General features: G+C 42.4%; 1 protein-coding gene across 1 annotated transcript; it reads right to left on the bottom strand.

Moving 5' to 3' along the window:
- Positions 1-47,382: 47,382 nt before the first annotated feature.
- MTPN (myotrophin) lies at positions 47,383-97,524 on the bottom strand. The gene is made up of 4 exons (XM_037165813.2): positions 97,162-97,524; positions 63,072-63,185; positions 61,948-62,031; positions 47,383-50,576 (listed from the first exon to the last, which is right to left on the bottom strand). Exons 1-4 carry the CDS (start codon positions 97,231-97,233, stop codon positions 50,490-50,492), a joined length of 357 nt encoding a protein of 118 aa, XP_037021708.1. The 5' UTR covers positions 97,234-97,524; the 3' UTR covers positions 47,383-50,489.
- Positions 97,525-144,179: the final 46,655 nt, after the last annotated feature.

The following is a 144,179-nucleotide window of genomic DNA, read 5'->3' as shown; positions in this document are numbered from 1 at the left end:
TTATTCTCCGTTTCTGAGAGCTGGTTAAGTGTTGCTCTGCACACCACTAGCTCTAGCCCCAGAATTCTGTGACTGGATATTGCTCTGATGCTATTCTATCAGAAGAAAGGATGGTACTTTCATTAGCGCATCCTCCATGCGGTGGGAAGAAGAAATGCTGAAGACAGGGTTTGCCTCCTTCTCTTAAGGAGCAGAGCTGGGCGCAGGGAGCGTCTGCTGCAACCGCGGTGGGTCACGTGTCACGAATGACGAAGACTTGGGTCAGGGCCAGCACTGAGGAGCTGGCCCTTTGGACTCAGGCACTTTCTGCTAAACCTTTTTTTCTGGTCAAAGGCCAGAAGTTTTGGGCGTTCTCCTAACGCAGGGGTTGGCAACCCTTCCGAATTAGGAAGCCAAGACCTCATTTATTCGCTCTAAACTAGCAGGTGCCAGGAATACATTCTAACTTTTAAAAGTTCTCTCTGTTAATCCGGGTTCTGGCCCAAGCCGCTGTATAGAAGAGCCCTTTTATGAAGACAAAGACACTGAAACATAAAACCAAAAATATGCAATTTCTTTCAACTTTGACACGAACTGACTTATTTGTTGTTTTGTCCCTCATCTGTGGGAGATGGTCATCTTACCCTCCGTGACTCGAGCACCAGGCCAGGTGTCTTGCATCAATGCTCCATGTCAATGCCTCAGGGCCTCTGGGCCGCTGCCATGGCAACCTGAGGGCCAGGGCAGCAGGCTGGTGCTGGCGTGTTCCCGAGCGTGAATCATGGATTTGGGGGGAGTGATAGGTCTTTTACTGGGTGCATCATCCAGATTCCATCAAGACAAACGAGAGATCCAACCCCTGCTTAGGTAAATGATAGAGATTCATTGGTGGAGATTAGGTAGGTCAAGGCACCTTTAGGAGGGACCCAGGTTTGGAAAGAGGCCAGGCATCCGCTAGGACCACAACCCAGTCACGCTCCGAACAACAGCCCAGCGAAGCCCCCGCCACTGCCTTGCCCTCACTGAACTCTGTGCAACTCTGCCTCTTTCTCCTGTGAGATGTGCTGAGACCTGACTCAAAGTCGGCATGTGGGAGCCCAGGCCTCTAGCCTTTGCTGAGCCTCAAGGGAGCCTGGATAGGAGAGGAGACCACCTGGCTTGTTCCAAGATCTCTACCGGGAAGAAGGTTCTGCTTCCTACAGAAAAGTACAGAGGGCTGGTGTCACACACAGAGGAAGGGGATTCGGGGCTGGGGACCCCCCAAATAAAAATCTAATGCCCATGACGCTCGGCCACGTGCTCTGTAGGTCTGTATGATCTCACACGTCAGCTGGGATGCACCCAGGTGCACGAGAACTTTCTGGTCACCATGGCCCATTACTCACCATGCCTGCTCTTCCCTAAGCAGGACCCTCAGACCCCCTTCTCTTCCTCCGCAGGCTCGGGGTGAGTCTGGAAGAGATGCTGGTTCCATCTCCTTCCTGTTGCCATCTTCCTTCCCTGTCCTCAGGCCGGCACCCGCGCTCCTCCTGGGGGATCCGGGTCACAATTCTTCCCCTGCCCCATCACTCAGATCTCCCCTGCTCAGCCCAGAGTGGGGGTGCGGTCCCAGGAAGCAAAACGGTGTAAGAAACCTGGGGCTGGGTGCTCACACCAGGGGTCTCCATGCTACAGCCCAAGTCTTCTCTAAACTATGGCCCACATCGTCCCGTGTGTCACAAGGGGACATTTTCTTGTCTTGGGATTTTATTTTGAAAAATGCCCAGTCCTTACTTTTGGGTAGATAACTATGAAAATAACACGTCATGTTTGTTTGCTGCTGTAGAGTTTCTAAATATTTCCCTAACGATGAACGAATCTTACTGTCTTAGTCACCCTCTGAAATAGCCATCACTACTCCATCATGGAGCTAAGACACTGAGGCCCAAAGGGCCCAAGGTCACGCCACTGCCAAGGCCAGACTTGGCCCCTGTTCTTACACCTGCCTTGGTGCTCCATGGACCGGGCCTATGTTGTCAGGCCTCTCATGACGATGGCATGTACAGCAATGAAGAAGTCAGTCACCCAAGAGCCAGCTCCTGGTTGGACAGCTGTGTCTTCTGTGGCATTCACAGTCCCCTGCCCGCCCTCTGTCCTGACTCGGGTCGGACCCTGGGAGCCAGGCTCCCCTGAAGGTGGCGAGAAGTTCTCAGCAAGAACAGAGCCGTGGATTTATTTCCAGATCCGAGCTGGGTCTGTAGCTCCCACTCCCTCTCCTTCCCTGCTGGTCATGGAATGTCTCAGGAGCCAGGCCAACGCAGCTGGTGAAGTGGTCACGGTCCCCTACAAGGAGGCCAATGGGTGGCGTTCGCAACAGCCCAGCCCTGCGGTTTGGAAGACAAATGACTTCTGTTGCAGACGAATGGGAGTGTCAGGTTATTCCAGGCTGATGAGATTACAGCTCAGAAGATCACGAGGAATCAGTTCTTCCAGAAGAGGAAAAAAACAGTTGGCACCTGAGCTCCTGCTCAAGGTAACACGGGGTCACAGGCGGAAAGGTGCCAGGTGACGGCGGGATTAGGGCAAGAGCACCTGGCATGTGCCCCAAGACCAAAATATAGTAAGTGACGAGTCCAGGGAACATCAGGAAGGTTTTCAAATGGGAACATCACTTCAAGGATCCAGACGCCCCAACTCCTGGTCCCTTCTTTCTGTCTAGACACAGCGAAGGAGGGACAATAGTCCGAATGGAAGTGTGGAGGGGACAGGACCGTCAGGGGAAAGATAGAAAGAGAGAACTAGGGGGACACTGGTCAGGACAGGGAGGCAGTTTTTCTTGGTCACAAAATGTACTGGGGAGCCTTGAATCTGAGAAATCAAGATAAATGACATTTCAAGGCAACATTTACAAAGGCTAAAATTGATGCACAAGTAATTTGTGATGAACAGGATGCTATGGTAAAGGAAGACTGGATCAGGGACCGTGCCGTCAGGAGTCGTACTGAAGCCTCAGGCCAGGGGAAAATCAGTAATGGCGATGCTGTCTTTCTTGAAATTTTGGCATTTTGCTCAGCATGATTTTTCTTTGTGGTTTTTTTTTTTCAAAAAAAATTTTGTGGGAAAGCCTATATAACACAGAAGTTAGCATTTTAACCACTTTTTCAAGTGCATATAGTTCAGGGGCATGAAGCGCATTCACACTATTATACACAACCATCATCGCCATCCACCTACAGAATCCTTTTCGTTAAACACTAACTCCGATCTCCCCGCCCTCTAGTCTCTGGCAGCCACCACTGTACTCTCTGTCTTTTGACAACTATAGGTACCTTGAATCAGTAGATTATAGCGTGTCTGTCTTTTGTGACAGCTTATCTCACTTAACACAATGTCCTCAAGGTTCATCCCTATTGTAGCACGTGTCAGATTTTCTTTCCTTTTCAAGGCTGAATAATAGTCCATTTCTGTACATACCACAGTTCACTTACCCTTCATTTGTCTATGGGCGTGTGTGTTGTTTCTGCTCCTTGGCTATTGTGAATTACGCTGCGATGAATATGAGGCCAGGTACCAATAATTGCTCTAGTCTGCTTTAGTTTGCTTGGGGTATACCCAGAGGTGGAATTGTTAGGTTGCATGTTTAATTTTTTGAGGTACCGACTTTGGCATTAATCCTAATTTTTTAAATGTTGCATTAGAATATTACTTATCTTGATTACTAACATTTTCAGGATTTCTTTCAACCCAGCCCCAGACCCCAGGCTGAGTCACGGAGGAACCCTGGGCTGGCCTGTTGTTTAGCGCTTTGTCCTTATTCGGGAATGTGATGCCTTGGCTTGTTTTTCTAGTTGTGAGACCAAGTAACAGCAACCTGCTGCCTTGTGATCCTGGCACAGATCTGTGACGGGGCCGCCAGGCTTAGGGTGTGGTCTGTGACAAAGAGATGCTGTTCTGGTGGATGGGATGCAAATCATCGCGAGCAGGAATCTCACCCACTGGCGCTCTCGATCCTAAACTGCTTTTGCCGCCCTTCATTCTACAGGGTTTTCTTAACGTTTTGAAGTGAGAGTCTCTTCCGTAAAACCAACAAGGTTCTGATCATTTTGCCCACTATTTATTTATTTATTTTTGTTGTGCTTTGTTTTTATGATGGGTGAAAAGAAGCGCAGCTCACCCCAGCCCTGGGGTAAAACATGGCCTTCGTTCTGACGACAGACAGCACCCTTGGGCTGCCCAGCGTGGTCGGCAGTCACAGAAACAAGCGCCACTGAGAAACACAGCAGTTCTCTCCTCATTGTTCTTGAGAGGAAGTGGAAGTCCTCGCTGGTGTCTGTGGTGGTCACCGGGCACCTCCTGAGCGTGGAGAGAGGCCTTTGAAGGATGACACATACCGGAGACCCCCAGACAGGTGCTGACCGTGCCCATCTTGGGACCATTCCCCCAAAGGGCAATTCGCTCCTTGGCTCTCAAGGTCAAATATGGGATTCCAAGGTTGTATTTTCTGTCGCTGATTTGGAAGGTCTCATCGTCTTCACGAAGGAGCTCTGGGCCCCCTGAAGGCTGGTGAATGGCTGCGTTTGCTCTGACGCTCATTCTAGGACACGTTCACCCCTCATCTCCCACCCAGGGGCTTTCTGTTCTCTCGCTTGGTTGGAAACTGGCTGGGGAGTCGATCTGGGAGCAGAGAATGGCATTTTACCGTTGACTGGAGGGTAGTGGATGGGCCACTTCATAACTCTGTACCTCAGTTTCTCCAGTGGCTCAACAGTAACATCTGTCTTCTCACTGCCTCTTGTCTGTTGGGAAAAGTTCCTTTGATCTGAGAGGAGCAGATGTTGATTGAATATAAGAGTGTATGGCGGGCTCTGGCTGGTGTAGCTCAGTGGATTGAGCGCAGGCCTGTGAACCAGAGCATCATGGTTCAATCCCCAGTCAGGGCACGTGCCTAGGTTGCAGGCCAGTTCCCAGCAGGGGATGCACATGAGGCAACCACACATTGATATTTCTCTCCCTTTCTCCTTCTCTTCCTCTCTAAAGATAAATAAATAAAATCTTTTTTAAAAAGACAGTGTATGGCGGGGATGGCTATGTGCATTATTTCTACAGATAATTATGGAAGGCCCACTGTGTACCTGACACCATTCTAGGCACAAATAGTACAGGATTCCTAACACGTGGTTAGGGTACCACTGGGGACAGACAAGCAAAAGGCTCTGATGAGACTATATGTTTAGTACAGTGCCTGGTATTAAGGCAAAGGGCAGTCCCCATTTCTATCTTCCTCTTCCTCCCCATCCCTCCCTTCTCCTTCTCTCCCTTCCTTCCCCCTTAGTCACCACCTTGCACTGTGCCAGGCTTTGGGGATACAAAGATGAAGAAGTTACATTCCCTTCCCTAATTTGCTAATAATCTAGAGGGAGGGAGACATGGTAACTTGATTTTTCTGTATATGCGTTACAAGCCGTCACACCTATCTGCCCCCGAGCGCCTCCTCCCGATGACCCCTTTATGGGTTCGGCAACAAGGCTCACAGCAGTCATTGGGTTCCTGCAGACATGCAAATTGTAAAAGGAAAGCCAGGATTCAAGCCTGAGCTATCCTGTCTCATGGAGATGTTGGTCAGTGCTTGTCAAGTGAATTTTCATTCATGGGATGCACGAGAAATGCCCAGAACAGGCAGAGCAGAGAGCGAGGGGAGATGTTACAAGAATATCGGCATTTATTTTCTCCTGCAGTGCGTATGTATGAAGAAAGAGAGAGGAAACAGCCACCATCTTCTGCGAGTCAGTAGCAGAGAAAGTCAAAGACCCCCGGAAGTCCGTGGCCCCCTCCAAAGTCATATGTCGGAACACAGGCCCCAGCACGGCTATATGGGGAGATGGGGCCTCTTGGGGGTTGGTTAGATGAGGGTCCAAGAGTGGGGACCCCATAGGAAGAGACACCAGATCTCTCTCTCATTTCTCTCTCTGTGTGTCTGTCTGTCTGTGTGCATAGAGGAAAGGCCATGTGAGGACACGGTGAGATGGTGGCTGCCGACAAGTTAGGAAAGGAGCCCTCACTGGAAACACCTTGGCAGCCTGAGCAGACGAACACACCTTCCTTCAGAGTGAGAGGCGTTCGCGGGCCCTGCCTGCCTCGGGCTCAGTGGTCTGTGTCCTCCGTCTTCAGTCTCTTGTGTCCACCCTTGGCCTTGCAGTTGCTGCACAGAGAGATTTATCTTAGTTTTATGTCCAGCTATGAGTTTCAGTGTTTGTTTGGTTTTTTACATATTTTATCTACTGTGAGGTGACCTAGTGAGTACATCAGGGTTCTAGTAAGGCAGAGTCACAAGGAGACAGATGCATTATTTAATTTTGCCCCCTTTTTCCCTTGTGGGCACAGTGTTTGCGATCAACTGGTTACTGTCCGTAGTTACTAATTATGCTGAGGTTTGCTGTGAACCAGTATTTTCCAGATCGTCCTGGGGGAGAGCAGGCAACCTTCCCTTCCCCTTTCTCCAACCCCCGTGTCCACGATCACGGCTTCTCTCCAACCACAGCTGTCCGTGGTTGCCTCCCCGCATGGCCACCAACCCCGAGCTCAGTCTCCAAGCACAAATGGCCAAGGTGCGTCCTTTTATGTCCCTAAGTGAGATGCCAGTGGGAAACCAAGCCACAGTGATGTCTTGTTTGGGAATGTGTCTCTGTGTGTGTGTTTACTTAACACTACTGCTTTTGAAGCGTGAGTTAAAGTTGTTAATTCTGCCCACATCAGGGAGACTCACCAGGACATGATGCGTGCCTGTCACTCCTTCCCTCTGCCCTGCAACCCCACTGGTGGCTTCTTAGTTTGTAGATGCAACTGGAACTTACAGGCTCTGTAGAGAGTGACTCTGCCTCGGAGCCCTAAGGTGTGACTGCCGTCTTTTCTTGGCACTGACCTCTTCACCTCTCAGTGTGACGGGATCACACAGTTACATCCGTGGTTTACAGCGCGTGGCCTTAACATTTGACCCCCGAGGACCAAATGGACCGAGAGCCTCCAGTTCTCTGCAGGTCCAGGAAGGTGGAAACTGGAGGGACTTTGGCATCGCTCAAACCTCATCCATCCACCCATTACCATGTGGCCTTGCTCAAGGACTGTGAGCTTCATGTCCATGGGTTCGTCTGTAAAGTGGGCCCATAATGCAAACGCCCAAGGTTAGTGTGAGTGTGAAAGAGACGGGAGGCCCCCACCCTGTGCCTGGAAGTGCTCAGTGGGTATGAGTTTCCCTCCCTTCCCCCCCCGATCCTTCGAGAGCAGGCTGCCAGACCTGGGCAGTCATGCCCACCCCCTGCTCCTGTCTTCCAGTCTTCCAGGCGTCAATCCAGCGGCTTGACGCTGTGGCCTGGTACAGCAGCTGCTATTTTGGCTGCTTAGGCGGTTTGTCTGGCTTGTCCCCACCCCCCACCCCCACCACAGCTGATTCCTTGGCTAAGGGGCCAGACAGCTGTTTATGACTACACTGGTTGGGGAAAGAGTGCAAAGCATTTTTAAAAAGGTTTAAAGGGATGGCAGGCCCATCCGTCCCCCTGGCTCTCTCCTAGAGCCCCACACCAGAGCCAACGGCAGCCTCAAACCATTGTCTGTCCTCTGCCTGTGGGCTCTCTAGCTGGTGACACAGCAGAGCAAAGAAAAGGCTTAAAGGGAAAGTGGGGACCAGAACCTGCCAAAGAAGGGTGTACAACTCGAAACTGCTGAACGTAGCCATGGGGACAGTCCCTTGTCTGTGTGAGAAGGCCGGCTGAGTGGCTGAAATTCTGTTCTCAGTCAATTCACTGGAGGGAAAGGGGGAAAGTGTAGGTTTGCTGTTTTTGGCCATTCTACACCCTGGAAAATTGATAGAGAAGCTGGACTCTGTCCTTGACGCAAAGCCACCCCCTCTTTTTGTGTCCTGTCCCCCTCCCCTTTATTCTGTTTTCTGTGGTAGCCCAACAGGCCTGACTTCCTGAGTTCTCACAAACCACCTCTTCTTCCCTCAAAATGACTATTCTGGAGGCTTCCCACGATGCATGAGATCTGAGAGCTCGGCTCACAACAAGGTTTCTCTTTATCGCAAAAATTTGTAAACTCCTCCAAAGGCATTTGCATTTCAGAAGAATTGCTTTCTTCTTTTTAAAAAAATCCTCAACCGGGGATATGTTTATTGATTCGAAAGACGGAGAAAACATTGATGTGAGAGAGAAACATGGATCAGTTGCCTCCCATACACGCCCCAACTGGAGACTGAACCTGCATGTTAGGTGTGTGCCCTGACTGGGAATAGAACCCGCGATCTTTTGTTGTACAGGACGACACTCCCACCAACCGAGCCATCTGGCCAGGGCAAGAATTGCTTCTTCGTGAAATGGTAGATTTAATTGGGCTCTTCTCCACTAATTGTAAAAGAAATCACTGGGATGACGTGATGGCTTTAAGAAGCTGCATTTAACCCTGGCTGGTGTAGCTCGGTGGATTGCGCACGGGCCTGCGAACCAAAGGATCAGATCTCCATTCAATTCCTAGTCAGGGCACATGCCTGGGTTGCAGGCTAGTTCCCAGCAGGGGGCAGTTCCAAGCAGGGGATGCATGAGAAGCAACCATACATTGATATTTCTCTCCCTCTCTCCTTCCCTTCCCTTCTACAGATAGATAAGTAAAATTAAAAAGGAAAAACCTTTCTAAAAAAAAAAAAAAGAAGCTGCATTTATATGACCACAGTGTGAAATGTGGAAGAGACACCCATCGCAGCCCGACTGCACGGGCATCTCCCTGCCCTGGGAGTTCCTGCGTGCAGTCTCGGACTCCTTGCTTTAAGAGACACCCAGAGTTAATGGGATCCGTGTGGGCCAGTGAAGGGTCAAGGCTGGCAGATTCAGCAGGCCTGAAGAAACTGCCTGGCGTTCTCAGGACAGCGTCTTTAAGGAAAGGGGTAGGCAGACCTGTCCGTGTCCCGTTTCCGAGAAGTACACGTCCCAGGGTGAAACGGACAGGGAGAAGGTTTGGTTGTTGCCCCGCGTGAAGATGGCTGTTTTTTGAATCAGAACTGCCCAAAGATACGGAGGGCCGTCAGAGGGCAGCTGTCAGGCCTGCCCGGGGGGCTTCCAGTCCAGGGGGCTGGCCTGACCTACTCTCCTTCCTGCCTCCTCCAGCCCAAGTCATCAAAGCTTCCATGAGTGACACCCTCAGATCAGCCAGTGTGGATGGAGTAAGTGCTGGGTGTGGAGGAAGCTTCCTTCCCAGGGCTTCGTCAGAGCCCCGGGCAAGTGCGGGCTGAGCCCTGGACCCGGCTGCTGTGTGTCCTAGATGAGAGGGAAGAAGGGGCCGATGGGGGCCAGGCCTTCAGTTCTCATAACCACCCTGCCGTAGGAAATGACAGTTCATCAGATTCCTGCGGTGGAAGCTTTCCGCAGGCTCCCGACCGCTGATGAGGATGAATCATTTTTTATTTAATCTCTGTGGACTGAGGCCCCAGCACAATAAGGAGGCATCGTACCAAATCTAGATATGCCATTTAGCTGATGGAATAAATTTCAATTCCTGGAGAATCAAATTATATTTACTTTGACCCCAGACAATCCCTCTCTCCCAAAGAAAACTAATCTGAAAGATTAACGTGAGGTACTCACGGTTCTTTGGATCTTAGACAGGCCTGACTCAATTTTTGGTATGGTAGGGTTGGAGAATTAAATTTTCTATGAGCTAGCAAGAAAGGAGAGAAAGCAGTACTTCATATGCTGGTGGGAGGCTCTCCCAGTCCAGAAACTGAAGGGCCGGTGCTGTTTTATGGCCAATTTCTCAGAAGCTCTTTATATCCACTTGTGTTCTTTTTCTATTTCTCTTAATAGAATTCCTCCTTTGAAGGGCCTAAGTTGGCATTTAATAAACCATTATTTCCCAGAATGCTGCACAAAGCTTTCTGAAGTGCTTATGACTCAAACAAACCAAGCAATACAACCGTCACTGACATATAATCAAATGTATGGATGTTAAATCACAGTTTAAAATTCCCACTCGACTCTTCTGCTATCCCTGAGTCCTAGAAACAATCTTGGCAATATTGAAAATGAAATATCTTTTATGACTAACAAAAATCTTTCCCAGTGAAACTTTTTATAGTGATTTACTGATGGAAATTGAGAACTCAACAGTGATAGAAAAGGACAAAACAAGGGATGCATGAAACTGCTATTCATTGTAATAAAAATTCTGGGCAATCCAGGAAGAGTAAAGAACTTCCTCAACTTAAGATAAACCTATACATCCACCAAAAACTTAGAGGTGACATCATACTTAATGGTGAAAGATGGAATACTTTCTTCTGAAGACAGGGAACCGGGCAAGGATGTCTGTTCTCACCACTTTTATTCTGAGATCACGGAGTCAGCATAGTTGGGTTTTGGTGAGAACTCCTTTTTATGGCTAGTAGATGGCTGCCTTCTCACTATTTGTTACATGACTTCTTTGTGCATGCAAAGGGGGGGTGGGAGACGGGGGAAGAGAGAGAGAGAGAGAGCGAGAGCTAGAGAGTACTCTACAGTCTCTTCTCATAAGGGCACTAACCCATCAGACCAGGGCCCCATCCTGATGACCTCATGTAACCTAATCACTTCCCAAAGGCCCCATCTTTAAATGCCATCAGTTTGGGGATTAGGATTCCAACATATGGACTTTGGGGGGACATAAACATCCAGTTTATAGCACTTATATTCAGTAGTGCTTTTAATTTAATATATACTTAGTACTCAAAATGGATTCAACAAAACTTTAAAAGCCTATGTATAAGACATCTTATTCCATCTAAAGATGGTTGGTGCACAGATGGATTTTGAATAAATCCTTGGACCTAGGTCAAGGTTAGACTGTGGGAGGTACTACTCTGTCTACCAGTTATTGTGTGTTTACTTTGCCTGGGTGCACTGAGTATTAGGCACTGGGGATCCAAAGGTGACTGGGACCTGGCTTACAGGGTTTCTATCCAGGGCAGGGAGTCCCTGGAAGGCAGGAATCATGTCTGGTTCATCTCCGGACCTTGACAGAGTCTGGGGCCGTGCCTCGCACAGACTTGCTGCTCTGTAGACATTTATTGAATGAGTAAATCTAACATGTGGCAGCTCATACAGTTTGAGCAAGATCAACCTCTTGTGACTTCCTCTCTTATGAGTCAAATAATGCAGAAACATTGGAAATAAGGCTGAAATCCAGGCTGAGGCAAACGTAAATGGGAAGAGTTTGTCTCTAACTTCCATCGTCCTTTAAAAAGTCCTATTCTGCAGAATTTTAATTTCATTATTTAAGTCAATAAGGTAAGAATCAGCAAGTTGTTTTGTTTTGTAAAGATCCAGATAGTAAATATTTTAGGTTTTCCAGGCAATTGGCTCTCTTTTGAAACTACTCAACTCTGCTGTTGTGCTGAAGCAGCCACTGATACTAAGTATACAAATGGGCATGGCTGTGTCCTGATAAAACTTTATTTGTAAGAACAAGCATTGGGTTGCATTTGGCCTGCAAGCCGCAGCTTGCTGATTCCTGTTCCAGAGTTGGAATCCATTAGCCAGCGTTCAATGAAGGTATGGAAACTATACTTTAACCCTTAAGTAATGGGACTGATTGCTGAAAGCCATCTGGTTTCTGAAGACACTTCTTGAGACACATGCAAAATCATACCCAAAAGTACATGGTCCAGAGGGTGGAGGGCCATGCTGGGGTTGAACACAGTGACGCTCAGGGCATATCTATGGTACCAGCTCTCACAGCTCGTGGAGTGTTGTTTGAGAGGTGTGTGCAGGGTGAGCCCTATGTCAGTGGAGTGCTGTGGATGCAGCTGCATTGCATTTGGTGGCAGAGCAAATGGGAGGTGACACCAAAGTGGGAGGAGGTATAGACCGTGTCTCGGCAGCCCCTGAGGCCCCCGTGTTTAGAGATAGGTTAGAAGCACTCGTGGGACTCAGCATATAATTGCTCTCATTGCTAAGATTTATTAAAGTAATGTAATAAAGGTGCACATCGAATCAGAAGGAGGAAAGACATAGGTGGAGTCTGGAGGAGTTCATATGTAAGCTTCCTCATGCTCTCTCCCTCCCATGAAGGGTCAGAAAATCCTCACTCTTCTCCCAGCTGTGAGATGCAGTGGCACCTGTGATATTTCTGCCTACGGAATTCCAACACAGACTCAGTGTCCCAGTGTCCCCTGCTCCTGAGGGCTGGTCATGAAGGCACCTGCTGCCTAGCATGTACCAAAATGCCAGGATTCTTGGTTCTTATTTACTACAGTTCCTGCTGGTTTGAAAAACTCCCAGATCTCTGGGCCTGCAGCCCACTCACCACAGCACATTTGCACAGGCTGCCGGGACATGACTTCTCGGCTCCCATTTTTTCTGTTGTTGCTGCTTGTGTGAAAAAAAAAATTCTAAACTGCCTGTCTACTGCTTGTTTTATTAAGAAAGTCAAGGTTATTATACTTACTTAAGTTTGTATACTTACATCGATCCACCTCTTCCTCCTTCTCTCTTGACTCAGAGAATAAAGGATCCCTCTTTTTGCTGAAGGTCAATGCCACCACCTGTGTCTGTGACCCCTTCCCCTGGCTTTCCGCTCCCATCTCTAGTTCTTGCTCCCTAACTTGCCTTTCAAAACCTGAGCACATAAACACATTGTATTTAACTCTTTCCCATCATAAAAAAATCCTCAAGCCAAATTTTCCTGGTCCCTCTTTAGCTGCTGTTCTTTCTCCTTCCATTCTCATTCAAACTCTTGAAAGAATCATTTTTTTTAAACAATCTCCTCACCTACAATTCAATCTTCATTACAATGCAATTCGACTTCCACTTCCAGAGTTCTATTGAATGTTAGGAGTCCATGAGCACCTAATTGCCAAATCCAATAGGCACTTTCTCTTCATTATCTTCTTTGACCTCCCTGCTAAATCTAATACCATCGATCACTCCTGCTTCTTGGAAGCTTTGCATTCCCTTGGCTTCCCAGACACATAGGAGAGTGTCATGGTTCTCATGATCATCTCTATTCGGCTGGTTCACTGGGGGCTCTACTTTCTTCACCCACCATCTAGTTGATGGTGTACCCCAAGGTTTTGTCTGTTGTGAATTCATCTTGTTATATATACGAATTCTGTCTGGAAAAAAAGTCCAGTCATTGTTTATATAACAAGAACAGTTTACCCAACATCAATGTAACTTGGCAGCCAAGGAGAGTGGACTGGAATGCACATGCATGAACAATGATGACTTCATGGTACTAGTCAGTGGGGGTGATAGACGCCTTTGAGTGAGCATGTGTGCTGTGTGGCCAACACATTCAAAATGACTGAGCAAGAAGAGCAAAGAATCTGCATCAGATTTTGTGTTAAGCTTGAACGTTCCTCCGTGGAAACTCTTTGAATAACTCAGAAGGCTTTTGGGGATGATGCAATGAGTGCAGCACAGATAAAATTGTGGACCCACTTCAAAGATGGTCAAGAATCTGCTGAAAGTGATCCACATTCTGGAAGGCCTGCAACAAGCAGAACACCTGAGAATGTTGAACATGTACAGGCCGCAATCAGCAAAGATCGGCGTTCAAGGTGACTCAGCCCCCGAGAGCCCCCAGATTTGGCATTCTGGGACTTCTGGCTTTTCCAAAAAGTAAAATCCCCTTTGAAAGAGAAGAGATTTCAGAGCATTGCTGAGATTAAGGAAAATTTGATGGTACAGCTGATGGCAATTCAAACAAAGGATTTTGCAGAGTGTTTTGAACAATGGAAGAGATGCTGGGAGAACTGTGTGAGGTCCCAAGATGCCTATTTTGAAGGGAACTGAGGTGTCATTGTCCTATGTATACTTTTTTTTTGTATCTTGTGTCTTCTTCAATAAATGTCTCTGTTTTTCATAGTATAGGGCTGGATACTTATGGACAGACCTTACATTCCCTCTGAGCACTCTGACCACTGTCTGGATTCTGATAATTCCCCAATTTATACCTTCAGCTCAAGCATCTCTCTGAAGCCCCAGACCTGCATGTTCATCTCCATCTGGATGTTCCAGGAGAACCTCAGATGCATCATGTTCGTAACTGGAATCATCATTTTCCTACTTCTGGGATTCCCTGTCTCCTGTAGGGGCACTGCCCCTCACTAGGTGCACAGGACAGAAGTCATCAAGTCTTTCTCATTTTTCCCCCTTCATTCACATGTTCCATCTCTCTTCAATCGGCAACTCTTATTGATTCTATTCCTAAATATTCCTCAACCTATTATCTCTTCTCCTCTATTACCAATACCTCATTTAGGCTTTCTCTGTTCTTGCCTGGATAACTTCAAAAGCTTCCTAATAGGTCTCTTTGGCACTCATCTTACTTTCAACAAACCCATGCACTGAACAGATATTTACAGAACACCATTCTGGGGGTTGGGGCACAGAAGAGACATGGCTTCTGCTGTCCTGAGCTTGCACTACGGTAATGTGTGAGAGTGTGTGTGATGTGTACGTGATTAAGTAATGAAACCTACATTAAATAGATAATTCCAGCCCTGGCTGGTGTGGCCCAGTGGATTGAGCATTGGTCTGTAAACCAAAAGGTCACTGGTTCAATTCCCTGTCAGGGCACATGCCTGGGCTGCAGGCCAGGTTCCCAGATAGGGACGTGCCAAAGGCAACCAATTGATGTATCTCTCATACACTGATGTTTTTTCCCTCCCTTCCTTCTCTCTAAAAAGAAAATCTGAAAAAAGTTCAATAAGATAATTTCAGGTACCATAAGTGCTCCAAAGACAAGATACTAAGACAGAAGCTGACTGAGGGGGTGGATTGAACTTGGACACTCAGAGTGGGCCTGTCGGAGCAGGTGCCACCTGAGCCAGGACCTGATGATGAAAAAGAGCCCGCCTCTGGCAGATCTGAGGGAAGAATAGTCTGGGCAGGGTGAACAGCAGGTAGAAGAGCTCTGAGGCAGGTCCACGTTCGGTGTGGCTGTACAGAGCCTGTCAGATGAAGGGAAGAATAGCCTGGATGGGGCCGGATTGTGTTGGGCCTTATAGGTTATGGAATGGGATTGGGAATTGAAAAGATAATGAGGAACCTTTGCAGGGTTCTCTTCAGGAGAGGGACATGATCTGATTTACCTTCCAAGCAGCTGACTCTAGCTGCTGCATGGAAAACAGGTTGCTGGGGTGTAGTTGGAAGTGGTTAGGAGGTGCATGAATGATTCCAGGTAGGAAATGATTCCAGGTAGGAAATGATGGCTGGCCCAAGGGGGTAGCAGTGAAGATGGAAAGTGGGTGGAATTGTGATATAATTTGATGCAGAATCAATAGGACTTGAAAGAAAAGAATCTAGGATGTCTCCTTTAGCCTCTATCACTGGCCCCAGAGTGATTTTCTAAACACAACTCCAGCCATATTTCTTCCGTGATTCACCAGTAACCCCTGGTGGTTCCTCACCGCTTGTCAAACAAGTTCTGAACACTGCAGCCAGACGTACAAGGCCACTCCTGGTCTGTTCCTGCTTTTCTCTCCAGAAGACTTCCTTGGCACCCCTCCCTCCCTAGCCATTCCTTGTTTCTTCTCTGGACATTTGGTGTCTCTGTCATAGTATTAACATTGTGTTGAAATTCTCTGTGTGTTTGTGTTGATAAGCTCCTCAGGGACAAAGACTTTGTCTTACTGATCACTTTATTTCCATGGTCCAGCTCCTTGCTGCTTGAAGTGTGGTCCTCGGACCAGCAGCATAGGCATCACCTGGGAGCTTGTTTGAGTCTGGAGGTCCCCTGGGATCTCCAGGGGACCCACCTTATGGTGTGAGAAGCTGGCTTGCTTTCTGGGTGCATTAGGCACTCACTGAATGTTGAGCTGAACAGAACCAACAATCTAGTCTAGACTCCTTCAGAGTACAACACCGATTTCCTTTCCCTGAAATAGACCCAAGTCATGAAATTAGCTTCTCCGAGGTGGGTTAAACCCTGCTAGATGCTGTGGATGCTTTGAAAGTGTCTGTCACCATGTGTCTGGTGACATTAGTTTAAAGGAACATAGGTCCAGTGGTTAAATTTACTTCAAGGATAAAAACTAGAGCATCACTCATTTCAGATGGGATGGACTCAAATGTACTTTTCTTATAGAATATTCTGTAACGTTTTATAAAGTCACCCTGTATCCTAACACCCAACTTTTTCCTTTGAATAGTCAATACTCTATTTAATTAAGTGTTGAGAACAAGTTTCTAAGTACCAGAGGCAGGTACTCTGTTCATATTTGAAGTATTAGTAAGCAATGCACAAGTGCTAATTAGCTCATTAACACTTCACTGTTATTCTTTGAAATGCTCTCATTGATTTCTCAGCCTAAGTACATCCATAAGGCCCAAAGTTCCTAGTTTTGCTTCGTCATTCTTATAAACTTGGATAAGTTGCTGTACCCTCTCTGTCACAAATCACAAAATGAGACTGACAGTCATTCCCCACCCAGCTCTTTGGGCCCCCAGGGGATGAAGATTTACGGCTCTGGCCAGTGGGAATTCTGGTGTGCTTCCCAGGTCCCCACCCTCGGTCACTCAGGGTTCTTCAAGTACCAGCAGTAAACACCAGACCACTGAGGACAACTGCTAGGTCGCCTTGGAGTAGAAGAAGGGGCAGGATCTCACCCCCTCAAGCAATTCAGTGTTGTTGAACTCAGAGGTGTCTCTCTGATATCTTAACTAGCCCCACAGTGCACTGAATGTGTGTGTCCTCTAAAATTCATACATCGAAATCCTAACCCCTAAGGTGATTGTATTAGGAGGTGGAACCTTTGGGAGGTGATTAGGTCATGAGTGTGGAACCCTCATGAATGTGATTAGTGTCCTTATACAATGACCTCAGAGAGCTCTCTTGCACAATGTGAGGACACTTGGGAGGTCAGCTGTCTACAACCTGAAAGAGGGTCCTCATTGGAACCTGATCATGCTGGCACCTTGATCATGAATTTCCACCCTCCAGAACTGTAGGAAATAAATGTCTGTTGTTTATGTGCCACCCCACCTCTGATGCTTTGTCAGAGTGGCCTGACCGTCTTTGGCTGTTATAGGTTTTGTAGAGTCTGTGTGGGGTGTGGCAAAGAGCAATGACCCAGAGACGAGATAGCTGGGTCTTGTCCTCCTTGTCTGTAACTGGCAGTGTGACATTCTTGTCACCTCTCTTGGCCACAGTATTTTCACTAGATGTCCTCTAGCACCCCTTCTAATCCCAACATTTTAGGACTCTCTATTTCCATCTTTCCTGGTCTTTTCTAGGGATAATTTAAAAACCAAAATGCTCCAGCTCTGACCCTTTCCGAATGTCTACACAATTCCAGGGATTTAATAATGAGCAGTGGCTTACTGATGTGTAGTATTTGCTGATTCCTGTGATGTAAATAATCTCATCATTGCTGATTTCCTGCTATCAAGATTGGCATTTAACCAGCAGCTCTCACAAGCTGCTACCGCTTCAGCACATGATTGGGAACAAGCCTCCTGTCCATCCTGAGAGAAGCATGGCTCGCACGATGAGAGCAGAGATGCTCGCTCATTATCTTGGCTCTGTGCCTGGCTATTGGGAAAGGTCATTGTCGACATCAGAAAATTATAGAAGGTTGGCATTGAAATGTGCAGTCAAACACTGAGACTAGGGATGATTCCTATTTGTCAGGATGTCTGATAACTCTCTCTGGGCCTTCTGCCAGAAAGGCGTCATTCCTGTATGCTTGTAGAAGGGCATACAATGATACTCAGAAATTAGATTGCCAATAACAAGTGCTTCAAGTAGAGAGAGAGTCCTTTCCCGTGTGCCAGATGGAAGACAGTTTGCAAGTGGGGTGGGGTTCAAGATTATGTTCAGTAGAGTCTCTCTTATTTAGTTTAATGCTCATTAACTAAAGTCAACTTTCTATTCTGGGCTGGCACCTCTGTCCTACAGGTATGCCTTCATCTCTTGTTGCAGTTCCTGGGAGCTGGTACTCTGATTTTCTCTGCTTCTGTTAAAAAATTTAATTCCCAGGTTATGCTCAGAGAGGGACTCATGTTTCAGTCTTCTTTAATTGAAAGCATTATGGAAGGTCATAGGTCCAATTCTGCAGTAGCCAGTGAGTTATAATGGGAACAGTCTTATCCCCTGGCCATGGGCTGTGTGCTAACTGCAAGATTCTGAAGTAAAAATGGTGTTCTCTATATATTTTCTCATAAGGGGGACACCAGAGTCAGCTAGGGCCCATTCCTCAATGAAGTTGAAATATCAATAGACCCAGGGGTTTAGCAGACCTGCAATATCAAGATAGAGTTCAAGATAGATGCCAAGCACTGAAGCCTGGGCAGGAAGTCTGGTATAATGTAAAGCCCTGCAGTTCTTTGTTCCCTTCCCAGGACAGCACGGAGCAGCCACTAAGGTTTGTCACCTGGAAACCATGCAGGTGAATTATGGGTCTGTATGTAGGTTGACTGGGAGGCAGGAGACAAGGACACTTACCCAAAGGTAAGCAGTTCTTGACATAACCTCAACCATCCATTTTCTTTGTGAATGTTCTTGGGCTCATGGAGAATCTGGTAAGACTAGAGGAGCCCCTCAATGAGCCCCATCTTCTTAATGGACAGACACACATACCCCTCAAATAAAAGCACCCATTCCATCTTTTTTTGGAGTATGAATGAGGACTTCAGGAATAATCTGTGCAGGGAGGATTTGCCTGAAAGATGGAGATTAAAATTGGCTAATGTGTGAGGATGTACTTTAACAAGAAGGGGAGTCTACAAAATGGTGCCTATGCTAGGATTATGGTCATTGCAAATATTTATACTAGTGGATAAAATCTGGAAGCAGATAGAGACAAAATTTAAAGTAGGCTGGTAGGATTATGAGTGAGCGTTTTACAAACATTCCTGATTTATTAATGTTGTTTGACTATCTTTAAAACTTTTGTAGAAAGGATTTTCAATCTTCACAGACAACAAAATGAGCTGAGGTTTCCCTGGGGAAATGGGAAATCAGATCTAAGGAAGAGTGTCCCTGTGGGATAACGCGATCCTGGGAAGTGCTTATAGCAGAGCTGAGAAACCACCTTGAAGAATGGGATCCCCCTCTTCACCACGTGGAGAGTGTTGACCTCTGGGAGCAGGGGAGGGGCAGGTAAACCAGATGGCCACTGGTGAATTCTGCCATCTGGAGGTAGTGGTTCTGATACATGACATTAACTGAGACACAGATGTGACTTGGTGACTTGATGGCAGAGCTGTGAACAGGCAAGTTTATGAAGTACAGAAAGACCAACCTTGAGGACTACTTCAGATGTCAAGGTGCATGTGCCCCATCCTGGGACTGCTCTAGACCTACCAGCAGCCGCAGTGGTTAGAAACCAGATTGATCAGCCTCAGAGGTAGCTGGCCATGAGAACTCTGCAGAGACTCTTGCAGTCATAAACATCTTACATAACCCAAAGGAACCCCTCCTGAGTGCAGAAAAAGACATTTTTTTAAAACTTTTTTATTGATTATGCCATTACATTTGTTCTATTCCCCCCCTCCATTCCCCTCCACCTTGCATACCCCTTCCCCACCATTTCCCCCTTTAGTTCATGAATACGTGTCTCAAATTCTTTAGATTCTGTATTTCCCCTACTATTCTTACCCTCCCCCTATTTTCTATCTACTGTCTATGCTACTTATTTTCTGTACCTTCTCCCCCCTTCTCCTCCTCCCACTCCCCTGTTGCTAACCCTCCATGTGATCTTCATTTCTATGGTTCCCCTCCTGATCTAGCTGTCCTCTTAGTTTGCTTTTGTTTTAGGTGTGGTTGTTGATAACTGTGAGTTTGCTGTCCTTTCACTGTTCATCTTTTTTATCTTCTTTTTCTTAGGTAAGTCCCTTTAACATTTCATATAATAAGGGCTTGGTGATGATGAACTCCTTGAATTTGGTCTTATCTGAGAAGCACTTTATCTGTCCTTCCATTCTAAATGAAAACTTTGCTGGATAGAGCAATCTTGGTTGTAGGTCTTTGGTTTTCATGACTTGGAATACCTCTTTCCAGCCCCTTCTTGCCTGTAAGGTCTCTTTTGAGAAATCAGCTGACAGTCTGATGGGAACTCCTTTGTAGGTGATTGTCCCCTTAGCTCTTGCTGCTTCTAGGATTCTCTCCTTCATTTTAATCTTGGCTAATGTAATGATGATGTGCCTTGGTGTGTTTCTTCTTGGGTCCAACTTCTTTGGGACTCTCTGAGCTTCCTGGATTTCCTGGAAGTCTATTTACTCTGCCAGAATGGGGAAGTTCTCTTTTATTGTTCAAATAAGGTTTCCACTCGTGACTCTTCCCCTTTTGGTACCCCTATAATTCGAATGTTGGAACGTTTAAAGATGTCCTGGAGGTTCCTAAGCTTCTCCTCATTTTTTTGAATTCTTGTTTCTTCATTCTTTTCTGTTTGATCATTTTTTTCTTCCTTCTGGTCCACTCCATTGATTTGAGTCCCAATCTCCTTTCCATTACTATTGGTTTCCTTTGTATTACCATTTATTTCAATTAGTTTAGCTTCCATATGTTTCTCTAATTTGTGACTAAAATCAACCAGTTCTGTAAGGATCCTGATAACCAGTGTTTTGAACTGTGCATCTGAAAGATTGGCTATTTCCTCATTGCTTAGATCGATCGGTTCTGGGGCTCTGAGTTGTTCTTGAGCCATTTTTGGTCTATTCGCGCAGTTAAGTAAGCGGTGGGAAGCCTTAATTGTTTACCAGGATGGGGCGACCCAGGTTGCTGGTTTGTGACGCTGTGTGTGGGGGCGTGGTCAGAGAGGGAGCAATGGCGGTCCTCTCCGCTAGCCCAATCCCTCCAGTCACACCACTCGCCCAGGGCCTGTTTATCTGATCGGAATTGTGCAAGCCTGCTGCCCTGTGCAGGCTCCCCTCCTCACTGGTTTATCCTCACGCAGATGCGCGACCGACCGCAGACAGCCCGCCGCGCCTCTTCCCTGTGTGCTCCGTAGCTAGCCTGCAATCTGCGCCTTCGGCTGCTAACGCACCACCTGTTCGCGCACCACCCGTTGGGGATTTTTTCTTGCCAACCTGCTCTGCTGCTGGCTTCGCTCCTCTTACCAGTTTAGCTGAGCATTTAGTTGTCTTTGGACTCTGTATTGTCGATTTTCTGTGTGGCTTGGTTGTGTTTATTGTTGTTAAAAATAGTTGTTCTTAGATTTGGTTGTGCACAGAGGCAAGGTGGTTCCACCTACACCTCCATCTTGGCGGAAGTCAGAGAAAGACATTTGAAGCAGCTTTCTAGAGTGAGAAAGAGTTTCCTTCCTTCCTACCTTCCTCCCTCCCTTCTTTCCAACTTACTTCCTTCCTCCTCACCCAAGGACATTTTAAAAATTACTTTTAAAGAGAGAGGAAGGGAGAGAGAGAAAGAAGGAGACACAGAGAAACACCCATTGGCTACCTTCTCTTATATGCTCTGACTGGAGATTGAACACGAAACCTGGATAGTTTCCCTGACTGGGAATCGAATCCATGACCATTTGGTCTACAGGATGATGCTGCAACCAACTGAGCCACCTGGCCAGGGTGGAAAAAGTTTTCTTGCCACTATGGAGGGGGGACCACCTCTTTACACCCTACTGAGGCCATTCTGCTCCAAGTTGAATGTTCTCCAGTGCATACTATTTTTATTTGTTTGTTTGTTTTTACAGATAGGAAAGTTATTTCGGCAACGTGGATAATACTGTGGTCATATCTGGTTAGAAAGATGTTACTTTCCTGAGATAGAAAGTTCTCCTTGAGTTAAAGGGCTCTTCTTTTTCCTTAAGGCACACTTGCACAATGAAGAGTTCATACTGAGCTTAGAATGCAGACAGGCTCTGTTTGAACCTGGGCCTCAGTCACAAGCTCTCATTTTTCTCATTTGCAAAGAGAGGCTCTCACTTCATGAGGTTATGGAGGTGAAGTACCCCAACAAAGTACCTGGCGTGTTACAGGCCCTCATGAAACATTAGTTCCCTTTAAAATGTTAAGAGTCTCCCTGGCTGGTGTGGCTTGGTGGATTGAGTGTCAGCCTGTGAACCAAAGGGTAGATGGTTCAATTCCCAGTCTAGGGCGCTTGTCTGGGTTATGGGCTGGGTCCCTGGTAGAGAGTGCATAAAAGAAAGCCACACATTGATGTTTCTCTTTCTCTCTTTCTCCTCCCTTCCCCTCTTTGCTGATGTAAATTTTAAAAAATTAATTAAAGAAATAAAATGTTAAGAGTCAACAGAGATAAAATACACGTTCTGTGCCCCTCCACTGTTTCCTGTACCCAGGCATGACTCATTCTCACTGTTGACTGACACACAAAAGGTGTCAACAGCTCTTGCTGGCTCTGAAAGTCATACTTGTTTTGGTGACTGGCACCTCTTGCCATAACATGTGGGTTTAGCCACAGATATTAGCAAAGATTATTTCAAAATAACTGTGGGGGCCTCCTCCCCCAGAGCCACCATGAAATCCTACAAATGCCTCTGCTCTGGTCCCCGGTCTCTGCCAGGGCTCAGCGTTGGCTCTGAGTGCTTGGCGCAGGTTTGGGCCAGACGGCTGCTGTAGATGGCAGGGCCAGAGCTCACCGCCCTTGCTGGCTGATGGGTAAGGCAGCAGTGCTGCTTCGCCCAGCCCCAGGGCCCGGAGTGAGGAGGCTGGTGAGCGGGAGGGAGTGGGAGGCTGTTCCCAGAGCTGAAGCTTGGCTGGATCTTCTTACTGGGTTGGGAAGGAAGGAAGGTTCCATTAGAACAGAATACCCAAGGACAGCCCGATGGGTTGACGATCCCAGACTGATGTAAGACCTCAAACAGGCAGTTCCATCCTTCTGGGGCAGTGGTTAAGAGCACAGGCGTTGACAGCAAACGGAGTCCAATTTAGTACTTGACCTGGTCATTTCCTAGATACGTGACCTTGGGCAAGCTACTTAACCTCCTTCTCTCAGCCCGGCTCCGTGTGTGTGTGTGTGTGTGTGTGTGTGTGTGTGTGTAAAAGGCAATAATAATAATGATAATAAACCACTTCAGTAAGTGAATGGGGGAATAAAGTGACATAATATCCAAGTGTGCAGCCCAGTGTACAGAACACTGTAGCAAGTTCTCGGTCAAGGTTATCCGTTCCCATCAGAAGCAGAGACCAAGCTCTTTAGTTCTCTGTCAATACTTGTTTGATCCATATACCGACTCATTCTTCTCACCAAATTGTGGCCACCTTCTCCTCTGTCTTCCAAAAAGTGGGTGCTCAGCAAACCTTGTAAAATGCACAGTCAGTGTCCTCCTCTCCACCCCCTGGGTGGCCCAGCCGTCCATGGACACACATCTGTCTGCAAGGCAAACATGAGCTCACTCACAGGGTGCAGGTGGCGGTGAAAATTCATTCATTCAGTGAAGAGTGACAGAGTGCCTACTGCATCCAGGCTCCCTTCCAGTTCTAGGGACACAGTGGCGAGGAGAACAGACACAGATCTCTGTCTTTCTGCAATGCCCACATTCTAATGTGAAAAGAGATAGCCGGCAAATGAAGTAAGAAAGATCTAGAGTACTTCACAGTGACAAAGGCTGGGGCGAATACATAAAGCAGGGGAGGGGAACATGAAGTGTCCCGGGGGACATTTGGTGTTGCAGGTGGGGGATGTATTGTGTTGCTAGGCCGCCATTACAAAGCACCGCAGATCGAGGGCTTACATGACAGACACTTATTTTCTCACCGTTCTGGAGGCTGCAAGGCTGCGATTGCGTTGGCAGGTGGTTTTTCCTGAGGCCTCTCTCCTTGCTCAGAGATGGGCAGCTTTTCCCTGTGTCTTCATGTGGTCTTTCCTCTGTGTGTGTCTATGTCCTAATCTTCTTATAAGGGCTCCAGTCTTGTTGGGTTCGGGCCTACACAAAATGACCCCATTTAACCTTATTACCTCTTTAACGGCCCTGTTTCCAAATACAGTCACACTCTGAGCTACTAGGGGTTAGGGCTCCAACACAGAAATTTCTCGAGGGGACACAATTCAGCCCATAACATGTGGCAAGAGAAAGTCATATTGACATGTCAGTTTTGAATAAAGGCTTGAAGGAGGTGAGGAAACCAGCATGTGACTGTCTGGGAGAAGTGTTCCAGGTAGAGGGAACAGCAGGTGCAAAGGCCCTGAGGTGAGAACGTGCCTGGCTTATTTCATGAACAGGAAGGAAGCCAGCGTGGCCGGAGCCAAGTGCAAGGGTCAACAAGGGTAGGAAATAAGTCAGAGGAATCAGGGCAGACAGCGTGGGGCTTGCAGGCCCTTGGGAGGAGTTTGTCCTCTCCGAGGGAGATGGAAGGCAGAGGAGCAACATGGTCTAACTTACAGCGCCTCTCTGCTGTGTCGACAGACATGGAGTGGGGTCGGGGCAGAAGCAGAGGCTGCTGCAGTAACCAGGAGTGGGAGATGCTCAGACGTGCTCCGGCTCTGGATGGGTTTTGGAGGAGGAACTGACAAAATTCGCTGCTGGGTCGGGCAGGGGAGGGAGTGTGAGGGAAAAAGTCAAAGCTAACAGCAAGGTTTGGGGCCCGAGCAAGCAGGACTGATCATCTAGTGAGCTGGGAAGCCTGGAGGAGAGTTCTTTGGGGGGAAATGAGGAGCCCACTTTGGGCTGTGTGAGGGTCGCTGAGATGCCTATAACATTCCAAATGGAGATGCGGAGCAAAGATGTGGTATGCAAACCTGGCTGTTGGGTGAGAGGTCCTGGGATGGAGACAGAAGTTTGGGAGCCATCAGCACGCACATTTTATTTGAGCCATGAGAATGGATGATGTGACAAGGGAGAGAGGGTAAATGCAAAAAAAAAAAAAATCTAAGGGCAAGATCCAGGGTTCTCCAATAATTATAGAAACCAAGCCAGATGGAGGGGGGTTCCAGGAGTCACACTCCTCTGGGGCCTCCACATTCTAACCTTAGCCAAGGCTGTTATTGTTCCTATCCAGACAGAGAGGAATTTCTTTGGTTTCTTGTTGGCTTAGTGGAACGGCAGCTCCCAGACCCTCTCCTTGGTTTCTTGGCTACCGGACCTGCTTGCACCTGTCCCATGGCCGGAGTGGGTCGTGGAAGGCAGACAGTGTCGTTCACACAGTCTCGGAGTCTGAGACCTGGCTTCCTTAGCTGGAGAGTGTGCTGAACACTCCGAGCACACGTATTTGTGAAGCTGCCTGTCTTAGCTGGAAACGAGCAAGTCTTCATGTCTCTGGGGACCAGCCTCAGTGGTTGTGCAACACAGAGGAAAGCCACAGGCGTTGGAGAGGCCCGGAGAGGACTGTGAAGCTACCGTTTAGTTTAGCCCAGCCCTGCAGGGACAGAGCCTGCAGAAGCCACTTTGAAGTGGCAAGTTGACGTGATTAAATAAACCCGGAGATGCAGGAAGAGGGTTGGGTGAAGCAAGCCCGGTGTTGGCCCACAAGAGGAAACCTGCCTCTTGGCAGGAAGGGCCTTTGGTTTCAGGGCTTTGAAGAACAGACAGACAGGTTTTTTAAAAATCAAACCAAGGTTTAGCATTCTTGTCTGATTTTATCTGTTGAGTCTAGTGGTGCCTAAAATTACTTAATGCTTCCCTACACATGGGCACAGGCCACCTTGTCACTCCTAAGACTTAAAAAATTTTTATTTATTTATTTTTTTTAGAGAGAGGGGAAGGGAGAGAGAAAGAGAGAGAGAGAAACATTGATGTATGTAAGAGAGAGAAACATCAGTCAGCTGCCTCTCCAGGGCCCCAACCTGGGACCTGCCCCACAACCCAGGCCTGGGCCCTGGCCAGGAATTGAACCAGTGACCTTTCAGTTTGCAAGATGACACCCAATCTACTGAGCCACTGAGCCACAGCGGTCAGGGCAATCGTTCCTAAAAGTTGTTTGTGAGCGGGAGGTGGCCTCGTGTTCTTTCTGTGCAGAATTTCCAAGAGGAGCTGGCGGGGTGGTCAGCGGCACGGGGAGTAGTTGGTATGCCGAGGCCACGTTATATAATGTTGAGTCATAGAGATAATTAGTTCTTTCAAATCTCGTTCAATCTTCTTGATTACATCAAAAAACACACCAGGGTGCTGGCCTTTACAGCCTCTCTTATGGCTTCTCATGCAGAGAGAAACTCCAGGCTCAGAGTCTTGGGAAGCCAGCAGGAGCCAGTCAGAGCTGGAAGTCATTGCTTTTGTTATATTTATTTTATTTTCACGTTTCCTTTTTATTCATCAGAAGTGATAGCCGGTTTCTCATAATGAATTCCCTAAATAAGTTTACAAAGTGACTCAATTTAGGAAACCCATTAGTGAAAAATAGTACAAGCCATTTGTGGTTATGGGAAAAAAATCGCGAGAGCTGTATGTGAATGACTGAGTTTTGGCAGAAATATCGCCGCTGTGCAATCTCGCATCTGGGGACATGGAGTGTTAAGTGCCTTTACTAGCCGGAGACCTAGGTTAGAAGTCATTGCTCCCAAGAATTTTGGAGATATTACGTTCTACTTTCCAGAGTGGCTGAGGAGAAGTCAGAAGTCACCGTGACATCCCTGGCCAGGTGGCTCAGTTGGTGGGAGCATTGTTCTGTGTGTCAAAAAAGCTGCAGGTTCGATTCCTGGTCAGGGCACATACCCAGGTTGTGGGTTTGATCCCCAATCTGGGCACAGGCTGGAGGCAACTGATTAGTGTTTCTCTCTCACATCAATGTTGGTCTCTCTCCCTTCCTCTCCCTTTAAAATCGCTAAACATATCCTCAGGTGAGGATTAAAGGGGAAAAAATCACCCTGACTGTAGACCCTTTTAAAGTGATCTGTGTACTTCTCTCTGGATGCTTGCAGGGCCTTCTGTGTGCCCTTAGTCTTCTGTGGTTCCATGATGGCGACAGGCCAGGGTCCATCCTTTGGGCTGAGCACATGGCGGGCCCTTGCTCACCTGCGTCAGCTCCAGGAAATTGTCTCTACTTTTTTCTTTTTTTTTCAAAAGGATATATATTTGACACTCAGCATCGTGTACGTTTCAGGTGTACAACGTTATTGATCGGATGCGCTTATATTGCCATTCAATTGCCATTGTAATGTTAAACGCCTCTGCAGGGTCGCATAATTATCATTACTTCTGTTGTTGAGAACAATTCAGATCTAGTCTCTTAGCGAGTTGAATGGCTATAACACAGTGTTGTTGCCTGTCACCGTGGTACTGTGGACGCAGGTCTCTAGGACTTATTTGTAATATGTACTGGTTGACAATAGCTGCCCTTGAACGTCACGTCTCCCATTACTCCACCCCTCAGATCCTGGAAACCACCATTTTACTCTGCTTTTACAATTTCAGGATTTTTAAAATTTCCCCCACGTAGGAGATATCATACAGCATTCGTATCTGTCTACGTCTCTCAGCATTAATGTTCTCAAGGCTCACCCATGCCGTTGCAAATGGCAAAATTTCCTTCATTTCATGGCTGAAGAACATTCCATTTTTTATATATATGGAAGATGTGATATTTTCATCTTCTTTTTCCATTTTCTGTGGATGGACAGGTTGTTTGCATATCTTGGTTATCGTGAATAATGCCGCGATAAACATGGGGGCGTAGGTACATCTCCTTGGTAACTGTTTTCATTTTCTTTGGACATAGACCCAGAACTGCAACTGCTGGGCAGTGCAGTAGATCTTCCCAAAATTCTTTTGAGGAACCACCATGCTGTTCTCCATGGTGGCCAGGCCAGTTGTAATCTCATCAATAGTGCGTAAGGGTCGGGGACCTTTTCTTGAATATAATAATTGTAATTTATTTTCTATTACAGTATTATTATTTTAGTTCCTTTATTATTTTCTGTTTTCTCTCTTTACTATTGAGCTTATATTTATTCAGATGCTAAACCTCTTCAGGTTGTCTGTTTTTCTTCTTCTTTTTTCTCCTATTTTTCATCTGCCTTCCTGATTTCTGGGTTGATTTCCTTACCCTTTCGCGTGTTTACTTACTGGGCTTTTTATTTCTGCTCTCATACATTTATTTTTGAAGAACTGCTTTTTTGTTCTTTGAAAGTTTCACTTTTAGAGGATGCTTTTCTTATTTTATAGATGCCACATCTTTTATCTTTCTTAGGATATTCATTATCTTTTGTTTCCTTCTCTCCGAATAGTCTGTTTCCTCCGGGTTGATTTTTGTTCTGTTGTGTTCTGACTTTCACTACAAAGGTCTGCTGATCCTTGACCATGAGGAACTATAACGTGGTTGGAATACCCCACAGTGAAAAGAGGGACTCAGATACTGGCGTGACGATGGCCACAGCAGCAGCCAACAGACAGAAACAACCCAAGGGTCTGTCAGCACGTGAACGGATAAACAAAATGTGGTATTTGGAGGCAATGGCATGTTATTTAGTCATTAAAGAAATCAAATTTTGATACCTGCTATGACTTGGATGAATCTTGAAAATAGTATACTAAGTGAAGTAAGCCAGGCCCAAAAGGAAAAATATGGCATGATTCTACTTCTGCCAGACATTTAGAAGAGGCCGACTCACACAGACAGAAGGGAGACTGGAGGTTACCAGGAACTGGGGTGGCGGGGAAGGGTGAGGGAGGGGTATGAATTATTGCTTCATCAGGACAGGGTTTCACTTTGTGGCGAAGACAAGTAGAAATAGTGGTGGTGATTGTACAACCTTGTGCATGGACTTCACGCCACTGACCTATAAACTTAGAAATGGTTAAAATGGCATATTTTACCACAAGAGGGGAGAATAGGGGGAGGCGATGGGAAACTCTGAGCCCACTGGTAGGGTGTACTAACTGTGAGGGTCCCTGTAAGGAGTTCTGGGGGAGCCTGGATTTCAGAACCTTTAGACGGAGGTTCCCCAGTGAAGCCTCTTCCAAGGTCTAGTCTGAAGCAGATGTCCTGATGGCCAGTTCTGGGAGTGAGGGAAGAAGTGTGGGACGAGAGCGTATCAACAATCAGTGTGAATTTACACAGAGTTGACTGCTGTCAGTATGCTCACAGCTTTCAGCTGTGCCTGCCCGGTGTCCCCTGGACACCCGGCTTACTGTCTCCAGACAATGGCCGTCCAGGCTGCCCGGAGGGGAGGCGGGGGAGGGGTGGGTGCCTGCCTGTGCCGAGGGGAAGGAACCCTGGGGTCCAAGTGCCTCCAGCACCCATTTCCAGCCAGTCCTTCTACGTTCAGACCTTTCTCTGCCCTCACTTGCAGGGCCTCCTGATTTCTATAATGTTCAGATCCTTTGCAAGTCCTGAAGTAAAAAGGTAGGCTGCCTCTCAGTCTTCCCCACTGCAGCTTAGGAATTTAATTTTGTGGATTTATATACATATTTTTTAAAGATCAGTTTGCCGTTTTAATGAGACTTACTTTCTGTAACCCATACTTATTTATGAATATATTTGTTTAAAACAAGTTTCAACTATCTTTTTTTAATAGTTGATTTCTGATCTAATGGCATTATGGCCAAGGTTGTGGTCTCTCTACAGAGTCCATGAAATTTTAGGGAACTTTTTCTTTTGTAATTGGCCCCATGTTCAGTGTTTGTAGATGTTCTCTTGTGTAATGGACCCTTTGAAGGAGGTAAATGGGATTGTTACCCCCGTATTACAGGCAGGTAGTGAGGAGCTCAGAGTATTTTAAAGACCTTCTGGAAGACTCACCATGAGGCAGGACCAGAGTGGAGGGGGGTGAAAGGACGAGAACATGCTGGTCAAGGGCACGGACTCCTGTCCGGGCACCTGGGCTGCATCTCAGCTCGGCCATTTACCAGGCATCGGCCCACTGGGCGCTCTAACAGCTCCTGCTTCATGGGACTGTCAGGAGGTTTATGAATATGCATATTAAGTAAACCCCCCAGTGAGATCTAGCTACTGCTGTTATTTCTAATTTTACTTTTAACCCAAGGTTTGTGGTACATTGTACGTAGAGGACTCATCCTGTGGAAGAGTGTACCTTCAGAAATGTTTGCAGCTGCTTCTCAGTCCGGCAGTTGGTATTATACTCTGGCTGCCGTGCAGGACAGAAATCAGGGATAATCAGAAACACCACAGTCTGTGCAGAGGAGCTTTCTGGGTGTGATCCATAGGGGTCAATCCAGTAAGATCCTTTTTTTCCTTTAAATTTTCACATGAGGCTACATGTATTTATTTTAGAGAGAGAGAGGAAGTGGTAGAGAGAGAGAGGGGAAGAAACATCGATGTGAGAGAGAAACATTGGTCCGTTGCCTACCGTGTGTGTGCTGACCAGGGGTTGAACCTACAACCTAGGCATGTGCCCTGACAGGGAGTGGACTCCGCAACCTTTTGGTGCATGGGAAGACTCTCCAACCAACTGAGCCACCCGGCCAGAGCAGATCAGCACGCTCTTTCGTGAACATCTACTGTGTGTCACTGCTCCACCCCTACCTGAGAGCTGTTTTCTATTTCCTATAGCTCATTGATGCCTTAAACAAAGTAAACATGGAAAGAACCTTTATAAAATGAACAGTAATAAAAGTGCTTAGAACCACAAGACTGAAAGATGGCCGGGGGGCGGGTGTTGATCACCATTTCACGGTAGACCTTCTGAAAGGGAGAAGGTCTCTGGTCTGCCCAGTCTGTCAGGTGCTAATCCCTCCAATAATCAGCTTCGGAATCATCTGGCAGGGAGGGTGTTCACTGGGCTGTTTGCGTGGGGGCAGAGTCCTCTTATTCCCTTTTGTGGACACAGCTGACAGCCTTAAAAGTAAAGCCACCTGACCTGCTTTTGATTGGACACGTGGACGTAGGCCAGCCCCCAACTCCCTGATTGGAGATGACTGTGTCCCACATCGGTCTCCATGAAACCAGCTTTCAAAACGTGCCTTTCACTTTGCAACGTGCCATTTATACAGTGGAATTCTATGCAGCAGAGAGAAAGAAGGAGCTCCTACCCTTTGCAACATCATGGATGGAACTGGAAAGCATTATGCTGAGTGGAATAAGCCAGGTGGTGAAAGACAAATAACATATGATCTCACCTTTAACAGGAACCTAAACAACAAAACAAACAAGCAAGCAAAATATAACCGAAGACACTGAAATAGAGAACAGGCTGACGGTGACCAGAGGGAAGAGGGGAGGGAATTTCAGGGGAAAAGGAGAAGGATTCACAGGAACTAGTATAAAGGACACATGGACAAAAACTAAGGGGGGTGGAAATGGGAGGGAGGTGGGGAGCACTGTGGGGGTGGGCTGGGATGGGAGTAAAAGACAGAAAACTGTACTTAAACAATAATTTAAAAAATTCTAAAAAAAAAGAGAAAGAAACGTGCCAACCCCTGACCCCCTCTTTCTTCCTGTCGGTGGAGAAATTGTGCAATCATTTCCTTCTGCACCCTCCCCACCAACCCTCAAGAAAAATGTGGTCGATGATATATTTCTTTATTCCATCATGGTGGCAGGGAATGTAATATGCAGGGACATTTTTTAAACAATCTTTTTATTTTGAAATCATTTTAGACTTAGAGAAAAGCTGCAAAGACAGCCGAGAGCAGTTCAGGATACCCTTCACCCCAAAGCCCTCATGTTAACACATATAAAAACAGTGAGATGATCAAGAGCAAGAAAATAACGTTGATAACCATACCAATAGCCAACTCTGGGCTTAATTCAGATTTCACGTATTTCGCGGTTGACGTCCTTTCTCAGGTACAGGATTCAGTGGCAGACCCCAGGTTGTCCTGTCTCCTAGCATCCTTTAATCTATGACAGCTCCTGGCCTTTCTCTGTCTTTTATGACCGTCGCACTTTTGAAGTGTATTGGTCCATTTTATGGACAATATGGAATGGTTTAACATTTTTTTCATGATTAGATTGTGGTTATGTATATTTGGCAAGTGCTACACTGTGTCCCCTGCTCCCAATTTATATATGGAAGCCCTAAAACCCCAAGGTGACTATTGGAAGAACTTGTAGGAGGTAATAAAATTCAAACAAGGGTGGGACCGTAATCTGAGAGCAGGAGGTACATGATGGCAATAGGTTGTATTACTGGTGCTTTGAGGGTTTTTTTTTGCCCCACTGTGAAGTGGTACTATGTTTCTTTCTATAATTAATAAATATTTGGGGGCAGATACTTTTAGGTTATTTGAATATTCTGTTTTTCTTTCAACTTTGCCCACTAGTTCTAGCATCCTTGGTAAGTTTTTGCCCACAGTGCTCATTAGAATGAGGCCCTTAGGCTGATTTTGTATTTCCTTCTTTCCTTCTACATTTATTAATTAGACTTCTTCTTGCCAATTTACTTTTTTATTCAATTATTTTTTTAATCTCAGAATAGACTCATGTATGTTCATTTTATTCTAGGATCACAACGAACTATTGCTGGTTATCTTATTGCTCAAATTTTTCCAGCTTTGGCTATTGGGAACTCTTTCAGGTTGGCTTCGTTGCTCTTTCATCCTTTTTGAACATTTCCTTGCTTTCTGGTACCCCAAAACAGTCCAGGGTCACCCTATATTCTTTTCACCCATATCTGGATTCAACGACTTCAAGGAGCGCTGGTTCCTTTGGTTAAAGAAGGGTATTTCAAAAGCAAGATCTGACTGCTGGGCATGCGCATTGCTACTGGGGTGCCTGTGATAAAGGGACATTTTTTCTTTCTAAAAACATTTTCTTTGCTCGCAGATATTGGCTTGCAAATATTTTCAGGCATTCTGCCACAGTGCCTGAAATTCTGAGTCTTCTAGGAACCTGTGTGATCGGAGAAAAGGTGTCCAACTCCGCTCCGGCCACCTGTGTGATGGACTGTTATGTCCGTAAGTTTTTTCGGTCCCCAGTTAACATGCAGACATCCCTGGACTGTAGGATGATGTGATTGATGATGCAGCTTCAGGGGGAAGCAGCTTCTTCATGAAGGAGGCCCAGGAGCAGCCCGTGCCTGAGGACAGCCAGGGCATTGTGACATGGAGGGACATGGAAGAGGAAGTGAGAGCTTACTAATGAACTTCCCTAAAGCCTGATCAACCCTCATCCCACCTGTTTGCATCCCTAAAACAGAGAGTAGCCCTTCTTCACTCTCTGTTATGAGTATATAGACAGTATTTTCAGTGTTTTGGGTCAGAAAGTTGCAGAGAACTGGCAAAAACATCTAGGAAATAATTTATTTTCATAACTTATTTCAAGTCACCATAGACCTAGATACCCACTTTCTAAAATGTGCATCTGCTCTGGCCAGGTGGCTCAGTTGGTTGGAATATCATCTTGCACACCAAAGTGGTTGTGGGTTTGATTCCCTGTCAGGGCACATATCTAGGTTGCAGGTTCAATCCTTGGTCTGGGCACGTGCAGGAAGCAACTGATCAATGTTTCTCACATTGAGATTCCTCTCTCTGTCTCTCTCTCTCTCTAGAAAATCAATGAAAACATATCCTTGGATGGAGATTTTTTAAATAATAAAATAAAAATCTGTTCCTTTGCAAAATTCTGTCCCTTATTTGCCCTTTTCATATAATTCTGGTTCTTTAATTGACCTCAGCTCCTTCCTTCTCTCTCGCGTGCATGTGCTCAACTGTAAACTATTCCGATAACTTAGGCTTCCTTTCTTCTTTTTTAAAAGATATTTTTATTGTTATTCAGTTACAGTTGTCCCATACTTTCTTTCTTCTTAATGTTTGCATGGTATATTTTCCTCCATTTGTTTACTTTAACTATATGTATATTCACAGTTAAAATGAGTTTCTTGTAGACAATAGTTGTCTACAAAACAACTATAGTTGGGTCTTATTTTTTGGTCCATTCTGATAATCTCTGCCTTTTAATTAATGCATTTAGACCATTAATATTTAAAGCAATTATTCATATAGATGAAGAATACCTACCATATGCATTACTGTTTTCTACTTGTTGCCCTCGTTTTTTTGTCACTATTTGTCTTCTGCTCTTTTCTGGGTTTAGTTTTATTTATTTATTTAAAATTTTAATTTTTAAATTATCCTGGACATATAATATTATATTCATTTCATGTGAACAACATTGCCTTTTGTGGTTTTAACTGAGCATTTTATATTTTTTCTTTTTTTTTTTAGTATGTCAGTTATTTTTTTTTTCTCTTTAGTGGTTGCCCAAGAGAGTTGACAATACACATTTGTAACAAATCCAATTCCACTTTCAAATTACACTATACCACTTCACTGGTTGTGCAAGTGCCACATAATAACCCTAATTTTTTCCCTGTCCCTTGCATTATTGCTGTTATGTGTCTAATTTACATATAAGCATGCATAAGCATATACAGATATACATGTTATATATATAAGTATACATCATTGAATACATTGTTGCTATTACTTTTTAACACACTGTTATCTGTTAGATCAATTAAGAATAAGAAAAATGAAAGTAGTGATTGTACCTTCACAGATACATTCCTTCCTCCATGCTCATTCTTTCTTTATGTAGATCTGAGTTTCTAACCTACATTATTTTCCTTCCCTCTAAAGCACTTCTTTTAACATTTCCTGCAAGACAGGTATGCTGGCAACAAATTCCCTTCCTTTTTGTTTGCCTGAGAAAGTTTTTATGTTTCCTTCACTTTTGAAAGTTAACTTTTTCAGGTACAGAATTCTAGGTTGGCGATTGTTTTCTATCAACGCTTTAAATATTTCGCTTTCCTCTCTTCAAGCTTGTACGGTTTCTGAGGAGTTGGATGTAATTCTGGTCTTTGTTCCTCTATAGGTAAAGTTTTTCTTTTCATTCTGACTTCCTCAGAATTTCTCTTTATTTTTGATTTTCTATAATTTGAAATGATTATACCTAGATAAGCACTTTTGCAGGGGATGGGGGGCATTTATCCTATTGATGTTCTCAAGCTTTTTGGATTTGTGGCTTGGAGTCTGATATTAATTTGGGGAGATGTCTAGTCATTATTCTTGCACACAGTTCTTCTGCTTCTCTCCACCTTCTCTTTCTGATATTCCCCTTGTGCATATGTTACACCTCCTGTAGCTGTTTCATAGTCCTTGGATATTCTATTCTGGGTTTTTTTTCGGTCCTCGTTCTCTGCATTTTGGTCTCTGAGGATTCTACCGATGCACCCTCCCACTCAGAGACTGTTTCCTTAGCCATCAAAGACATTCTTCATTCCTGTTACAATGGTTTTTGTCTCTAGCACTTTTTTGGTTGTTTCCTTGGCTTTCCAAATCTCTGCTTACATTGCCCACCTGTTCTTGCAAGTTGCCTTCTTTATGTATTAGGGTCCTTAGCATATTAATTAATCAGAGTTGTTTTAAGTGCCCAGTCTGATAACTGCAACATCTCTGGCATGCCTGCCTCTGACGTTTGCTCTGTCTACTCAAATTGAGTTTTTGATATGCCTAATAATTTTTCCCCTGATAGCTTGCTGTGGTGCACCAGGGGAAAGAAATAGCTGTAAACAGGCCTTTGGTGATGTGGTGGTGAGGTGTGGGGGAGGGGAAGCACCCTACAGTTGGATGATCAGGCCTCAGAATTTTAGTGAACTTATGGCTCCGGACTGTGAGCTTCGCAGATGTTCCTCATTTGTGGGGCAGGCTGCCCAGAGCCAGCGGGAGTCAGGTGTTTTCCTCCCTGCAGGTCAACTGGGCTCCAATTATATAAATCAGCCGGTCAGCCCCTGATTAGCTTCGGCTCACCTGAGGGCTGGCCTTCCTGCTCTGGAGTATTTCAAAATGGCTCTCCCTTCTCCCTCCTGGAAGGTCAGGGGAACTTTACTCAGCTATTTGCTGTGGGAATCGGGTTGAGCTTCAGGAGGAACGTTCACGGTCCAGGCACACCTCAGAGATGCTGCGGGTCCGGTTCCAGACTACCGCAGTAAAGGGAGTGCAGCAGTAACGAGGGTTGTAGTCTTTTTGCTGGTGGAAGGCCTTGCCTCCAGTTTGCAAAACCCGCAACAACTCTGAAGGGAGCCTGCCTGTCTGGAGGGCTCCTGTAACCAGGTCCTCCTGGAGCTCTGAGCCACCAGCAAGGGCCCCGGCTGAGTTTGGCTTTTCCTGCCCACGTCTCTGCTCCCCAGTTTCTCTCCGGTAAGTCCTGACTCCCTCTATTCGTCTCTATTTGTCTCTCTGGTCTTGGGGCCAGCAGTTTGCCCTGTGGCCTCCCCTCCCTTTTGAATCCAGGCAGAGGGGTTGATTTTTCAGCCTGTTCAGCTTTTCCTTGTTAGGAAAGGGTGTTGCCTGAGCTTCCGTGTGGAACTGGAAACTGGAGGCCTATCTTTTTTGGCTTCTAAGTGCCTTCCAAGTTTGGACTCCCCCCACCCTGGCCACCTGCTCAGCACCTCTCCTGCGCCATCTTACCCCTCTAAACATCCAGTGGATTTGTGTCTGGAAGGTCAAAATCAAGGCCAATGTAATATCTGTTTCTCAGAGAGAGTGATAGGTAGAAGAGAATGTGGGTAGAAGAGGCGAGATTGCGGGAGGGGTGACTGGCAGGCAGGCAGAGTGGGGACCAGCACCATCCTCTGGCTCCTTCCCAGACCCGACCCCCAGTCACCGGTGGCCCAGCAGGCTCTTGGATCTGGCATCTGGGAGGTCCCAATGACTAGCCTGCTGAGCAAAGGTCTTCCATCCTGCGAAGAAGCCTCGGGCTCTTTGAAAAGTCCTGCCCAGCTGTACCACCTGGGACCCGTGACAGCACAGGAGTCTGTCTGCCTCTGCCGGGAGGAGTCGGCACTTTGAGTTATCCAGCACCTTCGTGCACGGGGGAGGACAGGGGCTCCCCGCTTGGCATTTGCAGGCAAATCATGTGTGGGGAAGCGGTCGGGCTTCTCAGCACTGAGAAAATCCTGGGGAAAGGAGCCCTGCCGGTTATAATTTATTTACGTTTTCAAAGGGCTCCGGCCACACCGGTAACAATGGGACGGAAGAGGAAGCCCTACTATGCATTAATAAACAGCCTGACAATGGGGAGGGGGAGGGGTCATGGAGGACCCACAGGCTCCCTGGGCCCCAGGCTGGGCCCTTCTAATGACATCTCAGGGAGGCTACTGAGAAAGAATGGATTTTTACCCCGTCTTCAGCCACCTATGTCTGAAGAACTTCAAGGTGCTCTGTTGGCAAGTTCTTGATGAGAAGGCAGGTACAGCTTTACCTGCATGGGCGCAGAACACATACACTCGGAGGCTGGATTTTTAAAGCACATTAAGTAAAAGATTTATTGACAATCTCTGAAATGCCAGATCCTGGTCTAGGCACCGGGATCACAAAAATTAAAACAATGGTCACCGGCTTGTAGCTCGCAGCCTGTCTGGGGGTTCCGGGTCCAGGGCAACAGCCGAAGGTTGCAAGCTCAATTAATCTGTAAGTACTCTTGCAGTGTTTGTGGGGATTAAAAAGCCCATAGCTTATTTCTCAAGAGGCCCAGGACTGGTAGAGAAGGAAGAAATAAACATAGTTGGTATAGTAAAAGGATATTTTAGTGGAAACACGGGCAGTGGGAGATTAATTTCTAAAGGGAGATGAGATGGCGAAGTGCAGGGCTCAGGAGCCAGGCCAGATAAACGGCGAACTTGACATGGTGAGGGAATAGGAAGCCACGGAAGGTCTTAGAAGCGAAGGGGGCAGTATTTGTGGGCAGAAACCCGCCCCGGCTCACTCAGCTCAGCAGAAAGGTACCGCCTGCCGTTCGTTCTAGAGGCCAGAAGTCAGCAATCCAGGTGAGAGCAGGGCCAGGTGCTCTGAGACTCGGGGTGGAATCTTTCCTCACCTCTTCCCAGCTTCAGGTGGTGGCCACGCATCCCGGCATTCCTTTGCTCACAGGTCACTCCACTCTCCACCTCGCTCTTCCCATGGTATCTCCCCTCCTATTTTCGCGTTACCTTCTTAGGGACATGGAGGCATTGAACTAAGGGCCAACCCTACTCCAGCGTGACCTCCTCTTAACGAAATATGTCAGCGACCCTATTTCCAAAAGAAGTCACATCCTGAGGTGTGTGGGTTAGGACTTCAACATGTTTTGGGGAAGAGGCAATCAACCCCTAACACGGTCAAGTTGGTGGAAATGGGACATTGATGAGGTTGGGCTGATGGATCGTGATGATGGGTTGGGCAGGAGGGCCTTGCTGCTGGCGGGGTGTGACAGCCTCCGGGCCTGCAGGGGGCAGCAGTGTGGGGAGTTCGGCTTGGCCCTGGAAGGCATGATAGTGGGAGAAGGTGAAACTAAGGGCGCCGTCTGGCAGGCTTGGTTAGGTTTTAAATCCACGAGACTAAAAGAGTGGTTTTGTGACATACGGTCAAGAAATTGATTCTGATAAGCATTCTGTTTGGAAGGAAAGAAATGTTTTCTCTGGGTGGGTGGGTGCGCAGGGAGGATTGTGAGCTTACTTTCGGGTGTAGAAGGTAGGCGGAGGGCGGGGCCCAGAGTTTGGGTGAGATCTCAAGAACGATGTAGATTTGGGAGTCATTCTCGTGGCGGGAGGGCGTGTCCTGGAGCTCTTGAATTACTGCCTGGGTCCCTGTGTACAGGACCAGGCTTTTGGATTGATGGTTCTCATTTTGACTTTAAGCATCTTCCAGGTGTGCACGGCTTCTCTCTCCAGTGGGGTCGGAACTCCTGTGTAACACGAATGCTAGGTGCCCTGTGTGGGTGGCATGACGGGCTTATTGGGGGGACTGGGTCCTTGAGGATGAGGCGAAAGTGCTGTAGGAGTTTCACATCCATCGGCCTCCTCTTCCTGTCTCCAGGGTGTTCTTGTTTATGCCTCTAAACTCCCGGTACCCTCACCGGTTGGAATTAGAAATGGGGTTTTCAGACTTCCTAAATCCTGGCATAACTGCTTTCTGAAAGCAGTGCCTGTCTTTAAACATTTGAATCATTTTATAATCATTCTGTGCTGCAGGTGGGTCTTAGCTGAGGGCCCTCGGTGCTCACTTGATTAGCCACAAGTGGTTCTGACTCCATTAGTCAGTCTCGCTTATGTCTGGCTCACCTGTGCTGGCCATTGGCTGTTCATGCTTGTTTGGGGTGGCCTGGGTGGTCTTCATGGAACATCTTTGGGCCCATCAGCAGGGGAGAAAGCAGGACTGAGCAACGAGGACCTTCAGTTTTCCTTGGGCAGATTTACTTATGGATACAAGGACCTCGGTCATGGGTGTCAGAATTGTGTGTGGGTTCCTGGCAGACACATTTCAGCTCAGCCCAGCGGAGGTGCGAGAAACCTGGAATGCTCATCTAGGGTTCAAGTTCAAAATGATAGATAGGATTATTGGCAAAAAAAGATGATCAAGTTGACATGCAAAACTCTAGACATAATTCTTTCGTAAAATGTGTCAGGAAGCATAAGGCATTCCTTAACCCAAATAATAGATTCTCCTTATGTTTAGCACTGTATAATTTAACAGGCATGTTAAGTCATGTATTTGACTCATAATAAAATAGTGACTATTTCATAAAAAATAAATTTAATTAAATGAAAACGTTCTGGGTCAGAGGTACAAGTTTTTTTTTTTTTTAACACTGTTATATTTAATCAGTACGACTACTTTTAAAGTCATGTCCTGTTAATCTTCTGAAATGAGGGCATTTCAAGTTTTAAAAGGTAACCAACATGTGTTATTCAACCGAAACCTGTGCACTTGGTCTGTTCGTCCTCAGAAGAATTCCTGCTCCTCCTTCCCACCACTGGACCACAGCAGCGCCTCCTGGGCAAGCGGCTCAGTTGCTGTGGCAACAAGGTGGCAGATGTCCAGGTTTTAACTGGGGTTTTTATTGATTATTATCATTATAGAGAGAACTGACATGCACTGAGATTTAAACTCATAGTGTCATGAGATGAACTGTAGGGTTTCTGTAACAGTATATTCAGAAGGAAAAGGAGTAAGAAACAGCGCTTCTGTGCTTAGGGTAGGAGTAGATACGGGGAAGCACAGCCTCCTTGGGGAGAGCAAGTCTGGCGACCACGTGCCTGCTTTGTACTGCAAGTAAAATGCTGGCCGGCCTCTACGTGGTCTTGGAAGCTCCCTGCAGACAGAGCTGGGCTCCCCATCAGGGCAAACAGGGTTAGGGGACTCTGGAGCAGAACGCATCGGGGCGGGGCCTGTGGCTGGCCCTTGATTAGGGAGTGGACACGGTGCTGAGAGATGGCCCAGGGGTGCAGGGTCATTAGCAGGGTGCCAGGTGATCATCCCCCAGGGGGCCTGCTCAGCATGTACGCTGGTCTCCATGCTCCCTCCTGTGTCTTAGCCTGCATCAGGGTTACACAGCGCCATGCACTGCAAAGTGGAAAACGTCTGTGTGGAGCTTTGCATGTCATTTCATGCAGATGCACCAACATCATGAGAGAGGCACCCACCCAAATAAGACATGGGTGCTTGCCCTCCACGAGCAGGGAGGTCCTCTCCGCCACCCCCTCATGTGTGTCCTAGCTCAGTTTGCTCATTTGCTCCCAGCGCCCATTAGGACCTTTTTCTGTGAAGGGTCAGAGTAAACATTTTAGGCCAGGGGTGTCAAACTCATGTTCACCAGGGGCCACATCAGCCTTGCAGTTGCCTTCAAAGGTCCGAATGTAACTTTAGGACTGTATAAATGTAACTATTCCTTAACAGTTAAGTGAGAGTTCAGTGCTGCCGCCGGGTAGAAACAAGGTGTGGGGCTGGATAAAACAAGGTGGAGGGCTATATTCAGCCTCGGGCCTTGTGTTTGCCACCTGTGTTTTAGGCTTTGCAAGCCATATCATTTGTTGCAAACACTCACATCTGTTGAGTTATGGGGAGCAGCCACAGACAATATGTATGTGAATGGGACATGCTGTATTCTAATAAAACTTTATCTATAAAACAGGTGGGAGGTCAGGTTTGGCCTGTGAGCCATGGTTTGCTGATTCTTGATCTATACCATAATATTTTAGACCACTAACAAAATGTACAGTACACTTAAGTATTGCTACTTGTCAAACTGGAAAATTAAATGTCATCTTTGGAGAATTTGATTTCATCAAGAGAAGTGATGGCTAGATGCATGCTACATAATTTTTTCACCTAATTGTTTAAAATCATAAATGAATCCATATAATTTTTTCTAATTATCTGTTTAATAACTTGGTAAAAGCAGTGCTCATAAACTAAAATGCCATGAGTTGGTTCAGTGAAAGTGGGAGGGGCAGCATAATATGGTTTAGAGAGCAGAGACTTCAGAGTCAGGCTGCCTGGGTTCAAACCCTGTCTCTACCACTAATTGGCTGTGTGACCTTAGGCAATTTAACTTCTCAGAGCTTTGGTTTTCTCACCTGATAATAGGGATTACAGTAGTGCTACCTCATAGGGTTATTATACAAATTCAATTTCACATAAAACTAAATTAGCTCACATTAAAAAACCCCAAAACGTAGAATGATGCCCAGATCATAGTAAATGCTCAGTTAAAGTGGAAAACAAATACCAAAATGTCACAAAACTCTAATTCCCTTAAACAGTAATTTTTGATAAGCAGGGGCATATTCTTGTATGCAGGGGCAGTAATTTTTGCAATGCAGGGGCATTTTTGATAAGCAGGAGCATATTTGGGGGCACATTCCCCCAAATATCTAAAATAGAGGTAACCCTTGATCTAGCAATCCTATTTGTTTTTTTAATTTTTCAATTATAGTTGATGTACAGTATTATACTAGTTGCAGGCATACAACATTGTGATTAGACATTTATAGAACTTACAAAGCGGTCACCCCATTAAGTCTAGTGCCCAGACACCATACATAGTTATTATAACATTGCTGACTGTATTCCCTATACTTCCTCACAGCTGTTTTTGCGACCAGTGATTTGTGCTTCTTAATTCCTTCCCTTTTTTCACCCAACCTGCCCAACTGTCCCGTCCATCTGGCAACCATTGATTTGGGCTCTGTATCTGTGAGCTTGTTTCTGTTTTGTTAGTTTTATATTCCGCATGTAAGTGCAGTCCTGTGGTATTTGTCCTTTTGTCACTTATTTCACTAGGTCCACCCATGTTGCTGCCAATTGTAAGATTTCATTCTTTTTTATGGCTGAGTAATATTCCATTATAATACATATGTATATACACGTACCCACATATGTACCACATCTTCTTTATCCATTTGTCTATCGATGGACTGTTAAGTTGCTTCCATATCTGGGATACTGTAAATAAGTGCAGTGAACATAGGGGTGCATATGCCTTTTGGATTTCTTTTGGATAAATACCCAGAAGTGGAATTGCTGAGTCATATGGTAGTCGTATTTTTAACCCTTTGAGGATCCTCCACACTGTTTTCCACAGGGGTTGCATCGGAATACAGTTTAAATTTCTAGAACAGTGCATGAGGGTTCCCTTTTCTCCACATCCTCTCTACTGCTTGCGATTTGTTGATTTATTGATGATGGCCATACTGACAGGTGTGAGGTGATATCTCATTGTGGCTTTAATTTACATTTTCTTAATGATGAGTGATGTTGATCATCTGTTCATATTTCAGCTGGCCATCTGTATGTCCTCTTCTGAGAAATGTCTATTCAGATCCTCTGCCCATTTTTTAAATTGAATGGTTTGTTTTTGGTGTTAAGTAGTATGATTTTTTTTTATAGTTTGGATATTAACCCCTTATCAGATGTATCATTAGTGAATTTCTCCCATGCAGTAGGTTGTCTTTTTTCTTTTTTTATGGTTTCCTTCACTGTGCAAAATGTTTTAGTTTGACGTAGTCCCATTTGTTTGTTTATTCCGTTTCCCTTGCCCAAGGAGACATACCCCCAAAAACACTACTGAAAGAGGTGTCAGAGAGTTTACTGCCCATGTTTTCTTCTAGAAGGTTCATGGTTCTGGGTCTAACGTTTAAGTCTTTAATCTATTTGAGTTTATTCTTGTACCCGGTATAAGAAAATGATCCAGTTGCATCCTTCTGCATGTGTTTGTTGTTTGCTCATCACCGTTTATTGAACAGTCTTTACCCCATTGCATGTTCCTGTTTCCTTTGTCATAGATTAACTGACCATATAGGTGTGGTTTTTTTTCTGTGTTCTCTGTTCCATAGATCTGTGCATCTGTTTTTATACCAGTGCCGTACTGTTTTGATTACTATAGCCTTGTAGCATGCTTTGATATCAGGTGGCGAGATGCCTTCAACTTTATTCTTATTTTTCGAGATTACTCTTGGTATTTGGGGTCTTTTGTGGTCCCATGTAAGTTTCAGGATTATTTGTTCTAGTTCTGTGAAAAATGCCATTGGTAATACGGACATTTTAACAATGTTCTTTCTGCCCATGAGTACAGTATATGCTTCTATTTATTTGTATCTTCAATTTTTTTTTCAGTGTTTTATAGTTTTCTGAGTACAGGTCTTTCACCTCCTTTGTTAAATTTATTCCTAAATATTTTATTTTTTGGATGCAATTGCAAATGGGAGTATTCTTATTTTCTCTTTTTGATAGTTTTTTGGTCTATAAAAATGCAAACAATTTGTGAATTTTGTATTCTGTTACTTTACTGAATTCATGTCATAGTTCTAATAGTTTTATGACTATTATTTTTGTGAATTCTTTGGGGTTTTCTCTATATAGCATTGCCACAATTTCATCTGTTTATATCTAAAGTAGTTGAATTCTACATCTTGAAGAGGTCTGATCTACCTTCCCTTGTTTATTGTAGCACTGTTCACAATAGCCAAGACATAGAAATGACATAAATGTTCATCAACGTGCAGATAAAGAAAATGTGGTTTATAGGGTGGGGCAAAAGTAGGTTCACAGTTGTGAGTGTGCAAAACAAAGTTTATTCTTTTTCATTAATAATTTTATTTTTCATAGAACTGTAGATCTACTCTTGCCTATCCTATCTACATACAACGTAACATTATCCAGCCTTAGAAGGACACGCTGCTATTTAGGACGACGGGGGTGGCCCCTGAGGGCGTTCTGCTGTACGACATAAGTCAGACACACAACAAATAATGCATGATCTCACTTGTGTGTGACATTGAAATGACAGTAGTCCCCCACTTATCCGTGGTTTTGCTTTCCTGAGGTTTCAGTTACCCGCCGTCAACTGTGGTCCGAAAATAGTAAGTGAAAAATTCCAGAAATAAACAAGTTTTAAATTGCGGGCCGTTCTGAGTAGCATGCGATCTCCCACCGCCCTGCTCCAGGTTATGAATCATCTCCCTGCCCTCCGTGCCCCCGGCCCGTTAGCCACTCAGCAGTGATCGCCGTTATCAAATCGACCGTCACAGTGTCACAGTGCTTGTGAGCCCCAAAGTCATTCATGTAACTTCTACTGCAGCATATTGTTATGACTGTTCTATTTTTATTATTATAGTTGCTGTAATTTATAGAGTAAACTTTGTCAGAGCTGGGTAGGTATAGGAAAGCAGCATAGAACCTCCGGGTTTAGTATTACCCATGGTTTCAGGCATCCACTGGCGGACTTGAACGTGTCCACAGTGGAGGGAGGTGGGCATTGCTCTTGTCAAACTCACAGCAGCAGAGAGAAGAATGGTGGTGGCCGAGGGCTGGGGAAGTGGAGTGGTTATTGGTTCAAGTGTACGAAGATTTAATAAGTTCTGGAGCTCAACTGTTTAAGAAGACAGCACTGTGTTACAGGGGCTTCCCATAGATTGAAGCAGCGTCCAGCAGGGGAGCAGGTCTGGGCACTGGTTCTGTCCACCTGGGCGAGAACGGCTTTCATTTTCACTGAGTTTGTGGGACCAGGGGCTCTAAAACGGGACAGAATCCATTTTACCATCCATGTGTTATTTACCTGCTGTGAGCAAGTTATTTAACTTCTCTAACATCTCTTTACTCTGACAACTGAGTAAGGTAATACAAGTTCTCAGCACAATAAATGTGAATTTGAAACCTCGGTTGTAAAATGACATAGCTTAGAGCAGAGTGCTTTCCAGCCTACTGAAATCTGCCCAGCGAATCCTAAGCGGTGGCAACACAGCCAGGCTTGCTGGGCTCTCACAGGGGACGAATAGAAACACATGGAACATTACTGACGTCAGGAAGGGAAGCGCAGATATAGAACACATGTTCAGATTCATTAGCTCTTAGAAAAAGATGGCTTTAACACGATTTTAGTTACCCAGTAGGCTCCTCCACCCCGGCACCTCGAGGCTGGAAATTGTGCATTTTTGTGTGATGTGGTTCTGTGAGTGTTGCCGGACCCACGTGCCATCCTGTCCAGACCCCGTGAATGAGACTCTCCCTGCTGCTGCTGCTGCTGCTGCTGCTGCAGCTACTGCAGCTGCGAAAGCCCAGAAGCTGCTGGGCTGGCTGGATAGCCCTGTTTTGCTGATGTGTTTCCAGCTGTGCTTCGGGATAGGCAGGCGACAGTGGCTCAGCCACCTGCACTTGACCCCACGGTCAGCATTTTCTCAATGAATCGTTGTTGACTCTGTGATATTTGTCTTATACTTCATTGGTTTCAGTTTACAATGTCAGTAGTACCTTTAAGGCTACGTGGCCAATATTTGGGTCCAATGACACTTAGGCCCATGCTTCTCACAGCCAGTCACCCTTTGGCCAGGACTCCTGGAAACAAAGCTTATCTCACATTTGACTGACGGTCCGACATCAATGGTTCAGAACAAATACAGTGAATGTCTACCGTGTGTCAGGTGCTGTTAAAGCTGCTGATAATTTTTTTTTTCAATCAGTAATTATATTTCAGTGAAGTAAAAGCCTGGAAAAAATATCCTAATGCTGGTGTGTGGTGATCTGGCTAGCGTCTGGGACAGCTGACCTGAAACAGAATACAGCTAGTTGGCACAGGTCCTCCCACAGCGGCGGAGAGTCCCTAGTCACAGCTCTGATGCCAGCACGGGCGGCGGGGTTGAGAACTGGCCTTGCATAAGGGCTCCCTGTGGCTGCAGGACGGGCAGCAGAAGCCAGCAGGGAGGGACCTTGTTAAGCAGCTGCAGCAATCCCACAGCCAACCTGCAATGTGGCAAGCACGCGATAAGGAGACTTGGATGCTTTCCCCCAAATTCCCTGATGGTTCCCTCTTTGGAGCCAGGGTAACTGTTCCCTGTTACCCTGACTTCCTTTGCCCTGAACATAACTTCGATGATCATCTCAAGAGGTTCTTGGGTGTGTCCAGAGCTTCGGGACGTAGCCAGAGTTTTGCTACGTCTCCTGTGTTCAAGGTTTCCATTCACCTTCTCTCTACGAAGCCAGCCTTGACGACATCCCATTTACAGGCCCTCGGACCAGTATACCTTTGCCCCTCTGTGGTCTGTACACTGGTCCCCAAACTTGGGCACACACCAGAACCACCCTGCCGCACCAGAACTGCTGGGCTGACCAGCCCCAGAGTTTGATTAGGTAGGCCCAGGCTGGGCATGTCTGTTGGGTTCTCAGGATACGGCTCTCTAATCACAGAAGAATTCTACAGAACTCACCCTATGCTTGCTCACTTCCTTATAGAAGTGTGTCTTCTGTTGGCGGACATTGGTCTACTCCTCATTATTAGACAGGAGGGCTCTTGTCTCCTTTAAAACATGGTAGCCAGGCTTACTTTTACAGACCCTAATTCTTTTTTTTTAAATTTTATTTAGTTATTTTTCAAGTACAGTTTTTTGTCTATTTTTCCCATCCCAGCCTCCCCCGCCCCTTGCTCCCCACCTCCCTCCCATTTCCACCCCCCTTAGTTCTCGTCCCTGTGTCCTTCCTATTTGTTCCTCCAAATCCCTCCCCCTTTTTCCCCTTAACTTCCCTTCCTTCTCCCCTCTGGTCACTATCCCCTTGTTCTCTATTTCAGTGTCTTTTTTTTTTTTCCTGCTTTCTTGTTTGTTTTGTTGTTTAGCTTCCTGTTAAAGGTGAGATCATATGGTATTTCAGACCCTAATTCTCAAAATGAGCACTTCAATGCTTTTACAAACTTTTCCATGGACCCACCCACCTACAGCCACACTTTCCGAAAGTTCTGAGACCTGAAAGTTCTGAGATGGCTTTCACTCTTATTTTAGCATTTGTACATTTTCCCGCATTATCAGTGGACCATTTCAAAAGTAAACTACACAGTAGTCTTGGGGGTTGACAAGATTACAACAGAATCACAAAATTTACATAGAATCTTGTTCAGTTTTAAGGTTCAGAGTGATTTACTATTAAATCAGAACATTCGTACTAAAAAGGGCACCCTACACAAGTGCTCACGGTGGAGGGATTTTGGGGAAAACTGGCGGCCCTCCAGGGACATGCAACAACTTCAATGCACGTGTGAAGGAATTGGCTTTAACGCTGACTTAGACCCTCACACCCCAAGATGTGCTGGTTACCTTGTGCCTTGTACTGTGACCAACCATTTATCACACAACCATTTGTATCGGGAGACTGACTCAAAACTTAATTGGGATAGTTTATTCCAATCAAATTGTTCCTGTGTCTTGTTTTTCTGTCCACTCACACCTGCCGCCCCCCCAGCAGTGGGACTCAGAGGAAATTTCCATTAGAGGTTTGAGTTCTGGTCCAGTTGTGAGAAGCTGGAACAGGACGGAGACAGAGCCTCGGGGGAAAGATGCTGCTGGCACATGACCTGTAGCACAATTCAAGTTTATTCCATTTGTTCTTGCAACACAAAACTTAAACACAGTTTTATTGAGCATTCTGATGTACATGAGCTAGAGTAAATGAGAAACCCAATGGTGTCAAAAGTATTACGCTGTGGAGAAAACGAACTCAAATATATCAAAATGCACAAAGCACTAGTCTTCCTCCGTTACTGCTTAGAAAGATATGATTGTTTTCCCATTTACAAAATAGAATCAGGACCATTTAAATTTTTTAAATTTTGCATGCAAAACACTGCAATTGCTTATGTGGGAGGGCACTCTCACCAGCTTCTATACACAGTCGAGTATACAACGTTGCATGGGAGGAAACAGCAGCTCAGTTGAAGGCTTAAGGGAAAAAACAAACAGGTACATACAGATTTGAACTCCATTATTTGGGAGGAAGAAATCAATGAATAAAGGGGCTACCTGCTTGCAGCTTCCACACACTGACCCGCCTCCCTGTCCTTCACGCCCTGCTGAGTTTGGAAGGTGAGCCCTGCGTAGAAGGACGACTCGGGCGCACTCCGGGGCCGTGTTTAAACTCCAAGTCTGTAGATACCACTCGGAAGCTGCAAGGGGGAATCTGTTAGTATACCACTAGTATAGTAAACACTCAGGTGCTTTTGTACACCTGGTTTTAATTGCTATAGTGCATACGAAATGACTGACTCAATACAAAAACTACAGAACATGCAAGGTTTTTGCTGAGATGTTAAATATTACTTCAGTGGAGAAAAAAAATTACTTAACCTTTCACTAATGCATGTAGTACCAAAAAGCAGACATGGTTTTAACTTCCTGTACTCCAAATATGAACATTAAGTGTTGTGAATTCTTCTGCCAAGTGGTTCTGAAATAACATTATAAATAACCTAGCTTAAAAAAAATTGTAAACCATCTTGGTCAGTCTATTCTATGTTTATAGGTTATTTTCTCAGGCAACCTCTTCATAATTACGGGTTTACAAAATGGCTGAGAAGGAAGGCGGCGGAGCAGCCTCTACTGCATCACGAGGAACAGCGGGGGGAGCTGCACAAATGGTCACGGGCTCCTGCAGGGGCGACTTCGGGAAGCAGAGCAGGGTTAGGAAGGACGGGACAGCGCACTCTCTGCAATGGCCAACTGCAACAGAACGCTTAGGATGTGACGGTAAGAACCGTGTGGAGGATAAAATCCAAGCCTTTTAGATCACAATATGCCAAGAGGTGAAAACAGAGATATCAAAACACCCTGTCACGATGTGACAAAGACTGATAGAGTGCCCTCCGTCTCCAGTGAGGATAGCTCCAGGTTTCAGTTCAGTGATGCAATGAAGTACTGACTGCTGACTTTGAACCTGACTCTAATAGGCCGCGATAAGGCAGCAGAATTAGCCAAATGTATCAAAGTATTTAAGCCACCATTCTGTGATTGTTTTCTTGGATGCAGAAAAATTACAGGGTTAGGCTAGTTGTAAGTGAAAAAAGCCGCAGGATTAAAAAAAGGGTTCATAGGGAAAAATACACACACACACCCAACCAACTAATCAGCAACTGATCAGTAAGGTTTGGTTACAGCCAGGCTGCCTGTTCTTGATAGTTTAACTCTGTTGGTGAACACTACATTGCCTTAAAAAAATCATAATTCTCTATTACCCACAATCGGATACAAGTCCCTAACTCACCCTCCTCTTTTTAAAAATTTGAGGTACATTCAATTATTGCATGGTGTGGCTAAGGAAGAATCCTAATATTTTTAGTAAGCTTATATGGGTGGCAAAGGAATCTTAGTATTTTAAATGCGAAGCAGCCAAATTTAAGGGTATATGTTTTAATTAGTCATACTGTTCATGAAATAAACATGAAAATGTGTCTAAACATTTTCTGCAGGTTGTAAGAACCTTTTAGAGCAGGTATTTAAGGACACACAGTACATTTTGAAGGTGTCACACTTTCTGCGATGCATGATTTAGAAAAGAAACAAATATACTACACAGGTGGGTTGGCGTATGTTCAGCAGAAGTTTGTCAACAACGTGGGGAGACCTGGTTACAAGCACATTTTTGAGGAGATGGGGTTAAACGCATCCCAACAGTCAGCCTCGCCCCAGTGGGAGCTTTGGTGCAGAGAGGAATCGGCACCCAAGATGGTCTGGCAGGCAGTGGCCGAGGCCCCACACCCCACACAGAACCGAGGCCACGCAGTTCCAAGAGCCAGTGAGGGAAACGGACCCACAGGCCCTCAGACAGCTGCTCTCTCTCTGCACGACACGAACAGGCGTATGGCTATGATTCTACTTTTACATCCCCTTGTACGACCAGCAGGAGTTTAAAAGTGTTTCAATGTTATATAAATGTATGACTCTAGAGGAGAAAAAAAAATAGGCATACTGGAATGGTTTCTCCTACAGACTTCCAAAATTTAAGATTTTATAAATAAAACTAGTCAGTTTTACCTAAAGATACATGAAATCCGTGTGAAAGGGGAGAGGAAATCCAAGGTTCAGTCATCGAGCAGTTTAGGAGCGTGCCCCTCCTGACCTGAAGCGAGCTCTCGCGGGGCACTCAGGAGAGTCCCCGAGGGGCGATTTGGTCACCAACCACAGGCAGCGCTCTGAACTACACCAGGGGAGTCCCAAAGAGTGCACCTTAAGGCAGAAGGCTAGAGCTAGTTGCTATCTCAGCACCCTAGGTTTACACGGCAGCAGCCGCTACTGCTCGCAGTGAGGGCTACCAAATGTGATAGTTGGCCTTTGTGGATCAGACCCTTGACACAACCAGATTAATACATTAGCTAGGGGGCTGAGAAGGTCAAATGGTATGGTATATTTTGTCTTTGTTCTCCCTTGGGTATAAGCTGTGTATTTTTTTTGAAATGGAAAAGAGGATGACTTGATCAGGAATTCTAGTAAAAGCCTGATCGTGATTTTTTTCCTCTCCTCCAAAACATTGTTTTTCCTGGTAATCTGATTTGTTATGAATTTCTCTCCCCCCTCACCCCTCTTAAAGTGTTTAGCTGAAGAAGCTGGCAGATAGAGAGTGACAGACAGACAGGCAGCAGTGTGAGGCCACAGGAGAGTCATTCTTCCAGAGCTGTCAGCCCGGCCGCCCATCACTGAAGCAGAGCCTTGATCGCCTGGTTGTCGGTGGCCTCAAGGGCAGTTAGTCCATCTGGACCTTTCACAGTCTTATCAGCACCCTGCAAAAGAGCGGAAGAAGCCTCTGTCATTAAATGAGCCCAAACTGAGAGACGAGAGTGAAAAGACTACATTTCTCGGCACATGCTGGTGTGTACTCCTAGAATTAAAACTTTTACTTAGAGTTCAGTCTCCTGAGGGAAAAACCCCTGACCACTTGGCGAGATTATGGATGAAGTTATAAAAACAGCATCAGATTATTTTTTAAGCGCTAGAAATCATAAATTACACACACAACTTGACAATAACATTGGTGATGACTGATTTTTCCTTATCGTAGCAAATATTTACACAATTAATTGAGCTTTAAAAATGAATCTCCCTAGGTATAGTATAAAATATAAAGACATCACTTTTGCTAAAGAAGAAAGTTTATGGTGATATAATTTTTTTTTCTCTCTGTAACACTTTTTGCAGAGTACCTAAGTGCTACTCATATTATTTCTGAAATCCAGAGCTCACAAAACTCTTATTTTAGATAATCCCCTAAAGAACATGTACAATACTGGTCATTCTCCTTATAACCACTTCGCAGTAATGGCTGGGGCGGGGGCTAGGAAAGGAGGCTCCGTGCGGCACGGAGGGAGCCCCTCCAGCCTGCTCTCGACGCTTCACCTGGAACATTTTACTTGCCACATGGTGTTTAGGTTTGAGCCTGTGAACACAGACCTATGTGTCCATCTATTGTTTTCATCTGTCTTCCTTTAGTAGAATAAAAGGTCCATGGGAGCCCTGGCTGGTGCGGCTCAGTGGATTAAGCATGGGCCTGCAAACCAAAGGGTTGCCAGTTTGATTTCTGCCTGGTACCCAGTTTGGGGCGTGCAAGAGGCTGCCACACATCAATGTTACTACTCTCTCTCTCCTCTCTAAAAAATAAAATGTTAACAACAAAAAAGAAAAAGGTCCATGGCAGTAGGAATCTTGTCCGTACTCCTCACCGCCATGTCCCCAGTCCCTAGAGAACTGCCTCCTGGCGTGTGGCATGTGGATGTGTCCCCTGAACCTCTGACCCCCGGAAACAGTAGAATCCCATCACCTGAGGGTCCTCTTTGCTAGCTCCAGCCCAGCCAGGATTTGGTCGCCAGTCTCCAGTGTCCTAGCCTCCTCCCCTCGCCAAATCTCGTTTGTTCCTAAGGCTACAGAGCTGTTGAAACTTGGCAAAGGTAGTCCTTTAAAGACCAACTGCAGTCCAACTCACCCATTCTCCCACTCATCCTGTGCTCTGATCCTATGGAGTTCGAGTTCCTCACCGTTCCTGAGCCTACCACACGGCCTTTCTACATGCCGGCTCCCACATGGAATGTCTTCCTTCTTTTCTCCGGCAAATCCATTCAGTCTCTTGACAGATACTGAGTGTTTGGTGTGTAGACACTAAGTAAGGGGCTAGAGAATCAATGACAAACAAGAGAGTCTGCCAACCTGGCTGGTGTGGGAGACAGACAAACCTACCAATATGAACAGTAACAGTAGAATTGGATAAAGTAAGAAAGAAAGCCTTTCTGGATGAGGTATGCCAGGGGCTGAATCTTGATGAATTAGCACAAGATGATTAGGTAAACCAGGAAGGAGAAGATGACGGGTTCTAGAAAGTGTGAAACTATCACAAAGTCCTCTTCAGTATGACTGTAAGTCTCTAGTTCCTCACTTTCTAATTTCCCTGCTTTATGGAATGCAGGGAAGTCATTTAAGTGGAACAAATTTGGGAGAACTCCAATGGGCTAAATCCTCCTACATGGGTTACATGACGGTAACTAGGATCCCTACAGTCAGAACAAATGATTCATTTTGATAGTTTTTATGACTAGCATTGTAAACTATAACTCTGCATTAACACAAAGTTAAACATTTTAATGAACATCTGCTTTTTTAGCTCCCAGAGTTCATTTCCCTTCTTTGATAACTGCACCCTAACTTTACTGCAGGCAACCCATCTGGGCCGTCGTGCAGAGCCCTGGACTGTAACTCAAGGTGCCATGAACTTTCCTTGTCAAGTGTCAAAGGCTGATTTGACTCAAGCAGGACGCCGGCTTCTGGCTTCTGAATACTGATTGGAGTGATCAGAGACGGAACAAGAAGCTGGAGCTCCTTCATTCACTTCTGTGGCGTCACCCGGATGAGACACGTGAGCAGCGCCCATTCTCTGCAGGCCTAGAGTGGCCATGCCTCTGGCCTCTTCCGAGTCTGACCCTCCAGTTTTTTCCTGTTGGTCTATGACTGGCCCAATATCTTTACAATTCTTTCTACTTGTTAGAGGCAATTTCTGCTACCTGAACCCCTCAGGTCTAGCTCATAAAATATTTTTAAAATGTATACAAATCATTTTCTTTTCTAATTATAATACAAAATCACAGAACTCAGAATGCACAGAAAAACAAAATTCAGTAAGTCAGGTACAACTGTTAATACTTTAGTGTTTCTATTCTTGTCCTAAATTGTATTATATGTATTTTTAAAACAAATGAATAACCATAAAAGACCTACAGAGTGGTCAGAAGGAATAAAGTACTTAGAAGTAAACTCTGCCTGCGGCTGCAGGCGGAGGAGAAGCACGTCTGCCCCCCCGCCATGATGACTGGGGTTGACGGCTGGTTCCTTCCTCACAGCAGAGATGACTGTTGTTTGGGCACTGTTACTTTTTTGAAAATTTTGTTGGAATTTGTCATGAGCGGGTTAAAATAAACCGTGCTTTTTCGAATAGAATCTTAATACACTGACAGGGTCAAATAATGCAATTAGCAAAATAGAGAATGTTTCGATGTGGACACAAATTAATGAAAGGAGACTTCTTTGTCCATTTGCCTCAAACACTAAAGCTGCTTCCATATCTTGGCTAGCGTAAGTAACACTGCAATGAACACAGGAGTGCACACATCTTTTCAAATTATTATTTTTTAATTAATTTTCAATTACAGTTTACATTCAATATTTATTTTGCATTACTTTCAGGTGTATAGCACATCGGATAACCATAGATGTTACAAAGCAACGCTCCCATGCCCTATATTTCAAGTACCCACCTAGCACCAGGCTCAGTTCTTACAGTATTATTGATTATATTCTCTATGCTGTACTTTACGTCCCTATTATTATTCTGTAACTGTGGTCCGAAAATAGTAAATGAAAAATTTTACTTACCACTAATTTGTACTTAATCCCTTTACCTTTTTCATCCAGCCCACTAGCCCCTCCCCCAGCAAACATCTGTTTGTTCTCTGCATCTAGCTCTGAATTATTTTGTAAATGAATGAGTCCACATGTAAGTGAGATCATATGGCATTTGTCTTTCTATATCTGACTTATTTCACTGAGCACAATATCCTGCAGGTCCATCCATGCTGTCACAAAAGGTCACATTCATGACCAAGTAACATTCTATTGTATATACGCACCTCCACTTTTTACCCACTCATCTACTGGAAAGCACCTGGGTTGCTTCCATATCTTGGCTATTGTACATAATACTACAACGAATATAGCAGTATACACTGAAGTGAGTATTTTGCATTTTTTTGAGATATATACCCAGAACTGGAATTGCTGGGTCATAAGGCAGTTTGTTTTCCATAGTGGCTGCACCAATCTGCATTCCCATCAACAGTGCATGAGGGTTCCCTTTTTTCCACCCTCATCCACACCTGTTGTTTGATGATTTGTTGATGTGAGCCATTTGGACAGGTGTGAGGTGCTACCTCATTGTGCTTTTGACTTGCACTTCCCTGATGATTAGAGATGCTGAGTATCTTTCCTATGTGTACTGTGCTTCCTCCAGAAAAATGTCTATTCAGGTCCTTTGCCCATTTTTGAATTATCTTTTTTAATGTTAAGTTGTATTAATTTCTTATATATTTTGGATACTAACCCCTTACTGGATGTATCATTGGTGAATATCTTTTCCCATTCAATAAGTTGTCTGTTCATTTTTCATAGAAGTAGATGGCTGATAATTTCCTGGTTGTGCAAAAACTTTTCAGTGTGATATAGTCCCATTTGTTTATTCTTTTAAGGAGACATATCCAACAAATTATTACTAAGAGCAATGTCAAGTTTACTGCCTATGTTTTCTAGCAGTTGTATGGCTTTGTCTAAGTCTTTTAATTCGTTTTGAGTGTTTTCTTGTATATGGTAAAAACCAATCCAGTTTCACATTTTTGCATGTACCTGTCCATTTTTGCCAATACCATTTATTGAAGAGACCGTCTTTATCCCATTCTATATCCTTGCTTCCTTTGTCATAGGTCAACTGACCATGTAAGTGTGGGTTTATTTCTGGCCTCTATTCCACTGACTTGTGTTTCTGTTTTTATGCCAGCGCCATGTTGTTTTAGTCACTATGGCTTTGCTATCAGGTAGTGTGACACCTCCAGTTTGGTTCCTTCTCAGGTTTACTTTGGCTCTTTGAGGTCTCTCGTGGTTCCATGTATATTTTAGAATTTTTTATTTGAAAAATGCCATCGGTATTTTGATGGGGATTGCACTAATCTGTATATTGCTTTGGATAGTAAGGACATTTTAATGATGGTAATTATTCCTATATGTGAGCATGGTACATGCTTCTATTTTTGTATCCCCTTAGATTTCCTTCTTAAATGTCTTTTAGTTTTCCAAGTACAGGTCTTTCACCTCCTTGGCAAAATTTCTTCCTATTTTGTTTTTTGATGTAATTTCAAGTTGGAGAAAAACAGAAACATCAACATGCAAGAGAAACACTGATCAGTTGCCTCTCCTACGAGCCCTGACCAGGGACCAAACTGGTGACTTCCTGCTTTGCAGGACGACACCCAAGCAACTGAGCCACACTGGTCAGGGCTTAGTTTCTTTTTCTGATAATTTTGTTACTGGTGTGTAGAAATACAACCAACTTCCAAATATTAATTTTGTGTTCTACTTTTCTGAACTCATTTATTCTAAAAAAATTTTTGGTGGCTTCTTTAGGTTTCTCGCTATACAGTACCATGTATGCAGCAAACAGTGACAGTTTTACTTTTTCCTTTCCAATTTGGATGCCTTTTCTTTTCTTGTCTGATTATTGTGGCTAGAACTTCCAACACCAAGTTAAATGGAAGTGGTGAAAATGGACTTCCTTGTCTTGTTCCTGATCTTAAGGAAAACACTTTCGCTTTTTACCTGAGTATGTTAGCTGTTGGGCTTATCACATATGGCCTTGGTTAGGGTGAGGTATATTCCTTCTATTTCCATTCTGCTGACATTTTTAAAAATCATAAATAGATGCCAGGTGTTGTCAAATGCTTTTTTTGCATCTATTGTTATCACTGTTTGCTTTTCATCCTTCATTTTGTTTATGTGGTAAATCATAGTAATGGTTTTGTGGTCACTGAATCAACCTTGCAGTCTGGAAATAAATCCCATTTCATCATGATGTAAAACTTTTTCCGTGTATTGCTGAATTCAGTATGCTAATACTTTGTTGATTTCTGCATCTATGTTCATCAGGGATACTGGCCTATAATTTTTTCTGGAGTGTCTTTGTCCGATTTTGGTATGAGGACAAGGCTGGCCTCATGACATAAGTTTGGGAGTCTTCCCTATTCACTTTTTTGAAATAGTTTGAGAAGGATAAGTATTAACTCTTCTTTGAATGTTTGGTAAAATTCACCTGTGAGGCCATTTGATCCAGTGCTTTTGTTTGTTGGGAGTTAGAGAAATAACTCGATTTCATCAGTTATTGGTCTGTTCATAAAGTCTCTTTCTTCCTGATTTGGTCCTGGAGACTGTGTGTTTCTGGGAATTTATTTCAGGTTGTCTGATTTGCAGGCATATAATTGTAGTATTTCCTTATAATCCTTTGTATATCATAGTATTGACTGTTCACTTCTCCTCTTTCATTTCTGATTGTACTTATCTGGGCCCTCTCTTTTCCTTCATGAGTTTGGCTACAAGGTTTATCAATTTGTTTATATTTTCAAAGAACCAGCTCTTAGTTTCATTGATCTTTTCTATTTTTTAGACTCTATTTTGTTTGTTTCTGTTCTGATCTTTATTATTTCCTTTCTTCTACTCACTTTAGGCTTTGTTTGTTGTTCTATTTTCTAGTTCCCTTAGGTACAAAGTTAAATGTCTAGTTTTGATTTCCTTTGTAGAACTTTCACTGGGTCCCACAGGCTTGGGGTCACTGTGTTTTCATTTTCATCTTTTCAAGGCATCTTCTTTCTTGATGTCATTGTTAACCCATTCATTGTTTAGTAGCATGCATTTGGCCCTTACATCACTGTGCGTTTTTCAGTTTTCTTCTTGCAATTATTTCTAGTTTCTTATCATTGTGATTGCAGAAGATGCTTGAAATGATTCCAATCTTGTTAAATTGAGACTTATTTTTGGCTTAACATGTGGTCTCTCTTGGAAAATGTTCCCTGTGCACTTGAAAAGAATATATATTCTGAGGCTTTTGGGTGAGATGTCCTAAAAATACCAATGAAGTCACTCTGATATAATGTGTCATCAAGGCCATCTCCTTGTTGATTTTCTATCTGGATGATCACCCACTGATGTCAGTGGGTGTTAAAGTCCCCTACTATTACTGTAACCTGTAAATTTCTCCTTTATGTGTTTCAATACTTGCTTCATACATTTCGGTGCTCCTACGTTGGGTGTGTGATGTTCATGAGTTGATCTTCTTATTCAACTGCTCCGTTTATCATTATGAAATGCTTTTCTTTGTCTTTTATTACAGCCCTTGTTTTGTCTGATACATGTATTAGTACCTGTGCTAGTTTTTCATTTCCATTTGCATGAAACATCCTTTACTATATCCTTTTATTTTCAGTCTGTATGTCTTTCATTTTAAAGTGAGATTCTAACTCAGGTAAACTTTTTCTTTATAACCCATTCAGCCCCAGGTCCCTTTTTTAAAATCCTTACTAGACGCTGCCACCAACTGAGCCACACTGGCCAGGGGCCCTTATGTCTTTTGATTGGAGATTTAGTCTATTTCCATGAAAATAATTATTGATAGCTGTCTAGTTTATTCCCACGTAATTGTTTTCTGACTGTTTTTGTAGTTCTGTGTTCCTCATTTTCTTTTGTGTTCATGACCTTCTAGTGTTGTGTTTGGAGTCCTTTCTCTCTCTCTTGTTAAACTCTTGCAGGCTTTTTGGTTGGTGGTTACCATCAGCTTCACATTTGTCAAAGTATGTTCACACAATTCTGTTTTTAATATGCTGGTCCCTAAGTTCAACACATTCTAAAATCACCACCATTTATACATAACCTCTCCACATTTATGTTTCTTGTCATTTTTTAAAAAGTCCTTCTGTGGTTGTGTGTATCCTTTAATTTAGTTGTAATAACATGGTTTACCCACTTTTGCCTTTTACGCTTTGTACTATCTTTTATAGTTGCTTGATTTGCTATTTACTAAAAATTTGCTTATGTGGGAATTTCTTCTTTCCTGTATTTTACTTGTATTTTTATCTTTTCAACTTAAATAAGGCCCTTTAGCATTTCTTGTAATACTAATTTGGTAGTGATTAATTTATTTAGCTTTTTCTTGTCTGGGAAATCCTAACTTTCTACTGATTCAGAATGATATAGCACGTTGGGTAATCTTGGTTAAAGGTCTTTACCTTTCATTACTGCAAATATTTCATGCCAATCTCTTCTAACCTAAAGAGTGTCTGTTGAGAAATCAGCCAACGGTCTTATGGGAGTTCCCTTGTATATAACTAAATGCTTTTCTTTTGCTATTTTTAAGATTCTCTGTCTTTAATCTTTGGCACTTTAATTATAATGTATATTGGCGTGGGCCTCTTTGGTCTTGTTTGAAATTCTCTGCACTTTCTGGACTTGTAGGTCTATTTACTTCCCCAGGTTAGGGAACTTCTTCAGTCATTACTTTTTAAAATAGGTTTTCAATCTCTTGCTCTCTCTCTCCTCTTTTTTTTTGGTACCACTATGATGCTAATGGTGAAATGCTTAATGTTGTCCCAGAGGTCTCTTAAGCTATCCTTATTTTTAAAAAATCCTTTTCCTCCGCTCTCTGTTCCCACTGGGTGTTTTCTGTTACCTTGTATTCCAGATCCCTGCCTGAATCCTCTGCTTCACCTACTCTACTGCTGATTCCTGCTGAAGGATTCATTTATCATATTCATTTCTGACTGACTTTTACTTCTTTGTTGAAGTTCCCACTGAGTTCAGTACTCTGAGCATCCTTATAATCAGTATTGGTAACTCTATCTGGTAGGTTGCTTGTCTCCATTTCTTTTTCGAAGTTTTGTTCTGTACTTTGGGGCACATTCCTTTGTCTCTTCATTTCACCTGACACCCTGTTTGTTCCTATGTATCGGCAGAGTGGCTTCATGTAGCAGGTGTCAAATGAGGCCCAGTGCCACAGTCCCCCTGTTCACCCGAGTGTGTGTTCCTGTTGTACTTGAGCCTTAATTGCTGCTGGCACATCAGTGAGTGGGACTGACCCTCAGGCTGACTGGCCGTGAGGGCTAGCAGTAACTATAGCAGACAAGCCGTTATTTGGAGGCTGTCTCTTTCCTGGGGCTCTGATGCCAGCTGAATCCACCCTTCATGTGCGTTGATGTGGAGGTATTTGATGGTGTGGTATGAAGCCAGCCAACAGGTGTGTTGTTTCTGGAGCTTCTTAGGAAGAGCTCTGGTGCAGGCGAAGATCAGCTACTGTTTGTGACCAGCTGAGGGCCACCTGGTGGAAGGTACAAAGTCATCTGCAGTTGGTTGCTGCTTGTGCTGGGCTTGGAGGTCCTTAGGAGAGACTATGCAGTGTACTGAGGCTGGCTGCCTCTGGTGCCAGGCTTGGGTCCCTTTGGTGAGTGCCATGATGTGAGCTGAGGCTAGCCACCATTTGTGCTGGCTTGGGGACACCTGATGGGAATTACAGTGCAAGTTGAGACCAGTTGATGCTTGTGTTAAACTTGGGCTGCTTAATAGGACATGCCGATGGCAGGTGCTGCTTGCTTGGGGTTTGTGGACCTTGGAGAGATTTTTAGGAAAGTGCATAGTGTGAACCGAGGCTGGCTGCTCGTGTGCAAAAGCCACCAGACGTGGCATAGGGGCAGGTTCTCAGGGAATCACTAGGGCAGGGTTAACGGTGTTAGCCAGGTTAAGGGAGAGCTCAGATCTGGCACCTGCCCTCAATTCCATCCTGGAGAGAGATGCCCTGCCCTTCTAGCCCCAACCCTGAAGCTAGCCAGTTCAGTTTATCCCATATGTCGCTGGTGCTTTTTGAACTGCTACCCCTGCAAGCTTAGGGTAAGTTTGTAAGCCGCCAAGTCTGTGTGTGAGCCCCTTAGGAGGAAAAAACACCTGGGACTCCAGCAGCCCTCTGTCTCACACTGATATGCAATCTCCTTGGGTTGCATATCAGTATGGGATCGTTTTCACACCCAGAAGTCACGGGGCTTATCTTCCTGGCACTGGAGCCCCAAGCTATGAAGCCTGCTGTGGGGCTGTGATCTCTGGTCCTCAGAGGGATATCCACAGCCCAGATACCTCTCCCAATTCTTATTCCCCCCACCAAGGGTATGGGAACCTGCCTATTCTGTCTCCACCCCGTCTACCAGTCTCAACATGGCTTCTTCTTTATACCCAGAGTTATAGGGCTTCCGTTCAGCTAGTCTCCAGGTGGTTCTCGGTGGTGGTTCTGTGATTCAGTTGTAATTCTGATGTGACCATGGGAGGAGGTGAGCACAGTGTTTACTTAGTCTGCCACCTCGACTGGAACAGTATCACATTTGATTTTCAATTCAAATAGCAAAATCAGTACCACAGCCACTTTGAGGATTTGATAGTGCTGATACTGGAGAGGGGTACTCATGTCTTATCATTAAATGGCTGCTTGACTTTTTAAAATACAGTACAGATAATATTTGACAAAACATGAACCTATCAGATAAGGTGGTTTTCTACATTTTCTTTGACTAATTTGTATTTTTTTACTCTATAGCAATTGCACACAAGACATTAAACATTTTCACTTTTTATGGAAGGCAATGAGTAAACCCTTGTTCTGTATCTCGCTCATCTACCCCCAACCAGAGTGGTCTGAAACAGTGATGAATCAGTACGATTAGTGTTGCTCAACGGTCAGTGGCCATATAGGGTCCGGCAGAAGTAACGCCTGCTTGAGTGTGGTCGGTATGGTAACAATATGTGTGTAATAACTTATAGTTTTAACTTGAACGTTTCACCTAAAATGTCATATGGTATGCTTGAGTGTGCTATTATGTTACAGAATTACACGTTTATGACTTTTATGACACCTTTAAGACATCCAGTACAATTGTGTTTAATACCGAGTTTTAGAGGACCTGAATTAACTGCTTCCAGAGCAGTATTTTTAAAAGGTTCAAGACATATGCTACTTTCTTTCCCAATCTTCTCTAAATTTTCCTAAAGCCGACTCTATGAAGCATAAAATCCCCTTCAGTCTTAGTTATAATAAAGCTATTTATTAAGCATTTATGTTCAAGGCATGGTGGGAAAATGTTTTACATACACTTACTCATTTAATTTCTCCTTCTTTTAGCAGGGCTTTATTTGAAAATACCAAATGAAAGTTATAAATAACTTTCCAGAGTGTTATTTATGAAACCATAAGCTTGGGATTAAAACTAGCGCCTTATTTTACTAAGATTCCTTGTCCCCCAACGTTTGCGGGCCCTGTCTAGTTCAGCTAGATGGTTGCAAATGGTGTTAATTCCTGAGGCTGGACTCTGACCCCCATCTGGTAACTTACAATAGCAAAGACAAAACACTGGAAAACGCCGGGTTTATCACGATCTCGGTCAAGAAACCAGATGACTTGGAAAGCCCTTAAAGCAAATTGCCTCTAATACCTTACTCAGCATGTACTACAGAAAGAGAAGTTTACAATTTCAAACCAGGGTTACTCAAAGTGTGATCCATGAATGTGTTTCTAGTTCACAACATCTTCTATATCATTAAAGACAATGCTTATACTTCAGCTACCTTTTTACCCCCTTTTTAATTATTTTTATTGGTTGATTTGGAGAGAGAAACATCAATCTGTTGTTCCATTTATTTATGCATTCCTTGGTTGATTCCTGTAGGTGTCCTGACTGAGGATCAAGCCTGCAACCTTGGCCTATCAGAATGAACTTGAACCAACTGAACCACTGTGCCAAGGCCATTCACAGCACTATTCTTGAAGGAGACTGTTGTTTTATATTCGAACCCAGGCTCCTCAGCCATCATGAATTAGTAACAAATAGTTTGTGGACCAACTATCTTGGGTTGTAACGTTCTAGACCTCAATTTTGGATTCTATTAGTTTTATGCCCCTGAGGTGAAACGACTTAAATTAACCAAATACTTAGCTGAAACAGCCACACAGTGATGAAAAAATCAGTGAAAATTATCAGTTGGCCTCACCTTCGACAGAAGCAATTTCACGCAGGAAACGTGACCTTCGTAGACAGCAGACAGAAGAGGGGTGATGTGATGTTTATCTGGAGCCTGTGAAACAAAGAGATAAACCACCTTGTCCACTTTTCATTCCTTATTTCTAGATATAATTAGGAAACACCTGTAACTATTTTAAACATTTATTTCTAGGGAGAGGGAGAGAGAAAAACATCAACATGTGAAAGAAACATCTAGCAGGTGCCTCTTGCACACCCCCGAGCGGGGCCCTTTTGGTTTGCAGGACAACACTCAAACCACTGAGCCACACCAGTCAGGGCCACTTGTCATTATTTTACAGTCAGTGTTTACCTATTTGCCCCTCTACACAAAATCACTTCACAGCTACACGTTTCTAGCCTCTAGGTGCCCAAGCCCACAAGCAAGGCTTCCCCTTGGGAGTCAGAGTGAAGCAGAGGGAGCAGGGATCTGACCGCGGTTCAAAGCTGGGCTCTGCCACTCACAGTGTGACCAGTTACTGACTCTCTCTCTCTCTCTCAGCCTCTCCTCCCCACTAGTACGGAAATGCCCATGAGATCCTGCAAGGGAAGAACACAGGCAATGAACAAACGAAACACTGCTGCAGCTGGGCCAGGTGACATGGTGTTCCCCGAAACGTAAAAAGTTCATCTCACTTGCTGTTATGGTTATTTAAACATTTTTTTAAAACTCTGAAGTGCAGAAGCCACAAAAGGCACGAATCAGGAGATGACAGCTCCCGTCTGACTACCTGCCTGCTGGCCTCTGTCCAGAAATGCATGTCAGATTTACCATATGGCTGCAGAGACCTACGCTGCGCTGGACGAGAGCCCTTTGCTACCAACAGGTATTGCTAACTCTGAAGTTGCATTTGAACTTGAAAAGCCACAAGCCAAGGGGGAAACATCCTGACCTTCAGATTGCAAGTCAGTTTTTGTTGTGCTTATTCTTAAAAATCCCAAACATGTATTTTAAATTACAGAAATTCTGGTATAATCTCATACTGTATTTTTTTAAATGAGATTTCTACAATAATACTTCACACATCTATATAAGATAATCACCCGAAGCATACAATAGGCTTTTTTTCTAGAATGGCAATGCTCTTTACATACATTAATGTCTGCTCCTTTCAGCAGCAGGAATTCCAGTATTTCAAGCTGCCCACAATCTGCCGCATAATGAAGAGGTTTCCTTCCACCTTCTAATGTCCGGTTGACATCTTCTCCCTATAAAAGAAGCCAATGAAAACAGTATTTATATGGAGTGTAGAGTGAAAGAGGGAAGGAACTTGATATTTTTACTTTCTTAAAACTCCAAGAGTTTCATGAAATAACTGAATTGCTTGTAAAGTGGAATAAGTAACCAAAGACCTCAAATGAAATTCTGCACAATACAGCAGTTAGCACACAGTACGACAGTAATTCAAGCCATGAGTTGTCAAGCTGAAAACAATATGCAATGATGCTACATGTAATAAAATATATTACTGTGCTCCATTTCTAAGATGTTCAATCAGCATAATGTCAAGAGGTGGCCACATGAGACCGATGAGTTCAAATACTGACACTCTGACACAGATCATGTTGCATGTGCTTTAGTTCTTCAAAGAAATCATCACTAATGGAGTCAGACATCATTATCACATGGTAATCATTATTATTAAGAATTCATTTAATTCATCAATTCAACATTCACGAAAGGCCTACTATATGGCGGGCACTGTACAGCAGGGGCAACCATGAGCAAAGTCACACATGGCTCTGATGGCACGGAGCTCACCATCCAGTGTGACCACGTGGTTAAACACACTTCACACTGTAACTGCTGTGAGGGAAAGGAACTCAGTGCTACCCATGCACTTTTTGGGACAACATGACAATCTTGGTGGTGGATGGACGGGGGGAGGGGTAGCATTGGGAAAATGAACTTAAGGCCTCAAAAATTAGTTTTCATTCACTGAGGATTAACAGATTCTTACAGTAATATAATTACCATGTGTGCTGACCAGCTACAAGAGCTTTGGCACTGTGCTACACGCACTACCTCTAATCTTTTAATCCCAGAAGGAGAAAACTTCCATTTCATGTATGAAAAGTCAAAAGCTAAATGAGGTTAAGCAACTATTTAAAGCGGCTCAGTTAGTGACAGAGTGGAGGTCTACACCCAAAAACTACCAATGCACTGCCTCCAACTCGGTATTCCCCCCTTTTATCTTAAGGAAAAAATTCAGACTTTTACAGAGTAGCAAAACATCTGGAAGAATTTACTTTCTTAACTACTGTATTATTCACCTAGCTTTATGTGGTCAACTCATCAAGGCATTTCCTGAACTGAGAGATTTAGAGCTCTATCATTTTAGACCCGTTATGAGCTGTTCTTTCAGGCATGCGCTATATGGATAGAGAAGGTGTATTATGGGCTGTAGATCACTGGAGACTGGGTAACCCCTAGTAACTAACTATACCTCTTGGTTGTGAGACCTTGGACTATTTTCTAAACCTCAGTTTCCTTATCTGTAAAATGGGAATGAAAACATTTACATCTCAAGGGGTTTTAGTGTATCATTAAAGGAGATAATTCATGCAAAGTATGCAACACAGGGCCCGACACAGGGTAAAACATAAAAGATTAACTGATTTCTGTGGACCCCTCATGTTTTTATACTAGTTTCAAAAGACTATTCAAACGTGGGTTCAGGCAGGATTCTGCATAAGAGCTGAAATACAAACAGATATGATTTCATGTAATATACTTAGAAACAAATTTAAATAGGGCAATTCAGTATACTACCTTAGTCTTTATTTACAACTGCAGAAATATGAAGCTCTGAAGTGAAGATATTACTTAAATGATCCACAGATAAAAGCAGTTTAACTTTCATTATTAAAACTTCCTTTCCATTATTAACTGGATATGTCTCTTTAGTGAAAGCGAACAAATACACGCAGTGAGCAATCAATAGGGTACCTTTGTCAAAACAACATGTCCCTGAATCAGAGTACCTGACAGCTTCCTTCCCTACTTAGTACAGGCATGTTATGTTGCAACTCTTTCCTTTCTTCCGGCAGACACTGACTTCAGAACTCTCATCTTAGCAGACAAAAAGTGACAACACTGGAAAGGTTCTGTGTTACTGACAGGAAAAAAAGGATCCTCTTCTGCAGGGCCTTAGCAAAAGCAGTACTCCTGTAAAAATCTATAGTACTAAATGCCTGTATTGGAAAAGGAGAAAGGTCTCAATCAAATGAGTGACATTTTTACTTTCACTTTCAGAAACTAGGGGAAGGTATGTGGAAGTCTCTGTACCTTCTGCTTCATACAGCTGTGAACCTAAAATTGCTCTAAAAAATAGTCTAGTTAAAAACAATTTAAATTCAAAAGAAGCAGGAGGAAAGAAGAAAAACCAGAGCAGGAATCAATGCAATGGAAAGCAGAAAAATAACAGAAATCAAAAGCTAAATTTCTAGCCAGAGTTATCATTAAAAGATAGATAGATAAGACACACAGAAACTCTCAAGCCCCAGATGGCTACACTGCTAAATTTTACCAAACATTTAAGAAAAAAAAGTAACAGCAATTCTACATCTTATTCCAGAAAACGGGGAGCATCCAACTCATTCTACGAGGTCAGCACTGCTCTAATTCCAAAACAAGGCAAAGACGTTACCAGAAAAGAACATATACATCATGGCTAATATAAGTCATGGACACAGAATGAATAAAATTTTAGTAAACGGAACCTGAGACTATATAAAAAGGATAATATACCATCATCGAGTCAGCTTTATCCCAGGAATACCAGGTTGGTTAAATATTTGAAAAGTCAGCTAACATAATCCACCATTTTAACAATGCCCCCCCCCCCAAAACCCCGATCAACTCAGTAGATGAAGCATCTGACAAAATTCAACATCTATTCCTGCTAGAAACTCAGTAAAGTAGAAAAAAAAGGAAACTTCCTTGGCCTAGTAAGAACTTTCTACAAAAACAACATCATACTTAACTGGTGAAAGACTGAATGCTTTTCCCCTAAAAGGACAAAGACGAGATAGCTGTTCTTACCACTTTTAGTCAATGCTGTACTGGAGATTCCAGCCAGTACAATAAGGCAAGAAAAGTGAAAGCATCCATTTTGAAAAGGAAGGTAAAACTGTCTTGGCAAATGACATGACTGTCTATGTAGAAAATTCAGAGGAATCTACTAAAACGCTACTAGAACTAGTAATTTTAGCAATGTTGCAGGACAAAAGATTAACATACAAAATCAACTACATTTTATACTAGCGATGAATAATTGGAAATAAAAATAGTATTTATAATATCATTAAAAGTATAAGACATTTAACCCTGGCTGGTGTGGTTCAGTGGACTGAGCGTGGGCCTGGGGACCAAAGGGTTGCCGGTTCAATTCCCACTCAGGGCACATGCCTGGGTTATGGGCCAGGTCCCCAGTAGGGGGCATATGAGAGGCAACCACACATTAATGTTTTCTACCTTTCTTTCTCTTGCCCTTTCGATCTCTAAAAATAAGTAAAATCTTAAAAAGATGTCAATTTTCCCCAAACTAACACATAGACTCAATGCATTAACAGTCAAAACCCCAACAGGTTTGTTTTTTACATTGACAAAATGACTCTAAATTTTGTATAGAAACGAGAACAATCTGGAATAGCCAAACAACTTTGAAAAAGAACAAGATGGACCTGAACCAGGCCAACACAACCTGATTTCAATAATTATTAAAAACTGCAGTAATCAAAGTGTGGCACTGTCATAAAACTGTAAACTATTCAAACTTACAGTGACAGACAGCAGGTCCTGGGAGGGAGTGGGAAGAGCGATAGGAGAGAGGGGCTGCGGAGGGACACTTGAGTGTAATGGATATGTTACCTCGATGGTGGTAGTTTCAGAGGGGTGCACATGTCGAAACTTATCAAACTGTATACTTTAAATATCTGCAGTTCTATTTCACTTATACCTCAATAACACAGATTTTTCTGAAATCAAATTTCCATGGCTCTATTCTTATATGAGACACTAATTGGTATTTGAGGTAGGATGGAGATTGGGGTGACCAACAGTACCTTCATGAGAGAACTTAACAAGCGAAAAGCTATTTGAGATTAAGTTCCCTTACTGTTAAAGTGTTGAAGGAAAAATTCTTGACTTACATATGCTGTAACTCAACTAACTGCACAGAACACGCTTTAAAATGGGATGAAAGAGGTTCAGTGTGAACCCTAGTAGCAGGATGGGCTTCAAAGATCAAAACAAGTGTATGAATCGCTGGAAGAAACCTTTCAATTAGTATCCCAACTTCCAGCCCCATTTTGCCAACTGCACTCTTTACTCTGCAGCTAGAGGGATATTTCCAAATGCAAAATGTGATGCATCATTCCCCTTCTAAAAGTACTTTCCTGACTATCCACTGCCCCAAGAGGGTCAAGTTTAAACATAACTTAGGAGATCTGGAGTGATTCAGCCGGATCAAGCCCCTTCCAACTTCCGTCCTTGGAAAAGGACGACCTTTCCAACTTCCATTCCCCCTGCAGGCCTCCCCTCTTTCCTTTGTTTAGCTAACTCCTACCAACCCTTCAAAATCAGGCTTTAATAAAACTTCCCCTGGAAAGTAACCTCTAACCACGTCAACTTTGAGAAATAAGACCCTCACAGATGTGCCCAAAGTCCTTTGTACTTTCCTGTGTTATAACACAGTATTCTACTCAAACTGCCTGCACCTGTATTCCCTATGTCTCCATTCTTTACTTTTACATCTCCGGTGCTTTGTATAGTTTGTGACACATAGTAAACATTTATGTCATAGAAGCTTTCTGATCGAGCAAATGGTTAAGTTGCTCTAGCAACAGACTTGGAAGTAGGTCATACATGACATCTTCCATACATGACAACAACCAAACATGGAGAAGGCATTAGTTATCTAGGAAGAGCAGCAGTAACTTGAGAGCAATGATACGTTTACCAATGTAGAGAGTTGGAATGACAGTTTCAATGGGGTTTCAGCAGTCTGGATAGCACAGTAACTTCAGTAGTGGTGGTGAAATAGGAAAGAAAGTTAATGCTCCATCTAGGTCCTTTCTTCCCACCCTCCACCCATATTCTAGGCATTAAGTGATATAACCAGAGAGAATGTTAGATACCTGTCCTGTAATCTTGGTTGTAACTTCATGGAATATAACCAATTGCAAAGAAAAATCTAATCCTAATTTTGTATCCCAGATCCTCAGGCTAGGGAAGAGAAATTTTCTGCACAATTTCAACAGCTCCCTTAGCATTACATGACAATCTAACCAGGTTTTCCTGTTCATCTTGCTCTCCCACTTTCCAAGGAGACTATTTAAATCTCTTTCACTATTTATAAATCGTCAACTTTTCTATCTCCTCCTACACTTTCTTTCTCAGCAGATAACCCATACCATTCCTTCTGCAGAACACTCTTCAGATAGGAACTCCATCAGGAACTTCTCTCTACCACACCTTCCTGTCACTGACACATCCTCTCCTATTGAAAGGCCATCTCTCACCTATGTTTTGGACACTATCCTTTCTTGTTTTCTTAGAAAGCTTACTCCTTTATTCCTTTTCTTGCCTGTGTTTTCTACTCTTCCTGCTCTGCTGGCTCCTTCTGACCAGCATAGGCTATTCACAACTCTCCCACTAAAAAAGCAAACAGCATAAGAACCTCTCCTTGGACCTGACACCCCCCTTTTAGCTACTGTTCTCTTTCCTCTCCTTTCACCCCTACACTTTCTAAAAAGACATCATCTGTAATTGCTATTTCCAATTTCTCACCTTCCATTCTAATCTGACTTCCACCCTGAACACCGTACCACAACCATTTCTGCTGAAGTCAATGACCTCCAGGTTGTGACTAATGAGCAAGTTGACCACTCCCTCCTTTTTAAACACTCTTTCCCCTGGTTGCAGCGAGGCCACATTTTTGCACTTTTCCTCCTACTCTCTTCCTGGGGCTTCACTGTTTCCTCTCCTGACTCATCTACTTCTATGAGATCTTTAAGACAAATTTTTGGAATCTTAGTCATCATACAAAATTCAAATAATTAATAAATTTGGTTGTTCTTATAGTCTTGTAATAGTATCTCTATAGAAATACGTCGATTAAAGAACTTTTAAGAAATAATACTTGTTTAGGGATAAAGTTTATATAACAGTTTTTACAGACATCATTCAGTAACATGTGCCACAGAATCTGGCAGCAATACCATTCTTACCTTGGTATGTGTGTGAATTACCAGGCAGGCCACAAATAACTCTGCACACAGCTTGTACTCGCCACATACAGTCGAGGTGAAGCAGGCCCACAAACCCAACCTGTCACCACGTCCCAGGCCCGTTCTAGCCTCACCCCTTCCCTTTTAGCAAGAATAGTTTGTCCAGTTTCACTTTCCTCTCCTTCCTTTCACTGCAACATGAAGCCTGTTGGTCGTTAAATACACAACATAATTTTTATATTAAGTTTGTATTTTACCATATTTTTCTTGTAAGTTGTTTCAAAGCTATTCTTATTTTCTCTAAATATGGCCTATTCCATATATGTAATGTGTATCTAATACTGCAGAAATGAAATAATATTACTTCATGTTTTCTGGTGAGTTTAAATACTCGGTGACCATGTTCTCTGTGCCTCTCAGATAAGAAGGGAGCTTGGACTATGGTGGGCAGGAGGAAGCCGGTGTGAAACTGAAAATCGAATGGAGCCCTTGGAGAGTCCCACAGGTGCTCTACATTCTAATAGCTCAAGATTAGCTCCTCTGAGTCTTTACCAGTCCTCACCGGCATTATTCTTAGAATTAAAGAAAAAGAAAAAGGAGTTATAACGCATGACTAGCAGCTTACATCAATAAGTTGGCAAGTTCTATGTTGGGAGGAGATTTTAATAATTATACTATGATTTATTCCAATGCCAAAGCATGATATTTTAGGGCTGGACACTGGACAAGTTTTTCAACTTTTGGAAAATTAAATGGCATTATTGGCACTTGAGAAAACTAGTCATGTTTCACTTCTCAAGTACTAAATAGACAAAAGCCTCAGCTATAGCAATAAATTCTCCTATTTGACAAGCAACTTACTGGTGTAATAGTCTAGTTCTATTTTAGTACCAATGAAGTAACTAATATATCATGAAAAACCAGGTTCCTGGCCTTTTGCTATGCATGCTAAGAATACAAAAAATGTAAGATTGTGGGTCTCCACCTACAAAAACTTTACTTTTCACTGATAAACTGGCTTGACAAAATTAGTAGTAGTAAATTGCTGTATATCTCACCCCCTCACAAAATACAAAATAGCCTGCCCCGCTGACTCTACCCAGTACCTCTCAAACTTCTTTTACTGAAGTATACCAATATAACAACAAGACATAACGAGAAAATACATGCTTCCCTGAATCTGTAGAAAAGATCCTACTTTCTCTGTAATAACCAGGTAAGATATTCATGGCCATTTAAAAACTCATACAAATATATATACATGAATATGCACATATACGTGTCGTTTGTTTTAATATAAAAACCACAATCTAAAATCCACAGCTATTTTTTCCCCTCCTGACCACCCAAAGATACTTTAGGAATTTGGCCTGTGTTTACTCTATGGCTTAAGAGTACCTCCTTGGACTTCCACCAAGATGGAGGCGTAGGTGGAAACATTTTGCTTCCTTGCACAACCAAATCTAAAAACAACAAAGTTTTAACAACAATAAACGCAACCAAACCATAGAAAAATCGAATACGGAATCCGAAAACAACAAACCGTTCAGCTAAACTGGTGAGAGGGGTGAAACCAGCAGCGGAGTGGGTCGGGCAAAAAACATCCCCCGACCTGGGAGACGAGCAGGCAGCTGAGGGCGAGGATCCCAGGTGCGGGGTACCTATGGGCGGAACCCAGGGAAGGCACAGCTGGCTGGCTGTGGTCGCACATTTGCGCGCAGATAAACCAGTGAAGAGACGAGTATTGAGACAGACTGCGCAGGCTCAGCACAGGGCAGGGCGGCAGGCCCGCACGTAAAAAATAGAAGCACAGAGACTTCCGCCAAGATGGAGGCATAGGTGGATATACCGTGCCTTCTCACACAACCAAGTTTAGAGACAACTAACTATTAGCAACAGAAAACACAGCCAGAACACAGAAAATTGAACTTTTCGGAAGTCTGTTAACAACAAATTCTTCAGCCTGACCGGTAAGGGGCGAAACCAGCAGATGGTGGAGTGGGGCTGCACAGGAAAACTCTGTCAGACAAACTCAGGCACACGGAATCCAGGCGCAGGGTTGGACCTAGGGATGACCAAGCGAGCGACCGCGGGGAAACAGCGAGGGAGCAGGGCTGCGAGTTGACTGTGGTCGCACATTTGTGCGCAGATAGACAAGCAATGGAGTGGGCGATTGGACCGGAACCCAGCGGGTCCCCGCAACAAGCGGCAGGGAGGGCACCACCATTTCCCTGCTCTGACCCCACCTCCACATACAGCATCATAACCCAGCGACTCTGAGTGGCCCAGCCCTGGTGAACCACGTAAGCCGCTGCTCCTCACCCAGCTGTGGAGAAACAGCAGAGGGGGTCGCCATTTCCCCCGCTCTGATCACGCCCCCACATACAGCGTCACAACCCAGCGACCTGGGAGTCCAAGGCTCTGCTCCTCACACTTAAAGGGCCAGAACAGACCAAAAATGGCTCAAGAAGATCTCAAAGCCCCAGAGCCTATAAATCTAAGCGATGAAGAAATAGCAAAACTCTCAGACGCACAGTTTAAAACACTGGTGATCAGGATCCTCACAGAACTGGTTGATTATAGCCACAAATTAGACAAATATATGAAGGCGAAACTAATTGAAATGAATGGAATTGCACGGGAAACCAATAGCGATGAAAAGGAAACTGGGACTCAAATCAATGGAGTGGACCAGAAGAAAGCAAATAATGGCCAAACAGAAAAGAGTGAAGAAGCAAGAATTCAAAGAAATGAGGAGAGTCTTAGGAACCTCCAGGACATCTTAAACGCTCCAACATCTGAATTATAGGGGTACCAGAAGGGGAAGAGGAACAGCCATGAATGGAAAATTTATTTGAACAAATAATAAAGGAGAATTTCCCCAATCTGGCAAAGGAAATAGACTTCCAGGAAACCCAAGAAGCTCAGAGAGTACCAAAGAAGTTGGACCCAAGGAGGAACACACCAAGGCACATCATAATTACATTAGCCAAAATTAAAATGAAGGAGAGAATCCTAGAAGCAGCAAGAGCTAAGGGGACAGTCACCTACAAAGGAGTCCTCATCAGACTGTCAGCAGATTTCTCAAAAGAGACCTTACAGGCAAGAAGGAGCTGGAAAGAGGTATTCCAAGTCATGAAATCCAAAGACCTACAACCAAGATTGCTCTATCCAGCAAAACTTTCATTTAGAATGGAAGGACAGATAAGGTGCTTCTCAGATAAGATCAAATTCAAGGAGTTCATCATCACCAAGCCCTTATTATATGAAATGTTAAAGGGACTTATCTAAGAAAAAGAAGTTAAAGAAACATGAACAGTGAAAGGACAACAAACTCACAGTTATTAACAACCACACCTAAAACAAAAGCAAGCTAAAAGGACAGCTAGATCAGGAGTGGAAACATAGAAATGAAGATCTCAAGGAGGGTTAGCAACAGGGGAGTGGGAGGAGGAGAAGGGGGGAGAAGGCACAGAAAATAAGTAGCATAGACAGTAGATAGAAAATAGATGAGGGGGTGCAAGAATAGCATGGGAAATATAGAATCTAAAGAACTTGAGACACATGGTCATAAACTAAAGGGGGGTAATGGTGGGGATGGGGGGTGGGGTGGAGGGGAATGAAGGGGGGAATAGAACAACTGTAACAGCATAGTCAATAAAAAAATTTTAAAAAATAGAAGCACACACACACACAAAAAGAGTATCTCCTTGGAATAAATACAGCTGACTATTAAAGAGCACAATGCTCTAAAATCTAAGGTGGTCTCATCTATCTCCTGTGCCATGATACAGTATGATCATGACTGATTCAGAACCCTTCCTCTTGGGATCTACAGACCACTAGATAATATATGAATCAACTTTCAAAGAGTCTACAAATTCTTTTGCGTGTGTATATATAATTTTCTAGGTAGAATCCTTGTCATTGTTCATTAGATTCTCAAAGGTGGCCATGACCCTTGAGACGTTTTTAACCCTCTCCTCTATGAGAATGCATCTTCCTAGGTCTCTAAGTCTTACCTACCTTTCACTGCCTACTTAAGTTCTACTTTCATGACGAGAAGTGGTATTAAACAGTGAGTGGAAAGAATACCAGACAGGAGCCCTTGGCTCTAGTGAACTCTGTTGCCCACCAGCTCGGCAGACCTTGTTTCTTCACTGGAAAATCATAGGCTGGAGAAGATAACCTCTGAAGTCTTTTACAATTAGTTTTCGTGGCCTTTACTTTTATAGGTTAAACACATCTGGTGATCGTGTCAGTCTACAATTGTTCCCCCATCCTGCTCTTATATTCTAGACCAAGAGAAAAGGTTTTTCTGTACTTCTGGCTATGAGAACAAAACAGCTCACGAGTTTTGATACTGAAAATGGCCCTTACAGTATTCTTAACCTTCCACACAAAGCGGAATTGAGCAGGAAGATTAATATAGCATGAGCATTATGAAAAAATTATGTACATATCTATCAAAGGCAATTTTTAAAAAACATATTATTATTCTGAGTTGCTTTACTAACAAAAGTAGGTATGAATTTGAAAAGATGAAGAACCCTGGATGGTGTAGGTCAGTGGATTGAGCATGGGCCTGCAAACCATAGGGTTGCCCGTTCGCTTCTCAGTCAGGGCACATGCCTGGGTTGTGGGCCAGGCACCCAGTAGGAAACATGCAAGAAGCAACCACACATTGATGTTTCTCTCCCTTTCTTTCCCAGGTCTTTAAAAATAAATAAAATCTTTAAAAAACAGATGAAGAAACATAGCATTAGAAAAAGACACACTATTTTCTATTAGATTTGATCCAACATTTACTGAGCCTACTATAAATCAGGCACTGTGCTACATGTTTGGAATAAAATAGGAAGGTCTGACTTGACGAATTTGCTGCCTGCCTGCCTACTTGGGAAGATAAAGGAGCTTCAATGAAGGGAATGATCAATGACTTTGTTGACAATTCATCTTTTATTGCAATTTAGCTTTTCATGTATTTATATTTTGTAGTATTAAATTTTAATGGTCCTTAGGAGTCAGAGACTACATCTTATACTTCTAAATAAAATCACATTTCACAATGCCAAATGTGGTACTCTCTGATTGATAACTAATTTTGATAGCGTTTCATAAAATGTTGAATTAAGAAATAAATCAGTACTCAACATGGTGTCTGTTGATTTGGAGAGTGTGATGTACACACACATGAATGCGAGAGAATATGCCTGAAGAAATCAACCAATATGTTATGGTGTGTGAAATTCTCATAAGGCAACTGGAAATCCAGGAAGTGCTAATTTGGAAAGTGTCTAGTACAGTTTTGTTGTGAGGCTTCGCTGAAGTAATGTAAGGTACCTGGTGTGTAGAAAGCACTCAATAAATGTCAACCACTATATTATTATCAGAGGCCTCACTAGTTTTCACCTGAATAGCTTCCTACCCAATTTTTCTACTCTCAGCATTTCAACAAATATAAATCAAGTGGATCAATGTTACTAAAGAGTAAGTGATCACGTGAAAAATTTCAGCTGCTCCCTTCTGTTGAACAGAAAATCCTCATGGTGACACATCAGCTCCAACTTAGCAGCAACATAGCATTTCTGGCCTTTTTATTTTCATTCATACACTGCTCCCAACACGCCAGTGCTTTCCCACTTCTGGCAAACTTCACGTTGTTGTCTTTCTCTGACACGGTGCCCACCTTCCACCCATGTGTTGATCTACTGAAATTCTACTTACTCTTCAAGATCTATTTTCTCTATAAAACTTTTACCTCATAATCCTGATAAAGAATTTGCTCCTTTTAATTCTCATAGTTCTTGTTTCCATGTCTCTTACTACATTTATCTTTATTCGATTAAGTATTTGTTATTTATGAACTGCAATAGAAACTCCATTAAGGAACGGACAATGCCTTATTTATACACATCGCTCACAATGTCTATGGACGACTTGTGCGTAACAGTCCAACTTAATTAGTGTAGCTATTTATGCCATCTTTGTCATACTAGGTTACTTGTTGCTTATCAAGACAACTACAACTTCACAAAGAGGTATTTTAGTAACACTGCTGAGTGTTCTGAAAAGCCACAGAATCTCAGTGTTGAAAAGGACTCCAAAGGCCATCTAATTCAACCACCCATTCTGTGCTTGAATCCCTGCCTGTGCATACCCAGCCTACAGCTGAACTTCTCTAACGAAAGGCAACTCAAGACCTTACTGATCAACCTATTCCTGCTTTAGGTGCTGGAAAATCAGTTTACTGGTTCTGGTTCTGTCCCTTGGGGACACATGAAACAAGCAGTCCCTATTTTCACATTAGATTATTAATTATGTTTGGCAGCTACATTACACTGCAATTAAAATGTATTTTTTTCTATATGATTTGCTGTTATCCTGAACTTCAGTTACCAGTTTTCTGAGTATATATGTAGGACCATTATATTAACTACATTAAATTTCATCTTATAATGGTCATCTTATTCTTCCAAGCTGCACATTCTTTCCAGATTCTTATTAAAAGAAATTTGTTAGTCCTTATCTTCCCCACCCCACCTCCAGCTGCACCTTACCTATCTTCATCATGGCCACCTAAGGTATTTATTAAAAAATCAGGTAAGACTGAAAGTGAGCCCCACCAGTGTTCAGGAGAATCCCCTCAGTCCACTGTATAAAGGGGCAGTGGGTACTACCACTCAGTCTACAGTGTAGTCCATTACACTCTCATCCAATCATCTTTTCCCATCATTCCCTTGAGGATAAAATCAAAACATCCAAATTCCAATGGAATGTTTGGGATTTCCTTATCTAACAATCTAGGAACTGCAAAAAAGAAAATTAGTATAGCAGGACTTATTTCTGCGCACTCCCTTGTGTTACAAACAATCCCAATGAATAAAATCTAGGTCTTTCTCCTCTGAGAGATTGGTCAGCCTTTCCTCCCCAAGCAGATCATGTCACACACACAGAGAAAGTACCATGTGCATTAGATCAAATTGGAAAAATAGATGTTTCTTGTGAGTCCTACCACCCCAAATATCACCATTATTATTACCTTACTGCATTTGTTTTTTTCTATGAAAGTAGTTGCTTTAAAAAGTTATGATGCTATTTAGTATTCACAACAGCATATGAGATATCTTTGCTCTCATTCTTGAAAACTATATAATATTTTGTCAATACTTAATTTTCTTCCTAATTTTGGACATAAAGATGAATACCAAATGTCCTGTAACATTGAAGTTCTTATTTTATAGAACATGATTTCATATTTCATTGATTCTAAAGCACACATTTTCCTGTATTTTAACATCTCTGAAATTGAGTCACAAAACAGGAAGAAAAAAAAACCCTTAACACTGCCTTGGTGAGTGAAAAGGGTACTTACAGGTTGATTGTGTGCTTGTAAAAATACTAACAGTCGTTGTCTATGCCTGGCTTAACTATAGAAACTTTATATGTCTGGGTCAAGATGCTGAAGTATGAAGTACAGAATTAGATCATGCTGCATTCAGAGAACACAGAATAGTGAAATTCACTGAAAGTAACACCTGATTATTGTCTTTAAAATTGGGTGAGTGTGCCACCAATAAATTTTAGTTTGGAAATTAAATATTAAATTGAATACTTTATATATTTAACTATGCAATAAATTAAAACCAACAGAACACATTAAACCCTAATGTTGATACTGATTGTTTGGAAGTTCTGACTTTATCTAAACTGTGTCCACAACTGAAGAAAGCAAATTGACCTCCTGTTTAAGTAACATATTCTCAGAGAAGCATTTCCTGATACGCTTGTCCCAACTGCTGGGAAAACAAGCAGAAAAAGACAAAAAAGCTGAAGAGAAACAATATGGGTGCATAAAAAACCTAATTATATGTTGGGAGCCGCTCTGCCTGGTTTCAAAAGCTGTAACCCCCCCATGGCTAAGGCTGAGTAAAAAGACCTTGGGACCATAAGGCACTAAGGAGACAAAACTTATCCTCCCAGCAGGATAAGCCTCTGCCCCCTTTACTTCACCCTGCTTGGCCCCTGGAGCACTGCTGGATAGTCAATGGCGGTAAGATTCCTCAAGGAAGGAACAACCTAAGACAGACACCAACACAAAGGGGCCATCAGGGAAGGACTATCCTCAATTTAAATGATAAGGGTCCAAGCATAAAATGAATTTGTTTCCCAAAGTTTTATGGCCCATTTGACTCATTCTATCTATCTGACCCTGACTCAGAATAAGTCCTTATAGTTCTTTGAATGTTATCTATTCCTTGCTCATCACTGCCTGACAATGATGGATGAGCTTTATGTATATATACTCCCTGCATTCCTATGCAAACTAAACCCAATAAAAGTCCATTGAGGACGAGGCTCAAGGCCTTTCTCCTGAGAGACTGGTCAGCCTTTCCTCCCCAAGAAGATCATGTCTTGGTAGACTTATACTCCTCCGTGGTGGCCCAGGGGAGCTCTGCGGGTGGAGCCCCCGCTGAACAATCATACAGCAGAATAAAAACTATTAAACTGAAAACTCAAGAAAGTTAATTTTAAAAGTACTTATAGCATAATGAAAATGGAATCTAAAAGACATGGTTTCTATGAAAAAATTATCTTAAGAAGAGAACAGGCAAACATATCAAGTGAACAAAATGAGATGCAGGCTGATCTCATTTTACTTTCATGCATTAAAACTGCGGTTGCAAAAATAAAATGTGCACCAAAGTCAGTTGAGGTGGGTAACAATACTCAAATCAGAAAACTCAATTAAGAATTGAGAACAAATGTAAATTCTCACAGAAAAGTAAGGTGGTAAAAAAATATAAATGATTTTAAAAGGATTATAACAAGTGTGAAGTTCAAACCTATAAATGAGCCATAACCAGAATGAACAAAACAGAAAGTTATAAAACTTTGAGTTCAGCAAAGACCTGAGTCTGCATATCATAAACGCTCATTGTATTACAGATAAAAATCAATAGACATCGACCTATTAATACAGCTTTGTGATTTGTTTTCTAAGGATGAAGCAAGCAAAAACGAAAGAAAAAGTAAAAAACACATTACCACTACAGAAAATTAAATGACCCTGGTCTCATGCAACACTGAATTCCAGAAGATGAGAGAGAAACTATCTATAGTGATGATGTCTGGAGCCTAGGATCAGGTATAATCCTCTAAGTAGAGTTACTGACACTAACAGGAGAATGTGTGAAGTGTCTTCTAAATATGTTGGAGGTAGGCAGAAGGTAGAGAACCTCTGATCTATAATTTGGAAAGAATAAATTAGGATTTGTGCATCCCACAACAAATCAGTATTCATGTGTAAGGACAGTCTTGGGTATCAGCAAATCAGAAAATACATCAGCCACACTCCCCTGAGGTTGGGAGGTAGCAATGAGGAGCACCTCCAGACTTGTAGTGCAGTAAGTAATTCTCCCACCTTTCGGTCTCAGAGTGTCAGTTTTTTTAATTTATGTGGGTATATAGCTATGGGTATTTATGAAATTAGGAATTAAAGCAGAAAACCTTTTAAATACATATCAATTCATTTAGAAATAACAGGAAGAAGCACATGTTAACATAATTGAGATTTTTAAAAATAAGAAATAACTGTATTTTCCTCTAAAAAGGTGAGAAGGATGGCTTTGTATTACCTTTTTTCTTTTTGCAAATCTTTTAAATCTTTGTTTTAATAGAAGACAGCTGGATTCTCATATCTGCTTCCATATTCAATTTGTTTTGATATATTGCTTTGGCTGAATTGTAGAAAGAACATTTGGCCTCCCACAGATATTTAGTTGAACTAGTAAATCATTTTTGGTTATCTTTTCAGTTAATTATGGATATTCTTCTTTGACATTACCCCCAAATGCAGTAGGTGGTAGTTTATTAAAGGTTATTTGCAGTGAGGAATCTGAACTAGCAATGAACTTCAATTCATACTGTTAATTAAAACCTATCAGTCTACTTGCACTCTGAATGGATCTTTTATCCATGCACCAGTTTGTAATGTTATGCCTTGGTCATTTAGAAAATATTGGTTTAAGGAGTTATGAATCTTCCAGGTGCTGAGAAATTTCTTTAATACAATATCAAAACAACTTGCATTCACTGATGTCACTTCTAATACCACCATCACAAAAGCCTGTAGTACTAGGAAGCTGGCAGGCTCAAAATGGCAGATATAAACTTTTGAATTTTCTCTTGAAAGCTCCAGTTTTACCACTGGAAATAAAAAGTATCAGTTGTTTTCCATAAACCAACAGGTCCACTAAATTCATTTTAAAGAAAATGTCAGCCAAGTATTCAAGTCTGAATAACCAAATTTATAGCTTGTCAGTTGTTTCTCTTTTCAAATAAAAATAGTGTTCCGTTAAAAAAAAAAAACACTGGCTAGTCCAGATTGTAACTCCAACAACTGCAAATGTGCTTTATGAACATTTCAATTTCTTCAAACAGAATATTAAAGGAATGTACTGCATAAGCAGGACTTAGTGTAATAAAAGTGAGTTTTTAGTGGCTTCATCAAGGGCACTCTGAAGTGCATCCGGCGTATTTTTTCACTGCACACACGGGGGTTAAGTTTGCGATGACCAGCAGTGCTACGGGTTGGTGCCACCACGCTGTTTCACGGGGCAGTTTTACTTACTTTTGCACCATCAATAAGTGTCATCACAGTGAAAAGAATAAATAGTCTTCACATATAACAGAAATAGTCTGGACATCATGAACGGATAACAGATCCATTCACAGCATTATCTGGACTGGTGGATTTTAGTGTAACAGAGTATGAAGTTCACTGACCTCCTGAAAAGGTCTCAGGGCCCCCTGAGATCCATGGCTCTTTGGCACCTGTTGCTCCAGTGAAGCAAAAGCTACGAGGTCAAATTAGGACTTAGAATGGGGAGTCTGGGCATAAAAGAATTAATGACGAAGAGAAAAGTGAGCCTTTACTTAAGCAAATATGGTTTTAAAATGTAGATGTCAAAAATAAGTCTTGAGAGTGGAGATACACAACCTACTAAGAACACACAATCACGCATTTATATACAACAGAAAGCAGTGGAGAGCATCTGAGATCTTGCTCACTGGCATATGTTGTCAGTTTGGGTCAAATACTTTTATAAAAATTAAAAAAAAAAAAAAAAAGGTGGGTGAGGACATAAAAACTCTAGCAGAGCCTGTCAGACATAGGGTCTGACCAAGTGACCCATTTACACGAAATACTTATGCTGAAGGTTTTTGCACGATGATGACATATCCTTTGTGAAACAGTATGCAGAATCACTTAAAATAAAAAACAGCTTTTACTTCTTGAAAGCTTATCATGAGCCAGGCATTGTTACAAATACTTTCCAGACCTATTCATTAATTATCATGAAAGCTGCAGGAGGCTGGTGCCACCACTGCTGTACTAGGGCACAGAAGCACAGGGAAGGTAACTTGCCCCAAACTTCAAAACTTAGAAGCAGCATATGCTTGCATATAAGATCATAAAATTTCAAAGGATGCACAGAACAAATTTGTTAGTAGTCATTTTTAGAGAACAGGATTATGAGGATATTCTCACTTTCTGAATTTCAATTACATTATATATTTTTAAAATGAACATGTATGACTTTTATAATCAGTTATAGCAATCCAGATATTTTTGTATTGAAAAACTAAACGCAAAAGCTATTGCTTATTTGTTAACTTAGCAAAATTTAAACTCTGATTTTTTTTTTCTGATGAAATTTAAGGGCCAGAAGACCTAAAAAAGATGAATACATCCCAAGTCCTGGGGGGAAAAAAGCCAAGGTGAAAAAAAAAAAGCCAAGAAAATAAATTCCTAAAGCTAAAAATAAAATAAAATAAAAGGAGGGGTGCCTAAATGAAAGTTTAAACAAAGTAAATTCAAAGTATAAAAGCAGAAAATTTAAAATGATCATTTGACAATAACGTGAACTCTCAGGTTTCAAGATTAAGAATCTTGGATTTCTTAACAACAAAAAACAACAAATACTCAACCAGAAGCTGCTATTGAAAACCCAGAACAAAATGACACAAGAAAATGTGAAAAAGATAAAATGGGCAAAAATATATCGGGGACATATGTCTAAAAAGACTAATAAAACTAATATTAATATACGATGAAGTAGAATTCAAAGACAAAATAAGTTAAATGGGGAAAAATGAACAACAGTTCATTTTACATTTTACAAATGTGTAAGTTACTCATGAATCTGTATCTGAAGAATAGCAAAAAAACAGAACAAAACAAAAACCCAATGAAGCAGTGTAAAAAGGGACTATCATAATGATCTCAGTCTTTGGCAGGTAAGGATGTAGCAGGCTTGATTAATGAGACTAAAAAGATATCAAACTTTGGACTCTACAGAAAGTACACCTACTTCCCCTCAAAACTTCATAACAGACCAAAAATACCTCGATACATTTCAAACTTTAAAGTCTTATGTAGCCCATTCTCTAAATCCAGTGCAGTAACACTGCAAATCAGTACCAACAGCTTTAGCATGAGCACAACACAGAGTAAAAAACCCAAAGGAATAAGTTAACACAAATAAGAACACACAACCAAACCAATACTAACTGTCCTAAATTACTGATGGAGCAAAGAGAAACCTCAATATTAGAATTATACACTATTTTGAAAATAAAGATAAATATGATATTAAAGGTAAGAATATTACCTATGGAGACAGCCAACACTGAAAAACCAAGTGAGCTTCTGAGAGTTACTTTAATGTCTGTCATAGTTCTTTTACTGTACCCTAGACTCTGAAAACATTTATATTTTTGTCTATATCCTGCAATAAAAAATAATTTTAAGTATACTAATTCTGATAACTTTTCATGACAATTTTTACAAATTTAAAAATCCACCAAAAATTTCTGTATAGAAACATCATCTAATTTTACCTTCTTTCCAAAGAAAATTAAACTCGGAACATCTGAATTCAAATTCAAAGAACTATTTTTCTAGTTTTGTGCAGTTTTATAAAAATCAGTATTAAGAGTGCATTTAACAGTTCTCAATGCTTGAAGAAAAAACCCAATATTCATAATATAAAATACATATAGACACACACACATATTTACTCCATTACTATTTCCAATAGAATAATTACTCCCAAACCAAACAGTGTTCAAAATATATCCCTGTAGAAATGTTTATCAGAATGAAAACGAAAGAAAAACAACATACAGTACTTTCAGGACAAGTGCAGAAACCTCCGAGCTTCTTTTTAAAAATCAGCCTTAGTATTTTGAGTCAAAGTCTAGGAGCCAAACTAGTTGCCGAATTCATCTTTCATCTTAAAACTGGCAAACATCTGGCTTTGGTGGTATTGTGTAATAATTTGATTGCTTCCTCTCAAATAACAAATTAGGAAGAAAAATAACATTCTGTGTCAAGGGTAAAGAAAGAAGTCTTTTAATGATTTAAGTGAAATTATGAAGCTTGAAATGATGAACCATGTTTTTACATGATTAACTCAAAGCAACCTGGCATCTTTTTTATTTGATGTCGACATTTATCTACTAACTACAAGTAGTTAGTAGGGCCTAAGAACATAAACACCCCTCAAGGACTGGGTGACCAGAAGAAAGCCTATGATGTCGTTACGCCTCCCCCATCCAGACCCCTTTGCTGCCAGTTTGCTAATGCCAAGATGAAGATGAACTGGTTCCCTAGACTCTGTCTCTACTCACACCCTTTTCCTGTTTAGGCTTTGGACAATCTTCTTTGCCTGCCATTTAGACTCCAAATTTTGCCAAAGACTTTCACCTTGACCTGATATATTAAACCTGATCCTGATTCTGCCTTCTGAATACAATGAATAACAAGCTCTTTCTATATACATTCCTCTTATTCTCTTATACACAGCTCTAGATCTTATGAATTTTTCATGAACCAGTCACTTATTTGGTCAGTCATTCACTTGGCAACAATTTATGAGCCCCTCCTATGAGCTAGACATTGTTCTACACGGTAGGCACACAGAGTTGAACAAAGAGGACAAAGTTTATTAGGTCAAGTCACAGCTGCAACACACTCAGCACCAGCTGGACTATGCTCACTGTGGTTCCAAGAGTTTCTTTTGACAATATGTTTGTGTGAAGTGATACAAACAGAAATTGAAACTCCATTCCTCCACGTGCTCAATCTTTTTTTTAATCCTCACCCAAGGACATTTTTTCATTGCTTATAGAGAGAGAGGAAGGGAGAGAGAGAGCACTGATGTGAGAGAGAAGGACCAACCTGTTGCCTCTCATAAGTGCCCCGACTATGGATGGAACCCACAACCTAGGTTATGTGTCCTGACAGGGAATCAAACGGCAACCTTTTGGCTATGGGACGATGCTCCAACCGTGTCACACTGGCCAGGGTTCCTCCTGCTCAATCTTTTAAAAAGTACTCATTTTCACGCAAAAAAAAAAAAAAAAAAAGGGAAGGAGACTACCTTCTTAGACTGTCTTCTTACACATACAAGAATAAACTCAAAATTAATTAAAGTCGTAAATGTAACACTGGAAACCATGAAACTCCTAGAAGAAAACAGAGGTAGTAAAATCCTGGACATTTCTCTTAGCAGTATTTTTTCTGATCTATATCCATAGGCAATGAAAACAAGAAAAAATGAATGGGACTACATTAAACTAAAAAATTTTTGCACAGCAAAGGAAACCATCAACAAAACAAGAAAACAACCTACTGAGTAGGAGAAGACATTCACCAATAATACATCTGATAAGATGTATTAATTTATAATACATCTTATGTATTATAAATACATGTATAAATTTTGGTTAATATCCAAAATTTATAAAGAACGCATACAATTCAACACACAAAAATAATCCAATTAAAAAATGGGCAGAGGATTTGAATAGACACTTCCCCAAAGAGGGCATACAGATGGCCAACACACATATGAAAAGATGCTCAACATCACTCATCTTCAGAGAGATGCAAATTAAAACCACAATGAGCTATCATAGTCCCACCTGTCAGAATGGTTACATCAATAAATCAACACACAAGTATTGGTGAGGATGTGGAGAAAAGGGATATACCTCTTACGTTATTGGTGGGACTGCAAATTGATGCCACCACTATGACAATCAGTACAGATGGTTCTCAAAAAATTAAACATGGAACTGCCCTATGACCCAGCCATTTCACTTCTGGGTGTATCTGAAGAAACACAAAACACTGATTTGAAAGAATATACACATCCCTATGTTCACTGCAGTGACATTTACAGCAGCCAAGATATGGAAGCAACCCATATGCCAATAAATACAATGTATATACAATGTACATATATACAATGGAATATATTAGTTGGCCGTTAAAAAAGGGGTGCAATCTTACCACTCGGAACACCATAAATGGATCTAAGGGGTATTATGCTAAATGAAATAAATCAGTCGGAGAAAGACAAATACCATACAATTTCACTTATGTGAAATCTAAAGAACAAAATAAATAAAAATGGAAGCAGACTCAGAGACAGCGAACCGAAGGATGGTTGACAGAGGGGAGTGGGGTTGGGAGACGGGATGAAAAGGGGGATGAGATTAAGAACAAACTGGTAGTTACAAAATAGACAGGGAATTAAATACAGTATAGGAAATAGAGTCAATGATGCTGTGGTAAGTCTGTATGCTGCCAGGCAGGCGTTGGAAATATGGGGGAGGGTGGAGAATTCTTTGCAAAGTGTACGATTATCTGACTACTATGCTGTACACCTGAATCTAAAACAAAACAATACTGAATATAAACTGTAAATAAAAAATATTAAAAAAAAAAAGCACTCTCTTCATGGAATAGAGTAAGAGTGGTTTTTGGAATCTAACACATCGAAAGACATATCCTGGCTCTGCCCATTAACCTGGCCAAGTTCCTGAATTTCTTTGTATCTTATTCACATCATGTGCAAAAACAATCTTTCATGTCTTTTTTTAAATCAGACTTTTTATGAGAATTAAATGAGAAAATGTAGTGAAAACACTCAGTAAGTAACATTAATGATAGCCATCAGAATATCATTGTTATGATTGTTTATTTCATAGCACAGGGCAAGTAGCAGGTCTCTGGTTTGCCTTATTGGTATTACAATGACATTATTATGCTAATCACTCTATGATCCAGACACTAACTTTTCTTCTAGTGGGCTGCTAGTTACTCTCATTGCAATACAGCTTCCAGAAATCTACAGAAAACAGGGACAGCAGGTTAGGCACACACTGGTGAAGGACAAAACCTCATTTCAAGGGGTTCTGTGCTAAGAAGCCTTAGCAGCTCTAACATCGACAATGCGAGTACAGAGTAGGTCAGGACGAGTCCAGTGCACTTGGTATTTCTATTTTTCTAGGTATCTTCCTCTTCCTTTTACTACATTTCCCCCAGGTGTTTCCAATCTTCAAATAGTTTTTTTCTAAAACTATTCCCCTAAATAGCTTTAATATGGAGTAAACACATACTTATAAATGAGGTATACTTTTAGTAGTTTCAGATTTCCTGCCCTTAATGACAGCATCTTTTATATGCATCTCCAAAGTGCAGTTTGGTGGGGATACTGCCAGATTCAGTACTTCTCACAGGACTCTATGACCCAGTATCGGCTCCTCTGAATAATAAACATTCAGATGGGACAGCATTCTTTACACTACTTCTAAAATGGTCATCTGATTCCCGCACAGAACTTTTTTTTAAGCCATTCTTCAGGAGAAAAGACACGACTCTCTTCCTTTGATCTCCAAGATACGTACACGTGGCTGCAGCCGAATTCTAAGGCACAGGTACGTACTGTGCTGTCACAGGAAACCAGCGTCCTCAAAAGCTGCTCAACAAACAGCTCAACAAACAGCAGACTAAATTAGCGTACGTGTGACCGTTCTGCAGCCCAGAGAGTAAATAATACTGGACTGATAGTAAAATGCAGCAAAACTGTTCAATTTAACAAATTTTACATAGTTGACTGTGTCCCCGATAATTCAGTTACAGCTAAGTATCACCACCCCCGACTTAGAACTCAGAATTACTTAGCATTGTTATGTTTACTATTTTTCAAATGACAAATCTTTGATAATCAAATGAATGCTATGGTCCCATCCTCTCTCTGCCCTGCTCTCTACCCTGGCCCTCAAGGGTCAAGTCCTTACTGTGGGATAAACTTGGCCAAAAGAATCATTTATCATTGCACTGGTGACATGAATGGGTAACAGTACCCGACCCTAAACTACAACACGGTGGTGGACTGTAATGGGTAATCTACTACTGAGGGGCGAAGCAGTAAGGGTGATAACACTTTAATGCTTTATTTGGAACGTTACAATGCATAGAAAAACAGATAGTTGGTACAACAGAAAGGTAGAAGATCTGAGAAGTATAAAATCAACTTACTCTACATATTTTCTACAAAGTTAATGTGAAAGGTCTGTCATAGCAAATGCATCAAACTCGCAGTATTGTGAATTTACTTCCAAGTAATGAATAATAATAATATCCATAACAGTGCTTTAATGAGTACCTATTTAATAAATACAAGACAATGCAGACTCATAAAACACCTTAAATGTGTTCTGAAGAAAAGTTTCTTATCACAGGTTAAAATCCATACTAGGTTGATCCTAAACAAAGTGATGGCCTGAAACCAACAAATCAGTCACGTCATCAGTCACGTTGGACACATGCCCAACTGAGGGCTCTTTTTCACTGATGAACTTACTGCCACATACGCCTGAATGGCAGTGATGGCTGAGACTCCAGCAAAAAATTTTTAAAAGGGTTAAAATTTTTAAAAAGCGAAGTACATATGTTAAGAATGAAAACTGCAAAATAAAATCCTCTTTTTAACACCGTTATACAAGTAACTGTGTATTTCTGTCTCAGGGATTCTTAACGTAGGACCGCTCAAGGTTCTAAAAAACTACAAATTAGAGGTTCATTTTCATTTATTGACTTACCACAATTATGCAGAATAGAAATCAAAGAATAAAATGTGAACTATAAAAATGTTAAAGGCAAAAGCAATGTATAACTCCTTATAAGTACTTTTAAGAAATAAAAAAGTGTTAAGCAACTCCATTTCTTGTTAACAAGAAACATTTTAAAATGGAAGTTTGTAGGCCCCAAATGTTATGGTATATTTCCCCATCTATACAGCTGCATAGAACTTTCACCCTAAGCTTTTCCTCCCTAAAATGACTAGTTTAGTGATTTAAATTAGTTTCATGTAATTGTTTTACTTACTAAATGCACACTTTATTTTTCTTCTTTGGAAAGTTTAAAAGCAATTAGTTACAGGTATTTTGTAATTGAAAATAGTGAAGCATTAAAAAAATCTTTACTGGTGGCATAAAGTTAAAATTTTAATTTAATAAAATGTATTTACAGAAAAAAAAACCTACCAAAATTAAGAAAATCCACTCAAAACATTATAATAGTATTTAATTTGGGCAAAAGAGGAATATGATAAAAAAGTGGCTTCATTTGCCAGAAAATAATTCATGGCTCCACAGTTGGAATTTATTCCTAAAGTCTTATGTAGTCTGAGAAACATCTCATGTCCTGGTCCAATGGTTTACATTCCTGAAGGCTGTAACTGTAAACAAACCCATGAGAGAATGGAAGAGGGAGAAAGGAAGGGAATGGTGGCGGGGGGCAAAAAAGGAAAGAGAAAGAAAACTTCAACCCCTCAAGTTTCAGATGTGATCTCCGTGGCAATCTACTTAGTGGGAAGGGGGATGGATATATAGAGGGTGGGGCAAAAGTAGGTTTACATTTGTTCATATGGAAAATAATACAATAATTAGTACATAATATGAGAATGAACTGTTTCATGTACTCACAAGTGTAGACCTTTTGTCCCACCCTGTATTTTTATTTTAAGATTTATTTTTTGTTGCCATCGTACATGAATGGCACCTTGAATGTATTTTTCCACATCTTTATTCCTAGAACTGCTTGTTTCAATGTTTTCCAGTACTATCATAGAAAATAATCTGAAGGTAGGTCAATTTCATTCCTCAAAATTATTTTATCTGAAAGTTTACAGATTAAAAAAAACCTTTGTAGTTTATCATTTTAGCTAGGATGTGTCTTGCTCCTCATCTGTGTTTACTGATTTTTGACTAGAAGTGTGGAGACCCTCTATTTCCAATCTTGGGTCTTCTCAGCTCAGAAAATGTCTATTTCTGTTATCAGTTCAAAATTGGGATGCTCTTCCTTATCTTTTGCTAGTTCCATCTCAATGTGTTCCTACTGTAATACTTTTCAATATTTTTACCTATGCATTTCATTCATGGTTCTGAAACATTTCAATGCAAATGATCAAAAATGCTCCTTTTTTGGAATGGCCCAAATCAAATCCTGTTCTTCCACTTATTAGCTGTAGGATCCCAGGCAAGTTACTTCCTTTCTATTGCCTTAAGTATAAAACGGAAAGAAAGCCCACCTGGGTAGTTGTGAGGATTAAATTATACACATATCTGTATGTATATTAATTTATTACATAGGACTGTATCTGGCATAAAGTACTAAAAAAAAAATACTCAGAAAGAAAGCATTCAGTTCCCATCATCTTCCGCTTTGAATCTGATTGATTTGGCATTGCCTCTCCTATTAAAATTTCCACCCAAATTGGATTTGGTGTTGATTCTCTATACTGCAACCACACACGACTTTTTCTTGGCCCTTGTAAGCAGTCTATTCTTTTTTTATACAGTTGTATGTTTTCTTGACACAGCTGCATGGTTGGTTCTGAGTTTTATTCATGTCATCTACTAAATAAGGAAATGATTTATTCAGAACCCATACAACTATCTTATTTGTTGTTTATTCTGTACATCCTTTTAACTGAACCTACTCAAGAAAACATTCTTAGAAGTATTCATTATTGCATTTCCATAGCTACGGAACAGAGTGTCAGGCACTGTAGGTTCTCAACTGATATTTGCTGGATGAATTATGAATGAACCAGTGAAAACTGTGCTGCCTTCTCCCTCGCCTCCGGAGCTGCTGACCGGGCCAGCCCGCAGGACTGACACCAGGGCCAGGGAGCGTTTGCGGGGAAGGATGACCTCTGATGGCTGAGAAGATTTCGCAGACGTCCCTTTCAGTTTAAGGATCTAAATTAGTTCCTGTTTGCGTATTTACAAGGAACAATTCCTAATTTTCAAAATAATCTAGGTCTCTTGCCTGAGTTTCGGTTTTACTGTAGAGATTCTAGGCTTTTTCTTTTAGAAATATTCATCAACCTTCTTCTCTTCCCTCATCCAATATGGCTTTCTTCTACACCTTACTTTTCCTTACAGTTCTGTATCTTTTAACCAGAAAGATTTTGGAATCATATCTTTGGAAATGGTGATCCCCAAAATAAGTTTTATGTCTGATCACACAATTTAAATTATTTTTGATTTCAAGAACTGGAGGGAAAAGAAATCAACCCAGTTTTTGCAGCTTCAATATCATGTAGAAGAAGTGGGTGAACAAGAAGCCACCGGCCAAACCCAGCCGGCTGCCTGTTTCTCTGAATCAGGTGTTACTGGAACAGAGACACGCTCATTTGCTTATATATCATCTATGCTGCTTTTGCATAGCAGCAGACACGGCTCACAACGCCATCAAAGCCATACAGTCTCTATCACAATATCCATCTCTTAGGAAACAATCTACATAAAACAACACAAATGGCAGATATTTACAGTCAGAATGTGTTAGGCACTACTTGGTGAATTTTACATCCACTCTCTTAAAAATTATATAAGATGAGGACACATGGGCAAAAACTAGTGGGGGTGGAAATGGGAGGGAGGTGGGGAGGACTAGGGGGTGGGCTGGGAGGAAAAGACAGAAAACGGTACTTGAACAATAATTAAAATGAAATTAAAAAATTAGATAAGACATATGAATTGGGTACTATGAAAATCCCCATTTGCAGATGAGAAAGCTGAGGTCTGATGAAATTAAATAACTCTGCCAAGGCTATTAAGTGGTAGGGTTGGTAGTCAAACCCAAGTCTACTGGAATCTAAGGTGAAAGTGTAATTACTATCCTACAAATGGCTTTAAAAACACACACACACACACACACACACACACACACACACACACACACACAATAAAGGTGTTTTCTGAGGACTTAGTTTGCAGCTAGAAAGCTTTTAATTTTATTGGCTTGATGGTCCACATGCTTTTATACTATAATAAGTAATGTGGTGTTAAGTATAATTTTTAATATTTATTCATTAATAACAGTAAAAAGCACTGATGATTCATATTCTTCACAAGGAAACCAGCATGAAAACTCTTTCTTTTACTGAGACTGTATGGTTTTAAAATTCTGAATTGATATTCTAAAATAAGCTTTCCACCTTATGGCTCAAAGGCAGCTGAGGTCTAACGTTTTTGGAGCATCCTGAATCCAGGTTCATCTGACATCAGCTGCTTCCACCATGCCACCAAAGTTCGGCCCCATGGAGACCAAAGCCGTATACCTGAGGTGCACCAGGGAGAAGGTCAGTGCCACGTCTGCCCTGGCCCCCTCTGGGTCTGCCTCCAAAAAAGGTTGGTGAAGACATCCCCAAAGCAACTGGTGACTGGAAGGGTCTGAGAATCACGGTGAAACTGACCACCCAGAACAGACGGGTCCAGACTGGGGCTGTGCCTTCTGCCTCTGCCCTGATCATCAACGCCCTCAAGAATCATGGGCTAATTTTTATCTTTTTCTATACTTTTCTGTCTTAAAAATACCTGTTAATTTTATATGTTAAGGACAGATACTCCTGGGTAAGGGGAATGGGCAATGGACACTAGTTTCATTTTTATTTCTATTCAGTGCAACTTTGTCTTTTAAATAATAAGCATGTATTACTTTTATGATTTAAATCAGCTTTATTACATTTTAACTATCTGTACTAGTGTAAGGATAATGTTTAAAATCACAAAGGAAAACCCCATGTATACTCTATGGATATCTGAGTGAAAACTTGCCTTCCAATACAAAAAACATATTCTTTTATTTTATGTTAAAAGAAAAAATAAGAGTGAAAGAGTCACAGAAAGAAAGGAATCCGTATTTTCCTTACTGAGGGCGCCTACCTCTGATACAAGCTGATGCCTGCTCTGACTGGGTCGCCAGCCCTGCTGTGGAAAGTACAAGCTTTTCTGACATGGAAACGGGTAATTTCAAAAAGAAAGAAAAAAAAAAAAAGGAAATTGCATAAAACTGATAATTGCAAGAGAGACTGAATCAGGACCCCTTTTAAAATGCTTATTTTATTAGGATGTGAAAAGTGATCCCAGTAAGTCTTGCAATTTCTAAAGATTAGAGCTGATGCTTTTCTCAAGTTCAAGAGATCCTATCCTCTCACAGGGCACACAATTGATGCTTTTCAAACCTATCAGCACGTCGAAGGCAGATGTAATGAGAATGGGGGCTGGAGAGGGAAAGGAAACCACAGAGAAAGGGAAGTTAGAGACCTGGTGTATAGTATGTCACAGCAAGTGAAACAGAAGCACGTAGTAAACAAAAGAGTACATATACCAGGCCTACGGGAGACACTATGGGAATACGCATCCATCCAACTCATAAGCATTCACCTCGAAGAGAGCTGCATCCTCAAAATCTACCACAAAACTCATCTCTGAGTAGTCTCAATGAATAATTACCCCCTTGATGTGATTATTTTTAACACATACTCAATTAGATAGTACCCTGAGTTAACGAGGGTTAGTCAGAAAGGAAGGTCAGTGGTTTGAAGTGTAACAGCAAGCAGCTTTGAAGTCAGAGAGACTGAGTTAAAATCTGCTCCACTACTCAAGAGATTATGACTGCAGGCAAATTATTTAATCTTAGTCTATTCATCTCTAAAATCTCTAAAACGAGGTTATGCTCATGGGTCGATGTGATACGTAAATGATATTATACTTGTACACAGCACCACAATACTCAAATATGTACAATTTAAAAAACATACTTTTTGAAAAAAAGTGCTATTTACTTAATTCGAACAAGTCTGAAAGGTAATTGTAATACTTTAGTTACTTTTGTTTCTTCTTAAGGCAAACACACAATTTGACTTTTCTGTCTTGTACGGAATCACAATTACAAACCAAATAACACAAAAGTATGTGTAACTATACATACAAAACAGTCTCCACAAGCTATCAGTCTCTTGAGCAAAGATAGCCTGTGATGAGATTTAAAGTTTACAGAGCTGCTGTCTCTATGCTAATTATCTTCAAATTGTTACGTTAAAAATGTTTGATTGTAGCCATCTTTCTACTTTTTATTCAGAGCTAATTTGTGCCTGTCTTCTGCAAGCCCCATTCTCATTTTCCTAATGTGCTGATGCTGACCTACTGTGAGCTAAGAAGCCAGGAAACCATTTCAAGGCAGACTGATACGGTGAAAAATTCATGGGCTGTAAATTCAGGCAGTACTGGGTTGCAATCCCAGTGTGCTACTTACTTTGTGACCTTGTTAAGTTACTTAATTTCTCTAAATTCAATTTCCTTATCCTTAAAATGGGAATACTATTACCTTTATTAAAATACCGTGGTAAAAAGTAAATAAAAGTTTACTCGAAAATCTTGCAGAGTGCTTTATAGTACCTGGCCACGTAAGTCATCCTGTCAATGGTAATTATCATTCTGTAACTAACGAGGTATGTTGTCACTGTAGCTAAGTTACGAATAAAAAGAATTTCTTACTCGGAACATATGCTTTTCATGTGTGAAATTCCTCAGCATTACACTGGAGATACAAAGATGAAAAAGCATATAGCATGCAGCCTCCAGAGGCTCAGGGCCTAATTAAAAACAGACATGTAAACAAAGGCAGAGCAATTTGATAAGTGAAACACTAAAAGCAGCAGTATACCATTTGAAGACAAAACGTTCTTCTGGAAGAGGCGATATTTAAAGCTAAGAGGATGAACAGGAGCTCACCAGGTTGGGCGTTAGGGATTGAGGCAAGCAGACTCGGTCAAGGAGGACAACAGTGTAAAGACACACAGGAAAGACGCAGGGCATGGCAGGCTCTGGAGCGGAGCTTGTACAGAGGCAAGTTTAGAAAGGCAGGCAAGGCCGGATCAGATGGGCCACGTATGCCAAACCAAGGAGGAGGTGGCCATTTAAAAATAATAGGGAATCACAAATATATTTTAAGAAAGTGAAGGAGGTTGGCTGAAAAGGACAACATGCTCAGATTCACATTACAGAGAGGTCCAGGTGCAAGCTGACCAGGGAACAGGGGAAAACTACAGTCAAGGCAAATCCAGACCAGGCAGGAGAGAGGCAACAACTGGTCTAAAGTAGGAGCCAAAGAATGGAGAGTAAGGAGAGAATGAGACGAAGAAGGTAGTCTTGACGACACTCAGAAATTTGGGAAGACCCCCCCAATTTCTAGTTTGGGCAAATGCTTGGGTCATGATGCCATTAGTCAAAATGGATACAACTCAAATTAATTTTTGAAAAGAAAACAGGTGCTCGATTTGGGATTTATCTTGACAGAGCTATCTATTCTGGAACTCCAGTGATGGCTGGATTAACTCCAACAGGAGAAATTAACATAAAGGCAGAAATGGAAGATGAAGGCAAAAATAAGTCACCTAGAAGAAGCACAGAGATCGAAAATGGGGCTACGAATATCTACTACCACTGCTCATGACTATCTTTCTTTCTGGCTTTCATTTCTTTTCCAACTGGACAAGCTGAACTTTGTGTGAGATGTTACTTAGAATCTGTACACTACTTTGAAAGGATGGAAGCTTTTTCACATACGTCTGCTGAATACAGATGCTCAGGTTTCCCAAGCATTTTGTCCAACGCCTCTACCCTCATGCCAGGCCTAGCAAAGTGCCTGGGACGCAGACTGAGAGGGACCCAATACATTAACAGGGTCTTCAGGTCAGTCAAGAAGCCAAAATGGTTCAGATAGTTTTAATGTTACAGATCAACAGTTAATGAGGAGCAACCTAAAGTTTTCTTTATATGCTGCTTTTTCTTTTCTTTTTCCCCATTTAGAACCATGCAATTTTCAATGGTGTAGGAGTTCTGAACTGATTTCTTCCAAGTTCGGAAATTCACCCCAAACCAACAACTTCCGCTTATCCATATTTTAGACTTCTGTACACAAACCAGAAGCAGGTATAAAGCTACAATTACTTTTTTTTAAATATTAATTTTAAAAAGGGGGACTACTAAAACACTTCACCTATGTTAACAACAAAAATCGTCCCAGGAGAACAGAAGGGAGTATTTTAAAGACTCTAACGCCTTAGAAAGAAAACTAGATGAATCCAATTTTTAAAATACACTTTCTTTGCACACACTCAGATAAACACACATTACGTAAACTCAGAAAATGGTAGCGAGTGCTCATAAATTGGTGGATGAGAAAGGTGATGAATTGAGGAGGAAGAAGGAGGGAAGATGGCTGCCAGGCAGACGCAGCCACGCCATACGCACTGGAGAGTGGGCGGGCAGTGAGGGAGCTTGGTCCACAGAAAATGGAGTGCTAGTTTTTGGTTGTTTGGTGTTTTTTGATTATTTTTCAATAACGAAGCAAAAAAATATTTTAAGAGACGCAAGTTGCTAAAAAAAAAAACCAAGAAAGAAGCCCTGGCTGGTATGGCTCAGCTGGTTGGAATGTCATCTCACAGACCAGAGGGTGGTGGGCTGTATCCCTGGTCAGGGTCCTCGTCCTGGTTGCGGGTTTGGCCGCTGGTCAGGGAACACAAGGGAGAAAGCTAATCAATGTTCTTCTTCTACATCAATGTTTCTCTCTCTCACCCCTTTCCTCTCACTCTCTGAAAGCAATGGGAAAAATGTCCTCCGTTGAGGACCAAAAAAAACCATACCAAAAACCCCAAAAACTAAGAAAGGAAAAAGCTCAATGATCTGTTCACAGGATTACATTACAGTCTAGCCTTTTCAGATCAAAAGTTCTTACTATTTCCTCCTACTTTTCTCTGAATGTCTACCCTCCCTTTTGTGCGTAACTCTGTTGCTGATGAGAGTAGGCAGTGTGGTAGTGATAAGAAAAAGGCGAAATCAAACTGAATGACCTAATTTAAAAAACTGAAAACAAACCAACCCATCCTTCTTGGCACATACTTTTTCATAAACATCTTTGTGTGACTGGCAGCTTTTTATGGACAATTTATCTGCCTTGATGTGGACCTTGGGAATGTCCTACCAAAAATCTTGGTATCACATGCTTTGCAACTACATTTCAGATTGTGAGAAACTACATGGAGCAGTTAAAGACTAAGTTCTGGAGTCAGGAGTTTAGTTCTGGCTTTGTCATCCTTTTTCTTTTCTTTTTAATCTCTATAATTTTGGATTCTTTTCCCTTAAGTACCCTACATCTCAGTAGTCTGATCTGTAAAATGGGAGTAATACAAGAACTTACTTCACAAGGCTCACAGGTGATAAAAAATAATGTGCCAGGGAGACACTACATAAATTGTATTCTGTTTTGTAACTGTTTGTTTAGTACTTACCAACTTTTCGTATTTCAAGGTTTCACAATAACAGAAAGAAACAAAAGCCACTCAATTCCAGCTCACTGCGGTGTTCCACCACTGGAAAGTGTAACATTGGTAGAAGTGTCCCAAGTAAGCTCTTCCCTATAATCTTACACTGAAACATGCAGTAAGTCAGGTTTCAGACTTCCTTCCACTAGCAGAGAAGGCAGTGAACAGTGTCCTAAGGAGCCACTGAAATGAGCAACTAAGCAGAGATACATTGCATGCAAAAAGGCAAAATTACAATGGTATTAAAGAGACTAAAAACTGTCAGTAGTTTGCCTTGCACAATCCTAGAAGTTTTAAGAGACTCTGCTTCTGCTTCCTTGCTTCCTAACCCAGATCTCCAAGGCAGAGACAAGTGCCACATTAGGGGTCACGCCCTCTGAAGAACTAAAACCTAGACTGGGTTCTCACTGTCTCTGGTGAGCCAGATGACCTTCGTGATTATGTTACAAAGTTATACTTTTGTTGTAGAGGATTTTAGATGATCATCATATCAAAATCATGTGTGAGTTCTCCCCTAATTACGAAAGGCACAATTTTAGGGTCCAAAGGCAGGCCAGCTTGGATTTTTGCCAATCTACCACAATGTGGACTCAGTCTTCTATTGTGAGTTTAGTTTTGAGATGAGCTGTCCTCATCGTGGTTTTACCGTCAAATACACTGTGGCTAAACTTGCATTACTGTTTATTACACGTGTAAGCATTTCAGATGGAATCAAGGAAAAAGATGGGAGTAGCTAAAGTTAACGTGCGTGTTTGTAAACTACTCAGGTGTCTCTCAAACACTCAGATGCTAACTGTTAAGCTTCCCCACTTGAAGCAAATTAGTATTTGTGGTCTAGGGGGACAGGAAAAGGCCACACCCAGAGTTAAGATTCGGCAGTGAAGTGATACCAAGTTTCAAAATTTTAACCATGGCTATTTTTGGTACTCATTTTCACGGTCAACGAATATGTTAAATTCATTAACAGGCCCACAGTTAAAACAAATGAACAAAAAGTTCTTCTGATCCGAATCACTTAGGTCACTTCATTCAGTAACAGGCAGGTTCAAGATGGAGAATTACTTCATCCAAAGAAAGATTTAAGTAACTCTGGTTTAGCAAAGGGCCAAACTCAAATGATTAGTACTCAAAAGTGAGGCTAAAAGAGCCGGTTACCACTCCTCCCCTTCCCCAAGGGGTCAGGAAAACACGAAAGGCCTGGCTGTAGCAACACAGCAGTTACCTGGCACAAGACCGTATTATCGGGGCCCTTCTTCCAGGTTAGACTCCCTTGACTGCCCTCTCTTCGGAGCCAACTCCATCCAGTTTGCCTTTCCTCCCCCACCCCCACCCACACCCGCCCAGCACCCATCAGCTTCCTCAGCCTCCTCTCCATCCCGCCTTCGTGCCTGCCTACTCCACTCGCCACCGCTTACCTTGGCCACATAGTCCTTCACCTCATCCAAGTCCCCGTTTTTCAGGGCCCACATGAACTCCTTGTCACACATCACTGCAGCGGGGCGGGCCGGTTAGCTGGGCAGAAGACGAGGAGGTGGTGGCAGGAGCAAGCGGATACTGCCGGGCCGCTGGGCGAGAGGGAGACGGGGCTGAGCGGAGCCTGAGAGGAGAAGAGAAGGCGGGGGAGGCTGCCAGGCGGGCGAGGCTGTTGGCCGCTGCGACCGTTGGGGCGGGAGAAAGTTCTTTTGCAGCCACCGGGCCCAACCGAGCAGGTTCAGTCGGCGGCGGAGGAGAAGCTGGAGCGTTTACACTTCCGGTTCACTCCCTGCTAGGACCCTCCCCAACTTCCTCTTCCTCTTCCTCCCTTGGCTTGAGACCCCGCCCCGAGGGCCTTGGCGGCGCTACCTGTGTGCGCAGGCGCAGTGTCTAGGCCTGCGGGACTCGGGGGCTGAGGCTGGAGGAGTGGGTGGGGCCTCGTGGGTGGGGCCGAGGCAGGGAGGGGGGCGGTCAGAGGACAGGAAAGCAGAGAGCGAGAAAAAGGAAAGTTACCAGTATTTAAGATGGGATCGGGACGTTTCTGCACGCTGTAAATGGGAAAAACTTAAAAACAAAAGCAAAAAACCAAGATGCCCTCGAAGGGCATCGTGCTCACCTAAAAGTATCCAGTAGAACGGTTTGATGTCAATTCCTTCTTTTATCATCACCCCTCCTCTTTTCTGGGCTGTGAAGTAGTCCTGGGGCTCCAAGATTGCTAGGATATGGTTTAAAAAATAAGATGAACTAGAATAATTCCTGCACTGAAGGAACTCTTTTAATACTTGTGCCAACAATATGAATTTGGTGTCCACACTATATATATTTCTGTGGAGGGAAAAGCTTTAGTGTGTAATAGTGAGAAATACTATCATTTCCCTAACAGTTGATCTTGTCCAGGACTTCAGTTTGATGCCACGGGGCACTTCGAACCTGAGTGTCCTGTACAACTGCATTTTGAAAAAATTTGGGTTCATTTGATTTTAAGGGTTTAAAGCTCCAGGACTGGTGTAGTGAATGAAGCCAGTTTACCTAGAATTTGTCTAGTACCTTGAGGCACAGCCATGAGATGAATTGTGCTTCAACCCTAATAATTCAGATAGGCACATATGAGCATAGAGATCCAATAAAACTCTTATTGGAACTGGTACATATGTAAAGTCTATTATTTATGACCCATTATATAAATAAACCATACTTTACTATGCCTAATGCCATATAGTAGAACAGCTCAGAAAAACAGAGTTTGGAACTACATTGCTTAGTTTTGAATAGAGGACCTAAGTCTTACTAGTTTTCTGTCACCTTGGGCACACTGACTTCCTTCACAAGATTCATAAGAATGTTCAGTTTTCCATATAAAATGGGGATAACAATAGTGTTCAATAAATGCAATTTGGGGTCTGTAGCAAATAAAAATCGATTTTGAAATCAAAAGAAAAACCTTGAAACATTTAACAGCAACACTGTTATTCTGTTCATTTTACTTTGTGACCATTAGAAATACAATCATATACGTAACGATGATACTTTTCTGGAAACAGATCTCAAGGAGAATTTGTTAGGCAAATCCCAGGGCCTCCCTCTCATCTCTAACTCCCACTCTGACTTGAGTGATCTCTGAGTTACATCACGCTGACAGCTCTTGATTTACAGCTCCAGCCCAGACTTCTCCCATGTGATCTGTTCTTATGTTTAACTTCTCACCCATATGAATGTCTCAAACTTAACATATCCAACACAGGATTAAGTCTCCTCTAGATTCTAAACCTTGTTGCCCCTTAGATTTCCCTGTCTCTGCGAATGATACCACCAATCACCCTCTCACTAAAACTAAAACCAGAAACACAGCAAGAAAGATTCTCTCCTTGACCAAACTCTAGCCAGCCTCCTCTGAGCCCTGTTCTCAAGTAGGCCTCAACCTTGGTGTATAAAGGCTTGAACAAACACTAACATAGTTCCTAACAATTCAAGGCCACATTCCTAAAATGGCCCTTCCTGCTTGAGAAAACTCAAAGCTGCTTTTTTTTTCACCATTTGTTTCCGCCAACGCCTGAGGATAGGGCGTCTGTCTACCAGTCTCCGCAGGAGGGTGGAATTGCATTTACACTGTCTAACCACTTAAAAATGTTCATTTCCCTGACTTAACTGAGACCCTGCTCATCTTATCCCTGCATTTTTTCCTTTAAAACACCCAGTCACCCCTGTACCAATGAAAGTTGAATTCCATTCACAGTGGACTCTCTTCCCTACCTGAGTAGTTATTACTGATAAAAACTAGTGTCTGGCTTTTCTTATCTTTGACAGTGGGAGTCATAAATAACTCCTACCATTCCCTCTTATTCAATCCACCAGTAAGTCTTCAGAATACATGGTTCACTTCTTGTCATCTTCATGCCGACCACCCCCACCGCCACACGCACATCCTTTCCTGGTCGGAGCATCTGTCTGTACTGCCAAAATAGCCTCGTAGCTGGCCTTTGCATTTATACTCTTACCCTTTTCCAAGTAATTCTCCACATACCCAAAACTGATTTTTTAAAAACATGAATCAAACATATACTTTTCATCCAAGACCCTTCAATGGCTTTGTATTGCCTTTAGGATAGAATCCTGATTACCCATTATGGCTCTCCAGGCTATGATCTGACCTTGATATCTCTCTTCTGTCTTGACATGCCCCTCCCACCTACATTATTTGGTTTTTTGGTTCCCAGAGATCTCATCTTCTGCCAGTGTCAGGAAAAACCAAGCTTATTCCACCTTAGGACCATTATGCTTATTATTTCCTGTCTGAAATATTCTTGCAATTCTTGCTCACTCCTTCTTACCTTTGAGCTTTCAATGCAAATATTACCACCCACTTTATGTAGGTCCCTTGATGACTTCTTCCATACAGCCCAGTTTTATTTCCCCCTTCACCTCACTTATCACAAATATTTTCATTATTTTTTGTTGATCTATTTTATTAGGTATTCGTGGTTTTCCAGAGATATTTCCTTTTGTCTGCCACCCTGGGCACCAGAGAGAACTGCTCTTCCTGGTTCCTTGTGGCTAAGTAATGTCGTGTAACTAATTTGGGGCTGTTAGTTATGGGCAGAAGTAGTATGAGTCACATGAGTTATGAGCAGACTGTGAGTCAGTGCAAGACCCTAGAGGGCTCTTTAATTACTCCGCTACAGCAACCCGAAACTTTACAGACAGTGGCTACAGTCAGTCTGGGGTCCTGAGAGACTAGAACGAGCAGAGCTCCCCTGCCATCCCATAGTGGATGTACGGTAAAATAATAATTAAGCTTTTGTGTTTCGAGTCACCATGATTTTAATGTTTACTACTGCAGCAATGCTGAACCAACCTTGACTGATAACAGGAATTTTTGTCAAGAGCAAGCTATTACTAGAGCAAAAACCTTAATTATGCTAAGAGAATTCACCCTTCCACTGATTCAGGAAGTATTTATTGAGCACCTACTAAGAGCCAGTGAAGTGATAAATATCTGACATATAATTTACAGCAAGATAGGCAAGATTCTGGTCCTCACTAAGCCTAATTTCTGATGCAAGAGGCAGATAATAAATAGGTATTTTATTCAGGCTACTCTGAACAAAATGTATTCTGCAATAACATACCACCCCCCAAAATCATAGTGGCTAAAAACAAAAAAGGTTATTTCTTATTGATGTTACCTGTCTATTATGGGTTGCAGGGGAACCATCATTGCTTAGGAACCCAGGCTGAGGGTTGCCGCTCTATTTACTGCAGAAAAGTACATGGGAGAAACTCACAATGACAATTACATGTATAAATGTTCTCTTATGTTCATAACTCATTTGCTAAAACTAGTCACACGCTCCCCCCAATTACCACCCACTAGGAGTCCAGAAAGTGCCCTAAAGGATGAAGTATGAGCAAGTAAGACTAGTGACTACCACCATCAGCCCTTCTGATCAGTAGCTGTTAGGTTTACCTTTCTTTCTCCATGCAAAATATATGCAAACTCGTTTCTGGGGAAATAACCAGAAAAGTTCTATCTTATCACAGTATTAGGTTCCAAGTTTATGAGCTCAGAGTGGTTGGGCCTGGATGTAGCTTCTCTCGATATGGAGACCCAAGAACTAAACAAACAATGTCTGTGTTCCCCCACCCTCTTCATACCTAATACATAATGGTAGGGTAGAGTAAGATCGGGATAGTCACCATAAACATTCATTCAAAAGGGAGAGAAGCATGGGCTTCAGAGAACAATCATCTGTGGCAATGCTGGAATCCTACCAGGCAGACATGGTGAGGGTCTCTGTCCTAGAGTGGAAATATCCTTACTATGGGCCCCCAATTCTGACCCATAGTAGGTTGTCCCTCAGTGGCTTGCATTCTGTGTTTCTTAGCTCCACCTTCTGCCTTCTCAGGGAGTTCTTTTTCATTGTCTTCCATATTTTGTGTCAGAATTGAGTTGAAGGGTAGGATGGTGTTCTAGTACAGCTTCCTGGTGTGGGAAGCCCCTCCCCCGCAATGTACACATTGTAGAATTGGGTATAGAATCCTTAATTTTGTGTGTTTATGTGTATATATATCTATACATACGTGTATATATGTGTGTACAGATATTTAGAAAAATTTCGAGAAGGAATCTCACATTAATGAATCATGCCATCTCTGAGTTGTGGCAGTATGGTTGATTTCTTGTTTCCTTCCCTATATACTATGCTATATTTTCTAAATTTTCTATTAACAAGTCTTAATTTAAGAATTAGAATAACAAAATTATTTTAAGGCCTGTATCTGTGTGGAGCAGAACTTATGTCCAATTTAATAGAAGGAGTTTCAGTCATTGCAACAAGCTTATAAAGACGAAGTGACAAGCAAGAGTGATAAAGTGGACATAACTCTACTGGATTTACAACAAACAGTTAATTAAAAAAATGTTAATTCAGGGCCCAACACTGTCTGAGGATCAAGAAGAAAGCAGTAACTAAGATGAGATCTCTGTTCTCAGGGAGGTAAATATTCTAGTGGGAGAGACAGGTAATAAGTAAATTAATAAGATCATTTTGGTAGTATTTTGTGCTATGAAGAAACCAGAGAAGGATGTTATTTAGTGAATGTTGTTGAGGGGAGCAACATTAGCTAGAAAGGGTGGTCTGATCCTCTGTGAAAGCAGAATATTTGAGTTGAGACTTGAATGAGGAATCACTCCACCTTCTGCAGGGAGAGCATTCCAGGCAGAAGGGGCAGCAATTGCAAAGGTCAAGGCAAGTATGGGCTTGGTAGAACCAGGAACTGGGTGGGCTCAGCTGGTAGCAATGTGGGAGTGAAAAACCGGGGCAAGTCTTGACAATACTGTGGCCTTGCTGAACATGTCATAGGAATTTTCTAGGGAAGAAGGAAGTATGACCTATAGAATATTACTGACAAATTTTTTAAACTTCGTCAGAACAATGCAGTGCTAACTGGCATTAATAGCACACAGAAATCTACTTGAGTACAAAATTCAGTTGCCTATTTCTCTGGCATCTTTCAAGTTCTCATTTAGGGTGCGTGCCTTGTGCAGACTCACTGTCATGAACGGCTAAGGCCTTTCCAGTTAAACAATTTCAGAATGAGGTTTCAAGGAATCCTGTTCTTCACCATGCTCTGATTAAACCCTCTAAAATTAATGTAGGGCGTCAGCACTGATGGGTCAATGAGCAGTAGTCAAGGACCAGAGCTGGGCCGGAGGGGCAGGCTACAGGCCTATGGGCCATGTTGTGTGCATGGGTGTGTGGGGAGGGTGGGTGGCCATTGACCTGGGAGGCCACAATATCTGGGCTGAGTGCACATCTGGATGGAGTCTGGTGCCAGAACTTCCTGGGTACTTCTGTTTCAGAGGATCTATGTTCATTTTAGAATGGGAGTGGGCTGAGCTTAAACAGCCTCAGCATTGGAAGGTGAAGAATATCAGGGGCAGGACATGATAGCTCTGATCCTTCAGAAACTTTCACCCGAGAACTGGGTCATGGTGGTGGCAGCAGACTCAGAGGTTGGCTGGCTTTGATGAGAGGAGATGAGCCATTTTAGGAAGATGGTGAGTTAACCAAACAAAACAGTTTAGTTCAGTGAGGAGGGGGGATCCTGACTTACTGCAGATGCTTTTTTTGTGGTAATTTACTCTACTGAAAAGTTTAAATTTCTTCCTAGTTCTGAATTACATGTCACTTTTCAGATGTAATGATTGAGCATGATTTATCATTATTGCCTTGATTATGGAAATGAATGTCTTATTTAGACAAAACACTGTCAATTGAAAGCCTGCTGGTTTTTTCCTCTTACTGACCCATTCCTCTGTGGATTCTGAGCCGGGCCCCATCACTCACCTTTGGCAGTACCTCAGTTTTAGGTCACATCCCTGGCTTGAAATGAATAGTCTCTAAAGTGTTCCCTTTAATAGAACTTGTAATAGAAAAGGCAAATGTCACACTGTCACAAGGGACGGCAATTGCTGAAGTGGCCCCTTAGGGAACTTACTGGATGGGTTAAGAGACTGACTCAGCCTGCAAAGCCTGACACATTGCAGTGAGTTTGTTAAACAAGTAAAGACCCAGAGGCCAAAATCTCACTGGACTATTAACTGCCACTTGCCTTTCAGAGCAGGTCCCAGTAAATTGCCAGTGCTGATGACAGTGACAATAGGAAGACAGTATCAAGTCTGATCTGTGCATCAGAAATTACTTCCAAAAGCATGCCTCTCGCTGGAGGGGATGGATTCTTGATTCAATATTCACACATCTAAATGTCTGCCTTCATAACATTCCCAACTATAATAACTCTGAAATGTCCTCCTTCATATATATATGTATAGGGTGAAGAAACCATAGTTTATAAAACTGAAAGGTAGGTTACTAGAAAATACAGACAGTAGTGTGTGTGTGTGACTGTATAATTAACACCTACTAATTCACTTTGTTGTGAATAGCCTCACCCATTCTACAGTGTCTAAAGTTGTGTCTCATGCTGGCAACTCTGGGAGGACAGGAGACAAGAGTGTCTCAATGACATGCTCCTCATTAAACTCTGTATTTCATCAATAATCAACTCATTGATGCCTTCTAATGCACGAAGCCCAAGGGCTGTAACTGTTTCTATGCCACTCATTTTTTTATAGTTGTCCTTGTGTGGTTTGCAGGAGAGAGATAATGGGGAGCTCACTTTCTCTGGGGAAGCTTCAAATGCTTAGATTCTGCCGTGACTTTACAAATAATGGTTTCAACATCGCCGGGTCCTTCAACGTAGGTGGAAAGACTGATTATTTCTGCTAACTTTAAGGAAATTTACTAAGGGAAAAAAAGGATAACAATTCACACTTCCATGATCTGTGTTTCCATAAATGTAAACTATCCAAGTTATGAATAAAAAAGCCTTATGCATGTTAAGACTAACAAAAATGGTGACTTCTGGCCAAGATGGAGGAGTAGGTAGACACACTGTGCCTCCTCACACAACCAAAAGATGGACAACGACAAATTAAAAAAACAACAACCAGAACTCACAGAAAATTGAGCTGTATGGAAGTCCAACAACCAAGGAAGACACGTTCATCCAGACCGGTAGGAGGGGCAGAGATGGGCAGCCGGACAGAGAGGACTCATGACAAGGTGGCGGCTGGAGGACTGGGGTGGGCAAAGTGGCAGCTGGTGGACCAGGTGGTCCCATATTCACGTGCAGATAAAGTGGGAGGAACAACCGGGGAGCGAGACAGACCACACAACCCAGAGCCCCAGTGGAGAAATAAAGCCTTAAACCACCAATTAAAAACACCTGTGGGGGGTCGAGGTGCTGGGAGAGACTCTGAGCCCCACAGGAGAGTTCATTGGAGAGACCCACAGGGTCCTAGAATGTAAACAAACCCACTCAGGGAATCGGCACCAGAAGGGCCCAATTTGCTTGTGGGAAGTGGGGGAAGTGATTGGAATCCAGCAGAGAGTGGAGGAAGCTCCATTGTTCCCTCTCGAACCCCTGCCCCACATACTGCTCCACAACCCAGCGACGTGGTTGCCCCGCCTGGGTGAACACCTAAGGCTCCACCCCTCATTTGTAACAGGTGTGCTGAGTCAAAAAAAAATGGCCCAAATGAAAGAACAGATCAAAGCTCCAGAAAAAATACAACTAAGTGAAGAAGAGGTAGCCAACCTATCAGATGCACACTTCAAAACACTGGTAATTAGGATGCTCACAGAACTGGTTGAATTTGGTCACAAATTAGATTTAAAAAATGAAGGCTATGCTAAGTGAAATAAAGGAAAATGTACAGGGAACCAACAGTGATGGGAAGGAAACTGGGACTCAAATCAATGGAGTGGACCAGAAGGAAGAAAGAAACATTCAACTGGAACAGAAAAAACAACTCAAAAAAAATGAGAGGAGACTTAGGAAACTCCAGGATATCTTTAAATGCCCCAACATCAGGATCATAGGGGTATCAGAAGGAGAAAAGGAAGAGCAAGAAACTGAAAATTTATTTGAACAAATAATGAAGGAGAAATTCCCCAATCTGGCAAGGAAAATAGACTTCCAGGAAGTCCAGGAAGCTTAGAGTCCCAAAGTAGTTGGACCCAATGAGGAACACACCAATGAACATCAGAATTACATTACCCAAGATTAAAGAGGAGAGAATCTTAAAAAGCAGCAAGAAGAAAGGAGACAGTTACCTACAAAGGAGTGCCTATAAGACTGTCTTCTTCTTTCTTCTGTCAGCTGATTTCTCTAAAGAAACCTTACAGGCAAGAAGGGGCTGGAAAGAAGTGTTCCAGTTCATGAAAGGCAAGGACCTACATCCAAGATTACTCTATCCAGCAAAGCTTTCATTTAGAATGGAAGGGCAGATAAAGTGCTTCCCAGATAAGGTCAAGTTAAAGGAGTTCATCATTGCCAAGCCCTTATTATATGAAATATTAAAGGGACTTATCTAAGAAAAAGAAGATAAAAAATATGAACAGTAAAATGACAGCAAACTCCCAGTTATTAACAACCAAACCAAAAACAAAAACAAAAACAAACTAAGCAAACAATTCAATAGGAATGAAATCACAGAAATGGAGATCACATGGAGGGCTATCAGTGGGGAAGGGGAGGGAGAGAAAGGGGGAAAAGGTACAGAGAATAAGTAGCATAGAAGGTAGGTAGAAAATAGACAGGGGGAGGTTAAGAATAGTGTAGGAAATGTAGAAGCCAAAGAGCTTATATGTATGACACATGGACATGAACTAAAGGGGGGGAATGTGGGTGGGAGGAGGTATGCAGGGTGGAGGGGAATAAAGCAGGGAAAATGGGACAACTGTAATAGCATAATCAATAAAATATATTTTTAAAAAGACTAACAAAAATAGCATGTATCAAGATGTGCAACGCATTTATATTTATTTTCTATAGCTTGAAGTATATTTCTACTTTAAAAATTATAGTTTATTTTTTCAATTTATTTGATGCCACTTCTTCCCAAGAACATACTATAAGACTGTTTTTATTGAGAAAATAAGGGTATTTAATAATTTATTTTATTCTCCATCCCCAGGCACCATAAAGTAAAAGTCCTGAACCACCTGTAATTTTTTTCTCCTAAATTTAGGGAGAGCTCAAATGTAATGTACTCCCTTCCCTACTCTTCATAACATGTGACTATGTGGCTTCATTATCTATGTGGGTAGGGGCAAGTGCAGTGGAAATGCGTGTTAGAGATACGATGATTGGCTTAAAGCAAATTCTTCACTGGTTGGACGTGTGACATCCTTATCAGGGAGGCCTGCCTATACACATTAGGGGAGCAGGGTATAGAAAGGAGTTGGGGAGAAAAAGAATAATAATGGTAAAAACCAGCATTCTGCTGTTTTGTAGATTATGGAAAGGGTTTGCATTATGTCATCTGCTCAAACTACCCTGTGAAGTTTGTTTTATTACGTTATTTTACAGAATGTGGAAATGAAACAGGAAGAGGCTTTGTGACTTCCTAAGGCTGCATAGACTACGTGTAGGCACTCGGTGCCTATGGGGGCTTTCTGTCCACACTGTCTAGAAAAACCGGGGCTCGGGGTGCACAGAGTGGGGAGAACTGGATCTGGGTTTGTTAAAGTCCCAGGTTCAAATGCCCATAATGGTTTTCTCTCCAGAAAGTGTTTTGGAAAAGGCTCGAAACCAAGGAGCACTAACCAAGGGAAAATTGTTCAAAGAATTTTCAGAATGTGGGGCATCAGGGTGTGGCTTCATCTTCCACAGTCAGATCTGAGGATGAGATCTGGGGAGGCCCCTCTGGAAGAATCTTGCTTCTTTAAAGACCCAGAACTGGAAGCGATGCCTCTAGGCCAGGGAGGGAAGGAGATACAGAAGTTAACACTGAAAATGTAACGAAAGTCGTGTTCACATCAGGGTTTCTCAGCCTCAGCATCACCGACATCTTGGGCGGGATAATTCTGTGTTCTGGGGAGCTGTCTTGTGCCTTGTAGGGTGTTGAGCAACATTCTCCCCACTGGACATCAGTAGCATTGGCCCTCCCCACCCCAACTGGGACAACTAAAATGACTCCAGACACTGTCAAATGTCCTCCAAGGGGCAAAGCCACCCCTGGTTGAGAACCATTATTTAAGAAAAATGAAGCTGAATTACGTAACCAAGCTTGTATAACGCAAGTTTCCCAATCTGCACACGGATTGCATCTCCCCGTGTTTCTTCTCACACGGTTGTATTTTTAAAGCAATATGACTAACTTGCCAAATATATGCTTATTGAGCAAACTGCTATAGATGTGTAGTATTGGGGCAAAATAAAAGGGGAAATTATGGTCTCATGAAAAAGACTAGAGAAAAATTCCAGATTCTTGAGATAGTGGCAAGAGAATATTACCTGAAGCAGAAATTTCCCAAGTCTTCTTCTTTTGTATTACATACAGGCATGCAAAATGGTATAGTCCTTTTGGAAGACCATTTGGCCTTGATCTTGGTGTCAGGGGCTCCTTCTCAAGTGGGTAGAGGAGCTTCTATGTCATATTAAGCTCACTGGTACCAAGTCACCACGGCCCAGGGCTGCCCTTGCGAAGCTTTTTGTAAAATTCTCATGACGATTTCCTAGAAAAATGAAATAAAAATACCACAAGCAAGAACAGTCTGAACTTCTTCCAAGAAGATCCTGAATAGCAACAAGTTCATTTTTAAAGGGTGAGACACCTGTGATATCACAGCTTCTGCACCTGAAAGAATACAAGGCTTGGTGAAGAAATATAATATGCAATTAATGATTTTCTGGTGGAGGAAAGTCCATCAGTGAAAAAATAATGCAAATAAAGCAGTGAAACACCTAATATTTAACCAATATTTCATTCTAGTTCCAGGAGTACCTTCAACCTAGGAAGGCAGAAGATGAGGGATATAAATCCTTGAGAGAACTTCCCTACTAGAACACACTGAATTTTTAATACATGGATGAAAAACATCATGCTTATTGTGGAGGGATCATTAATGACCACTTCAATGAACTTTCACCCTTAAAAATTATTTTAGCTGTTCAGCATTGGAAAACTCATCTTATGTTTTAAAAATTCCCTTTCTAAAGAATCTTGGACAGAGGCAACCGCGGACAAAGAAAATGCCAAATTCTTGCTGTCCCAGCATCTCTTTGACACTGAGCATTTACCCTTCAGGTGGTGCCGGCTGAGAACCCTGAGTCAGTGACGTGGCAGCCGTGAGCCCCCAATTCCGTGGTGATAACTGCCGAAGGGAGGCTGAGGTACTTAGGGCAATTGGCCGTACGCAGCGTCCGGGCCTGGGAGTATCAGTGGTGAGACCCACCATAACATCAAAGGTTCCAAGGTGACAGTGGCAGTAGTGGGCACAGAGGAGACTGGTGGGTGTCACCAGACAGGTCCTGCCTTCCGATTTCGGGCATTGTTACCGGTGGCACAGGCCCGTGCCCATTGCCCAGTTCTTCCAGGGGTTCTGAGATCCACACCTATGTTTCAAAATAAATTCCATTTGCTGCTTGTTAGCTGGAGTTGCTTTTCGTTGCTTGCAACCGAGAACCCCAAGAGGTACAATCGTTAACTTAGAAGAACCACATCAACAACAATTCGAGCAGAAAGCTTGTTTCCAACACAAAAGTCAGTATAGGAGTGGTAGTAACAATAAGAGTCAACCCTTCTTGAGAGCTTACTCTCTAAGAGGCACAGTTCCCAACTTGCCACATTTATTAATTCATTAAATCCTGACAATAATCCTGTAGTAGATGGAGGTGTAGAGAGGTACACAGCTGGAAAAAATGCACAGCAGGGCTTTGAATCCGAGCAATGTGAGGCCAGGGCTCGTGCTTTGAATAGTTCTCCAGCGAAGACCTGCCGTATTTGCTGAGAAGCTTCCTTTTCCATTGGTCTTTTGATTTTCCATATTTCTTCAGAGAAAGAACCTCTATTTTTCCCCTTGATTATTTAATTCAAGAGGTTTCCTTTCTCCGGTGGGGAATCAAAGTGCTATAACCAGTTGCACTGCCCAGCCAGAAGAGTCTTCCTTCCCTCACTCATTTAGTGAAGGTTTAGTAGTAATCTGCTGTGGCAGTCAGCCTCCTAAAATGACCTTTAATGTGGTGAGCTATTACTTCTGTAATTGGTTTACATAAGATGGTAACTTCTGTCATGCTAGCAAACTATTTCCCTTGTGGCTTACAAGTGTGGAATGAGCTGTGTATTGGAGAGCCTCACGTGGCCATGAACTCAAGGCAGCGTCTAGCCAATAGCCAGCTAGGGACTGACTGCCTCATTCTAAGAGAGCTGAACTTGGACAACAACCACATGAGCTTGCAAGCAGACCCTTCCGCAGACAAGCTTTCAGAAGCGAAAGACCCCAGCCCTGGGCAACGCCCTGATCGCAGACCTGTGATAGCGCCACCCAGCTCAACCATGCCTAGGATTCCTGACTCACAGGAACAGTGATATCACACAAATGCGTTGTTTTCAGCCTCTGAGTTTGCGGTAAGTTGTTAGGCAGCAATAGGTAACCAACACAACACCTTTTGTGTGTCCAGCACTTTTTCTAGGAAGACCATGTCCCTGTTCTCATGAAACTGATGAAAGAAATGAGCATGATAACTGGAGGCAAATAAAATATGCTGATGTCATAGGGCAGTTCTAGTCAACAGGGTAGCCCCTATCTGCACGTGGGACTATTTATATTAACATAAATTGAAATTAGAGAAAATGACAAATCGGTTCCTTAGCTGCAGTCGCCCCACTTCCAGTGCTCAGTGAGGCGCATGTCCCTTTGCTTGTGGATACGGCATTGAACAGCACTAGTTACAGAGCGTTTCCCTCTCAGGAAGTTCTGTTGGGTGGCGCTGCCGCAGACAATGACCGGGGCGATGGGGGACTTTACGATGAGATGCCAGGGGAGGCTTCTCCGAGAGGCATGACCACAAGGACAAGAAAAAGCCAGGCCTGCGAAGATGGGGGCAGGACGCGAAGCAGAGGGAACAAGATGCCTGCAGCCCATCAGATGGAAACTATTGTGGTTTTTGAGGACACTGTGGTGTGATCTTACTGCTACAGGAGGAGGAGTAGTTGAGGGAGGAGAGGGAAGCTGAGGGCCGGGTGACCTAGGGTCTCATGGTCCCGGGTTGTTTTCCTAGTGCAGTGGGAAGCTTTGCAGGTTTTAAGCCAGGGACTAACACGATATGACTTATGTTTACTTTCTCAACCTATCCCTTTGGCTGGTCTGCAGAGAACTGGTCATTGGGGGTAACCATCAACGAAATTGATTGCTGGGAGAAAAAGATCACCCAGGAGACTGTGGCAGCAAACTAGGTAGCCCAGGTGACTGTAGATTGACCTGGGGAGGTGAATGGCTGTGGAGATAGAAAAATAGACAAACGAGGGGTCTATGTTTAGATGCGCTGCTGACAGGACTTGATGGATTGCATGGGGGAGGGCCTGAGAAAGGGAGCAGTCAAGGACCGGATCTACAATATTGATTTGAAAAAGAGGATGGATGATTGTAGGGAAGACTGAGGGAAGACCAGGTTTGGAGGGCAGAAACGAATGGCTGTCTTCCGGGGCGAGTGAACTTGAGGTGCCTACTGGACGCCGGAAGTAGATTTGCATCTGGAGCTCCGCGGGGTCGGAGCCTGAGATGAAAACTGGAATCACCAGCACGTACAGGCTGCCCAGAGTCCTGGGACTGCAGGAGATAACAGGGAGAGTTCAGGGGCAGGACTGAGCCCCTGGGGCATGCCAGCGTTTGACGAGAAGGAAGAAAACAGAAGAACATTGCGCAAGTCATTCTCTCTCTCTCCATTTCATAAAGAACTGGATTTGTAGTAATAAGAGTAATTCCTGAGACGGAGATCAACTTGACTTTTGTGTAGCTGTACCTACTCGTTATTTCTAAAGTGCAACCGGGGGCTGGAGATGGTGGTAGGAGGAAGAGAAACTACACTACAAGAAAATGGCAAACCATTTGGGTGGAAGCCTAGACGGTTCACCTCTCCAAGCTCATCTTGCGCAGCTCCACCCCCGGCTCACCAGGTTTTAGCCTCTGGGGGCTTTCAGGCCTTCAAACAGGCTCATTTTTTTCCACCTCAGGATATTTGCACGTGCTCCTTCCTCTGGCTGCCTCTTTTTTTCCTATCTTGACCAGTGTACATATAATAAGTCCTCTTTGTTTTTCTATCTCAGCAAGTTTTTTGTTTCCTATATCATACTTATTACAATTTACGTGATTTCGGTGCCTCTCCTGATGGAATATAATCTTCACAAATGAAGAAACCAATTTACCTAATTTTTTTTGACCCCTGCACCTTCAGTGTCTGGGTATAAGTAGCTGTTGGATAAATATCTCTGGTGACTGGGGATAAATATTCATAGTAGAAAGAAATTTATTTATTGAGTGTTGGACACTAAACGTTGTTTAAGGGGTTATATCTTATTTAGGCTACTCAACGCTATGGCATATTTTTATTCTCATTTTTACAGGTGAGATGACAAAGGCTGAGAAAGGTGGAGTAGTAACTTGGTAACCCTCACTGAGCTCATAAGGAGTCGAGGCAGCATTTGAAGCCAGATTCAGTGATTCTAAAGTGGGTGGGGAGAAGGTAGCAGGAATATGGGCAGTGTGAGAAAGCAGAAGCTAGAGTAATATGCTAAACAATGACTCAACAGCCAAAAAAAAAAAAAAGAACTGGAAATTAAAAAAAAAAAGACTCAACAGCCATCCAACAGCAGAGCCCAAGAGGACGGCTGATTGAAACAGAATCAGGGGAAAAAAAAAAGAAATAGAATCAGGGCCTGGGCTGAGTTTCAAAGGAGCAGTGCAGGGATGGCAGGAGCGTGAGCTGTGGATTGTACTGTTGGACAGAGCTGCTCAAAAACAGGATGGGGAGGAGAGGGAGACAGGTCTCTGCTTGGAAACGGGGCACGAAGGAGTTGGATGAGCAAGGCAGTCCTAGTTCGCTGACTGCAGTAACGGAGTAGACTCCTTCCCGTCACCTGGAAAAAAACAGAGGACTGCAGACATTAAGAAACCTGGTAGACAGGCCCACGGTTTTTAGGGGTGCAGTTATCCCTCATGCATTTACATCACGTCTATTATATATTCAGTAGATGGCGTTTGTCTCTGTGTACTCTATGAGGGCTGTTTGTGGTTGCTTTGTTTAATGTTGTATTGTAATGCTCAGTGCAAGAGCACTAGCAAGACCAGTAAATATTTAATGAATAAATGATAACAAAAGCAGTGGTACCACTAATAGGAAACACATTGGGTATATGCTGTGCACCAGGCACTGTTTAAGCATTTCACACATACAAAATCAACTACTTCTTGCAAAAATTCTATGAGATAGGTATACTCATTTCCCACATTTTATAGATGAGGAACCTGAGGCCTAGAGAGGTTAAGTAAGTTCCCCAAGGTCACACAGCTGATACATGGCAGAGTTGGGAACGGGATGCTGTTCTAGAGACCTTTTTGCTGGACCACTTTTAAATGAATGAACATGTGCACAGCTGGCTGTTCTAGGACCACCTGGCATCTCTGCTTTTGCACAGGGAGCATTCTAAGACTATTTTCAAAGCTGGCATGTTATTTTGAGAGTAAAGCTCGCTAATATCCTGTCTGCCTGGCCTTTTACTAGTCCCAGGAAGGGAGAACTCTGGCCTGCAGGTAACTGTATGCACAGGGCAAACAGCTGGAATGCAGCTGGAATAAGGCCTACCACAAATACCCGCAGGCTTCAGGCAAGGACATTCCGAGAACATAGTTTTGGACCAGAGCAAAACAGAGGAAATGGGTGAGAGGCACCCAAACATGTGGATCAGACTGTAGAGCTGAGAAGGTGTAAACTGAACAGCATTTCTTAAACATAATATATATCTTTTTCATACATGAAGATAAGAAAATACAGCAATGAAAGAAATTCAGTGATATGTCAGCATCAAAATGAACCCGTGCATTTTATTTAAAAAAAAAACAACAAGCTTGGATTAAAATTTACATTTAAAACCATTCTAACAGAGTACATCTAACTGTATAAAAATATGACAAAATGTGATTGATAATCTTACTTCAATAATAAACAGTGTGGTCCTCATTATGGTTTATGGAATAATGAGAGTTCATGGTCCAATGCTTTAAAACAATTCATTTTCTTTTTTTCTGTGACTCTGCTTTCTTTTCCCAATCTATTCGGTACTGGGAGTTATACTGAAGGCCATTAGAGATAATATAATTTAGTTCTCCACATTTCTCTGAAACCTAAATTGAAAACAAATATTTCTTTTTTAAAAAACGATATTTTATTTATTTAATTTTAGAGAGGGTAAGGGAAGAAGAGAGGGAGAGAAACATCAATGTGCAGTTGCCTCTCACACGCCCCCTATTGGGGACCTGGCCCACAACCCAGGCATGTGCCCTGACTGGGAATCGAACCAGCAACCCTTTGGTTTGCAGGCCCTCACTCAATCCACTGAGCTACACCAGCCAGGGCTTGAAAACAAATATTTCTTAAAAAGCAATTAGATATTTCAGTGCTGACTACTTGTTCCACATATATTATAAAAGTTGGGTGCTTTACTCTAGAGAAGTTAATCTGCAATCATTTTAGCCAAATGCATTATTCTCAGTACTTGTTAGAACACGTAAAACAAAATGATAGGAACATTAGCATTCAAGCATTTTTATTGTATGTTTGGCAAACTGTGAGAATTTTTTCACTTTGTTGACACTTTGTATCACTTAACCATAATAATGGTAAAAATAGGAAAATACTCCAGATGGCTCCGTCTTATGAATAAAGTGGAAAATTATATCAACAAACACAAAGCATAATAATAATTATAATGTTTGCATAGGATTTGAGAAATATTTTCACGTTATTATTCTTACTTAATACTTGTAAGAACTCTAGGAAGTTGAGAACATCATTATTTTCATTTTAGGGTTAAGGGAATAAATTCCAAAAAATGACTTACCCACAGTGGTAGATGGTGAGGTTGAAATTAAAACCTTGTTTTCTGATTTCCAACTCAGTACAGGTTTCACTGCATGAAGCTGCCTTCATATAGGAGGACTATTGGGGGGTGGGGAGCTACAGATGAAGAGACACTAAGGGATTTGGATCTCGACATTGGGTTAAAGGTGATTTTAGAATTTTCAAAAACAAGTGTTTAGGAAGTAGGGATAGATATTTGGATTGGTGTTTCAGAAAGTGGCCAAAAATGAAATGAGTCTTCCCCAGCCCAGGGAGTCAGGTAGTTTTTGCTCTTTCTGGGTAGCAGACTCAAAGCCATAACCCAGCTCCTCTCTTTCTTAGTGGGAAACATACTCTGAGAAGTGTGGTACTTACCATCAGCTCTGGAGGCAGACCTGGGGTCCCATCTATCAGCTCCTAGCTGAGCAGTCGTGGACAAGTGAATTCGCTCTTCTAAACCTCCGTTTCCTCATCAGCAGTATGCAAATGAATAAAGCACCTACGTGAGGCGATTTCTTTTATGGATGCCAAATTAAATAGTGTATATAAAGTTACCCAACAAATTGCCTTTGGTGTTATTATTAGATATTATCTTCATGCCCCAATTGGGGGCTGAAATGCCTCCAAAGAAAGTCAATTGTGTGAGTTTAAGATATTTTAAGAGCTTATGCATTGGGACACGATCTCAGTAAACTGATCATAGCTCATGTCCAAATGGAGACAAGCACGGGCAATCTGACTTCTACATTTTTGGAGGCTACTAATTTGAACGTTCTGTGCCATGGTTTGCATAAATCAACTTGTTTTTGACTCGGTAGATATGGTCATTCTAAGTCTCTGAAATGCTCCCATGAACCATCAAAAATAAGGTTTCTGGCTGAAAAGACACTGAGGACACTACTTGTAAATCGCTGGGGGCTGTTGTAAAGTTCGGAGCATTTGCCAATGTTGACTTTCGTCCTCAATCCGGCACTGCTTTGGGTGACTGCTGAGCCACGCAAAGGGTCATAAAGGAGTTTCAGCAGGATCGAGGACAGTGGATTGGTTATTAGCATGCTCGGTGAGCTAAAAGTAGTTTGAGGAACTGGACATTATTTGAAAATTGTTGCAGTGGGTATGTTTTAGTCATTGATTTGCATACATGCATCCATAAATTATTTTTTTTTTTTTTTTTTTTTTTTTTTTTTCTTAATGGAAGCAATTTGCATGGTTGGGCCCTTGGTGGGTTTCTTGGTAGGCTTATTATTTGAACCCAAAGAGCCCTTATAGTTGTGTCTCTGGACACTGGAGAGAATGTGCTTCATGGCAATGTGATACGTCATCAAGAGACCGCTGAACCCCTAGACATTCATTCACCCACTTCCGCCCAGTTCACGCGGAGCCTGGGCCCTCGGTTGTGCGGGGGAGAGAAGTGAGTGGTGCTTGGAATTTCTTGGTTGATTTGTATTGCTATTGGATGAATCAAACGCCTCAGTTTTTCTTTTCAAAATTAATGCATTCTTTAGGAGAGGGAGCTAGCTACACGGAAAAAGCCTTTTATAGAGGGAAATGGCACAAAAGGCCATTTTTCTGTTAGGTGCTCCGAGTGAGCGCTCTTTATTCTCTCATCCGCAGATAAAATCCATTTTCTGGGAAATGAACCTGCTTTGTATCTTTGCGCATCCCACTGTGCTCACTGCCTGTCCAATTCATCTGCAAGAATTTCACATTTGACACCACATTTTAGGATCCGGATGGAGTCTGAAGGTAGGAGAGGAACCTGCAGCATAAGGACAACAGCCAAAAACGGAGGATGTTGGGTATGGTGAAGACAGCTGGTGTTATGAGCATTGTTCTTAAATACCTGCAGTGCAACTCTTTACCCAGATGCTGGCAACACAGTCAGAAGCCATGAGAAACTGTCTTTGGGCCTGATGTTCAGCTTTTACATGGTGAGAATTCTCAGGATGCAGTGGGGCCCTGAGGGGCAGATGTCCTTTCTGGGGTGGCTTCTGCTTTGGGTAGAAGGTTGGATTGGTTGACTTCCTGTGATTCATTTTAACTCTAAGATGCTATGATTTCACAATCATGAAGAAAAATTCCTGAAATAAGATGCCCTGAGAACTCCCCGTGTGACCATGGACAAGTCCTTCCTCGTCTTGGGGTTCTAGACCCCTCATCTGCCAAATGAGACCGCTGGACACTGGGTCCGTAAAGCACATCCATTGGCCTTTGGGGGACGCCAGCCTGAAATGTGAAGGAGAAACAGCAGAAGCTGCCACCACCTCCCGTGTGTGTTCAGATGTTAACATTTTAGGGGGTCCTAAAACAGTACCAAACTTCTCATTTACATCTCAGAAATTCATTAATGTGGATAATCCCGGTTGCAAGAGTGGTTTCCTTCCACTGGAGGCAATGATGTCCCTTTTGTATTTGGAAGAGGAAAAAAATGGAATTCAAGAAAAAAAATGATCTTGAATTGGTCCTTGTCCAAAACTTGGATTGCCATTGCTCTAGCTGATGTTTGTGGTCCTGCAACTTGAATATTGTTTCTAATTTCCTTGTCACTCGTGGCATGATAGATCCTGAGACTAGGAGTTTGAAATTGTTGGCAGAGGAAGCGTCTATGGTCAGAATCCAGCGTTGGTTAGATCTTAGAAGAGGCTATCAGAGGCACAGCTTCTCTTCCACTTGCAGGCAGAAATACATCCCTGACAGCACGGAGAATGGAATCAGGTTTGCTCTGCAACCGAAGTCTTTTCCAAAGTACCTTACTTTCTCTGCATCCGGCATCACCCTCTCTCCAAATGAATGTCCTAGGAACAATAGCTTTTACTTAGGAAACAGTGATTATTTCTAGTAGAAGTAGCTAAAAATTGGATAGTTTCTAAGTTCCATAAGAACAAAGTCCTCCCTACTGAATCCCTGGAAAAATACCAGAATTTGGAAATTAGTAAGAACTCAATGATATTGTGGTGAATCAGTAAATGAGTGAACTATATTCTTCTAATGGTGAGAGAGCCCCCTGCTGGAAGAATGGATATTACATGCACTATCTATAGCTATGTGCCTTATGCTGAAAATACTTCAGTTAGTCACTCCTGCATCTACACCAGGTCACAGAGAAAGGGAGGCCTTATTGGAGAGAATATTGTAAAAAGCTCTGTGAAGAAACCCTGGCTAGAATAGGACTCAGTTTTCACTAACTGGATACCTTATAGATCAACAACAGATTTCCAGCTAAACCTCATATAGCAACATGTCTGATATGATGTTACCACCCTATAACCTGTATTATGAGTAATGCAAGCAGCAGTAAGCATCAGTCTCAAATGAAATTTATAAATATAATGTACACATATACATTTATGCAGCACAAAGTGATATATAGAAGCGTCTTAATGCTGCATAACAAGTATGCAAATGACAGGCGATTCATTAAAATTACTTGGCATTACTTATTGTGGAATCAAAACAAATGTTACTGTTTTTCTTTCCTTTAGTTATTCGAAATGAGAACCACGGACACTTTTTACACATGGAGTTTCCCCTCTCTCTCTCCTTCTCTCTCTCTCTCTCTCTCTCTCTGACCCTCTGGAAGTAACTTCCATTCTCACAGTTCCTTGTGAAACTGTCTGCTTCCTATGTCTCAGTCCATGGTCCCACTTCCACTCAGGAGTATGTCACTGAGTCCTGAGTGTTTCCTCTACTGCCCTGCTCTGTGTACTCTGGATGCTGGAGGCCAAAAAGAGAGACTGGACTGAGTAAGTGGGAATAAAATCTTTCCAGAAAACAACAGCACGGACACCCACTTTGGGAGGAGGTTAGGCTGGGGCAGAAGAGGTTTAGGCAGCAGCTTCTAGTGTGAGGTAGGGTGAGAACTCAGTGAGATGGTGTACTGGATCCTGGGGGCTTGGTCTGAATGAGGAGACAGAGACCTGGGAGACAGTGAATAGGCGGGGGTGCCTCTCGCCAGGGATGGAGGAAACAGTACAGGGGCGAAGAGTGTGTGGAAGTACAGGGCTGCCAACCAGGCGAGCCCCAGGTCCCTTTATCATTACTAACAATTCTCTAAAAAAAAAAAAAAAAAAAAAACACCCATGAGAAGGGGCCTTCACCAATCGCCAAGTACCTATACCAGGGGTTTCCAAATTTGGCTGCTTGTTGGAATTGCCCCAGGAATGTTAAAAGCTCCTGATGTTTCCCACTTTTGAGGATTCTGACTTCATTGGTCTGGGTGTGCGCTGGGTATTGGGAGATCTTAAGGCTTCTTAGGTGACTGTAATATGTGGGGGAACCCCACATCCATGAGAGAGTCAGATATCCCACGGACACGAAAGGTTCACAGACAAGAAGGGAACATGAGGTATACATGATATTCTGAACTAGGGATGCGGCACCTTGGGGTGGCACCTGGGGGTGGCTGAAGGTCATTGGAGGGATAGCATGTGTTCAGCAATTAGTAGTTTGTTCTGCCATATAGGTAGGGCCAAAAAGGTGATCTTATCATTTCTTACTATTGTCAAGGCCCCTAATTAAAATTCCTCTAGATAGCGAATGGAAGAGTTTCTATTGAGCCTTCAGTTAAAAATAACCCACATACCACAGAGGCACGTGGTGGGGGGCTCATCCTGGACCTCTACACCCTAATCCTCGGAACTGGAGACCATGTTATCTTACATGGCCAAAGGGGGTTTGCAGACGTGATTGAATTAAAGACCCTGAGATGGAGAGATTATCCTGGATGATCTGGGTAGACTCCAGTGTAATCACAAAGGTCCTTGTAATTAAAAAGAGGAAGGAGGAGAGTCAGCATCGAGAAGATGGGATGACAGGGTGGAGGGCGGAGTCAGGAGACTGCTGACTTCAGGGATGGAACTGGAGTAGGAGCCAAGGAGCCTGCCAACCCCTGGAAGCAGGAGGAAATGAGGAACGGATTCCCCGACAAGGAATGGATTCCCCTCTAGAACAGGGGTGTCCGGCCTTTTGGCGTCTCTGGGCCACACTGGAAGAGGAAGAGTTGTTCTGGGCCACACATCAAGTACACAAACACTAATGAAAACTGATGAGCAAAAGAACAGGTCTGTGCATAATTTTCATGATCTCCGCCACCACAGATAAGCAAAAAAGGCCTCACATAATAACCCTAATTATGCAGTGGCCCTTTTGATAATCTTTCAATAGTTGAGCACATCCCAAGCTCGTGATCACTAATACAGAAAATATACATATATGAGTAATAAAACTTAGTAATAAAACTAAGTGATGTTTTAAGTGAATTTGCAATTTTGTGCTAGGCCACATTCATAGCCATCCTGGGATGCATGCAATCTGTGGGCCGTGGATTGGACACCCCTGTTCTAGAACCTCCAGAAAGAACACAACCCTACCAACACCTGGATTTTAGCCAAGCGAGACCTATTTTGGCTTTCTGACCTCTGGAACTCTAAGAAAATAACTGTGCGTTGTTTTAAGTCACTTAATTTGTGGTCATTGGTCACAGCAGTAACAGGAAACAAATACAATCACCATGTATCTGCGCTTCCTTTTCCACCCCCATCTGCAGAGATGTTTACTATGTGTTCTTGGACCCTTGGATTTGCACGTTATCCTTGAAGAATATATACACTTTACCTAAAGAATACCAAGTGTGGCTATGGAGGCTTTTCCTAAGCTCCCCCAAACCTTTCATAGGAAACGAAACTCTTTTCTTTTTAATATTTAGGAAAGCTGAAATTAGAAATGCTTGCCATGAGCCTTGGCTCACTTGTACTAATATGTAACAGACTGGAGTAGGTGAGGGCTACCTAGTGATCTCTGCTTTTACTGGGGCCATGGGGTGAAGGATCACTTGAGGGCAGGACAGGGAATATGAAGGGCTGGGAAGCAGGGAATGAAGAAAGAAATAAGAAAAGGGAGGCAAGGGAACCCCCAAAGTAACCTCCACTACTCCATGGTTAACTCTCTCCAGTTGTGCGCCAGTCACCAGAAGCTACGTGCAAACATATTCCTCCAGGTATAGCTACCCGTGCCCACAATTTAGCAGGGAGTGTTGGTTTGTACAGCCTTGTACAGTTTTGGACATGGTGGTTTTGAGATGCCAATTTGACACCCAAGTGGACATGTTAATAAGGCAAGTTACGTAAGAGGCAGGAGCTTGGGAGAGAGGCTGAGGCTGGCTTTTTAAATTTAGGATTGTATAAATGGACCATATGAGATTATATGGACAAGAGTTTAGATAGAAGGAAGCTCTGAGGCACCTCCAACGTTGAGATGTCAGATGAAAGAGACACAGACAGCAAAGGACAATTGTGAAGGAGAGGCAGGAGGCTATGGTGGCCCCAGGGAAGACGTGGAAAGAGAAGTTAGGCTGGTTGCTTCGAAGAAGTTTAGTAAGATGAGAATATACATGTGTTGAGTTTATTTTACGTAACTGGACAATTATAGCATGCATGTACAGTGTCGCTCAATGTAGGTATAACTCCTAATGGTGATAAATGTTTCTAGCAGAAGAAATGGACAAGGATAAAAATGTCATCATTATTGCGTTTGGTTCTTAAAGAATTGGCCAGTAAAATTATGCAAAAGGAAAAAAGGCCATTTTACAAGGTTAAAAGCCTTTTTCAGTATTTTTCCTTAGATTGGACTAAATTTATAGATTAATCTAAGTGACATCAAATCTTTACAACTTTAAGATTTTTATCTTAAAACAGGCTATATGATTCAATTAAGTCTTCTTTTATGGGCCTCAGTAGAGATATAACATTTTTTTTTTCAGGAAGGTTCTGCTTGTTCCTAGTTAAATTTATTCCTAGGTATTTTTTAAAAATCTTTCTGTTGCTGCTGTTAATATATCTCTATACATATATTGCTATCAATGTTGATAGCTTTGTAGATGACCTTTAAAATATATAATATGTATTTAAATAGTTATGCACAGAAAGATTAAACTAGAAATGAGCTGAATCTTCCTAAAGAAAGCACACATACACTCTCAGTTTCTGTGTGTATGTCTATAGATTTTTATGGATTAAGGTATATATATTTGTATACCTTCATATACACATATATATCCATACACACACATCTATGTCCCTTCTGGGACATATTTGAATCTATCTCTGGCGGGGTGTTTTGTTTTGTTTTGCCTCATCATAGAGCCTTTGCTTCCTTCCCTTCCCTCACTGTGACATATTCCATCTTAATTTCTTTCACGAAGCTCACTGCGCACATTAAGAAGAAAATCCTCAGAAACACACTTTGGCATTTTTTGACATGTCCATACTCTTAAAAAGGGTATGAGGACTCGGTCTTCTCCCATGGGCCTTTCCAAATGAAGGGTGTGAGTGGGGGGGGTGGGGGCACCTTGTAATGGGTCACCGAGGGGGTAGCATATGATGGGTCATTGGGATGTTATCATTCTATTTTCAATATGTTGAATGTTATCAATATATTTATAACATAAATATGTCATCATCATATTTTTAGTCATTTTCATGACTAAAACTTAAGAATATCTTTTTTAATGTCTTCTTAAGAATGTCCTCTTTAATGTCTTCTTAAGACATTAAATTATATTTAAATTTTAATTCAAATTTCCTTTTAAATTCCATGTCTTTGGTAACAGCTTTTTCTCTCTCTCTTTCTTTAATAAAACTTCATTTCCATACAACCAAACTACTGTAGCTCTTCCAGTGATTCCCCTGGAAAACCTTAGGGATAATGTTTTTTAACAAACACTGGAAAGTGTAGCTCTATTTTTTAGCTCTTACCGCAAGTGTCTGAATAGTTCTCATGAGCTTTCTCCTAGTCTATTTAGTCTAATTCTATATAGAACAGGAAATTAATACTATAAACTTTTTCCTAAAAGAGTGCAAAACAGATCCTTAACTTGAAATGCATGTAAACACTAACATATTTGATAATATTGGGAATTTAATAAAATAATCAACATAGTCAAAAGCATTTGCCAAAAAATTATAAGTTTTTATAATTTATATTAAAATGACAACTGGCTGCTTCTTTATACAAAACCAATTGCTGCAATTTTTTTAAGTTACAAAGAAGACTGGGATTAAATATTGAAATATTGTTCTCTCCTGAAACTTTGACTCGAGTTAATTCTCTGAAAGAATGAATCGAGGTAGAAAGTAGGGTGAACCCCTCATGCCAAGAGAGGATCAGTTGTGAAATTTGACATCTTTGGAACATTGCTATAAGCCAACTTATTAAACCATAGAATTAAAACTATATTGAGAACCTCAATAGCCAATGGATTTATGAATCACGCTTGTTGGAAACCTTAAACGTTCAAGGGGCTTATGGAAAAACAAAGGAGAAAACAACCCAATTTAACTTGACTAGAGATGCAGTCCTTGTGGCTTAATGTCTGTGAGGTCACCTGCTTGTCAATAGCTCCCTCAAGGCCAAGGGTGAGGTAGAAACAGGACATGGGATTGCAGATTCGATAGACAAACTCCAATGAAGGAGAGAAGACTGAGTGTGTACAGAGACTTTATTCTCTACTTTTATATATTCAGTTTGGTTCTGATGTCTGATATGACTCACTCTTCTAAGTTTCTTACATAAATTCCGTGTTGATGTCACAGGGTGGGCCGAGGACTGCTTGATTCCATAAGGAAACTCAAGGGAATATTTTCAGTCCTCCAGTAAGGAGGCAGGATACATGTTCCCTTCCCGTACCCTAGGTGAGTCATTAATTTGGATAAGTTCAGAATTTGCCTAAGTAGTTCAGGGCTAAGAAAAGTTCTATTTCGAGAGTTTCTCCCATCCATCTCTAGGAGAACTGAGTGAGCGTGTGTGACTCAAGGCAACTCATGATTGTAGAGGGAAGATTGGCCCAAAGTGCATTTTCTGATATTGGAAGGTTAGCAGCACCCTCCCTGTTCAGGCTTGCTCATACCCAAATGTCCAGAGCTCTGCTTAGGTAACAGCCACTGTGGGACAATGGAAACTTCTTTTCACCTCGGCTGGAGCAGAGCCTAGAACTTACAAACATTAAGAGTTCTTCCAACCCTGTGCTGATTTAAACTATTTTGTCAAAATATTAATTAACTGTGAATAAAGAAATAAACACTTTATGCTTGTAGTGCTTACATAACTATTCTATGATCCAAATCAAATCCACAAACTAATTACGTACAGCCTATAAAACCAACAGAGCTCAAATCTATAACGTTTCTCTCATGCTGGTCCGTGATAAACTGTATCACCGTTCAGCATGTGAGTGGAGTCCTTGCGCAGGGTGAATCTCTTCATGGCTGCCACGTTATGGGAGATGGGTCCTTTCTTGACAACCACTGGTCTTGCAATAAAGCTGAAAAACAATTTCATAGTGCCTGCCAGAATGAATGGAGAGTGGGTTTTGTGCGGGGGGGGAACTCACAAGACAAGTCAGCAGAGGAGACATAGGGCTGCCCATGGAGGGAGGTGGGTTGGAGCTGGCAAACCTGGCTGGACACGCCGTGGACGTGTGCTTGCAGGAAGGTTCTCTGTCCCCTATCCCCTTACCCTTTTATAGTATAGTGTGGCCTTGTTAAAGGTGAGACAAAAGGCTTACTCAAACACGTGGGATATCTGGATTTAGATTCTGATATTAAAAGCCTTGTCTGGGCACCACAGCTACCCAGGGACATGCGGGCCCTTGTGGAGTTAGGTCTGGGTTCAGACTTTCCTGCTGGGGGTGGGTGGACAGCCACCAAAATCAGTGTGGTGCAGTTCCAACTGGCTTGCGAGTTCATAGGGCCATTTTTGGGCAATTCTGCTTGCCATGTGACAGTGCTGCCTGCCGTGATATAGGCTCGTTCAAACATGCTATGTGTAAGTCACCATAGCTAAGTGATACAACATTCTCCTACAATTTCTTTTTCTATTCGAATCCTTATAAAACTTATTCCCTGTAGTCCATCACAATCATTTAGTCTTCACTAGGGGGTGGGGGGGGATACCTTGTTTATGTACTTGCTTCGACAATGTTAAGCTAATGGCAAATGCAAGCAGGCCCTGGGATTGTGGGACAGTATTCATTTTATAAAGTGCTGAGAAGAGGTTTAATATAACTCTGAACATTTTTACTTTTAGATGATCATAAACATGAAACCACAAAACTAAAAATAATTCTTGTCTGGAGCATTCATTCAGACACCTGCCAATTTGGGAAATACTGAAAAGATCAAGGACCTTGGGGCCAGGCAACCTTGAACTTGAGTCCTGGCTCTACCAGTTTAGTAGGAGGCCTTGGGCAAGTCATCAAACCTCTCTAGGCCTCAATTTCTGTGTTTGTGAAGTGGGGATGACATTTATTCATTCGACACATATTAACTAAGCTGGAACTATTCTAAGTGCTGGGGTCTAGATGAGCAAGCTAAGTACCTGCCTTCATAGAGCTCACATGGCTACTGAGGTGGGGAATTCAGAGAAAGAAAATACATGTAAAGTAATTTCACACAGTGATATGTGGCGTAGAGAACTCAGGGCAACAGCGCGAAAAGGGCCCCATGGGGCGAAGGAGTTACTTTAATGCAAAAGACCAGGGAAAAACTCTCAGAGGATAGGTGACATTTGAGCTGAGACCCAAATGGTAAGGAGAAGCCAGGTGCCTGGATGAGCAGGGGGGTGTGGGAGTGAGCTGGTACCTGAGGGACCATCAGAAAACTAGTGTTGATGCCATGCAAAGGAGGAGGAAGTGAGGACATCTGCTTGGCAGGGGTGGCGGAAGGTTACATGAGCTAAGCAACCTAAGTGCCCAGTACAGAGTGGTCACCCAACGAGTGACACGCATTATTTGTATTATCGACTGTAAATGCATATTTTATAGGTCGAAGAGTTAACCTGTTCTAAATAGAAGAGTTCTGTTGATCTCACTTAGGCCCCTTCCCTTTAAAAAGAAAGAAGCCGCTACCAAGATAACCATTTCAGCGGTCTGCTTCGTTCCCATTCATTCTGCATCAGGTTTTTCTCAATGATGTTTATGGCCAGTTTCCCCGGCAGTTTCGGGACATGCATTATTCACACAATCACAGAACCTTTACTTATTTATTAAAGCCGGTGGTTCTTTCGAGATCATCCAGCCTCTCTCATTTTTCAGGTAAGCAAGATGCAGCCTGAGGAAATGATACTATTTAAGGTCATAGAATTACTAGCAGAGCTTGTAGATTTTCAGTCCCTGGACTCATAACCGTCTATTCTTTTTATTGCTTATTCTTTTTATCATCTAACTTATTCCCCTCTTCTCCTGTCCCTCCCCAAACATACCCTGGCTTTTTGTTGCCATGATGATTAGCAGAATAATACTTGGCTACGGGTAGGGTTATACACACAAGCCAGTGGTGTAAGCAGCAGTTTAAATGTTTTTAGATGGATTACATCACAGAGGACGGGGGCATTATAAACTGAGTGTTTATGCCCCTCTGCCTCAATTCGTATGTTGAAGTCCTAACCCCTCAATGGGATGGTAGCAGAGGTGGGGGCTTTAGGGGGTGATTAGGTCTACAGGAGGTCATGAGGGCACATAGCCCTTGTGTTAAAATTGATGCCCTCTTACAGGAAGAGATGGAGGAGCTTGCCCGCACTCTCTCTGCTGTGTGAGGTGGCCATCTGTAAGCCAAGAAGAGCACTCTCACCAGAGTCTGACCGAGCTAGCACCTGACCTTGACATCTCAGTTTCTGTTGTTTTATCCACCCAGTCCACAGTGTTTTGTTACAGCAGCCTGAGCCTACCAAGACAGGCCTTCATATCACGACATTTGTGATCTGCTACATTGTTCAATACTCACCGAGGTGGAAGAGAATAAAGTGGCAGGCTGGTTGCCTCAGGAAACCTGAGGGATGAAATCAGGGGCCTTTTCTCGGCCAAGTTCGTGAAGTTTTCCCACCTCAATAGTGAAGTATTCATTTCACTTAGAAAATTGCCTTAGAACATCTGCTTTAGGACTGGGCACTATTGATTTTAGAATGGGAAGGCAAAAGCTGAAGATGTAAAAGAAAACTACGACCTAATAATATGATCTTGAGGGAGCATATAAGGTCTTTTAATGATTTGGCCCGTCCTGATGAACTATCTCACCATCAGAGAACAGCTGAACTAGATGGGTTTGATATATGCTAAAACGCAGGGCTATTTTGTGCTTGTAATTGAGAATTGGGTCTGCGCTAGTCATTTTCTCGGTGATGGATGAGTCAGCAGAGAATGCAGTTTTCCTCTAAAGCTACATTAACATTATAGTGCTGACGTTGGGGAAAAAGGGACTTGGTCAGTAAATAAGCAATACAGACACGATAAATTGATGAGTACGGCAACAATGATATCCTATTGCTTTTATGAAGTCCTCTGGCCTACTGGTGCCTAAGAAAATATACTGCTAAGAAGCCCCTGAAAGGGGTGAATTAGCTGAGATATTGTTTTTCAAAATTTAGATTCCACTGCTCCCTAGGGAAGTAGCCCAAGTGCTTAGAGCCGAATACCTAACCAATGAAAACAGAAGCCACCTTCAGAGCAGGCATCAGTCAGCAATCGCAATACTGTTTTTTATATCCCCTTATATTTATGAATTTGTTTGCAAAATATTCATGGTCATTGTTTGATAGTGGGGTGATGGGAAGAGCATGTGGAGTTGAAGACCCTTCCTACATATTAATCTAATATTTGATTTCTTCCATCGCCCAAATAGAAGTCATAATACCTACACCTTGGCATCGTTGCATCAGTTACATGAAATAACATATGTGAACTGTGGCCTAAACACACTAAATAGGCATCATATACCCATATATTTGTTTTATTTCCAAACTGGAAAATGCATCACAAAGGAAATAAAGAAGGGTTTTGTCACCAATAGTAAACGAAGGAAAGGTGGCTTATAAGCAATGGAAGTGGGACTGGAAGGGGGGGACTTCAGTGACTCAAGCTGGTGAAGGAAGCTGGCTTCTGAGGTCACATTCTTGAGAACCAGGGCAGAAACACATAATTAGTTAGCAGAGAAATTACTGTATTTTGCCATGTATAATGCTCACTTCTTTGCCCAAATTTTTGAGGGAAAAATAAGGATACGCATGATACATGGGTAGTACTAATTCTGTATCTGTAAAAATGTTTTAAATTCTTTTATTTATGCTTATGCATTAAAAGTATAACTTTAGAAAACAATAATATCTGTATGCAAAATAATACCTGGAATACAACAATCGGTTTTGTTCTTAAATATAAATAAGTAAAAAATTGAATTAAAAAATTAAAACAAAAGGTTTTTTTCTGAACATTTGGGCCAAAAACATGGGTGCGCATTATACGTGGGAGTGCATGTACACCGCACAATATGGGAATTGCCTTGCAGGGAGTCAGTTTGGAAGCAGAGCTGCAGCCTCTGGACCAGGGTGTGGGATGCAGTGGCGCCTTCCTTTCACCTGGATCACAGGAGGGGCGCCTAACACACAGCAGCTCAGGGGCAGCAGTGCAGGGGCAGGCCTGCAGGAGCCAAGACCACTCAGGTCTGGGCGGGAAGGGGCGGGTAGAGGTGGGGAGGCCTTCCCTGCCAGGAGAGTTGGCTGGTTGGCTGGTTGGCTGGTTGGCTGGTGCAGGTGGGCGAGGGGTGCGATGTCCATCAGCATGCTCACTCCCCAACCCCATGCACACAGAGCTTGGCAAAAAGCCAGCTTGCTCAGCAACTAAAGCCCGAAGGCCAGTCTCCATTCTGCCCAGATTGCCTCTCAGCCCTTCCCAGTCAGGACTTCTGGAGCTGGCATTCTTTTCTATCCTGTTTCAGAAGCAAGATGGCTAACTCTGTATTCATTTGTGGAGAGTTTGACTTTTTCACCAGACAATGAGCTCCATGGGATGAGGTCTCCGTGGGTTTCACTTCCCACTGTGTCCTCTGAGCCTGGCACGTAATAGGAACTCACTCACTAGACAGCACGCATTGGTAACAGAATGTAAATAAGATGAATATGTAAATAGGAAAGGGGTGTGAATAGGAGAGGGGTTACTTGGAGAAGTAACAAGGATGGACTCTTTTGCATTCCTTTACTTACAATTACATGTCTAAACCTTCCAACAAACCTGAAGATAGACATGACTGTCCCATGTAGTAAATGAGGAAACCGAAACTTGGAGAACTTAGCAAAATTGTTTCTGGTATAGCACCTCATACGTGGTGTAGAATCTAGACCAGATTTGACCAGTGACAAACTCCCCAACCTCCCAACTGTTGAGGTTCCCCTCCAATCGCTGTGATGATGATGAGGAGGGGCCGATCTGGGTTCTGTTCTAAAGGCCCCCCAGGAGGAACTCAGAACCCTCCAACCATGATTCTGGGGACAAGCAGAACTAAATTTTCAGTTTGTTATTAAGCTAGTATTTGTGCGAACCAGGACTAACACATTTATAGTATAAACAGTTGAAAAAAATGAATGTATAGAGAGGATAATCAACCAGAAGGTGGCCGATTTTAACCTAAAACCCACGTAGATAAACAGGACCAGCAGCAGGGAAATGAAAATAAGGTCAATGGGGTGGAAACTGTAAAGGCAGTGAATTAGAGCAACCCCTGAGCCCAAAAGTAACAGGAGGAAATGAGATGCAAAGCAAACATATTAAAAGCCCCTATTGTAAATGTTTTTGTGCCTTCTACTTAGTTTTATACACAGTAATAATGAGTTTCTCATCTTCAGTCTCTTAAACAATCTATTTAAAAAAACCCAGCCACAGCCCTCAGAGGTTTTTCAGGGCAATTTTCCCAGTACCAGAGAAGGGAATCCTCTGATCACTTTGGTGTCCTGATGGAGTTATCTCATTCAGACCACCAATTTTCCTCGGGCTGTAGTTATAGTATTAATTGTGAGCTTTTTAATTTGCTTTTAATCAATAGGCAAGAAGTTTGCTATTGGTTGCACTAGAACAAGGTCTCCTTACCGAATCCTGGCAAGTGAGGATGAGGAGGCAACCCTGTTTCCTAATCAAGGAAATGGGCTTCTGGACAATATTAATGTTCCCAAGGAAAGCCGTGCGTTGGGTTGCCCTCGAACATCTTGAGGAGACACCTTCCTGTCCCACACTCCACCCCTTGGTACCGTCCCCAGAGGTGGAACCCTAACATGAAAGGATCAGGGGCCTAAGGGAGCAGGATGTTTTTTTGTGTTCATTTGCTCTGTCTCTTGTCCTTTGAAAGTGATGGTGAGGATGGTATTGTCTTGTACCGGCTCAGACAGCTGCTCAGCAGTTCTGGGCTTTGGATGCCTCGTCTTGAAGAGGAGAGGGAAAGAGCCCAGCGCCTCATAAAACCCTAACTTCCAATTGTTTTCCATCCATTGTCATTATCATTTGAGTTGCTTCCTGGAATGTTAAAACGAGAAAATCAAGTGCATGTGGGCAGTGATTTATCCAACTCGGTACCAGAAACAATACTGACATATGTGATACACTGACCACTTCGTGGCCTTGTCCAGGTTTCTCGGAAACACAGCAATAGCTCAGCTAATTGAATAATTAGCAAGTGGGTTGATTCATATAATCAATTAATCTTATTTTTATCTTGTTTATTAATTTTATCTCATGACTTTTGCTACCATACAGTTAATTAGGAAGCATTTTGATACGCTGATTACATACGTGGGGTTTGGAGTCAGGCAGGCTGGCCTCAAACCCTGGCTTGATTATTGTTCTAGCTCAGTGGTTTTGGGGAAACCCCTTAATCTTACCACCCCAGTTTCCTCATTTGTAAAGTGGGCATAAGACCTATTGCTTCCTAGGTTGTTATGAGGATTAAATAAGTTAAGCCATGTGAAGCCCTTAGTTAAAAAGGTCTAGCACATATTGAGTCTCAGAAAAAAGAATACCATGGCAAGGTGTACATTTTCCACATTTTAAGATTTCTGAAATTGGGACACATTTTAACAACTTTTCAAAGAGCCCATCCAGGTGCCAGCCAGAGAAAATTTCCCAGTGTTGCCAGGTACAGGAGGTAGGTGTTCACCTCAGTTGAGTTAGTGCCATCAGTAGCATCTCAGGGGCATCTCGTTTAAATTAAATTTAGAAGTGTCATTGTAAAAAACCATCAAAAATGTTTTAAATAAGTTTACACCACACTGAAACATTGAAACAAAAACCTATTGTGTATACAGAAGACTGCCTGTCATGCATCAGGCAGTGAATGCAATTAAAGATATCAGAGAAAGCCAACCTTTTCTGTCTGGAGCCATTGTTAGTATGATGAGAATGGTTTGCACGACATCAATGTAACCCAGCAGCCAAGGAGAGTGGACTGGAATGCGCATGTGTGAACAATGATGACTTCACTGTACTAGTTAGTGGGGACAGTAGATGCTGTTGAGTGAGCATGTGTACTGTGTGGCCATTGCATTCAAAATAACTGAGCAAGTAGAGCAGTGAATTTGTATTAAGTTTTGCATTAAACTTGAACATTCCTCCTCTGAAACTATTTGGATGATTCAGAAGGCTGTAGCTATGGGCAACTGGTGATTGGCAGCTTCATCACGACAATGCACTTGCTCATTCATCATATCTTGTGCAGAGTTTTTTGGTGAAACATCAAATCACCCAGGTGACCCAGCCCCCAACAGCCCATGTTTAGCATCCTGTGACTTCTGGCTTTTCTCAAAACAAAAATCACCTTTGAAAAGGGAGAGATTTCAGACTATCAGTGAGATTCAGGAAAATGTTCTGAGGGGGCTGGTGGTGACTGGGAGAACTGTGTGAGGTCCCAAGGTGCCTAATTTGAAGGATACTGAGGTGTCGTTGTCCTATGTACAATGTTTCTTCTATCTTGTATCTTCTTCAATAAATGTCTCTATTTTTTAAAGTACGTGGCTGGTTACCTTCTGGACAGACCTTGTACATCACAGAATTTCCAAAGTGAGGAGAAAGATGACCATAACCAATTTTGTGAAGGCATGTCACTCACGCTCAGAACATCAGATAAAAGCTTTTAGGTGACTTTCAAGAAAAGCAGTTAAAATTCTAGTGGTGGGAAAAAATTCTCTCAGTACAATCGAAGCAGAATTATAGACAGAATTCCGGGTTCTTTGCTCTGCTTTTAAATTATTATATATTAGCAATTCAAAAGTTGCTGCATCTGTCAAGATAATGAGCACGGGCAATGAATATTAGAATATCGTTATGCTTTAAAAGCATCTCAGAATTATTTTTATGCTTTGTAAAAGAAGCACAGAGTCAACTTGTGATGGTCATATTGATTACTGGATAAGAAAGTAGCATGTGGTGGTAAGGACAAATACAAACTTTTATAGACTCTTAAAATATATGCACATATTTAACAAGGTGTTTGCTTTTGCTCAAAGAGCTGCCAGTAAATTGATGCCTTATACAATGGATGATGTGGTTGAACCAGGGCAATATAATATTGTAATCAAGATGACAAAATGTCAGGTTGGATGTGGCAATATCTTTGTGCTGCATGTGTCCAGCTTCTAGACCAGAGGTGTCAAACTCATTTTCACTGGGGTTCACATCAGCCTCGTGGCTGTCTTTAAGGGCCAAATATAATTTTAGAACTGTATAAATGCAGCTACTCCTTAACTAGGGGCAAGGAGCTCGACACTGCTAGTGAGTAGAAACAAGGTGGAGTGTGGGATTGGGCCCTCGGGCCTTGTGTTTGGCACCTATGTCCTAGGGCTTCCCTGGTGGCCGTTTTTCACAAAGTCACATTTCCTCTGGCGTCAGTTGATCAGACCAGGTGTGCACCCCTGGTTCAAGTTGGGCTACCGTGCCTTCTCCAGGAATTGGGACATAGAGAAAGTGTCTCTGAAGTTGGGAGGGGTGACCACATGCCATACATATAGAGTATCAGAGAATGGCTACAATGCCAAGAAAATATAACAAAGCAGGTTACCAAGAGAAGCAGTAATGAGACATGCAGAGAGGAGTCCCTTTTGCTTGGTGGGTTTCTATTTCTCGGTTCATTCTACTCCTTCCCCCGTCCTGGCCGATTCCAGCCCTGTGTCCCCTTGTGTTACCCCTCTATTGTTGAAATAAATTCTCCACATCTTTGCTTACGGGAGCTCAGGTTGTTTCCTACTATTTTTAACCAGAAGACCCCATATGGATCCATGTGTATAGTCGCAGAAGACCAGACCATAAAACAGGTTATCTTTTCCAAAAATGTCTTGATGTAAAAGGTTTGAAAACACTGGTTTAAGGTATGTTCTAAGTCAAATCAGCTTTGGGCGCGGGGACAAACTGATGTGCCTGATGCAATTGGACTTCTAGCTAAGGCTTCTTGGAGCATAACTCTTAGAACAGAAGAAAGAGCATTTTCTTCTTTTATTGTCTTTTCCTTCCTTCGTTGGCATCCTACTTTACTGGCTGCCCACCCCTTGTTAGACCCCCTTACTTGCTTCTCCTGTTCAACTCATCCTCTGGTTATTTGCAGTGGGGGTCTCTGAAGGGTTTTCCCTTTACAAATTTTCTCCCTAGATGAATCTCATCCATTTTTAGGGACGCAGATACTGTTGTAATGCTTGTGGATGAAAAAGGGCCACATACGAACCTGACAAGCTCTGGGGAGGCCTTGGGGGGTGGCCATACAAACTCAGAGACCTGAGGTAACCACAGAGGATGGTCTGAAATGAAAACTTTCAGCTAGAAGTGAGTCATGGTAGGCAGTCCCATCCTAGGCGGGTATCTTCCCTGCCAAAGGTCACTCTTTGCCTTAACTGAGCCTGTCCATCCTCTTTTCCCATCATCTAAGATAACAGACCTTTGGAATGTCGGGTGATTTCCTTGTCTGACTCTACCCCTTCAGGGCACAGCCACCAGACTCAGAGCAGGGACCACAAATCCCCTCATTGTTTGTTGTTATCTGTTAACTGTTGACTGTTAACTGTACCTACCTATGTGAAGAAGTGTCTTTCATTTTACTTTTTAACCGTCCTCAGAGATCCCCCTGCTTTGCTTTCTCAAGTCTTCCTAAGGCATCACCCATGGATTTCATGTAACCGCCTTACGCCTCCTCCTTTGATTGTACTCCATAAAATAAGAGGCAAAACTGCCATTCTCTGGAGAATTTTCTCAGTCCGTTGCGATTTTGATTCCTGGCAATTGTTGTTAGTTTGGCTCAAATAAACTTATAAAAATTCTCCCTGGTTTGGACGTTTCGTACACGGACAAGCTGCCGACCCCATTAGTGCGTCCAAACCTAATCCCTTATCTGCACTCCAGACGTGGAGGTCGACACGTAGGTCACTTCCTAGGTGACAGTTCCACCTGAATGCAACGCAGGGGGCTCCCAAGGGATTCCTGGCACCTCATGTAAATCCCCAAATCTCAGGAATGGCTCACCATCCTCTCGGGTACTTCAACAAGAGCATAATACTTCATGCCTTTCCTTCTCCCTTGCGTCTAGTCTGTCATAAAATTCTGTTAATTCTATTTCTTAACTCTATCTCAATCTCTTTTCCCTCCAACTTCATTGCTCCCACTTTTTCCAAGTCAGCATCTTCTGGTCCTCCCAGGCCAATTCACTATTTGCCTATTATTCAAGGTGATAGTCTTAATATAGAAATTATATCAGGTCATCTCCCCTACCCTTGCCTAAAACCCTCAGTGACTTGCCATTAGGCTAGAATGAAGTCTGAGCTCCTAACCACAGCACGACCTTACCCTTCTCCTCCAACCTTGTCTCTTGCCTTTCTCCCCTTCAGTGGGTGGGATTCACCATATTGTTCTCCTTTCTTGAAAATGCCAAGATCTTTCCTGCTGTGACGTCTTTACATATGCTGTTTTCTCAACCTTACATTTTCTTCTGGTTCCATGCACAAACACTGGTCTATCTTTTCATCTCAGCTTGCGTGGCATTTCTGAGAAAAGGTCTTCCTTGACTAATAGAAGGTCCTCTTTGTTATTTTAGCCTTAGGCCTCTTCCTTGTTTACATAATAGCATTAACTACAATATACAACTATTAAACTGTTTTATTTATTTGACGATTACCCCCCTTACCTTCACCTCCTCCTCTAGACTGTGTGCTCCCCGATGTAAGGGTTGACATCTATTTTATTGGCTTGTCTACCCTTAGTGCCTATTACAGTGCCTGGCTCAACTTGCCTTATGAATAAGACATCTGTACAAATTAGTTTTTATAAAGATAGTAGATTGACTCGGACACTGACTTTTGGTGCCCGCGGCATATGGATGAGACACGAGACAGATTCGCATGAACTACCGAGTCCTGTGGAGGAAAAGGGACGGCACAGCTACTCCCTCAAGGGGGGAGCGCCTCCGAGTGGCCTGGCCACTCTCTCAAGGGGAGATCGCTCTGACCCTTGCCTAGACAGGCTTTTATTGGGTTTAATTTGTGCAGGAATACAGGTACAGCTCATTAATCACTGTCTGGCAGTAAGGATCAAATGATAGCATACGAAGAACTATTAGGGCTTCTTCTGAGTCAGGGTCATCAGCTAAAAGGCTACAAAACTTTGGTAAACAAACTCATTTCCTGCTCTGGTCTTTATCATTTAACTAAGAGGATTCTTAGCAAAGCAGGTTTCGCAGGATTTTACATAATCCTTTCTCAGGCCTGATCACCCGGGGAGCCCGCCCTTTCCAGCACTGGCTGCACTGCCCTCTGTCATTGTGTCAGGCTTAAGTCAGGCGGAGGAGGCAGATAGCCAAGAAATTCTCAGAGACTTCTCGCAGACAGACTGAGGACTCAGGCTTTGTCAAAGTTGAGGGGCGAGGGTCCATCACCCCCTTTCTCCATAGCCTCCTTCCCTGGGGCCTCCCCGTGTTCATGCCTGTCTTAGGTCGTTCCCCCCTTGGGGAATCTCACCCGTCATTGGCTAACTGATCAAGCACTGGAGGCCAGTTACGAAAAAGGGAGCAGAATCAGGCTCCTGCCAGGGAGATAAGCTTTGTCTCCTTAGTGGCTTATGGTCCAAAGGTCTCTGGCTCAGCCTTAGCCATGGGGAGGTTTCAGCTCCTGAAACCAGGCAGGGCAGTTTCCAACCATAGATCAGCATTCCTTCCTTTAAGGAGGTGTGATATTTTCTGGTCATTTGAATGTCATGGGAAGGAGTGATAGAATTTTAGTTAAGGAAACAGTTTATAAACAGTAAAACTGGTAGAAGAATGTCCGTGAATACATTTTGGGAGTCTTTGAAACCTGAAAGTGTTGAAATCAGACTGACATTGTTGGTCCCATGAAATAATATTCTTGAATGGCCACAAAATGGCCCTGGTATTATCTTTTGGCTACTAGCGGTATATATTTTATTAAAAAAGAAATATGCTTTCCTGGGAATTTCTTGCAGAACTCACAAACACTCTGCTCTCTGATTTTGATAATTGCTAAACTTCTGTTTATTTTTCTCCTAATGAATGTGGGCAGGAGGTAGAAGCTTATTAATTGCTATGACATTTCCTTCTAATATATTTAAAGCCCAGGTGTCAAAGCGAGTGTGTGTCAGGTCTTAATCCTGGCACTTGATTGTCTCATAGGCTGTATTGCTATTTGTGCCTTTGATTATAAGATATTCATCTTCTTCCTCAGGCCTCTGTTTTGGTTTTTCACAGTATTAATTCTTTGGTTTTATGAAGTATGATATTCGGCCTGGGGGCAAAGATCCTCCTAGACATTTTAATTCATAGAAGAATATTCTCCCTGTTGATTTTTAGGAAAAAGCAGAACTTATCCATATTTAATGGCAGGAGCTCTTAATTTTACTTTGAGCCGCCAATGCCTTTGGACATCTTATCAAAGCTGCATAATCACTGGATAGACAAATGCACATACATACGTACACATGTGTTTTGAATGTGCATTTAAGAGTTAATGGGCTGGCTGAAGCTCCTTTATGGACCTAAAGCTAAAAATCACTCTTTTGCTATGCTCTCATATAGATCTTGAGAAACCTCTTTACTTTCCATCTGCAGATTAGACAAATCAAGCCTTTGTGAGGGAGAAAGAACATTAAAGGTCACAACACAAGGGTTCAATTCCTCTTACCCCTCAACATAAGAGTTAAGGATCTTCCTTTTCCTAAGATTAATCCTCTACTCTTGAGAGTTACACTGTATAACATTTACCACACCGGAGCGCTATCTTTGAGTGTCAAAGCCTGTGCAGAGCTCTTCAAAGGATTTCATTGTTCTGACACACTTTGAGATAAAACACATTCTTATTTACAGAGGAATAAACAAAACAGCAGACCTAACTGCCAACGCCAGAAGAGAACGGGCTTAGGCTAGCAGACAGAAGTGCTTCTGTTCTGGGTAGTTCATGATCATTCAACCAATCTCTCCTGAAAGTATACAATGTAACTGGGGTATTTTGGCTATCACCAAAATATACAGGCATAGTTCACCATTTCAAATACCTCATGGTGCCATTAGGAAGATAAGACAAAATAGTTTACTAATCCAGGCTCCTTGCTTTGGATGACACCAAAACGAGACCTATTTTTATACTCAAAACACCTGGGATCCACCAAAAGGATATTGAGGTTAGGCATATGGCATCAACACAGAGACCCGTGGAATGTACTGGAAGAGTGGTATGAACCCAATGAGGCAGGCTTCATGGGGAAGTGAGAGAGGGTGGCAGACTGGACCTCCGCGCTCGCTCCGTTAAGTCTCCCGGAGGCTCTCTGGGAACTCAGGCTAGTGGAACGTCTTTATCTATAGGCTTGAAGCTCCACCCAAATCCATGGACCTATGAGATCCTTGAATAGAAGGCCTGAATCTTATTAATTTTTTTAAAACCTGTCTGCACAGTTGAGCGCAGTTTCTGCCAAAGAGGAGGTAACTCAGCAAATGGTCGATGGAGTTGGAAACAATAGGTAGAAAACAAAAACAGCAACCCCCAAAACAACCACTACCAGAAACAACAAGAAAGAAACAGCAAAGCCCACTGACATGCACATATGCTATTGTCCTAAATGCCAACCAAGGAATTACTTTGGTCCTTAATTTCTAGGACTTGGCTGCCTGATCTGGACGCACCGAGGTAGACGGAGGCAATGCTTCGCATGTGTCCTGGGCCTCCTCACTGTGTAAAGAAGTAACCCAACTCATCGGAGGAAATAGTGTAAAGAGGAGAATCTCTAATGACTTATTTCTGTTTATGTGGCTATGTTGTTTTTTTCCCCCCTGTTTGGTACATGATCACATACCAGTAGCCAATCATTGTCTAAAATATGTTGATTTGCTTATAAACTGAATGACTCCTCTATACACAGACCATCTTTTGTTTTAATGTGGAGATATACCACTTTCAGAGATATAGCTGCTTTCATTTGTTCTTTGCCATAATTTCTGGTAACTTTTTTCATTATTGGCAATGCTCACATAGTCACATACGAACACATACAGGAGTGAATTACGTCATCTTGCAGTTTTACAGCGGGCCTGCAGGAAAAAAAGATGCTTTAAGTTGCAAACATTAAGGTTTAAATCCTCTCCTAAAAGTCCCCTGAGCAGGCCATGTAGCATAGAGGTCAAAATTAAAAACAAATCCTTTTAAACTCTCCACTTAAATAATGACACCAGTTATGAAGCATTGGGAAATGCTATTAGCCCGCAGCTAGGTCATTTATTTACAGCTGTTGAAATAGAAAGTTTCCACACGTGGGAAGGTCATGGATGCTTTCAGCAAGTAAACTCCCCACTCTACACTTCGACCAGCAATAACAACCCAGTTCTGCAGGTTCACTTAGATCCTGGATAGTTTTTCAAAGCAACGGCTTTGCTTTTTAACCACTTGCGTTTGCCACGGTTCCCAGTTGTGCGGTTGAGCTTTCTCCCATGGATAGCTATCGTAGGCATTCCGTTGGAATTGGGCTAATTAATCTTTTTGTGGGGAGCAGGGAAGCTATGCAGTTATGTTTATGATTTAATCTTTCTTTTCTTCCCCTTTTTCCTTCTCCATGGCTTCTCCCTTTTCCGGTCTCTATTTTTGTGCGTCTTTATTCCTATTACTCTCCTTCTCTCTTTTATCTGGCTTGCTGTGTTCGTGTCTCTGTCTCCTCTTTTCTTTTTCCATCTGCCTGTCTCTTTGCATATTTATTGCATGTTACCACATGCCAGGCACTGGATTAGGGGTTGGAGATTATAAAGATTACAAAGAAGACAGTTTATGCTTTCCAGAGTACTCAGGACAGGATAGGGGTGGAGAGGAAGGAAATGCCATGGAAGGTGTAGGAATAGCGATTCCTAGAGATATAAACAAGATGTGACAGCAGCACAAAGAAGTATTTAACTCTGTCTGCAAAGATCAGGATGAGTGAAATTTGAGTTACATCTTTAAGCATAAGCAGGAGTTTTCCAAACGACACAGGTGGGGCCAGGGGAGAGGCCACTGAAGTAGAGATAGCTCACGGAAAGCTGTGGAGGTGAGAAAATACCGAATGCCGTGGAAATGGCAAACAGGGCACTGTATGTAGTCCCTCCAGAACCACAAATAGAGGGGCGTTTACAGAGCAATGGCACCTACAATCCAGTAGAAATCCTCACCTATGTGCCTACGTAAGTCCTGTGCAGCTGGTATAGTTTTGGGTTGTGTTTGTGTTTCTGCCCACAACCACCCTGAAACGTAAATACTGTAGCCACATTGAGAAGGCATCCTCCACCTCGGTCTGAATCACTAGGGTTGGGTGTAGGGAGCCCTCCATTTCTCCGACCAGAGGGGTTTCTACTCACTCTTTTTTAGACTGAAAGTTGGAACCGTAGGCTGGAGACTTGAGAACAGCCAACATACATTCCACTCTCCTTTCTATGGAGTTTTGAATCAATGAAGAGCCAGAGAAAGAATAAGGCAAATGGAATTCCAATAACCTTTATTAATAATAAAGACTAGTTTGGGGAATGTGGCGTGGGCTTATGGAAACACAAAACTCCCCAGTTGCTCATCCCCACACCAGGGAGGCTCACCTACCAGTTTAGGCAGGGCTGGAAAACCATGGGCTTCCCTGTGAACCTAAGGAGATGGAGGATCAGACCAGAGCTCTCTGTGGGCAGGCAGAGGAATGAGACAGGAGGTGGAAGTGCACACTAGTCATATAAATCATTCCACCCGCCACGGGATAAAATATGTGTGTGGGCAGAGGTCATCAGTACTATACTGATGATGTCCCATAGAAACCTAAGGTCAGCTAAGATTGCCCCCACGAACTCCGAGCCAAACACTTGTTACTCCTCTTCCTCACTCTAAGAAACCAACACCTGGGTGGAAGTGGTCTTAGGAGCGTTTGTATTTGAATCCCTAGCATGAGCTGGTGAGGCAAGCAGTGACCAATGCCTTCTGTGAACACAACATGTACAGCTGAATTCTTCTTCCGGGAACCTCCTAATCTGTGATTCTAGATTACTGTGCTCCATTAGAATCAGTGGATTTGAAAAACACTAATGTTGTGGTTTAAACAATGTGAGGCTCCCAGGTCTTCAAAGATGTCAAGAGTTGAGTACAGTGTTGGAGATGAGGCAGTGGGACCTCTTGAGTAGGCTATAAATCTGGAGAGGTGTTCAGATTGTTGTTGAGACTTCAGGCTCTGCTCGGTACATTTCATTCTGGTCCCATTTAGCTGCACTCTGTCAAGCTAACAACTCTCTCCTCCAGGTCTCAAGGATTCTTGGCTGTTCCTCTGATCTAGATTTGGTCGGGGTGCTGTGTTCTTTCAAGATGAAGACAGCTGCTCTAGTCTAGTTGGGAGATACCTGCATTTTAGTGTCTTTGGTTTCTTTAAACAGTTGAAACGAGATTTATGATTTCATTAGTAAGGGAGCTGTAATGTGTCAGCATGCCATGGCTTTAATAGCTGCAGAGACATGCCTGTGGGGGAAAAGGGGCTCCAGCTCCACTAAAGAGGCGCTACCCAGGGAAAGAGAATGTACCTAGACTCTAACTTTACCTTTCTGGTTCTGTGGCCTCGTCCTCTTTGTCCCTGCTGTTGCTGCTAGATTCCCCTACAACTTCTGCCTTCCATCACTGCTCCTGCCCAGAGCAGGCATTTTTTGGCCTATTAACTCCCATTTTCCCTGCTTCCACTTTCCCTTGAAGTCAATAAACCTCTAGTGTTAGTCAGTGTACCAATCACTTGAAGGTGGGGAGTGGAGCTTGTTCAAACTGCAGCCTCCTGGGCTGCACCTTAGAGATTCTGAGGTGTTAGGTGCATAATGTGGCCCAGGAATCTCCCTTCGAACAAGCAGGCCCAGAGATTCTGGGAAGGTGGCCCACAGACCTTACTTTGAAAACCCCTCCAAGAATGACTATGTGTATCCTGCTTAAGCTCACTCCAGTATGTGTTGGTCCACCCCCAATTTCTGTCCTTATTACCCTCAGTGAGGTGCTGAACACCTAAAGGAACCCTGCTTCCATAGCTGGAGATGAGATGCCTTCCACGTCCCATGATGAGGAAGAGGATGGAGTTAAGGAGGTGTTTGGAGATGAAAGGGACATCCTAATTATGTCGTTAGCATGCACTTTCCATAAGGCTAGAGGTGCATCTTGGTTTGGATCAGCTCTGTCCAGTTCAACAGAGGGTTGAACTGGCTCTGTGCTTCACAATGGGGATCCAGCCCTTGAAGAGTTTGAGGATTCAGATAGGTCACTGATAGAGTCTTGTTTTTCTTCCCCAAGCAGTCTGCCAAGAATTTGGTTGGCTTCTGGGATGGTGTTGTATCCACAGTGCAATTATTTGGTTTTGATTAGTAGTTGGAAATGTGTTCTACAAACCTTACTTGGAGACACACTCAATGGACCACCTGCATCCATTTAAAGGTATTTGCCTTGGGGGTAACAAGCCTCACAGAAATGCAGCAGTGACCTCAAATTTAGAGAGAACCATCCATCATTTTGCTGTAAGAGACCCTAATTACTTTTCAATGGGGTGTTAATCACAGGATTTCTGAATTTCTAGGACCATTGTAATTTTGTCTTTTTTTCTTTCTGGTATTCTCTTAATTGATTTGTCTTTATTTTTAACTATTCTCATACTTCTTAATTCTTCTAAGGTATTCTGTTAGCTATTGTTCATTTTCATCACTTTAACACTCTTAGTTTACCATTTTATCATTGTTTTTATTTAATATGTCTATTTAATCAGGCTTTATTTTAAAGCAATCTATCTTTGAGCTTTGGTCATTTCATAGCAACTCATTTTTATGAACAGTAAAATTGAATTTCGGGTGAATTCTTTGCATTCTGGTTTGGTATAGGAAAATTACTGCCAAGTTAGATTGATTGTACCAGTTTTTATGACTTGCTTTGTCATCACCTCAGCTCCCTGTTTATATTTTCCTAATAAGAAGCATGTTTCATTCAAGAGATATTTGAAACCCCAACTCTTCACTATATGCTGTTCCTGGGGAAGTTTTATGGGAAGCTAGCTCTGCTCAGGCAGGTGTTGGCATGGTGCCAGCATGTCAGTATTTTCTGTATGGACTGAACTACAAGATGACCAGAAGGCTGGTAACTTAAAATTGCTAAAATTGTCATTATTATTTTTAAAAATCGTGTGTGCCTCAGTAAAAGACAGTCTAGACATATGCAATATTAAAAATCATCATAATGTTACTACTCTTATTCAACACAGTACTAGAAGTCATAGCGCTAGCAATCAGACAAGAAGAAGAAGAAATAAAAGATATCCAACTTGGAAAGGAAGAGGTGAAAGTATCATTATTTGCAGATGACATGATACCATAAATAGAGAACCCTAAAGATTCCACCAAAAATTAAGAGAACTGATCAATGAATTTAGTCAAGTAGTAGGATACAAAATAAATATTCAGAAATTGGTTACATTTTATACACTAATAATAAACTATCTTAGTGTTTTCTTTAGTTTATAAGAAAACAATCCCATTTATAATTACATCACAAAAAATACCTAGGAATAACTCTAACTAAGGAATTAAAAGACATTGCAAGACATTGGAGAATGAAATTGAAGAAGATACAAATAAATTACAAGCATATACTGTGATCATGGATAAGAAGAATTAACATTGTTAAAATGTTCAAACTACCCCCAAACAACCTATAGATTCAGTGCAATTCCTATGAAAATACCAATGGTGTTTCTCACAGAACTACAGAAAATGATCCAAAAATTTGTAAGAAAAGAACAAAACACACAGAATAGTAACAGCAATCTTGAAAAAGAACAAAGTTGATACCTAATACCAAACAATAGTATAATACTACAGTAACCTGTATGGTATTGGCATAACAAAAAATCAGTGAAACATAATAGAGGGCCCAGAAATAAACCCACACCTATATGTGCAAGTAATCTATGACAAAAGAAGAACGTAAAATGGGTAAATATAGTCTATTCAATAAATGGTGCTGGGCAAGTTGGACAGATGCACACAAAAAAATGAGACTAGATCACCTTCTTAAACTTCATACAAGAATAACTTTGAAATGGATTGAAGACTTAAATGTGAGGCTGGAAACCATAAAACTCCTAGAAGAAAATATAGGCAGTAAAATCTCTGAGATCTTTCTTAGCAATATTTTTTCAGACATATCTCCTTGGGCAAGGGAAGCAAAAGAAAAAAATGAGCAAATGGGATTACATCAAAGTAAATAGTTTTTGCACAGTAAAGTATCAACAAAATGAAAAGACAACCTATTGAATGGAAAAAAATGGTCGACAATGATCCATCCAATAAGAGGTTCATAACCAAAATTTATGAAGAACTCACACAACTCAACACCAAAAACAAATAAACAAATAAACAAACAACCCAGTTAAAAGGTGGGCAGAGGACCCAAATAGACTCTTGTCTAGAGAGGACACATAGATAGCTAATAGACATATCAAAACATGCTCAACACCTGTAATCATCAGAGAGATACAAATTAAAACCAAAATGAGATACCACCTCACACCTGTCAGAATGGCTATCATCAATAAATCAACAAACAAGTATTGGTGAGGATGTGGAGGAAAGGGAACCCTCATGCACTGTTTGTGGGAATGCAGATTGGTGCGGCCACTGTAGAAAATAATATAGAAATTCCTCCAAAATTAAAAATGAAACAGCCTTATGACCCAGCAATTACACTTCTGGGTATATATTTGAAGAAATATAAAGCACTAAGTCAAAAGACTATATGCATCCTTATATTTATTGCAGCATTATTTACAATAGTCAAGATATGGGAGCAGCCCAAGCGCCCATCACTGGAGGAGTGGAGAAAAATGGTGGTACATGTATACAATGGACTACTACTTGGTATAAAACAAAAGAATGAAATCTTAACTATTTGCAACAGCAAGGATGGACCTTCTAGGCATTATGCTAAGCAAAATATGCCAGGCACAGAAAGAAAAAATACCATATGATTTCACTTATATATGAATCTAAAGAACAAAATAAATAAAGAAAGACAATAAAAAAAGACACAGAAAACAGACTGATGGATACTAGAGGAGGGGAGTGTTGGGGGTAGGAGCTGGGGGAAAAGGTGAAGGGATTAAGAAGCACTAATTGGTAATGACAAAATAGCCACAGGGATGTAAAGT

Source organism: Artibeus jamaicensis, unplaced genomic scaffold (assembly GCF_021234435.1).
Source record: "Artibeus jamaicensis isolate MK-2021 breed Jamaican fruit bat unplaced genomic scaffold, CSHL_Jam_final scaffold_3307, whole genome shotgun sequence".
NCBI classification, from domain to species: Eukaryota; Metazoa; Chordata; class Mammalia; order Chiroptera; family Phyllostomidae; genus Artibeus; species Artibeus jamaicensis.
The sequence above is the reverse complement of the archived record's forward strand: the minus strand, read 5'-3'. Positions and strand labels throughout refer to the sequence as shown.

What these genes read in the sequence shown, in the direction of transcription:
- MTPN (XM_037165813.2), bottom strand. Translation starts at nt 97,233, where the DNA reads ATGTGTGACAAGGAGTTCATGTGGGCCCTGAAAAACGGGGACTTGGAT. An exon ending in TGAAGGACTATGTGGCCAAG is followed by an intron (nt 63,186 to 97,161) that starts GTAAGCGGTGGC and finishes CTTCTTTTATAG; the next exon opens with GGAGAAGATGTCAACCGGAC. An exon ending in TGAAATTGCTTCTGTCGAAG is followed by an intron (nt 50,577 to 61,947) that starts GTGAGGCCAACT and finishes GCTCTTTTGCAG; the next exon opens with GGTGCTGATAAGACTGTGAA.